This window comes from Dermochelys coriacea, chromosome 2 (genome assembly GCF_009764565.3).
Source record: "Dermochelys coriacea isolate rDerCor1 chromosome 2, rDerCor1.pri.v4, whole genome shotgun sequence".
NCBI classification, from domain to species: Eukaryota; Metazoa; Chordata; order Testudines; family Dermochelyidae; genus Dermochelys; species Dermochelys coriacea.
The window spans coordinates 57288027-57432205 of NC_050069.1; the positions used below are offsets into that span (position 1 = coordinate 57288027).

At 41.4% G+C, this 144179-nt stretch overlaps 2 long non-coding RNA genes across 2 annotated transcripts; one reads left to right on the top strand and one right to left on the bottom strand.

Annotated features, from left to right (window-relative positions):
• The first annotated feature begins 11272 nt into the window (after nucleotides 1-11272).
• Nucleotides 11273-24189, top strand: LOC122458443. Its single transcript, XR_006278492.1, has 3 exons — nucleotides 11273-11283; nucleotides 18744-18747; nucleotides 24033-24189. It is a non-coding gene; the product is annotated as an uncharacterized LOC122458443 (long non-coding RNA).
• A 20226-nt stretch (nucleotides 24190-44415) lies between these two features.
• LOC122458654 lies at nucleotides 44416-119518 on the bottom strand. The gene is made up of 3 exons (XR_006278762.1): nucleotides 117555-119518; nucleotides 73289-73384; nucleotides 44416-46407 (listed from the first exon to the last, which is right to left on the bottom strand). It is a non-coding gene; the product is annotated as an uncharacterized LOC122458654 (long non-coding RNA).
• Nucleotides 119519-144179: the final 24661 nt, after the last annotated feature.

Genomic DNA, 144179 nt, shown 5'->3' on the forward strand with positions numbered 1-144179 from the left:
AAAGCAAACATCATTTTGGGATGTATTAGCAGGAGTTCTCAATGGTAGCAGATGACAGAACGAGGAGTAATGGTCTCAAGTTGCAATGGGGGAGGTTTAGATTGGATATTAGGAAAAACTTTTTCACTAAGAGGGTGGTGAAACACTGGAATGCGTTACCTAGGGAGGTGGTAGAATCTCCTTCCTTAGAGGTTTTTAAGGTCAGGCTTGACAAAGCCCTGGCTGGGATGATTTAACTGGGACTTGGTCCTGCTTTGAGCAGGGGGTTGGACTAGATGACCTTCTGGGGTCCCTTCCAACCCTGATATTCTATGATTCTATGATTCTATGAGTGTTGTAAGCAAGACAGTAATTCTTCCAATCTACTCCACGCTGATTAGGCCTCAGTTGGAGTATTGTATACAGTTCTGGGTGCCACATTTCAGGAAAGGTGTGGACAAATTGGAGAGATTCCAGAGAAGAGTAACAAAAATGATTAAAAGTCTAGAAAACATGACCTATGAGGGAAGATTGAAAAAATTGGGTTTGTTTAGTCTGGAAAAAAGAAGACTGAGAGGGGACATGATAACAGTTTTCAAGAATGTAAAAGGTTACAAGGAAGAGAGAGAATCAAATTTCCCTTCCTCCCAACCCCTCCCAGTGCCACTGCCAGTAGCCATGGCCTGAGGCTTGTAGCTTCTCAGCTGAACACTGACCCGTCTTCCAAACCATCAGCATGTTTGGGAAACCGTGAAGGAGCAGAAAGGTACAATGGGGGTGGGATCACATGCACTATTGTTTGCAGTCTGAGCAATCAAAATGAAAACTACCACTGTTTCTCCAAGGTCACCCTAGCTGATATCACTCTCCTGAGGGTAACAGAGGCCACAAGTGCCCGGGTACAGACTGGTCCTTATGCTGCTATGCGGTGTACTACGATGATACCAGCTGCATTAATACAGGAATGGTGAGACATAAGGCAGCCCTCCCCAGAAACCTTCTGAGATGGATTGCAGAGTACCTCCATGAAACTTTCCTGGAGATCTCTGTGGAGGATTCCTGAACCATCCCTCTGCACATAAACAGTCTTTTCCATGGAACACCCTTTGTCTAGCTGATGTGGCCACTGGGAAGCAGATAGCCACTGTACTTCATATTTAAAAAAAAAATTAAACAGAGTTTAAGAACATGTGCCCCCAAAATATTAATTTGAATTGCATATTCACCAGAGGTGCCTTCCGTGCTCTGCCATGATGCTGTACTGCAACTGGCTGCACGGCTAAGGGGTTTCAAAAGCTCCCTGCTCTCCAGGAGAATGGATCCCCTGCTCGCCTGTCTCCCACTCTCTTCCTCCTAATCCTCAACCAATACCTCCTCCTCAATGTTGCCTGCGGTGGCTTGGGACTGTGACTCCTGTGACGTATAGACACTGCTCTGTCAGGTTGTTGTGGGGTCACTGCTGAGTATTGTATGCAGCTCATTGTAGAAACAGCATGTTTGTGGTACAGAATCATAATGACTGTTCGCCCCCTTGTCTTCTGGTATGCTTGCCGAAGTTTTGATTTTCATGCAGCATTGCTGCACGTCCCTGGTGTAGCCCTTCTCCCCCATACTCCGCGTGATCTTTTCCTGGATGTCTACACTTCTATAGCTGGATTGGAGTTGTACCTGTATAGACTCTTCTCCCCACTGACCAATAAGATCCACCACTTCCTATGCACTCCAGGCTGGAGTGCATTTGGGATGATGAGTCTCCATGATTAGCTGCGCTGGTGAGCTCTCCATGCTGAACAAACAGGAAATGGGAATTCAAAAGTTCCAGGGGCTTTAATGGGCAGGGGCTATTTCCTGTGTACCTAGTTGCTGAGCAGCGGACTTGAAAACATTCACCAGAGCAGTCACAGTGGAGCTTTGTGGGACACCTCCTGGAGGCCAGTAAAATCGATGTAACCAACACACTGTCTACACTGCTGCTTTGTCAACCCAACAACAGCAATGTAAGAGCTATTCTTCTCGCAGAGACAGAGTAATTAAGTGGATATAGCAGGAGAGTTATGTCAGTGGAATAGATCTGGTAGTATAGACACAGACATAAGATTGATGTAAGCTGCTTTATGCGGACATAACTCTGTAGTGTAGACCAGGCCTTAGCAAAAGGGCAAAGGGAGTTGAAAACTTTTTAAGCTCCCCAAGAGATGTATCAACAAAACCCTTAGGAAGCTGTAAAACAGACCTGCCATTGCCAGAATGAAATAGACACTAATTCATGTGAGTAAAGACATCAGAATCTGGCCCTTAATCCCTATTAGATTCTCAGGCTTTTTCTTGAAATTTTAGGAAGAAAAGTTGAGCTAGAATTATATATGCATAAGTAATTTTGTAAAACACACAGCACAAACCTTTACCAGTAATACTAGTTTGACACTTAGATCATTAATTTATACAAACAGTCCTGTCTCTACTGGTCCATTTTCCCACTTCCTCACCTCCCACCATGCACTCACCCACATGTCTGTTTACCCACTTGCTACATTTTGTCTGAATCCTAGGTTGAGGGCTTTTGGAGCAGGGAGAATCATTTGTTATGTTTGTCTAGTGCCTAGCACAATGGGGCCTCTAATTTCTTATTGAGGCCTCCAAACACTACTACAATATTAATAAACAAAATAATAGTAAACGCCAGCAAGTTCTTTAATTACAATTAATACTCAGGTCCAAGGGCTAGTTTCTGATATCCTTACTCAGAAATAGTATCTTACTCCATGTGCAATCCAACCGGGAACCACCTGCAGAGAAAGGTACTAATCATTGAGAGTAAATGTATCACAATTGAGCTCTTAGATATTAAATATTTTCTTTAGTGATGGAATAGGGCAACCTTTCACAGACTTTTGAAAGCTGAGCCTTTCTTTTCAGGAAAATGAAAGAAATCCCTTCCCCCTTTCCACCATTCCCAGAGTTGTTAAAGGATTATCCATTTTACTTTATACATCTTCTGTGCCATGCCTGCTAGTCCACTGGACTACACAGCAATGCATGTAAAATGCTGACAGACCCCAGCTGTCAGCAGGCAGGATCGAACCAGGGACCTCTAGAGCTTAGTGCATGAGCCTCTACAGCATGAGCTAAAAGCCAACTGCCTGTTATCTAAGCCTGCAGAGCAGACTCCTTTTATCTCTCTCTTTAAGTGGTCTTGGTGCCACTAGATGGGACAGAACACTACACCCAGAAGTTGTGTGGGTTACACATGCCCCACACTTTGGGATACACTGGAGTAAGAGAAATGAGAATTAGCTCTTTGTACTGTTCATTGTATGTTGCATCATGCTTTTCTCCAAGTGATTTTTCTTGGTGATATTGATTAGTACCTCAGAATAACCACAGCCACAAAAGGACGCATCAGACATCCTTATCACTAATGCTGTATGCACTTTACCTGCAGACTCGATTGGAGTTTGATGTGTAATAGAGGCTTTAGTTGTTTACTTATGTTATTTTTATCTTTTTGCATTATGTTTCCCAGAGATTTGATCCACGTGGCAATGGGTTGTAAGGATGAGATTTCAATGACAGAGACCACACAAACAGAAATGTCTGATGTAATGAAGTGAAATGTTTCAGAGTAGAAGCCATGTTAGTATTCTCAAAAAGAAAAGGAGGACTTGTGGCACCTTAGAGACTAACAAATTTATTTGAGCATAAGCTTTCATGAGCTACAGCTCACTTCATCAGATGCATTCAGTGGAAAATACAGTGGGAGATTTATATACACAGAACATGAAACAATGGGTATTAACATACACACTGTAAGAAGAGTCAGCAGTCTCTCATTGGAGTCTGTTTTTGAAGTTTTTTTGTTGAAGAATAGCCACTCTTAGGTCTGTAATCGAGGGACCAGAGAGATTAAAGTGTTCTCCGACTGGTTTTTGAATGTTATAATTCTTGACGTCTGATTTGTGTCCATTTATTCTTTTACGTAGAGACTGTCCAGTTTGACCAATGTACATGGCAGAGGGCATTGCTGGCACATGATGGCATATATCACATTGGTAGATGCGCAGATGAACGAGCCTCTGATAGTGTGGCTGATGTGATTAGGCCCTATGATGGTGTCCCCATGAATAGATATGTGGACACAGTTGGCAATGGGCTTTGTTACAAGGACAGGTTCCTGGGTTGGTGGTTCTGTTGTGTGGTGTGTGGTTGCTGGTGAGTATTTGCTTCAGGTTGGGAGGCTGTCTGTAAGCAAGGACTGGCCTATCTCCCAAGATCTGTGAGAGTGATGGGTCATCCTTCAGGATGGGTTGTAGATCCTTGATGATGCATTGGAGAGGTTTTAGTTGGGGACTGAAGGTGATGGCTAGTGGCGTTCTGTTATTTTCTTTGTTGGGCCTGTCCTGTAGTAGGTGACTTCTGGGTACTCTTCTGGCTCTGTCAATCTATTTCTTCACTTCAGCAGGTGGGTATTGTAGTTGTAGGAATGCATGATAGAGATCTTGTAGGTGTTTGTCTCTGTCTGAGGGGTTGGAGCAAATGCGGTTATATCGTAGAGCTTGGCTGTAGACAATGGATCGAGTGGTATGAACTGGATGAAAGCTGGAGGCATGTAGGTAGGAATAGCGGTCAGTAGGCTTCCGGTATAGGGTGGTGTTTATGTGACCATCACTTATTAGCACCGTAGTGTCCAGGAAGTGGATCTTTTGTGTCGACTGGTCCAGGCTGAGGTTGATGGTGGGATGGAAATTGTTGAAATCATGGTGGAATTTCTCAAGGACTTCTTTTCCATGGGTCCAGATGATGAAGATGTCAACAATGTAGCGCAAGTAGAGTAGGGGAATTAGGGGACGAGAGCTGAGGAAGCGGCCCTGTAAGGCATTCCAGGGTGGTGGACATTGGTACCTCTTACAGGGCCCTGGGCTAGAGCCCAGTGGAGTGGGAGGGTCCCTTGTTAAGGAGGACACAAAACATCTCATTTCTAGACCCTCCTTGAGGGCAGGAAGGAAAAAGTAAAGACTTTTGGAACCCTCGGCTGGGACTGGATATACGTTATGGGTCAATGGATGGACTCCATATCTTTCTTGGACTCCAGTCACACCAATAAGAGATCAGACTGATTGGTGACCTAACCAGAAGGCCAGGTCAAACCCCAGCAAATGACAGACCCCCATAGTATATGATGGTGGCCGAGGGGAAAGAGTAGAGTCAGGGTGAGCAGAGGCCTAAACTCCTGACCATTAGACAATGCCACCAGTGAACACTACCCATCTCAGTGCTATGGTGCTATATTCACTCTTTAATCGACAGTGAATGGCTGCCAGAAAAAAACTCACCTTATCTTCTTTCTGAAGTAAAAACAATGCCATAGTTGCCCCATCTTTTAAATAAATAAAAATTATTTATACGTTACTAATGTCAATATATGGAAAGAATATCACTGGAGCTTGTGTGTGGTATTGTGAAAATAAATTATGCTCATTGCCTTCATGGTACAGAAACAGAAGTGCCTATTGTGATGCATGTTCTAGAGATATGATACATGGATTGATAATACTGTGTCCTATGGGAAAACAGCCTTGTAGTTAAAACCATAAAGAGAGGAAGCCAGAAGACTGTACCACACCCAGAAGTCAAGACAACAATAACACAAATGCTCTCCAGAAAACTTGTTAATTTGTTCCCTTTCCTCTTAGTTCAAAATTAAACTCATTTTTCCAAGCAGCCAAACCTGCTGGAATTTGCATAGATAAACCTTCCCCATATGTATCTCCTTGTCCTTGTAATGCTTTTAAATTACCCCCTAAATAACCTGCATAAATCATTTAATTTCTTTTCAGCTCAGTGCCCCATCTGTAAATTGAGGATGCCACCCACCCCCCCCGACTCATGAAGGAGCTATGAAGATAAATTAATTTATGTTTCTGAGGATATTCAGTGATGGGGTCCATATAAATACCTAGCCATGCAGAGACAACAGGGAATATTGCAAACAAACCATAAAAGCAAAAAAAAGTCATGGCTCATACTAACAACACTTTCTTAAATTCCTGCTCTTCAGACATGGCACACACACAATGGTGTTAACAATAATGAGAAAAAATTCAAAATGAAATGACTGAAATTTAAAATGACCAAGTTTCTCAGTAGACATTATCTCCCTCATCCTTTGGCTCTCCTGCTTAATATGTCCACACAGACTGACCATCTCCCAAGGGCTTGCAAACAGGCTGATGTAATGCTCAGCTAAAGCTTGGCTTTTGAGATGTAGCAAACTAAGAGCCAATTTCTTTCAGAAAGAAACTAATAAAAACAGAAGATCAGCCAAATATCCAAAAATATGCTGGGCAGCCAGTGAACAATGTTGTTTAACAGCTTGCAAACACTGAGGCCATTTCTCCATTTATAGTTTTGCAAGGCTTTCCATTTTTTTTGCTTTCATTATTTTGCACATAATGCATGCAATGTGTCTCTGTATGACTGTTTACCAACACTTCCAGCTTAATAAAAAGCAAATCTCACTCCCTCAGTGTGGTGCATTTGAAGTTTTAGAGTCTGAAGGACCATTTCACCACTGGTGTTTCAATATACAAGATAACAAAACCAGATTCCAGACTCCTGACAGCAACCTCCATTCAACCAGTCCTTGCTGAAGCAGCCTCAAAAGCAGGCAGATTTGACCAAGAAAGGTAGGGACAACCTGGCTGGGAGAGGCACTGATTCAATACCTTTTCCAGGAAACCTCTGTCAAGGAGATCCACGTGGATTTTAAAACTGCTTGTCCATAGAGGAACATCCAAGGAGCAAAGACATGGTTACCTCCATTACCTTTCATTATAGGGGTGACTTCTCCACATCTTTAGACTCTGCAGGAGTAACATTGGCTCAGAATCCTAAACAAGGTTTGTAGTGTTGCATTAGCAATGCTACAGATTGAACTGAGAAGACATTTTCACTATAAATCCTAAATTTCAGGTGCCTCCCCTTTCTTTGGGAGTAGTTTTAAGGCAACACCCACACTTCCACCTCCTTTGTACTCAATACCAGGATGCAATAACCAACCCTAAATATAGGGATTTAAAGCCCTATATATAACAAACAAGATTTTTAAGGGAAGAGAGAGCCTCTGTCATCAAGGTTCCATTCTCAGAGGCCCTTTCAAGAGGAAACAAGCAGGGAAGAATGCCTTTGGCCTAACCCAGAAACAAAAAAGTTTCCTGACTTTGGATTCCTTCCTTTACCTTTTATTTTTGTTAGTTTATGGTCTGTTTTTTTCCATTATATCCAAATCAAGATGCAATACTTAGACTGCGAGCCCCTTCGGGCAAGACCCACCTTTTTGTTCTATGTTTGTACAGTGTTTAGCACAATAGAATCCTGGTCTTTGACTCGAGCTATTAGCAGTTATGTTAATACAAATAATAAGTAATAATAATAAATAATATAAAATAACATCTGAATTGTGAGTCATGATGTAGGGAGTCACAATCAACCATAAACAGAAGGGATGAAATCCCGTCCATTTTGAAGTCAATGGGGGTTTTGCAATCGACTTAAATGGAGCCAGGATTTCACCCATAACATTTATTAAAAAACACAGTCACTAAAACAGACTTTAAAAACAAAAAAAAAGCTTTCACACATCTTATGTTTCAATATTCCCTCCCGATCTGGAGCTCTACACAACACAGAGATCAATCCTTGGCATAATAATATAGTGCAAAGTGAACATATCACATACTGTATTATAAATAAACAAACAAAATACCCACTTCCAAACATGTAACATAGCAAAATTAGTAACTGCAAAATTAACATGAAATCATAAGTGTCCAAAAAACACATAACCTTCAGATCAAGAAATCAAATGAAAATAAGCCATTACTAGGTTAGTCAGGTCAATATACAATTCAGCAATACTCAGTGATACAAACATTTTCCATTTTTTGAAATATTAATCTTAATCCACTAAATTGTTCTTAACAAAATATTTGCTTGTGCCCTTGTAACATTTGACAGATTTCTGGTATCTCTGGTATACAAAATGTAGGTTCCTCTAGAATAGCCAGATTCAATATTAAATTAAACCTAATTATTATTCTTCCCTCCAAAACATATAAACATGTGGGTATTTATACAGCATATGGATTGGGTTTGCATATATTGCTCCACAATTCTAACACCTATTATTATTTCTGATCCCTGCCCTTATTTTATTTAGCGTCCAGTGAGACCTTAAACATAATTTCTCTGAATAAGCCTACTTTTTATGTAGTCAGCCAATTTGACCATATTCTTATTGAGACTCTTACACACCATTTCATCACCATCTCATTCCAAATCCTCATTCCAATCTTTTTACTTTTGTTACTGAATATTTTAATATTAGCCAAGAATTAACTGTCATTTTAAGCAGCAGAATCCTTATTCCTTGTGATGAAAGGTAGGCATTCTTGAATGATACAGGAAGGCTTATGTAGGCAGGCTATTAGCAATGGTGTACGCCTCAGTTTCAAGTACTCCTGATGGACATTCTTATCTAATTTAAAAATTCTTTTGCATTCTGAAAAAGACTTGAACCACTGAAAGAGGAGTCACAAATTACTCTTCCCCTTTTCCCCAAAAAAAGACAACCAAGGAGCCCTAGGAGGCACTGTGCCTCTATAAGGAAAAGGCTTCTGGCCTCCCTTTGTGGCAATGCAGCTTCCACACTGTCCTCCTGGCTGTGCCTAAATGGCACAGTTTAACCTACAGGATCCAATATGGCAAATGCTTCGGAGCATAAAGTTTACTGCAGTACCGTGTGTAATGCTATGAAAGGCAATGGGACTACCTAATGTTGTGTTATATTTCTGGGACCAGCAGAGAAGGAGATAGCTACACAGATGCAGAGGCAGTGGATGGACACACAGCTGTCTCCGGTAGTGGCTTTATTGTTCTGGCTTCAAAACAGAAACTAAACACAAAAGTGAGGCTTTGCACTGGGGAGAGGAGGAGACCATAGAGCCTCTGAACATTTAAAGGGACAGAATATCACACTCCTCCACACTAGTTTAAAAAACTTTACAAGCACACATACATTATCGTTTACATGGCTAACATGAAACACTATATAACCTAAGTAAAAGTTGCAGATGGACTACCACAGACTCTTAAATTGCAAAGGATTATTTTTCTCTAGACTAGCAACTCACTAACTAAACAATGTATAAGTTTAGGCACACAACTGGTTTCTCTTGGGATAACATGGTGACGGTGGCACAGCAGCGTCCTGAACGATAGGAACAGGTGGTGGTAAAGAGTCAACTGGATGGAGTATGGAATCAACTGGATCGGATACCAAAGTTTCTTCCATCAAATTGTCAAAATTAGGAGTTAACAGAAGGAGGTTTGATTGTAGCATTAGAAAGTTCTACTGAAACATTCCTGGACTCTGGTACTTGTCGAGGATGCAACTAATTGATATGTTGTTTCCATAAAATACCATCAGAAAGTTTAAACTCAAACAAAGCATGTCATGTGAACTTTACAAGTTCTCCATTTTACTCCACAACCATAGTTGTGCATCCATACTAAGTCTCTGGCTTAAAGAGAGTGAGTCTCACGTTATCAATCAATTTGCATAGCTTGGGATTTGGCTACATGTGAGGCGATAGCAGGACATAGCAGGTCCCAATTGGTATGCAAAGATCGCCTCAAGAAAAGAGTTGCAGGTGATTCCTGGATAGAACCAGTATGTTCCCATAGAAAAGCAAAAAATTGTCCACTTTCTGCTGATGACTCAAAATAGACTTGTTAGCTTTTAAGGCATGCTTAAGTGCCTGTACAAAGTATTCCACTAGTCCACTTGTATCAGCTTCCTTGTATCAGGATGTAAGGAGCTGAGCATATGGACTGAATCCCATTTGAAGCTAGGAACCTCTAAAATTCTTCAGAACAGAATTGAGATCCACTGTCACTCACCAACTGTAACAGTAAACCAAACTGGCTAAACAAGGTACAAAGGTGTCCAATGGTCTTAGAAGCTATGGTAGAAGTCTTTTGGAAAACTTCTGGCCATTGTGAATGGGTGTTGACTACAACTAAAAACATATAACTTTCTAAGACAGTGATTCTCAACCAGGGGTATGTGTACCCCTGAGGGTATGCAGACATCTTCCAGGGGTACATCAACTTCTTTAGATATTTGCCTAGTTTTAAAACAGGCTACATAAAAAGCACTAGCAAAGTCAGTACAAACTACATTTCATACAATGACTTGTTTATACTGCTCTATATACTATACACTGAAATGTAAATTCAATTGATTTACTTCATAATTATATGGTAAAAATGAGAAAGTAGGCAATTTCTTCAGTAACAGTGTGCTGTGACACTTTTGTATTTTTATGTCTGATTTTGTATGCAAGTAGTTTTTAAGTGAGATTAAACTTGGGGTATGCAAGACAAATCAGACTTCTGAAAGGGGTACAGTAGTCTGGAAAGGTTAAGAGCCATTGTTCAGCAAAAGGGTTCACCAAAATCCACATGAACACATGTCCGAGAAGTCTGAGGCCACAGCCAAGGGCATAGACAAGCTGAGCTAAGATCATGCTAAATTTATGGACACATAGTACAGCACATCACCTTCCTCTCAATATCTTTGTCAATCCCTGGCCACCAGATTGGACTCCAAACTATGGTCTTCACCTATACAATGCCAAAATAACCTTTGTGGAGAGCTTCCAAAGAGATTGAAGTGATTTTGGAATGATCACTTACATTTCCTATAAGTTGCAACCATGATTCTCAGAAAATTCATGTTGATGTCACAAGAGTTGTGTAAACTGGGGATACTTTTGATCCAATACTGAACCTTGTAGTACCATCCCCTTTAGAAGAGAAAGCACATCATTCTTAGTGGTTTCTTTGTTGATGTCTGTGCTAGTAATGGCCAACCTATCCATCAAATTGAGATAGAACACTTTGTCTGAAGTTTCTTTGGGTTGATGAGAACTTGGGCATGGCAGACATGACAAACCATGAGTACTGCCATGCTGAGTCCCTTTGTGAATCTGAACAGTATAGGAATCAGCTGAAAATAGCAAGGCTCATTGTTGCATATGAACAGCAGCTAATGAGGAACTCCATGTTTCAGTCCAAAAATTGAAAGTAACAGGTGATGATGCATCAGCAAGGCAAAATGCCGACCACACAGATGGGTATGAAACCTCCAAATTCATGATGCAAAGGCAATTGATTTCTCAGTTCCGTTAGGAAAAATGTGGCAAAGTACTACATCCATTGCATATGGTGAAGTATCACAAGCCAGTTCCAATGGCAGCAGAACATCAAAACACGTAAGAACTTTGGCTGATGTCAACAGTTTCTTTGCTTTCTTGAATGCACCCTCACACTCTTTAGTCCATTTTCATGTTTTCTTTGTTTGTAACAGTTCATGTAAAAAGGGTGCCAATACCGTCACCAGATTAGGCAGAAATTTACCACAGTAGTTAAGCAGTCCTAAGAACAAATGTAACTGTGACATTTTCTGGCAGTGGCACTTGAAGAACCACCTTCTCTTTCTCTGGTGATTTCTTTAAGGTCATGGTATCAACTACATAACCAAGGCATTCAATTTAAGATTTAAAAAACTCAGATTTGTCTCTATGGACTCTCAATCCATGGTCTTCCAAACATTTCAAGACAACATCCAAATTTCCTGTAACAAGGATGTCATCCAAATAGCACTGAACTCTGTTCAATCCCTTCTGAATCTCACCCCTGGATTTCTGGAACAGAGCACATGCTGAAGTGATACTGAAAGGCAACCTGTTGTGACAAAACAAGCCTTTTTGTGTGTTGATTGTGAGATATTTGTAAGATGCCAGATCAATCTTCATTTGTACTTATGCATTGAGCAAAATCAATTTACAGAAACACTGTCCATCAGTAAGCATAGCAAACAAATCTTCAATACAAGGTAGTGGATACTGATCTTCACATAAAACTGGACTGAGAGTCACTTTGAAATCTCCACAAATTCAGTCTGAGCCATCCTTCTTAGCACAATGGGTGGGAGCCAAACCTTCTTAGCCCACTCACTGTGTGAAACTGGTGACAAGACTCCGATGTGCACTTAACAATCCAAATCAGCTCCTACCGGAGCCTTCAGTGCATAAGGCACAATTCTGGGCTTGCAATATTTTGGCTGGCTGTCAGACTTAACACGGCTGCTACTCTAAGACTTAACAGTGAGATTCACTGATATGTTGCACATTTGTTCAAGCTCTTTTTCAAAAAATTTGAGTGTCTGTCCAGTATTTCTCAAAGATTTCTATGCACTTTCATGATTGCCTTGATCGCCGTCCAATTCACCTTGAGCTTCTCAAGCCAAGCTCTGTCACCTAATGGTGAATACTTTCCTTCTATCATAGACAAGGGTAAAATGACTGATTTTTCCATCTAATGAACTTTTGGGACCAACTTTTCTTTGGTATAACCCAGATGCCATCTCTGATTCTAGCTTCCAATAACACGTAGTGTTAGGTCTTGGTCAGCATCACTAGAGCTCTTGTCTTTTTCCACATTATGAATTCAATCCTTTCTTCAGTTCAGTCTTCAAAGGTGTCTTCTTGGATGTATGGTTACTCTGTGTTGTTGGTGGCTGAACTGTGCAACTGGTCACAGCAATGTGTCCTTTCTTCTGGCACTTTCTGCAAATAACTTGACATGCCCAGCAGCCCTTCTCAGAGTGCACAGTTTGCACACATGGAAATTCCTTACATTTCTGTGGTCTTCTGTCTTACCGATTCAGGAGATGACCTTTTCAGTTCACACTAAATTCCAGAGAATCCTTCTCTGTAGTCTCCATTGCAACTGCTACTTCAACAATCTTGCTAAATATAACCACCAATAGTCAATACATTCTTCTGGGCCTGATCATTGTGTAATTCAGAGACTAACTGGTAACATAGGACATGTCTAACTGCTTGTTCAAACTGCGAATGCTGTGACAACTTCCTTTAAAGCAGCAATAAAATGTGCTATTAACTCTCCACTTTCCTGATGTTGCTGATTAAACCGATATTTTTCTGCTATCATCAATGCGGTAGGAACAAAATGTTCCTGCATTACTGCAATAATTGTAGCATACATGGTAATTCTAGGTACAGTTGGAGACAACAGGTCACACAGCAGTCCGTATGCCTTTGGACCCAACACTGTTAGTAAGGTTGAAACTCATTGTCCATTTGGAATGGGGTTTCAGGTTACAAATTGCTCAAATGTTCAAAGTATACCACCTATGATTCGCAGTTTTCATCAAACTCACCAGCATTACCTACAAAAGTTACCATTTCTCTATTCTTCTGCTGGAATTCACTCCTCCTGGACACCTTCTGTTCCACAAGGAAATATTGTTTTCCCTTAAAAAAAAAAAACACAACACTTCACTATCTGCACTCAATCACCCTTTGCTAGCTGTGTGCTTACACATGCCTTGGGCTGTACTTGGGCTCCCTCTGTTGGCTATAGACCCCCAGTGCAGGATAAGGCTGTTCCTCCCTCTACCTGCTTGCACCTGGTCAACAAGATGGATGCTTACTTCCCTTCACTTCTTCTTTTGCACAGGCTCCAGGCTTAGTCCTTTGTTCTATCTTTGTTTGCCTACTTCCCCCTCCCTACCTAGCTGATTCATGCTGTCCCAGGAGCAAGCCCAGCAGTCTGTCACCTGGTGCATCTAAGGGAACTTAACCCTTTTTTCAATAATATTGTATGCTTACTTTTACTTCTTCTTGGTCAGGCAATGGAAGCATTGGACACTAGTGAGATATAAACTCTTTGTTGCCAAATATTTTTTCTAGAGCTAGATATATATTGGAGATAGACACACAGATGCAGAGGGAGCGGATGGACACAGATGTCTGCTATGGTGCCTTTATTGTTCTGGCTACAAAACTGAAACTAACACAAAAAAATGAGACTTTGAACTTGGGGAGAGGGGGAATCCCTCTGAACATTTAAAGAGACAGGACATCCCAATAAGCTCAATAGTAAGTGGTTGTAAGACTGGGCCCAGAGATAAGCTTCCAGTCTATTTCCGTATTACTATTTTACATATGTAATACTTACTGCCTGATGGGAAGTTCACTCTCATGCCTGTTTTAGCTGTGCCTCCCTAAAAGGAGCTCTGGAAGAGAACTGTGATTCTGAGACATCCCTGTGTGTAACAACTCCTCTGGAGCTCCTGTTTTGTACAGGGGCAAGCATACTGTATCAACCTCACCTGTTACCAGGTACAGCAACTTCCCCCCTTCTATGCAACAGCTCCGCTGGCTGTTGCATGGTGGTAGGATGGGATGAAGCCATGTCTCTATTACTATCAGTCCAATTATAACTGCCTACTTGCCCATCCACTTGTTTTCAGGGACAAGTCTCAGGCATGGAGCACCCCTGCTCTTTCCCCACAACCAGATTCAAACCCAGATAGGTCCTGCACAACAGTGCAGTGGAGTTTATAGCCTCTTACTCTCTTGTGTAGCCAGACAGGCTGCATTCCTAATCTAGCCTTGTGTTTGTGTGTTTTTAATACTCGGTCAATGAAATCAACTGTTACTGTAACTAAAATTAATATTGATTAAATATTAAATTGTCTAAAGGCATCATAAATTAAATGTAGACATTATATGTAGCCACCCACAAGGTACAGAGTAATAGCCAATAGTTACACAACAGACTGCACAACAGAATGAGATGGGGAATCTGGGCCAAGGACACCAGAGTCAGCTACAGTGGCAAAACTTGGCCTGCATCCTTTATGTCCACATGGAGCAGAAAGGACCTATGTTTTAAGAAAGTTCCTGGCCTTACTTCTGAGCACTTGAAACGCAGCCAGCACAGTTCTTCAAAGATTATTATTTAAAAATAGTCTGTGGGAAAGCCCTAAACAAAATAAATATATTTTATTTGTAATATCTGTTGTTTTGAACTGAGAGAGAAGCAGCTGGTACAAAAAGTGCCTCAGAGGGTCTGATGCACAGATTAAGTCCTAATAACAGCTTTGAAATTTATTCCTTTGGGATAATCAACAAATAGGTGAGGCAATTATATTTATTTAGGGCCAGATTCTGCCACCCTTATTCACATTTAGTAGTACCTTCATGGTCAGATGGGAAAAGGACCATGACCCCAGCCCATTTGGCTTTGAGGAGGCTAGCACCGCTCTTAGCACTAGCATGGAGCACTGTACCTTCCTTCTCTCAGCCCATTACCTCCATCCACCACACTGTGCAAGGACATAACTGGGAAAAGTTACTTGCCTGGCACCCTCTTTTCCCCACCCCTTTTCCCCACTCACCCAGGGCTGACCATAATCTAGCTTTATTGCATTGTCTCTCCCCTTTGTTTTGTGAAATCTACACCAGCTAGGAGCAGCAGTCACAGCTAGCCAGTTGACTAATTGAAAAACCAAAGCCACATAAAACATAAGCTCATGAGCTTCCAATTGGCATTCAGGACCAGAAAGAAAAAGAATCCTTATAATCACATTCTTATCTAGTCTTGCTGTCTGAACATGTAATAAATGATCCAAGAAAAATTAAAAGAGGTTATGACAAGGAGTCACTAAGCACTCACCCAGCTGCAGCTTCCATATGTTCAATTCTATGTTAAAGTTAATAAATGAATATTTTGCAATTTTAATAAAATCATAGTTACAGCAGATACACAGTTGCTTTATTCTATATTTACAGGAGATATTCAAGACAGTAATACAGTCAGGTCCAGATACTTGGCTACTTCTTAATCCCCTTTACACCACCTGGGAATCCAAAGCCAATTACTTCCCTGGCCTGGGGAGTGTTCTGGGGTAGGCTGAAGGTAAAGCAATGTGCCTGGTGATCCTGGCCAGTGGAGCAAGACTTTAGGAGCCATTATTCAGTAGTGCAAGTTAGAGCTTAGGGTTACTGTAACTTGATTTGGGTAATGGTTTAGCCCCATTAGCCACCTGGATCAGGTAGGTGGAAAGTGGCAGAAAGCCACCTATGCCATGTCTCTTCTTTGGTACACCAAGAGCTGTTGTGGAGCATCTGAGGTCTGTGGGTATGTCTACACTGCAACCAAACACCCACAGCCTGCCTATATCAGCTGACTCAGGATAAGAGGGTGTTTAATTGTGGTGTAGATGTTCAGGCGTGGGCTGGAGCCCAAGATCTGGGTCCCTCCCCCTGTCATGGGCCCAGTGTAGACCTCCCTGTATGTCTGTGCAGTTCTGCAATTCCATTTTTCTTTCTGGGAGAAATTTACTGGATTTTTTTTTTGAGCCAGCAACACCTATTTTTGAGTTCATACCCCCATTCTCAGTCTGCACATTCTTTCAGCTCTAGAGTTAAGCTTGTGAGGTGTACTGTGCGTACACAGTGGATCATGAGCTTACTAACATGGAAAAACAGAGGCTTTGCCTTGGAGAATCATTCATTTTTATAGCTCCTTTCCAACTTTGATGGATGTCCTATATCTTAAAAGTTCATTCTGCTTAGTAAGGGCATGCTAGCATTTCTCTCTAACAGTTAAAAAGCTTTTTGCTTTGGCGAGTTTGACAGTGAAGATTATTTTATAAGCACCTGATGTGTCTTTGTTATTCATCTTGATTACAGGAGCTTGTCTGATGTTTTGTTCTGCTAGTACTTCATGTCTTCTATTTCTTCTGGAAATGCATTTACCTTTTCGTTCAGCTTGTTTTCAATGCTTTGTACAATGACTTTTGCCACCAATACGAAGTAGGCATTCTGGTGGGCAGTGTGCAACTTGTTTTGTTAGCTGTAACTTTGAACCAAAGGGCCAGCAATGTTATCAAAACAGCAACAAGCTTTTCTTGGAAGTGGACATAATGTGATGGTACATACTTATTTGTCTAATATTGTCTTCTGTGCCCCATCACACTAGCAGCACGCATTCATTTCTTTGGGAGCAACTCAAGGAGGAAATGCATTTGCTTGGGACTGGAAAATTTTCCAAAGATAGAAGCCTATTTGCATGTGCAATAGGCACTTAAAAATTTATGCATAAAGTTACCTTTGTTGGCAAGGAATTGAATGTGAATGGCTTATTAGTTCATTTGCCCATGTTCATCGCTTCAGTTTGTGTGTGCAACAATTGTACCTGAGCATGCAAATGCAGCTATTTATTAATTATTATTATTATTATTATTATTATATAGCTTCACCACTCTGGCTATAAAAACCTGGCCCCAAAATTCCCTGGATTGTATCCTCAAACTGCACAGGAATGTGCACAAGGGGAGGAATTGCAGAAATCAGAAGAAATGATTTGTGACCTTGGGGTGAAGAGGGATTCCACTGCAATCTTACTTCTTGGTAGCGAAGCAAAGAACAAACATCTGTACATAAAGTTTCTGAGACTCCACCTCTTCCACACAGCCATCTCAAGTGCCACACTCCCATTTACTCCTCATACCTGGGCTTGGTGAATACACTATCTTTGTTAGTGTCTGGGACCCAAAAGAAGGGAATCCATGCTGAAAAATTTGCCATGATTTGCTACATAAACAATGACAGGTTTCAGAGTAGCAGCCGTGTTAGTCTGTATTCTCAAAAAGAAAAGGAGTACTTGTGGCACCTTAGAGACTAACAAATTTATTAGAGCATAAGCTTTCGTGAGCTACAGCTCACTTCATCGGATGCATCACGAAAGCGTATGCTCTAATAAATTTGTTAGTCTCTAAGGTGCCACAAGTACTCCTTTTCTTTTTACATAATCAATAGCACTCTTCCATGCAGATCTGCCACACATGACTGCTTCTCACTGATTCCTTCTACTCTGAAACCTTCAGCACTCTGTCAGACCGTGCCCTTTCAGTTTCACCGAGGAGCTGCCAGTGTCTGCCCAAGTGGTGGGGGAGCATAGCATGTAGTCACCTTTTTTCTTCACTTACCTGCAGTTCCACACAGGTAACTTAGTTTTCCTTCCCTCTTTGCAGCAAAGTGAAAGATTATAGAACTATTTTGCCAATGGAGTAGCCTCTCTCAGGCAGGTCTGCCAAGAGTTGAATGATGGCTCTCCCACTAGAAATCATTTGGTCAATATCATCAGATTCAGCAGGAGCACTGAAGTCATTTAGGGCCTATTTTCCCCAGGGTACTGGAGTTGTGAGTGTTCAGTTCCTCTGAAAATCAGGCCGTTGCAATATACAGGCCTTGATAATAATAATGGATAAACAAATACATATTCCTTTCTGAATAAATCCTACCCTTGATTTCCAGTTATTTTACTTTTCCCTGAATGACATTTGTTTTCATTTAAAAATAATCTCACATAGAGATACCTATCAGCTTCTTTCACATGGTAATTTCTGTGACAAAGTCTGTAAAGAACAATGCCAGTTACCTAGCTGCAACTTTAAAAAGAAGCTGCTGGGTACAGATAATTTATTTAGGGCCAAAGGTGCTCAGGACTCAACTCCCATTACAATCAAGACAGATGTCATTCAGATCTGCCTTTTCTGTCTTCCAAAGTCTGGCTAAAATAGGAACACAAGTGAACTCATGTTAGTTAAGGCTTAATCCAGGGGTGATGTTGGCTGGTTTTGGAAAGTAGTAGGAGAGAGTTCTGTTTCTATGATGGAGGCAGTTCATGCCTTGCTAGTGTGATTCATAGATTTGGGACTGTAGTGAGTATCAGTGACTGTGGATGCCCTTTGCCACCTGCATTCACTGCTAAAGTCATCCATGCTCTTGTCTACTCCAAACTGATGTAATAAAATGCATTCTAAGTTGGGTTGCTATTAAAGATCACATGGAAGCTATTGGCGGTCAAGAATACAGCAGTTCATTGCTTAGAGGTCTGACTATTGGAGCACCCAGTATCTCTGACTTACTTGCTTTTCACTTCTGGATGCACTTCAGGATGTTGATTCTTAAAGCCCTAAGTGGCTCCTCCCTTAATTACAGCATGCTGGCTTTTGTTTTAACAAGCAAGAAAATGCCTTTGATCCCCATCCCTTCTTTCTCATTTTATGTGGGCTTTCAGAGAGTTGTCTAGTGTTAAAATGAGACACAAAATAAGAGATTTTGTTACTACTAGTAATGTCATGGATATCTGTGATCATAAAGGCCTAAATACCTGACAAAGAAAACCACAAGCCCTCTACACCAACGTTCCACACAAAGATGGGCTACAAGCCATCAGGAACAGTATCCCCGATAATGTCACGGCTAACCTGGTGGCTGAACTTGGTGACTTTGTCCTGACCCATAACTATTTCACATTTGGGAACAATGTTTACCTTCAAGTCAGCGGCACTGCGATGGGTACCCGCATGGCCCCACAGTATGCCAACATTTTTATGGCTGACTTAGAACAACGCTTCCTCAGCTCTCATCTCCTAATGCCCCTACTCTACTTGCGCTACACTGATGACATCATCATCTGGACCCATGGAAAAGAAGCCCTTGAGGAATTCCATCAGGATTTCAACAATTTCCATCCCACCATCAACCTCAGCCTGGACCAGTCCACACAAGAGATCCACTTCCTGGACACTACGGTGCTAATAAGCGATGGTCACATAAACACCACCCTATATCGGAAACCTACTGACCGCTATTCCTACCTACATGCCTCTAGCTTTCATCCAGATCATACCACACGATCCATTGTCTACAGCCAAGCTCTACGATATAACCGCATTTGCTCCAACCCCTCAGACAGAGACAAACACCTACAAGATCTCTATCATGCATTCCTACAATTACAATACCCACCTGCTGAAGTGAAGAAACAGATTGACAGAGCCAGAAGAGTACCCAGAAGTCACCTACTACAGGACAGGCCCAACAAAGAAAATAACAGAACGCCACTAGCCATCACCTTCAGCCCCCAACTAAAACCTCTCCAACGCATCATCAAGGATCTACAACCTATCTTGAAGGACGACCCATCACTGTCACAGATCTTGGGAGACAGGCTAGTTCTTGCTTACAGACAGCCTCCCAATCTGAAGCAAATACTCACCAGCAACCACACACCACACAACAGAACCACCAACCCAGGAACCTATCCTTGCAACAAAGCCCGGTGCCAACTCTGTCCACATATCTATTCAGGGGACACTATCATAGGGCCTAATCACATCAGCCACACTATCAGAGGCTCGTTCATCTGCGCATCTACCAATGTGATATATGCCATCATGTGCCAGCAATGCCCCTCTGCCATGTACATTGGCCAAACTGGACAGTCTCTACGTAAAAGAATGAATGGACACAAATCAGACGTCAACAATTATAACATTCAAAAACCAGTTGGAGAACACTTCAATCTCTCTGGTCACTCGATTACAGACCTAAGAGTGGCTATCCTTCAACAAAAAGCTTCAAAACCAGACTCCAATGAGAGACTGCTGAATTGGAATTAATTTGCAAACTGGATACAATTAATTTAGGCTTGAATAGAGACTGGGGTGGATGAGTCATTACACAAAGTAAAACTATTTCCCCATGTTATTTCTCCCCCCCCACCCCACCCCACGCCACCCCCCACCGTTCCTCAGATATTCTTGTTAACTGCTGGAAATAGCCTACCTTGCTTGTCACCATGAAAGGTTTTCCTCCTTTCCCCCCCCCTGCTGTTGTTGATGGCTTATCTTAAGTGATCACTCTCCTTACAGTGTGTATGATAAACCCATTGTTTCATGTTCTCTGTGTGTGTGTATATAAATCTCTCCTCTGTTTTTTCCACCAAATGCATCCGATGAAGTGAGCTGTAGCTCACGAAAGCTTATGCTCTAATAAATTTGTTAGTCTCTAAGGTGCCACAAGTACTCCTTTTCTTTTTGCGAATACAGACTAAGACGGCTGCTACTCTGAAACCACAGTTCTTTCTGTGTTTCACAGAAGCTGAGTCTTCACATTTAGAAACAAATTGTCAAACTATATGCATACCAGTAAACTTTCACTTTCTATAGTTGCTAAGATGAATTTTTTCTCATATTAAAATAGTGTGACAAAGTTCCTGCTCTACCTTGGTATGTCTTGCGCTTATTGGCGGATTTGCTTGCCTTGGAGCTTCATGGCAGCCCTCAGCTTGGCCGTTTTTCTGAACCCACAGTCCAGGTCAACTCCTCCTGTGTCTGACCAGGAGTTGGGAGGATTTGGGGGGAACCCAGGTCCGCCCTCTATTCCGGGTTCCAGCCCAGGGCCCTGTGGAATGCAGCTGTCTAGAGTGCCTCCTGGAACAGTTGGGCAACAGCTACAACTCCCTGGGCTACTTCCCCATGGCCTCCTCCCAACACCTTCTTAACCTCACTATAGGACCTTCCTCCTGGTGTCTGATAATGCTTGTACTCCTCAGTCCTCCAACAGTCCACGTTCTCACTCTCAGCTCCTAGTGCCTCTTGCTCCCAGCTCCTCACAGGCACACCACAAACTGAAGTGAGCTCAGTTTTAAAACCCAGGTGCCCTGATTAGCCAGCCTTAATTGATTCTAGCAGCTTCTTGATTGGCTGCAGGTGTTCTAATCAGCCTGTCTTAATTGTCTCCAGAAGGTTCCTGATTGTTCTGGAACTTTCCCTGTTACCTTACCAAGGGACCTACTTAGCCTGGGGCTAATATATCTGCCTTCTATTACTCTCCTATAGCCATCTGGCCCAACCCTGTCACAATATAAACATACAAAAACTTAAGCAATCAGTGAAGAGATTTAGGAACTAAACAAAAACACCTTTTCTTAGGACATCAACTTATATAAAGAAAAGACACAATTAAGATCTTCAGTATAATTCTGACAATGTCTATACTTCAGTCATCCAGAAAGATTTGGGGAAATATGGACAGAAGGAAAGGTTGCCACCTGGCTGAAATTGATGCCCAAGGGCCGTTTAGTGCCATTCTTATGGGATGCATCCAGATAGCAGCATGACTATAAAAAAAAATAATGAGGCATGGGGCTTTGCTCAGCTTCTATTTAAATAGGGAATTTCAGAGAGTGTTCTTACAAAGTGAGAAAATGCTAACAGCACTCAAGCAAAGAAAGCTTTAGAGAGAGGATTAGTAGAGAAGCTCTGCGTTGTGAGAGACCTGGTGGAGAACCCTTGTCTTGGCAAGCTGTTGACATTCTCACTACTATATTGAATTTTAGGGAAATATTTTTATATCTCTATCTTCAAAGATTAGATTTATATTTTTGTCAAGTTATTGGATCCTTTTTGTAAGACCCTCTTTATTGTCTTTAACAGAAGGGCATAGGCTGGGAAGCTACAAAAACTACAACCAGCACTGAACCCTGTTATCATGATTGTAGAAAGAAACAGACCCCACCTGAGATGACAAAAGACATCTTCAGAGAAAGTTCTGTTGCTAGGTAATTATAACAAGATAGCCATAATTATATTAAATATCTTGTGTGAAATAAAGGAAAGCAGATTAATTCATGCAACAGATACTAAACAAAGTTATGTTATAATGGAGATTATGATAAATCATTTATCTTACAAAAAGTTTCCAAAATAAATCCAAAGTATGTCATCAGAAATTGAATGGCCATGGCTACAAAGTTTTGTTAACTGCTTAGTTGGAAGCAATACAACTACATAAATGAAGAAACAGAAATGGGTACAGAGATTAAAGTTTTTTATGGCTATTTATTCTCTCTGGAACTATTAAAGAAGAGATGACCTAAGTGACTTTACATTGCTACATAATGGAGTAATTAAATAAGGTTATAAAACAGAGAACGTGTAGATATTTTACATAAAGGTCAGCTAAATCTTGACAATGAATTTCAAGAAAAGGACACACTGCAATCTCAAAAGGAACAAGCTGTCATGCCATGTCAGCCAAAGACGTTGCACCACACCAAAAAGGGGACTCACAGAGGCTTTGCTAGAAGTGCAGAGCTGACTAGGGCAAACAGGGGGATCCAGGAAAAAGCACGGAGTATGTGTTCATTATTGCTTAAACCAATGATATTCTGAAATGTGAGCCATTCTGCCCCAAGATGTTGGCATGTGAAAAAATTATGAACTTTGAGTTTGGGAAATCAAGCTCACAGCACACTAAGAATTAAAAAATAGAAAGCCAAGACTCTCTGCTTCTACCTTGGTCTATAAGAAAGTGATATGAAGCACAACTTTTATCCTTATTGGGCCTCCTCACTTCTTGAAGCAGAGATGATGATCTGACTGGTCCACATCTGCTTTTTGAAAAGGGAACAAACACTGGTCCGCCCATAGTAAAAGAAGCCTGATTTCTTGCACAAGCTGAAAATGTCTGGAAAATATGGCAGATTGAAAACTGGATCCTTTGGCTACACACCAAGCACTCCTGTGGACATCCTATGGGAAGGTTTCACAGAGCTTTTTAAGGTATTTCACATTGGTTTACTGCACTTGATAATCTATGAAATGTATATACTTTGCTTCTACTTTACAGTGGAAGTCTGCAGCTGAAAATAAGTACCGGACACTATGTAAAATCTAGAAAAGTGAGCATTGTCTCAATTCAATTCCTTTCTCTGGTTCCTACGGTCATGCATATGTAACCAACTAAATGCTGGTTACACAAGGACCCACTAAAATTCCATTTTTACTGTAGGAACAGTGAGTGGATTCAGTCTGTTTTGACAGTGGAACTCCCACCTGTAGATAACAACAAGATAAATATGCAAACTTGGACACTTGTGGATACCCATACCCTGAGTTGCTCCAGTTTGGAATAAAGACTCCACCATGTAGTAAACCTATTCAGACTAAAAAAAAAAAATCTTTAAGTTTATGAGAGGACAATTTGAGATGAACTAAGACACCTCATAAATCTAAACACAATCTTATCACTACATCAATATAGCAAATCCTATGCAAACAAAAAATATTGAACATAAAGATTTCATCAATACCAGAAGGTACACAGGCTACAAATACTATCCATTTAAAACATGCACTACTGATTTGGCATTAAATGTCACCACCTTGTCCTGAGCTGAACAAGCAGCAAGCGCCCACTTCTTCGAATAGGCTGGTAACCACAAGGTGAAGGATATCTTCTTGTTGCAATTAGCTGAAGCAGGCCAGTCATAAATACAAAGGTTAGGGTAAACACCTTTAAATCCCTCCTGGCCAGAGGAAAAACCCTTTCACCTGTAAAGGGTTCAGAAGCTAAGCTAACCTCGCTGGCACCTGACCAAAATGACCAATGAGGAGACAAGATACTTTCAAAGCTGGAGGGAGGGAAACAAAGGGTCCTCTCTGTCTGTGTGATGCTTTTGCTGGGACCAGAACTCCTGTAAAGAGTTATTAAGTAATCTAGTTAGATATGCGTTAGATTCTGTTTTGCTTAAATGGCTGATAAAATAAGTTGTGCTGAATGGAATGTATATTCCTGTTTTTGTGTCTTTTTGTAACTTAAGGTTTTGCCTAGAAGGATTCTCTGTGATTTGAATCTGATTACCCTGTAAGGTATTTACCATCCTGATTTTACAGAGGTGATTCTTTTACTTTTGCTTGAATTAAAATTCTTCTTTTAAGAACCTGATTGCTTTTTCATTGTTCTTAAGATCCAAGGGTTTGGGTCTGTGTTCACCTATGCAAATTGGTGAGGATTTTTATCAAGCCTTCCCCAGGAAAGGGGGTGTCATGCTTGGGGGGGATATTTTGGGGGAGAGACGTTTCCAAGTGGGCACTTCCCCTGTTCTTTGTGTAACACTTTGGTGGTGGCAGCTTTTAACCTAAGCTGGTAAGAATAAGCTTAGGGGGTCTTTCATGCAGGTCCCCACATCTGTACCCTAGAGTTCAGAGTGGGGAAGGAACCTTGACAAGTCCTATGAGCAATTAGCTGAAGCAGGCCCATGAGCATCAGCCCTCAGTGCAGAGACCTTCCGTCTGGTATGGCTATCTCCCTCTGCATATAGCTGCTACTCTTCGCCAGTGGCAGATTAATGCATGGACCCATGCCCAGGAATCCTGGCCAATTTGAAAAATGCAGAAGCCCTAAGCCCAGGCAGAAACTGCAGGGGGCAGAAGCCCCGAGCCCAGGCAGGAACCGTAGCTGGAGGTGGGGTGGAACCCCTGGACTGCAGCACCCCGATCGCTGGCAGAAACCAGTCTGTGAAGGTGGGTCTGATCTCCCCCCACAACAGCCATGCAGAGGAAGGACATGTCTTGTCCCTCACCAGCCTGACTGAACTAGCAGATTTCAGGGAGATCAGTTTTCATGGGGAAGGGCTTATTTCACGGTAGTGAAATTGGTAGGGCCCTAGTGATGAAGATGATGCCCCTACAACAGACACTCTGGTTTGAAAGGCCACTGGATGTTGTTCCACAGTAGGCTTTAGTGAATGAAGACAACCCACCTCCCAAACAGGTGAATGCACTAGCTGAGTTCTCACCAAGGGGAGCAGTTTGCTCACCCCCACTGTAGTCCAGGGTCAACAGAAAAGGACAGAGAAAGAGCTTTGGATTCCTATTGAGAGGATGGAGTGACTTTTGTCCTGGGCAATGCACAGCTCACACAGATCTTGGCCTCAGGACTGGACCAAACAAGCCTCTGTAAAAGCTGCTGAAGTTACTCTGCAGGACTCAACGCTTTCTCCTTGGGCTCAGAGGCTGCTAGGCATCCCCCTTGGCCAGTATTAGTTACAACTCACTGGTCTCAGAGCAGTACGAGGGGGGTGTTACTGGGCTCCCACAGCTCGTCCCCATCTCTGCTCCTCCACGAGATTCTCTGTGATTGTCTCTCATTCCCTTTGCAGTTTATCTCTGATTCCCCGGGCCCCTCCTGTCTCCAGTGCTGTTGTTCATTCCCTTCTGCGGGTCCTTCCTTGCTGGATCTTTCACCAGGGTCACGGTGAGTTTTCCTCTCCCCTCGCTTGTCATTGTGCCTTTATGCAGCCCCTCTCCAGCCTCCCACACTGCTTCTCTCCCTCTGGCTTCTGGCCACAGCTCTCACCCTGTCTTGGTGCTACTCTCTCAGTCTCTCCTTCCCCCAGCACACACAGAGGCCTAGACCTGAGCTGGGGTCCCTGAATGGCTTGGTTGCCTGATCAGAGTAACTGGGGGTGCTGGCTTCTTCCCATTGGCTCTGGTCTGGAGCTATCTGATTGGCCAGAGGCCATTTCAATCACAGGAGCATAACTGCTCTTCAGCCCTTCCCCTTTCTCCAGGCACAAGGACAGGAACAACCAAAAAACCCCGACAAAGTTTTAGTAAGGGGCCAACAACTCCCTTATCTAAGTAATTTTGGAATGTGGACACTTGCAATTAGGAACTATAATAGAGTTGGTAGCTTCAGTCCATTCCATATTATACAGAGGATTTTCAGATCCAACCTGGATTATTCAAAGTGTCCACCAACTCATTCACATATGCCACTGAGCAGCCATCAGTTAACAGATTAGTGACTAGAGATAATTTAGTATCTCATTGCCAGTCACAATAGCAATTCCAAATCTGATACAACCAGTTGTTCAGATAAGATGGGCTAATTCAACCTCTCCGAAAATAAATTGATTGTAAAAAAAAATATAAGGCCTGCCTTGTATGTGATTATTTTACTGAGTGTGTGTACTGAGTGAGTGTCATTTAAAATGTAGAGAGAGTGTATGTGTGTGTACACTACATTTTAAATCCCTGTGTTTTTCAGATAAACTTTTAGGGATTACCTAGTCTATGGTGATGGTCTAAAAATCTCTTCTATCTGCACCCAAAAAAAACTCATGAACAGTGACTTAAATGTTGTCTGAAGTACCTGACATTTACTTTTTTTTTTAATAGCTGTTTCAACAAATCACTATAGTCACTGTAATAAGATTACAATATTTACATCAATTTCATCTGTAAAATCTATCCTTTTTGAAAGTTTTGCTTCAGATTAAAGAGAGCTCTGCTTCTAAGGAGATCTTTTTCCCCGTTCTTGAACTGATCTGCAAGTAAGTGGCCTGGAAGTTTACTGAAGCCAAAAAACTACATGCATCTCAGTAGGCTTCTGAATTCTACTTGTAAGAATAACAAATCCTCTGTCTCTGATCAGCAAATGCCAAGAACAGATATTATTGATGTAAGTATCAAAGTAATTTTTAGCAATGCTGTCTCAAGATATTGTCATCCAATAAACTTCAACCAAAATGGAATGTGGCTTCAACACATTATTTTTTTCAATGTCAATGAATTCCTCTTCATTTAGTTCCAGGTATAATTGCAAAAGTGAGCACTGATGTAACTGAAAAGGGATTTATACTCTTATATTTAACTAGGGCTGATAGGTGCTAGATTTTTTTCCCAAAAAATTCTAAAAGAGTGATCAGAGATAGAAGAAATTGTATTTAATGGAACCCGAATCCAAAATCCTGATATGGAATGGCAATATGCTGAGGGTACAGCTGTACACACAAGTGGAGGAAGAATACTTTGGTGACTGGTAAAATGGAGACAACTAGACTATTGATAGTAGCCATAAGCACAAGAGAGGAAATAGGAAAGGTTCAACGCAATCGTAGATGACATAAAAAAAAAAACTTTAAAAAAACTGTTTCCACAGGCTGCAAGTCCCGTAGGTGATAAGTTCTTCTATATGAGACACACTAAGAAATAGCAGCACGCTGCAATTTTGTGATCCACAGTCAGTAATCTAAATAGGTGCTACATCTAGCAGTAGTGCCCTATCTTTTATTGGGATTACTAACAGAAGTGAAGGCAATAAAACTGACCGCTATAGGTTAATGTATCTCCTTGTACCAGTTCTGCAGCAGGAACTATATTAGAGTTGGTAGCTTCAGTCCATTCCACATTATACAGAGGATTTTCAGATCCAACCTGGATTATTCAAATTAATGTGACCAAATCTGGCAATATCCATTGCTCAGTCAACACTGCACCTTCATGAAGTCAAGTAGCTCGATGCACATCTATATACATTATACAATTGTAAAAGACATACTGTATATTTAAATATATCTTAAAATATGATTTGTAATATGCTTGAACTGGATCCTCTTTACATGCCAGAATTAATGCTTTACCATGCATTGGTAGAGCTAGTTGAAACATTTTTGACTAAATGACATTTCAGCAAAATATGCTGTTTTGTTGAAGCTAAAACTTTTGTGGAGGTGTGCCAATTTTGATGAAGACATCAGAAAGGTTTGAGGCTCTGGAGCGAGATAGACTGATGTGGGGCACTGACTCAGGGTGTAGCAGATGCAGGTTCATATCACTGCAATGCCTGAGTCAGGGAAAGCCGCAATGGAAAAGCTCTGCTCTAACACACTAATTTCCTGACAAATTTTCTCTTGTGGAAGTGTTCAGAATGTTTCATCCTCAGTCCAATGAGGAACAAAAAAAAACCTGAAACTTCAAAAGTTGCCACAAAACAGTTTTGTCAACTCTATTCAGTGGCCTCTTAGCTTTCTCTCTTCAAACTATTTGTCTCTTCCCCATTTTCTGTTCCCAGAGTCCTAGGGTCATATCCCTTCTTCCACTTATCCCCCTGCTTACTGTCTAAGTTCCTACCTCCTCTTTCCAGGTTTATTTCATATCAGCTCCATGAATTCTGTCTTTTTTCTTCATAATGTTCTCCTCTGATCCACCCAATTCTAACAGTTCTTCACTATGTTTCTGTCAGGATTCTCTCCCCACTCTGAACTCTGGGGTACAGATGTGGGGACCCGCATGAAAGACCCCCTAAGCTTATTTCTACATCTTAGATTAAAAACTTCCCCAAGGCACAAATCTTTCCTTGTCCTTGGATGGTACTTCTGGCACCACAAAGTGAGCTAGACAAAGATTCAGGAAAAGGTTCCTGTTTTCCCCAAAAGAGTTCCTGTTTTCCCCAAAATATCCCCCCCAAGCCTCTTCACCCCCTTTCCTGGGGAGACTTGAGAATCATATACCAAATAGGTAACCAAGGTGAGCACAGACCAGACTCTTGGGTTTTTAGGGCACTAAAAACCAGTCAGGTTCTTAAAAGCAGAACTTTATTATAAAGAAAAAAAGTAAAAGAAGCACTTCTGTAAAATCAGGATGGAAGGTAATTTTGCAGGGTAATAAGATTTAAGACACAGAGGATTCCCCTCTAAGCAAAACTTCAAAGTTACAAAAAACAGGAATAAACCTCCCTCTTAGCATAGGGAAAATTAAACTAAATTAATTAATTAAACTAAAACAAAAGATAATCTAATGCATTTCCTTGCTATTACTTACAATTTCTATAATTTTAGATAAAAGGAAAAGGACTACTTGTGGCACCTTAGAGACTAACAAATTTATTTGAGCATAAGCTTTCATGAGCTACCGCTCACTTCATTGGATGCTATAGCTCAGGAAAGCTTATACTCTAATAAATTTGTTAGTCGCTAAGGTGCCACAAGTACTCCTTTTCTTTTTGCGGATACAGACTAACATGGCTGCTACTCTGAAACCTGTAATTTTAGATGTATCATTTCAGTAGAAGCTGGATTACTTGCTTGGTCTCCCTCTTTGTCTCAAGAGGGAACACACAGAGAGGACAAACAAAACCTCCTCCCCCCCCCTCTGATTTGAAAGTATCTTCTTTCCCCATTGGTCCTTCTGGTCAGGTGCCAACTAGATTAATGGAACTGATTAACCCCTTACAGGTAAGTGATTCTGTACCTCTGGCCAGGAGGGATTTGATGTTACTGCATATATAAGGTTGTTACCCTTCCATTTATATGTATCAGAGTAGCAGCCGTGTTAGTCTGCATCCGATGAAGTGAGCTGTAGCTCACAAAAGCTTATGCTCTAATAAATTTGTTAGTCTCTAAGGTGCCACAAGTACTCCTTTTCTTTATATGTATGACAGTTTCCATCAAACTCACTTCACTTCTCAACAGCACTAATAAAGCCCATAGTGCCATCCAGACAATGCATAAGTGTTGATAGTGGGAGGGGTGGGGGTGCACAATTAAAAGTTCTGTTGATATGCAGCGGAGTTCAGGGTAGGATATATAAACCCTGGCAGAAATCAGGAGGATGGGGGTAGGGGGACACGTGACCCTATGTGACCCCTCACACACCACCTCTGGTGCCAGAATTACTAAAGCCCATAGTGACAACACTACTTTTCCACTTTTTACCACCAAAAAATGGTATGAAGGAACTGTAATTTTAAAGCTATTCAGCAAGTCTTAAAGATAGCATAGTTAATGAATATCAAGTTTAATTTACTTGGGAATTTGAGCTCACAGTACGCAGGTGGGTTAAAAAGAATCCCAAAATAAATTCTAGCACCTTTTGTTTATATAAGAAACATTGCACTTTAAACAAATTCAATGAATGTACTGCATAGTACTAGTCATGGCTGAGTAATTTAAAAAGCTGCATTTGGATGGCAACATATCATCATAGCTATCCCTAATTACCCAAAAATAAACACACAAAATCAACTTCACAGGGGTTTTGTGTGCATATTTTATATTGGATCTTTCCATGTATGCAGTTAGTAGACTAATGTGGTCAACAGCCATTTATTTGATTCTAAATTATAAATAAGTGTATTATGCAATAATTCACAAATCTTGAAAAGGGTTCTTTTCAGAGCCAATGTCTGAAACAATCCAACCATTAGGAGAATTCTGTACATTTTTGCAGCTTTGGCTAGCTACATTTCCCTTTAAAGTGACTATAGATATAGCTATCTGTCTAAGCATTTATTGAACACTCCTCACTACAACATCTAAGAAGCTAACAATGATTGACAACCACAATAAAAAGGGTCACAAGTGGCTTAGATTCCTCCATTCTTCCCTGTGTCAGCCAGTTATTTTATTTTAATTATTTCTTCCCTCTTTTCCTAATGCCTCTTTCCCCTTTTATGGCTGTGGCTGCAGGGAAGACAAACTGCAGAAGGAAGTTTCACATCTTTCTCTGAAAGGGGTGAGATCTGTGGTCATTCTCACCTCCATCAGAAACAAGTTCCTTAATACTGGGCCAGCTGCTAAGTCTTTCTCCCATTTTCATGAGTTACATCCTAACGAATGAAACTCTGATAGTACCTGAAAAACTTAGCTACTTAGGGAGATCATTGCCATGCAGAGAAACATGGCCGCCGACCCTGTGGGTGCTCTGGGGCTGGAGCATCTACGGAAAAAAATAGTGGATATGCTGCATCAACCAGCAGCCCCACTGATCAGCTCCTCCTCCTCCCCGCCAACATTTCCTGCCCACCAGTGGCCCTGCTGATCAGTGCCTTCCCCTCCCTCCCAGCACCTCCCGCCCACCATGATCAGCTGTTCAGCAGTGTGCAGGAGATGCTGGGGGAATGGGGCAGAATGAGGGTGGGGCATGCTTGGGGGAGGGGCAGAACAGGGGCAGGAAGAGGCAGGGTGGGATGGAATGGTGGTGGGAAGAGAGGCCTTGGGAGGAGGGTAGAGCCTGGGGCAGAGCAGTGGGGCAAGCACCCACATGGGAATTGACAAAGTCGTCATCTCTGCAGAAAAAGACAGTCACCTAAATAGCTGGGGCCAATTCAATGCATGACAAAGATTAGCGCTGTTGTATGACGAGCCAATGTAGTAAGCAGAATAGCAGTGTGATGTGCCCTTGGTGATCATTGATGCAAAGTAGCAAGGCTATGGATTGCTGTATTTTTGACCAATTTTAACTTTTTATTCCTATCTATATTGAGTTAGCCTAATCCATCATCAGGATCACACATGTGGATCACTGTGCCAAAGTCGCATTCAGCAGGGTGGACCTCATCCTCTGGGCCAGACTTAGAAAAGATTATTTTAGCAGGGTAGCTGGTCAGGAAATGTTTTTGCTGTCTTGTGAAAAATTGAGATTTGAAACATTTTCTCATTCCATACCAGGACAAACAAGAGATTGAGCAAGCCCCTTCCCCCCATAATAGCCAAGTGGTTAGGGCACTCATCTGGGATGCAGAAGACTCCTATTCAAATCCTTGTTTTGCCTGTTTCAGACCAGAGACTTGAACCTGCTTCTCCAGCGCATAGGTGAAGTGCCCTAACTGCTGAGACAAGCAGATGGACACACACAACGTGAATGTTTCACTGAAATTGACCCTTTCTTGTGAAAAGTTTCAGTTTTAATATATCAGCATTTTCTGACCAAAACAATGTTTTGTTGAAAGAACCTGACCAGCTCTGTTTAGTAACCATATTTGTATAAGCAGCCCGCACAGCATGGAGTCAAACCAACTTAACAATCAGAGGTCAAGTCACTCTATGGTGGACAGCGGTGGTGGCCAGATCTTCCAAAGCCAATTAACAGCTCCATGCCACCCCGTCATCTCCTTCATGCCTCTCAATGTCCACAGCCCCTTTCCTATGCCCCAGACCCTTCACATCCTCTGCCAGACTTGTGCCCTTTCTTATATATACACCCCCCACCCACCCATCTCCAACCTACTTCCCAGCCAGTCCACCTCTGGCTCAGGCCAGCTAAAGCAACACAGCCCCAAATCAGCATATAAACATCTCAAAGTAATTTTAAATGTTACTCTGTATATACCTGTAAAAACTCTTCTGTAGCAGTGTGACTCAGCCCATAGGCAGGAGTAACAGGAAAAGGGTAAAAAAAAAAGGAAAATAAATATTGCATCTAGACATTGGAATCTGAGCCCCTTCCCTGCCTATCTAAGTACGATTTAGCAACCCCCATCCCCACATCATAAGCCGCTGTTGTATAATTTTACTCCCATAGCTAACCAGTCATCCCCACCCCGACAACAACTACCAGCTAAATAGCTACTTCTCACCAAATGAATTAGTCTGTATGCCAAGCAATTTTGGAAATATGATGAACCACTACAGTAAGAAAATGTTCAAATAGTCAACAGCAGGGACACTGTTTAAACGCCACAACTTTAAAACTCCGTTTCTGATTTTTCCAAACTTCCCAGAAAAATTCAAGTCTGAGCTGTGGACTATAAAATTTCAAGGAGATTAGTTTCTTTTGAGGGGGACAATGTTTTAAAAATCAGACTTAATAGAAAGCCAGCTTCAATTTTTACTATGGAGCATTTGCTATCATTGTGTAATTATTGTTTGTTTTATTGCTGCACCTAGCTATTTATAAATAAATAAGGCAAGGTCCCTGCCTAAAATTTGCTTAATGAAGATATATTATAAATTAGACTGTGCATTGGTGTTATATGTGTTTGAACTGGGGTATTATACATGGTTATGCAATTCCTCCCTCACTGATGGGCTGAAATGAGAGAGGAGAGGAGAGGAGGGGGTATACTGTCATGTGTCCAGTCCAGTTCAAACATGGATTCCGCCCAGTGTGTTATTTTTAGAACCCTCAAGATAATCTGATTGATAGTGATATTCACATGTTTTCTTACCTACATGAATTCCAAAAGGGCCATATTTAGCAGATTAAAGGGACGTTACCTTTTTGCACCTTTTCTGTTAAAGGTGTTTTTTGTCAAAAGCGTGCTTGATACCATATGTAATGTCCTTCACATTAGTGGACTTCAGTTATAGTTAACACACAGGGAATTAATTATTCAGAATGCTGGACAGAACACAGACCATTTCATTCCATTGCTTTCCGGCCTGTAGACTAGGGAACACAGCCCGGGCTGAACAGGGTCTGCCTAAATTCCAGCCAGGTTTAAGAAATTCTGGAATGAACAGATGACTATATGATATCCCTCTCCCATTTAATCTAATGATAAAATAGTCAAACTGTTCAACCATATCCATATCATTAGCTTTGAAATCACTCAGTCTTATTGGTCAGTTGTTGCAGAAATCTAAGATTGCAAAAGTCTGAAGTTAACCTTTTGTGGGGGATTTCACTTTATAGAAGCTGATGATCACCTTTATACTGACTTTCATGTTATGGATCTGTTTTCCATAAAACTGTATGTAAACATCTTGCTAAACCATTTCTCCCAACCTACACATGGCCAATGACCAGTATCCATGTGGCTACATTGTATAACTCATTAACATTTTCATTACCCTTTTGAAGGTATTTTTCTGGTGACATTTTCTCTGTGCAATATGGCCAAGGTGAAAATGTCCCTCCAGATTCCCTGTGTGAAAATGTTGGGTTGGTTTTTTTTTTTGGCTTCAATACTATTTGCATTTTATTCCAAGGTGTGTTGATCCCTAGCCTCAAGTTTTCATCTGCTGGTATTTTAAGTTCAAGTATTTCTGTGCTCATAAAATTCTAGTGGGAGTAGTAAAAAAGTTTAAGAGTGAGGTGACCTCCCCTAAATAAGTTGCCTTAGGTGTGCATCATATTGGCTACACTTCCTGAAATCTATTTCTGTTACAAATTACTTATTGTTATGAGGCACTGATGGATCGCTGAGAATTCATTCAGCTATCAGAGGATATCTTGCGCCAGTTACACCCCTCTGCAGCAAAAATAACCTTTTCAGATATGTCAATTTTTAAGAGTAAAATGTTTTTAGCTTCAACAGAAATGAATTCTGAACAGTGATAGAAACAAGAACTGAACTGCAGAGTGTTCTAAGTGTTCTAAGACCCCTATTCTGCTTACTTGACAGATGAATATTTCCCCACTGATTTTGAATGCGAGTTTTAGGCAAGTAGGATAAGCAGTATTTGGCTCTCTGTTCTATTTGAAAGTGCTTTCACTTTTCATTTCCCTGAGGCATCTAACAGTACATTCCCCAATTCCATGCACAGGCAAACACCTTAAAGTTATCTCTCTCAATTACCATACACCACAAGCTGCACATCACAATCTTAACTCTGCCCCTTTAGGGGTGCCAGCTTTCCAGTATTACCTGAAAGGAAGGTTTATAGATTTGTAGATTTTAAGGCCAGAAGTGTCCATTATGTGACTCTGGTAAACCCAGTACCAGCTCTGGCCAAGGCCATATGCGTTAGCTAAGAACTGACAAACTCATAGCTGGAAGTGGAAACCAGCTCACCAGTATGTTAGTTTGATTCAAGATAGGTATTCGTCTTATAAGAATGTATTTAGGGTTTAAGTTGTTGCATGTATTAATATAACTTGTAATGTCTGTATTCTATAATACGAGGTAAAATATAAAAGTTTGTTTTATAATTGTAAAAATGCCTGCTCTGAACATGTGAACTCAAACAGGAAGAATGTCTCCCGCCGCCTATCCAAGAGGACTATAAAAAACTAAGTAGGCGATGAGCGGACAAAGCGGACAAAGAAAAAGGGGGATAGAGAATAAGACGGAGAATATATTATTGTCCTTACATAAATCCATGGTACGCCCACATCTTGAATACTGTGTACGGATGTGGTCCTCTCATCTAAAAAAGATATATTGGCATTAGAAAAGGTTCAGAAAAGGGAAAACTAAAATGATTAGGGGTTTGGAACAGGTCCCATATGAGGAGAGATTAAAGAGGCTAGGACTTTTCAGCTTGGAAAAGAGGAGACTAAGGGGGGATATGATAGAGGTATATAAAATTATGAGGGGCATGGAGAAAGTAAATAAGGAAAATTTATTCACTTGTTCCCATAATATAAGAACTAGGGGCCACCAAATGAAATTAATGGGCAGCAGGTTTAAAACAAATACAAGGAAATTCTTCTTCACACAGCACACAGTCAACCTGTGGAACTCCTTGCCTGAGGAGGTTGTGAAGGCTAGGACTATAACAGGGTTTAAAAGAGACCTGGATAAATTCATGGAGGTTAAGTTCATTAATGACTATTAGCCAGGATGGGTAAGGAATGATGTTCCTAATCTCTGTTTGTCAGAGGGTGGAGATGGACAGCAGGAGAGAGATCACTTGATCATTACCTGTTAGGTTCACTCCCTGTGGGGCACCTGGCATTGGCCACTGTCAGTAGACAGGATACTGGGCTGGATGGACCTTGGTTCTGACCCAATATGGCCATTCTTATGTTCTTATGTAACTGCCCCATCCACCCATGGAGAAGTATGTGCAGCATACATTTGAATGCTGGAAGCGGGAAATAAAAATAGTTGACATGAAAATATTTTATCATTTGGTGTTTGGACACAAGGGTTGGAGCTAAGAAACAAAAAAGGAGAGATCCTCAGGGTCAGCCTGAGTTAAGACCTGAATAGACATTCAGTGCTGACAGATTACATCTGTCACCTTTTGAATGACAGGCAAACTCATTTGTGCATATAAATTGCCTGCTTTAGCCTGTAAATAATTTATTTCTTTTCCTGGTTAATAAACCTTTAGTTAATTACAGGATTGGCTACAGGTGTTATCTTTGGTGTGAGATCTAAGATACAAATTGATCTGTGCTAAGTGACTGGTCTCTTTGAACTGGAAGCAACATGAATATTTTGTGATTTTGGGGGTAAGTGACCATTCATCAACTAAGTCCAGCTTGCCAGGATGAAAAGATAGACTGGAGAGCCCAATGGGAGTGTCTGTGACTACCTGGTAAGACTGTCACAGTGAGCTAGGAGTTCGCATTTGTTATTGGGTTCGTGAAATCTAATTATAGAACATCTCACCAGTTTGGGGTATTTGCCCTGATTTTGGCAGTCTGCCTTGAGATTGGCACTCTCGGTCATGAGCGACTTCAGACAGCATGATAATGATTACCTAGTCTGATCTCCTATAAATATCCTTATCCAGTAACTTCTACATCAAGCCTATAACTTCTGTTTAAGCTCTAGTGGCTCTGGTTTTGATTTAAAGACAAAGGTGTGTGAAGGTTGTAAACTATAAGCATAACAATTCTTGCATTCTTTCAATCTTCCCTTCTGCACACTAGCCTCACAGAATTATTAGTTGTGGATAACTGATGCTGGGTTTGGGAAGGGAATACAGTCTTTAATTACATGATTGCCTACAATTTTCCCCAGAACCTCATTCAGTGCACAGGATGGACCATATTCTAGGGATGAAGCCGGGATATGTCATGAAAGAGGCATTTGTCTGCTGTAAGACCCTTGCCTCATTTGCTGCAAAAGCTGGAAGGTGTGAAGTGAATGAAGCCAGGGAGCATAGGGTGGAAGAGAAAGAGATTAAACAAGGACCCAATATAGGGGAAATGGGATTGGCTGGACTGTGAGACGGGGGTCAAGGAGTTGAGGGGGAACTGAGACTTGTTGAGCAAGGCTACTGGGATGGGGAAGGAATGGGGCAAAAGGGGTCAAGCTTGGGGGAACAGGCAGAAGGATCTGTGATCACTAGAGGACATTCCCCTCCAAACCATAAAATATCACCCAAGATCTTTGAGTTTCACCATTTCTCTGTTGTCAGCAAATATCTGTAAAATTCATTGCTCAAGCTCACTGTGGGGACTGCTGTGCACATACAATCCAGCCACACATAGGAGCTGTGAGGGGACGGTGTATGCTCAGTCATGCTGGTTGGATGGTGCATGTACAGTCTGGTCAGAACTAGGAGCTGTGAGAGGCTTGAGCATGGTCAGTGAGGACAGAATCTTTGCAAATTTTAGCTGCTAAGTTCTAAGGCAGCTCTACTGAGCCTAGAATCATAGACATATCGGGCTAGAAGGAACCTCAAGAGGTCATCTAGTCCAACCCCCTGCCCTGAGTCAGGGCCAAGCATACCTAGACATTCCCTGACAGATGTTTGTCTAACTTCTTCTTAAAAACCTCCAGTGATGGGGATTCCACAGCCTCCCTTGGTAACCTATTCCAGTACTTAACTATCCTTTTAGTTAGTTTTTCCTACCACTAACTTTACTCTCCCTTGCTGAATTAAGCATGGTACTTCTTGTCCTACCTTCAGTGGACATAGAGAATCATTGATCACCATCCTCTTTAGAGTAGCCCTTAACACATTTGAAGATTGTTATCAGATCCCCCTCTCAGTCTTCTTTTCTTAAGACTGAACATGCCCCATTTCTTTAACCCTTCACAGATGTTAGATATTCTTAACCTTTTATCATTGTGTTGCTCTCCCAGGACTCACTCCAATTTATCCATATTTTCCCAACAGTGTGGCACGCAGAACTGGACACAATATTCCAGCAGAGATCTCACTGGGTCCCAGTAGAGTTGAACAATTACCTCCCTAGTTTGGGGTCATCCACAAATTTTATAAGCATATTCTCCACTCAATTATCCACAATGAAAATATTGACTAATACTGGCCCCAAGGCAGACCTTGGGTGTCTCCCCATTTTGACAGCAAACCCTTGATTACCATAGGTTTGAGTAGAATCTATAAACCAATTTTGCACCTCACATAGCAAAGTAGCCAAGAACCAGTCCAAAGCCAGGACGGGCAGAGCAGCCAACTGGGGATGAGCCTAGTCCAGAGTCAAGAGAAGCACTGTGTGAGGAAGGAATCACCTGAGGACAAACCGGAGCTGGATCCAGTATCACCATTGTACAGAACTGTGTGGGACTGTAAGTACTGGGGTTTGTGACCTCGTGTTGGGAATAAGGAGGAGACAACACAAGGAGGAGGTTGTAGCCATTAATGAATTTGATTTTTCAGATAAAAGGAAAGAAAAAATAGTTCTAAGACACTTAAGACTCTAACAGAAAATCTAAAAAAATATTCTTTGACTCAGGAGATTATGATTTTAAGATCTGATATCTTGTGACCTATCAGGGTAAGAAATTAATGCAGTGTATCAATAGAAAAATATGATTTCTAATTCTCCAATGGAATACAGTAGATATGTGTAGCTATGGTGCTCCTTTTGGTGAGTGACATTGTTCTGGAGGAAAAGGGCGAATCAGTCAAAGGACACACAGAGCAATGATGTGCTTCAAACAATTAGTCAGGTTTTATTTTAGGGGTTTTTTTGCAGCAGTGTTCTGAATGGTTCTAAGTGAGGTAAAATGGATAATTATTTTATTCCCTTCCCTCTCATTACATTGCTAAGACACAGGTGAAGATGTAGTTTCAACATATCTTATCTATTAACCAAGTGTGAAAAAAGGAAAACCCAGAGATTAATGTTCTAATATTGGCCATTGGAGACAGTGATTTCTGCCAACTAAATATCTATATAGATTTTAAATGCAACAGATGGGTAATTGCTGATTATTCAAATATCTTGGTTAAAATCAAAAACTTTCAGATAATCAGTGACCTCCTCATGGCTTTTTTTGCATGAACACCTTTCTCCTTGCCCTTCCACCACCTTCCAGTCTCCTAGTGCACACTGTAATGTCCTGCAGTGGCTTCTTCATACTCCCCTCCCCATTCTTTTATTGTGGCTTTTACATGCAGCTGTTCACAGGAAAACTTGGTCTTTGTTGCCCCACAAACATAATTGAGGCTGTTCTTGGAAAAACCCTTTCTTGCCAAGATATTTGGTGCGTCATGTGAAGTTTTAATTTATTTTTTATCTCGTTTATTTATTATTTGTGATTGTTTTCTTGAATAGTGCCCCAAGCGCCTTGGAGAGGTTGAGGGTTGGTGGCTATACAAATAAATTACTTATTACTGCAGATGTTTGTTCCAGCTGAGGGCCAAATTCTGCTCACAATTAGACCAGGGCAATCCTGCTGTCATCAGTGTGATTGCCATGGTGAAAATAAGAGCAGACTTTAACTTTGAGACTGTTTCAGTGAGTGCTGAGCTCCATATTTGTTATCTCACAGCTGTATTGTATCTTGTTGTAAGAGAGAATGTATATCCAGCTGCCTAAAGCTTCCCGTCTCTAAAAGAGACTATCATGAACCTGCCTTCCTCTCACTCACATCTCTAGGCCTTCTTCCACACAGCCCCATAGGCCTTGAAGTCCTTCCTATCCACACTTCAAGTCCTTCTTTGAAATGTACATCTTCCTAATGGCCTGTCATTGCTAGTCCTCCCAATACTAACCAAACAGACAAATAAATTCATAACACAAACCATAACACATCTTTTAAAAACTAAGGAACTAACAAAATGTCTGTTCATCTTCAGTCTTGAGTCTCGCTGCTTACAACAACATCCTGTCCCCCTCCTCTGTTTTGTACATTGTCTCTCTAAATCATAAGCTCTTCAGATCATGGACTCTGACTTCAAACTTGTCTGCCGAGTGCCTGGCACACTGGAGTTGTTATAATAATCAATACTCCCTTCCAAAAATATACAGTTCTTAGATGCCACAGATCTATACCTGCTACATGGAACTACTTGATAGGTAACTGTCAAAAGACAAATATCTAAGATTGATAATAGAACCCTGAGTTTTTCATAAGGTAAAGAATATTGAAAGCATGATCCAGTGATAAATCTCAGGTAATTTTACATTCCTTCTCAGAACTGACATTAAATGCATGTGTCCAGTAGTGTATAATACACAGAAACAAATCCAAACGTTATAATAGATTCTTTTAATGAGAAAAATCACACTTGCTAAAAGCCCAAGTGAACAGGCTTTGTGCAGGACAATTATGCCAGGAGTGGGACAATCACATCACATTCACTAGTACAGCCCTTGGGCAGTAGTAGCAACTAAAGCCCACCGCACTCATGTGGGAAGAGGCTGAAGTTGATTCCTTGTTCCCAGTTCCTTATTCATCATACCAGCTCCCTATTTATGGTTTCTGGTTCCTTATTTAAAGGCCAAACATATGAAAAATATATTGAGGTAAGATTTTTAGAAATTTCATCAAATTAATGTGATTGAACATGACAATTTAAATGAGCAATTACTTAATTCTTTATTAAGGCATGAGGCTAGTGGACCCTGGAGCAGTTCACAGACCAACTGGCCCATTATCACTGCTATTATTATTAATTCACTGCCCTCCATGAGCCATTTCAGCCCCTTGAATGCTATTGCCAGACTCGGGTCCAAGAATGTAAAAGGCCTGAATGACCTTCCACTGAAATTGTGATTTTAGTATGACTTGGCCAAGACCATAAATTCTCATAACATACACAGATTACTCCTGAGGAGTAGGTCACTGCAGAGCTTAGCTTCTAGGGACCAGAAGGCTGACATGTTTCCATACACAGCCTCTGCTTTAACAGGCCTCCTGCACAGTGGAATTGTGGTAGTTCCACTCCATTTTTACCTTGCTGTGGCTGCAGAAATGTGGACACATGGGGGTGGGGGTGCCTGTGTATTTCATCCAATGTGCACACATTAACTTTTCTCTTATGTTATTCCTTCCTAAGAAAGGTGAATTCTAAAAGATAAATTTTCTTCACTATATCTATCTTCTCATGCATCAAGTGCCACCTCACATGAGCACTGTAACAAAACAGGCAGCCTGAACATCAAAATCATCTTCAAATTTAATCCTGTATAAAGATTATTGAAATTTTTTTTGTCAATAGACCACTTCAACCAGCATTAGACTTGCATATAAAGTTACAAAAATACATGCAGACCTTAATATAAAGAAAACAGATCATATCCTTGAAAATTCACACGAAGTGGCTGCTCAGCCACAAGGCACAACTGCAACCAGAGCTGTTCATTGGGTACGGCGAATCGGGATGACCACTCTGGGCCCCGCATGATTAGCCAGTGCCGAGACTCCAGGCACGCGGTGCCAGCAGCCAGGACACCAGGCGTCCTGCAACACCCCCTGCGCCCCTAGTTCCCACACCTATGGTGGAGGCTGATTTGTCCTGGGCTCCACACCCTCCTAGGGACAGCCCTGATTGCAACTCTCTGTAGATCAAAACATAGGGCAAGATTCCACTATGACACATTCGTTTGGGCTGTACCCTACAAGTTATTTCTCTAACATGCCCTTACCATATACAGCAGCCCCTGCAGGACGTTCAGACCAAAATGCACAGAGCTCTGCCTCAACTTCTGTGCCTAGTTCTGCTACACATACAAGTATACAGCTCCTGTCTCTCTCTCTCTCTCTCTCTCTCTCTGAATCCATTGACTCACTCCCCATAGGGGAGGGAGGAAAAGTCAAATTAGCCAACTGCCTAAACTTTACTGAAAGCTACAGCCTCGATTTCATTTCATAGCACCTTATGGAAGTGCACATCAACAAATAACATACTGTAGCTATCATTAAGTGGGAGCAAAACTATATCTCATGATGTTGTGCCATATATGAATTGCATATTATACACATTGCATATATAAAACTTACAGAGCTATTGTTCTACAGTGTCATTGCTGTGCCTAGCAACTTACAGATACTTTACTTTAGAAAAACCTATTAAAACTCATCATTACTTAGGCCGCAAAGTCTCATGCTCAAAAACACCTCCCCACTGAGCCACTACAGCTACCTGGCAGCAGCTGAGCCTTCTCTTCCCAGGGTTCCCAGTCCCAATGAAATGAGCTGTAGCTCACGAAAGCTTATGCTCAAATAAATTTGTTAGTCTCTAAGGTGCCACAAGTCCTCCTTTTCTTTTTGCGAATACAGACTAACACGGTTGCTACTCTGAAACCTGTCACTATCATTGAAACTCAACACCCAAACTTATGAGGCAGAAAAATTCAAAGCTTTTCTGGTGAACTGGCACTAGTGTGTATCAACATGATATTCTGTTAAATCTTTTCACTAAATGTATTTGTCATATGAATTCCTCAGTGTTCTGAGTTTTTATTGGCTTACACAGTTTACATTAGGCCAGGGGTAGTCAGTAGGTGAACCACAGACCAAATCCAGGTCGCCAGATGGCTGTGAACAGACCACAAAAGTCTGAGGGGCCTTGGTAGTTAGTGTGGGGGCCACAGCCCGCTCCAACAGCCAGAAGGCACAGCTGCAGCTCAGTCTCACCTGCAGTTTAGCCCAACTGTGGCAACAGTGCTACAGTGCACGTCCCCCTTGTCAAAGGGGGTCACAGAGCCCACAAACAAAATGTCCATAATTCCACCTAAGCTGCTGAAAGGTGAATATTTCCTTGCTATCTTGGGAAAACCTCCTCTGATTTGTTGCGTTTCCCCTTGCTGCCAATCAGGGCTGCTGCAAGAAGCAAGCGGTGCTCTCTACCCCTGCTCCTTGGGAGGGACCATTCTTATAGGAGTCAGGAAAGAGAAGAAAGAGTTCAGTGGCTTGGGGCAGCTCTTCTCTTCCCCTCCCTCTGCTCCTGGGACAAAGGGAGGGCTCTTGTGCCTCTCCCTCTTCTTCTCTCCCGCCCTGCACCCCCTGTCCCTGTCCTGTGAGTCGGTGGGTGAAGAACCCAAGGAACTTGCAGGAGGAGCAAAGGTGATCCAAGGTAGTCCCACCTCTGGCGCTTTTCGACATTTAACAGCACTGTGTTTAAACATGGCAGCCAAATAAAAGGAAAGTTGACACCAAAAACCATTCATTTAAAGAAGAGTGGACCGACACTTACTGTTTTATTTTGCGACAACGTCCAGAAGGTTAAACTCTGTTTAATTTGTACAGAGACTGTGGCTGCAGTGAAAAGTGGGAACATCAAATGGCACTGTGAAATGAAACACATGGATTTTGACCACAAATATCCACTGGGCTCCCGTTTAAGATCAGACAAGATCACTTCATTAAAGGATGCATATTTTCAGAGCACAAATATTATTTCAAAAGTGACTAGTGGTCAGGAAAAGGCAGCTGAAGCTTCACTGAGGTGTGTGCGGGTAATGACAAAAAAACAGGAAATCTTTTACAGATATGGACATTATTAGGCAGTGTATGGTTACTACAGCTGAACTCCTTTTTGAGAAGGGTTTTTGGAGAAGACAGACATTGTTGACGCCTTCAGACAACTACCACTCTCAGACACAACAGCTATTAGGCGCACTATGATGGTACAAGACAGTTTGAAGCAGTTGTGTGAGAAACTGAAAATGGGAAAATTTTCCATGGCAGTGGACAAAGATCAGGGTCACACCTCAGCTAGTCCTGTATGTCGGGTTTTTTGATGGAGAGAAAATTGTGGATAATATATTGTCCCTTATGCCACATAATCACACAACAGGTGACGATTTGTTTAATTCTGTTTAAAACTGTTTTGTCTAATGAAGGTTTTGATGTGACTCAGATTCTGTCACTTACAATAGATGGTGTTCCTGCCATGATCAATAATCACTGAGGGCTTGTGAATCGTCTGCAAAATCTGAACCCCAATTTGATTTCCGATCACTGTGTAAAAAGAAAAGGAGAACTTGTGGCACCTTAGAGACTAACACATTTATTTGACCATAAGCTTTCATGAGCTACAACTTACTTCATTGGATGCATGCAGTGGAAAATACAGTAGGGAGATTTCATATACACAGAAAACACAAAACAATGTGTGTTACCATACACACTGTAACAAGAGTGATCAGGTAAGGTGTGTCGTTACACAAAGTAAAACTATTTCCCCATGTTTATTTTTTCCCCTACTTTCCTCACACATTCTTGTCAACTGCTGGAAATGGCCCACTTTGATTATCACTACAAAAGATTATTTTTCTCTCCTGCTGTTTTCACCTTTCCTGATCACTCTCATTACAGTGTGTGTGGTAACACCCATTGTTTCATGTTCTCTCTGTATATAAAATCTCCCTACTGTATTTTCCACTGCATGTATCCAATGAAGTGAGCTGTAGCTCACAAAAGCTTATGCTCACATAAATTTGTTAGTCTCTAAGGTGCCACAAATACTCCTTTTCTTTTTGTGGATACAGACTAACACGGCTGCTACTCTGAAACCTATCACTGTGTAACCCACCAAACTGCACTTTGTACAAACCTTAGAGAGGAGTATGTTAATGTAATGTCAATGGTGATTAAACTTGTCAAGTTCCTTTGGTCCAAGACACCACTGCCACACAGACAGCTTTCTTTCAGAGGTATCTGCTGATAACGATGAGCTGTTTGTTGATAATGACATCCGCTGGCTCTGCAGAAGTCAAATACTAAGAAGGCTGCAGGAAATTTAAGTTCATGTGGAAGGATTTCTACATAAAGTTCCAGGGGAAAAGACAGGAGAGTTACACTCATTTTTGAGGGATGCCACAAGCATAAACATCCAGCCTTCCTTGTTGATTTGACAGGTCACTTAAATTATATCAACTTAAAGCTAAAACGGGGTGAAATCGCATGTAGTAGATCTCCACAGCAGTGTCACTTCATTTCAAAACAAACTGAGTCTCTTCAAAAGTGGTTTGGAAACTGGGGAGATGCTGCATTTCCCAATGTTGCTAAGCTTCCAGAACACTGCAGATACAAATCAGATGGCATCATCTCTGGACAGGCTTCTTCAAAACTTCCAGCAGAGGTTCCAAGAATTTTAAAGTGTTAAAGACATCTTCCTGTTTGTAAGGAACCCATTTGTGGTACAAGAAAATGGCACCTGGTGTGATCAAGCAAAAGAATCCTTTCCAGATGTCAGAAAAGCAAAACTTTAACTGTAGCTTACTGATTTATAAGTGGATGAAGTGCTTAAGATGAGGTGCACTGAAACTACATCTGAAACTTTCTCTACAACCCTAGTGCTGGACTCTATGTACCCTCACATGAGGAAGGTGGCAATTAACATTTTGACTATGTTTGGCTTGACATACATGTGTGAGTCAACATTCTCAACAATGAACAGTAAATCATGTAATCACTCCATTGACTGATAATCATCTATGCAATTGCCTCCATCTTGACTTGACTGAACTCACTCCAAACTTCAAGGCCTTTGTCCAGCAGAGGACCTGTCACTTTTCCTACTGATGGTATTATAACTATACATTATTTGTGCATATTTTATTTTAAAATTGTATTGCCATGTACAATTACATTTTCAGTAATGATACTACAGTTTTAACAGGTATTTCACAGTAATTATTCATGATTCTTTTGCTTAATACGTATGTGGATGTGTATTTGTTATTGAAAAGATTTGAATCCTAAAGCAAGACAGAGAGTTCATGTGTACTAATTGTTATTTACTTTCAAACTCTGGTACTAATAGTAAATAAGCCACAAAAGGCTTGAAAGTTTCAAATATGTTTATCTATATACCCATATGCCTACAATAATTTTATTTGCGAAAACCAAAGTTAATACTCTTTGTAAACTCAAAACAAATTCAAAAACTTAAAACAGTTATCTGCAAGTGTTTTAATACTAATATTTGCATCTATTTGACATTTTATCTATGTACTTTCTCAAAGTCTGAGATGTAATAAATTACATCTCTCCTGGAGGTTATTGTTAGGTTATACAGTGGTTTGATTTTATTTTTCATTTAATGCACTAAAAACATAAGCAATAGGGTATATTACTCATGCACAGCATTGTATGTGTTACTTGAACATGGGGCACTTGCAGAGTGAAAAATGTTTCTCTGGAGTCTGGACCTTGACTATACCTTGACCAAGAAATGTGGACCTTGACAAAACATAACTGACTACCTCTGCATTAAGCTATTCATGTTGAGAAAAATTGTGTCCTATTCTTTTTGTAGTAGCTATCCTCACTTTATTTTGTCAGTACATCAAACGGAATTTTCAGCCCTTGGGGGAAGGTTCATAACTTTTTTCGAGTAATCCTATTTTCTCCTTTTTTCTTTTCTTCTGTCGTGACACTGCAGCCTGCTGAAGCAGCCTTTTATTCATTATATCACACTGAGAGAGACTCAAAGAAACATTAAGGAGCAGATTTCACTTCTGTCCTGCAAAACAAACATATAGAAAGATATTTTTATTGGACATATACACACCCCATAAAAAGATAATGCTAGGAATGAACGCCCAAGTGTCTCAACTCTTAAGTGAATCTATTCTTATGGGACACATGCAGAATGGAGATTTTAAAAAAATAACAAAGCATGAGGTAGAATATGGATGAGGAGCTTACTGGACTATTAATATTGATTTTGAATAAGCCTTAAAGCACTGGAGAAGTTCTAAAAAACTGAAAGAAAGCTAACGTTGTGCAAATTTTTAAAAAGGGTAAACAGGATGACCCAGATAATTATAGACTTGTCAGCCTGACATTGACCCTGTCAAGATAATTGAGCAGCTGATACGTGACTTGATTAATAAAGAATTAAAGGACTGTGATGTAATTAATGCAGCTCAACAAAGGCATATGGAAAATGGATCCTGTCAAAAAAAACTTGACTTTTTTTTAAATGAGATTACAAGTTTGGTTGATAAAGGTCATAGTGTTGACGTAATATACTTAGACTTCTTAGGGTGCTTGACTGGGTACCACACATTTTGATTAAACAAGTAGAATGATATAAAATTAACATGGCACTCATTAAATGGATTAATAACTGGCTAATTTATAGGTCTCAAAATGTAATTATAAATGGGGAATCCTCATCAAGTGAATCTGTGTCCAGTGGGGTTCTATAGAGATTAGTTTGGGGTCCTATGTTATTTAACATTTTTATTAATGACATAAAAGAAAACATAAAATCATCATTGATAAAATTTGCAAATGACACAAAAATTGGGGAATGATAAATAATGAGGAGGACAGGTCACTTATTCTGAGCGATCTTGATTTCTTGGTACTGAGCATAAGCAAGCAATATGTTTTTTATTATGGCAAAATGTAAATGTATATATCTAGGAACACAGAATGTAGGCCATTCTTACAGGATGGGGAACTCTTTCCTGGAAAGCAGAGACTCTGAGGAAGACTTAGGGCTTGTGAATAATTAGCTTAACATGATCTTCCAGCGTGACTCTCTGGCCAAAAGCATTAATGCGCTCCTTGGATGTATAAACAGGGGAATCTCTAGTAGTAGTAAAGAGGTTATTTTACCTATGTATTTGGCATTGGTGTAACCACTGCTGGAATATTGTGTCCAGTTCTGGTACCCACAATTCAAGAAGAATGTTCATAAATTGGAGAGGGTTCAGAGAACAGCCACGAGAATGATTAAAGGATTAGACATCTTACCTTATAGAAATAGACACAAAGAGCTCCATCTATTTAGCTTAACCAAGAGAAGCCTGGGGTGACTTGATTACAGTCTATACGTATCTACATTGGGAACAAATATTTTATAATGGGCTCTTCATTCTAGCTGAGAAAGGTATAAGAAGATCCAGTATCTGGAAGCTGAAGCTAGACAAATTCAGACTGGAAATAAGGAATACATTTTTAACGATGAGAATAATTAATCATAGGAACAATTAACCAAGGGTCATGGTGAATTCTCCATCGCTGACAATGTTTAAATCGTGATTGGATGTTTTTCTAAAAGATATGCTCTAGCAATTATTTTGGGGAAGTTGTTTGCGCCCAGTTTACCAAGCAATCCAGATCACTCTTCATTACTTGCCATGCCCCAATTTTGTGCCATTTGCAAACTTTATCAGTGATGATTTTATGTTTTCTTTCATGTCAATGATAAACTGTTATACAGGAGGTCAGATTAGATTATCACAATGGTTCCTGCTGGCCCTGGAATCTATGCTCATCCTGCTATGAAGGCTTCATACAGCATTGAAGATGCCATATATTTGATCTTCCTATTCTGGAGTCTAGCCAAATTGTGGAAGTGAACCATTTAATTTAAGGAGGGCAGGGGTTGCCATGCTGGCCTTCAGCAATTCTGCTTGATAGGAGCCTCCAAAAGGAAGCTTGATTTCCTGTCCTCCTTGATTCAGGAAAGATGCTGACTGCAGAGCGAAGTATAGTAACAACAGGAGCAGAGGAGGCAAAATTAGGGAAACCCTGTGACTAAAATATCAGTACATTTAGTTATTTTACATCTATTACTGGCCCTTAGTTTCCTTTGAAATAATTGATAAAATATGAAGAAGCAATAGTGTTCCCAAAACCTGAAAACAAAAGAAAGAAAAAAATCAGATCTCACTCACACAATATCAGCCTTTGTCGTCCCTCCCTCCCCAAATGCCTGGTCTCCTTTAGAGCCAATTGCAGGGACTGTCAAACACACACACACACACACACAGAGCCTGATTCTCCAGTGCCTTGGACCTCTTGTAGTCATTTATGCCTGTGCAAAGCAAGGAACATATCCTACCGCTCTATTGTGATAGCATATTACACCCACTTTGCACATGATTACATGAGATGCAAGGCAATCGAGAATCAAGACCTCTCTATTACCAGTAGTTACTACACAATGGTACCCAAAACCACCTTTGTCATTTTCTAACTGTTGGATGATGATGGGATTTTTTGGTAAATGTTACCACTGTTTGAATTGGCAACCATAGTGTGGGTGATTCTGTTCATTTATAAGATCCACTTACTGTCAACCCCAAGGCACATTTACCCCAAAAACATTTGTGTGGGGAAAACCTTCAATTTCTCTCTTGAAAATAAATGTGGTTTTTAAAAGGTACATTTATACAGTACTGTGTTGTGAGCTTGTGTTGTATCTGGTTTGTATTGAATTGAGTGTTCAAGAGAGGCATTGGGCTGACACAGAAAACTTCTGTTTCTTCCCAGCATAGATATAGAAGGGGGAGTCAGTGCAAATTTTCACACAACACTGTGTCAATATGGCTCAAAACTGTTTTCAACAGACGACTTCTAGAATGGAGAGATTAGTTTAGATTCTGTCCCTATTCTGTCCTTTTACTTTTATTGAGACTATCAACAAGAATGCCACCTAACAACAATATCAAGTCCCACCTAGATTGAAACTTCTGTGTACTTTCAGACACTAACAACCTTGACTATATTTGGAATGTAATCCAAGAGGTGAAAAGCTCTGCTACCAAACCCCTAAAGTCGCCCAATCCATTCTGAGCATATATGCAAATATAAGCATAAGGTTAACTGTGAAAGGGCAAGTATTGATTGTAATTGAATACAAATGGGGTCCACATTAAGAGTTTTGTATTTAATTCACATTATATGAGCACCTGTAATATGGAACAGTCAAAATATGAAACAGATATAATTAGTTAAAAGTGGCAAAGTTGAATTTCTAAAATTTGTTTGAATATAAAAATCATCCAGAAGAGAAGTAGAGATTAAAGGTATCAGATATAGTATTTCAAAAATCTGTGGCTTGCTGGAAATATTTTAAGCTGCTTGTATTCTTTATTTTCAAATTTGTGAAGCATTACACCCTATACAACAACCCAGCTGTAGGGAAGGAGACTGTAGATGAATGAACCTGTTCAGCTATAAGAAAGAGCTCCAGTTTTCCCAAACTTGAATCAAACTTGAACTTAATTTAGGGTTTGAAAAAGTTCAATTAACTTTTTTTTTGTATATCTTCAAGTCAGCGTTTTCCCCAAAGTTACTCCATACAGGTATTGGAAATATCAATTATTTCCTACTCTTTGTATAGCAGAAAGTTGTTTTATCTCAGATACCAATTAAAAAGTCACCGATCACCGTAATGTGAAAGAATTTATTATTTGCAATATTTCCAACTCATTTTCTAGACCAATGAGATTCAACAGTGGATGAATGGGAGAGACAGATGTAAAGTGACTTTAATCTTTATTTCAGATAAATTCTCTTTTAAAAAAAATGGGGAAAGAAAGTAAACTAAATATCAGAGACTGAAAAGGACACAGCTGTACTTTTCTGATACCATAATGGTGGTAAATAACTGTCCTTCCAGCACAGCTCACATGCATAGCAGGACAGCTAATGATGCTCAGTACTATTATCAGAAAGGGGCATATAAAAGAGTAGAGAGTGCTTGTATAGATATCCATGCTGCTAGTCACTTCTATTTTGTTAATTGAAAATATGATTGTTTTACCTGCTTTAATACTTACTATGAAAATGGCATAATTACCAGGCAGCATAATCTATTTACACCGCATTGTGACTAACGTACTGTAAATACCAAGAACAGCATGGCCTTTTGTGTGTGCGCATCTATTGCATAATGTATGAAGAAAAACAAAATGACACCAAAATGACTTTGCACACAAAAAGATACCTGGCATAGTACCCGTCAGAGTAACTGCCAAAATATGTCTATGTTTACATTGGCATACTGTTTCTCAGGCTTGGATATCTTGGACTAATGTTCATGCCTGGAAGATTAACAAGTAGTCTATGACTTGTTTAAGAACACTGTGTCTTAATTTGCTGCAGTAGTTTTACCTTTCCAAATATTGTAAAACTTTCTAATATTAGAATAAAACACAAAACTACAATGAGGAGAATTCATAATTGTTCTTAGATCAACCAGCTTGAAGGTTCGGAAAGGCTTCAGATATATTCTGATTAGAAAGATACAAGCTATTCTCGGTATCTCATTTTCCTGTCTGTAATAAGCATTTGGTCAAATGTTAATTCTATACATTCCCTTTGCAAACACTGGAATATTTCTCAGATTCAAACTTCATTAACAGTTTTGTAAAACTTGCATATTCTCAAGGACAAAAAAACCCTAAGATAAACATAAAATTTTACAGGTTTCAGAGTAGCAGCCGGGTTAGTCTGTATCCGCAAAAAGAAAAGAAGTATTTGTGGCACCTTAGAGACCAGCTAACCTGGTGGCTGAACTTTCTGACTTTGTCCTCACCCATAACTATTTCACATTTGGGGACAATGTATATCTTCAAATCAGCGGCACTTCTATGAGTACCCGCATAGCCACACAGTACGCCAACATTTTTATGGCTGACTTAGAACAACACTTCCCCACCTCTCATCCCCTAATGCCCCTACTCTACTTACGCTACATTGATGACATCTTCATCATCTGGACCCATGGAAAAGAAGCCCTTGAGGAATTCCACCATGATTTCAACAATTTCAATCTTACCATCAACCTCAGCCTGGACCAGTCCACACAAGAGATCCACTTCCTGGACACTATGGTACTAATAAGCGATGGTCACATAAACACCACCCTATACTGGAAACCTACTGACCGCTATTCCTACCTACATGCCTCCAGCTTTCATCCAGACCACACCACATGATCCGTTGTCTACAGCCAAGCTCTAAGATACAACCACATTTGCTCCAACCCCTCAGACAGAGACAAACACCTACAAGATCTCTATCAAGCATTCTTACAAATACAATACTGACCTGCTGAAGTGAAGAAAAAGATTGACAGAGCCAGAATAGTACCCAGAAGTTACCTACAGGACAGACCCAACAAAGAAAATAACAAAACACCACTAGCCATCACCTTCAGCCCCCAACTTAAACCTCTCCAACGCATCATCAAGGATCTAGAACCCATCCTGAAGGATGACCCATCACTCTCACAGATCTTGGGAGACAGGCCAGTCCTTGCTTACAGACAGCCTCCCAACCTGAAGCAAATACTCACCAGCAACCACACACCACACAACAGAACCACTAACCCAGGAACTTATCCTTGCAACAAAGCCCTTTGCCAACTGTATCCACATATCTATTCAGAGGACACCATCATAGGGCCTAATCACATCAGCCACACTATCAGATGCTCGTACACCTGCACATCTACCAATGTGATATATGCCACCATGTGCCAGCAATGTCCCTCTGCCATGTACATTGGCCAAACTGGAAAGTCTCTATGTAAAAGAATAAATGGACACAAATCAGACATCAAGAATTATAACATTCAAAAACCAGTCGGAGAACACTTCATTCTCTCTGGTCACTCGATTACAGACCTAAAAGTGGCGATTCTTTAACAGAAGAACTTCAAAAACAGACTCCAAAGAGAGACTGCTGAATTGGAATTAATTTGCAAACTGGATACAATTAACTTAGGCTTGAATAAAGACTGGATGTGTCATTACACAAAGTAAAACTATTTCCCCATGTTTATTCTCCACCTCCCCCCACTGTTCCTCAGACGTTCTTGTCAACTGCTGGAAATGGCCCACCTTGATTATCACTAAAAAGGTTCCCCTTCCCTCCCCCCCCCGCTCTCCTACTGATAATAGCTCCTTTTACCTGATCGCTCTTGTTACAGTGTGTATGGTAACACCCATTGTTTCATGTTCTCTGTGTATATAAGATCTCCCCACTGTATTTTCCTCCGATGAAGTGAGCTGTAGCTCACGAAAGCTTATGCTCAAATAAATGTGTTAGTCTCTTAGGTGCTACAAGTGCTCCTTTTCTTAGAGACTAACAAATTTATTTGAGCATAAGCTTTTGTGAGCTACAGCTCACTCATCAGATGCATGCAGTGGAAAATAGAGTGGAGAGATTTTATATACACAGAGAAACATGAAACAATGGGTGTTACTATACACACTGTAACAAGAGTGATCGGTAAAGTGAGCTATTACCAGCAGGAGAGAAAAAAAATTTTGTAGTGATAATCAAGGTGGGCCGTTCCCAGCAGTTGACAAGAATGTGTGAGGAACAGTAGAGGGGGAATAAACAGAGGGAAATAGTTTTACTTTTTACATTTTAATAAATCATTTTTGAATCCATGTTTCTCTGGAACTTGGAAACAAGCCTTTAATAACTTCTATAGGTCAGTGAGGAGTGGATTTTTTTCTACAAGTATTCATTCTAATTCATGAGCAAATTTCAATCTGCCTGTGCTCATGATCCTATCTTGTGAACATTTCAATGCGTTTGCATATTGCTAGTCCATGTACTTGCAAAAAGTGAATTTTAAGTTTAAACATTTGCCAGAAATTATTTTCAAATTGTATTTTCAATTCTAATATAATTAGTTGGTTAGTTACATAAATCATCCAGTCAAGGAACAGAAGCTATAACACATGACTTATGTAACTAAGCACCACAGGACAAGTTGAAAATTTAAAATTGAAATACAATTTGAAATTTTCCTCTGAAGAATATTTGAGGTAAAGAGTTGCTGTTACACAACCACATGTGCTAAAAACCTCTTGCACTCATAATTTACAGAAAATGAACAAACTACGGTTGAGTCAATATTTGCTGACAGAATATTTTTACTTGTGTAGTAGACTATTTTTTAAAAAATTGGGATTTGTTCTGTGTTTAGTCAGTCATCTATTCAAGTAAAATCATGCAATTTATGTAACTGGCAACATCACATGTATTTTGAAGTTTAATATTTATAATGAACAGTTTGTGACTCATTCATATCAGGAAAATACTCAAAGAAATTTGAATATTTTGTAGATTTCAAGCTGAAGACTCCATTTCCAGTTATAGATATTCCAGCAACTGCCACCACCAAACCAAACTATTTAATGACCAATATCATTTGTAGTTCTGCATACTATATGATAAAGAGAAATCAGATCTGCTGTTCAGGAAATAAACTGATCAGCACAGAAGTCAGGGAGAAAAAATTACTCTTTGAACAGCATTTCCCAGTTGACTAGGTACATTATGTGGAGAATATTCTCCTTCCCTGAAAAACCAGGTTTTAGTCATGGTCAAAGGCAAAGTATCAGAATTGTTAGACCAATAGTCTGATCTGGTGTTGAAAACCTTGTTTCTAAAACATACCAACCACCCACCTTGATCAATATATAGATCTATTCAACTTGCATTTGGAGAAAAAAATTATAGCAGGAGACTCTCAGTGGGAGGCCCTAGATTCTGAGGCTTATTCTCTTCCATGGTCTGATAGCACTAATTTGTTGATCTTCAGACTATGCCGGAAGACTTATCCATGGAGTTCATTGAAAAATGGGTGTAATCGTCAAATGAAGCTTTCATAAAAATTTAGTCCCTCTGTGCCAATATTTGGAAGAAAGTGTCAAATTTCCAAAAGTTTTGACCAGCTCTGTAGCTGATTTGAAAAAAAGCAGGATTGAATATTTATGACTATTTCATCAAAATCGCATATTTTGAAATTTTTCAACCATCTCTCTTTCTCTGTTTGTTCATGGTGCTTTGGCAGTTACCATTTGAATGCAGTCTATGTTTTGTTTTATTTCCGCTACCCCACCCCAACCCTGGTATGATAGTCGTTTTTGTTTGTGGTGGTTAACATTGGTTTGGCTAATGTTTACAATATAATTATTAATTATACTCAAATTGATCAAAAGGCATCTCTAATAAGTGGGGGAAGTCACTAAAAACCCAAGGCTGAAGAATTTTAACTATAATCTACCATGCTTAGTCAAAGTAACTCATGCTGAATAATAAAATGTGCTAATGAGACTTTAAAGACATTAGACCTGAATGATGGAATGAATACAATGCTATACAATCCAATGTGAATGACTCCCACATTAAGATATCTGATACCCCTGCTTTCTGTAGTCTTGAGAATCACAGAAGCCACCTCTGGGGAAAGATACTAGTACAGCACATACCAGAGAACTAGAGAGTGGCCTTGACAGTGAGGCTAACAGGCAGAAAAATCTTGCAATGGCAGGCAGGAGTTGGGGTAGAGAAAATGAATTAATAATGAGAGGAGGATGCTATCAATAAAGATGGAGCTATTTTATTTTTAAATATAAGACCAAATATAAGACCATATTTTCAAAGGCACAACTGCCAGTTGGGTGGTTAACTCACATTGATGGTCAATGGGAACTAGGCACCCAACTGCCATTTGTGCCTTTGAAAATATGCCCCCAAAATCTTTTTGAACTTTGAAGCTACAATTTTTAAAACAGATTTTTAAATATGCTTAAGAATTTTACATTGACCACTTAAACTCTTAAAATGTCCAACCCTTCCAAAATATGTGACTTCTTCAATATACTTGTCACATAAGAGAAAACAGGGAAACCCACAAATGAAAGGGCATGGTTCTCATGGTACCAGTGTGTAGATCAAGAGGGTGAGATTTTCGAAGCCAACTAGGGGATGTGGATATCCATTAATTATTAATGGTTACTATTTAGGCATGGACGAAGGGGGATTTTTTAAAATTCCTACAGTCTGATTAAGGGTTAGTAGAAATCTGGGGCCTGTTCTCCTCTCAGTTACAGCAGTGTAAGCCCCAGGGTCAGAGAAGAAGTTAAGCATATACTTTTCTTAAAGCACGCAAGTAGCCCCATTGACTCACATGGAACTACTGACATGCTTAAAGCTAAGTACATGTTTAAGTTCTTTGTTGGAACAGGGCCTAAATCAAGAATAACTCAAGTGAAGACATTGAGTTACTCTGGGGTATATAATGGCAAAAAGTCTGAATTTATATGGGTTTGATCTCTTCAGAACCACATGATTCTTTCATGATATCTTTATATCAGATTCAATGTGATTAGTGTCTTAGGGCTTGTCTCCACGTGGACACTGGGGTCTGGTCTACACTAGGAAATTAAGTCAATATAACTATGTTGCTCTGAGCTGTGAAAAATAATCCCCCAGAAGCTAATCCCCAGTGAAAACAGCATTAGGTCAACAGGAGAATTTTCCCATCAATCTTGCTTCCACCTCACAGGGAGGTGGATTACCTACGCTGACAGAAGAAGCTCTCCTGTCAATGTAGGTATTGTCTTCACTGAAGTGCTACAGTGGTGCAGCTGTGCCACTGCAGCGTTTTAAGTGTAGACAAACCCTGAGGAAAATTAATCTGAATTAATTAAAAGTGTGAATTTAAACACAAATTAGTTAAACTGCATTAAATCCCCATGTGGACATGCTTATTTGGAATTAAAATGGTCTTAATTCAATTTAGTTTAATTCACTTCCAAAGCTAAATTGAATTCAAGTGGTCACTTGAATTCTGAATGAGAGAGTGTCCACACAGGAGTTTAATGCAGTTTAACTAAAACACTTTAAATTCACACCTTTAGTTAATTTGGATTAATTTTCCTGAATGTCCCCATATAGCCAAGCCCTTAGAAATTGCTGAAGAAAATAGAATAAAATTCCAAATAAGGAATAAAATACAAAGACCTGGCTCTTTTGTCTTTCTGAAATACTGTAAACATTATATATATTCTTCTTCCTGACAGTATGTTCATCAGATTAAAAATGTCAGTGACAGAGAAAACTTCCTGCTCCCAAGAATGATTAGGTTATTCTTTTCATATAGGCACTGCATAAATTGTACATCAATGAATATTAAGATGTAAATGTTACACAGACAGACATTTTGCAGACTTGAAGGGCCAGACTTTGAGACAGACTGATGGGCGGTCTATTTGCAATTGCATACCTAATTGTAAGTGGAGTAGATGGAGAATAAAAGATCATTTGGTGGGGTTTCATGATATAGTTGGTTGCAGATCTATGGTTTTTCATTTGTAGTCTACATGTTTGGGAGGTGTCTACAGTGGTGGATAGGTGCCAGAAAAATAAAGTGAATACATGAATAAATAGTCACATATGCAAATTGAGTGTTGACAGATGCAAATGACTTCAGAGGTCTAATTAGCCACCTGCCCGTATAGAAACCCATTTTGCACATGCAGTTATGGTGTGTGTAAATGTACACATTTTCATGCACAGACCTCCCACCTGCCTTTCTCAAAATAGGGCCTTGTTTGAAAGCGTTTACTTTACTTTTTATCAATCCCTCGAGGGTTTCGTTTTCTCCATCTGAAGATGCTGCAACCAACTAAAGCATCTTGTTTTAGGTCTTTGTCAGTGGATTTCATATTTCGCTTGATAATATTCAATAATATTCAATATTAAAGCAGCCTGTTTTACTCAAAAGCAAATCCTTTTAACATTGGGGGTGGGGGGGCGGAAAGCAACAATGAAAACTCACTTGGTTGGGTGGGATCAATCCAAGATGGTGACTGGTTTTCAGCAGTACCTAGAAGACCCTAAAAAAACCTTGCAGTTTCTCTCATGGATTTGACATGCTTTTCATTTCCAACAGCACTGTACATCTGGGAAAGTTGCCCATATAAGCAAATCATTGTTCCTGGCACTGTAACACCATTCCCAGAAATGCCGTCTTCTGGAAAAAGCACTATATTCTAAGAACAGTGATAAGCAACAATGACATTGCGAGTCATCAATTTAACTAGGGACTGATGTGGAAAAAATACCGCCTATTTATATGGTCTTTGAGTAGGCCTATACCTGGAGGCTCTCCAGTGATAGAATACACAACATCTCTGCATTTAATTCTGTCTCAGTGTAGTCTCATGACTATCGAGTCTGAGACTGCAACATGTTGAAGTGAACCAGAAATTCTGATATTTCAGTATTTGGTTTCATCCTTGAATCAGGCCAAGGAGTTGAAACATTAACATTTTTCATTGCATGAAAAGTTCTGAAAAGTGTTGATTCAGAAACAGCTGAACATTCAATTTGGGCATTTTAGATCTAACTAAAACATTTCAATATTCTGAAATTTAAACATTTCAGTTTGTTGAACTTCCCTGAAATATTTTGATTCAGTTCAATTAAATTACATCTCCCTATGGTGCCTCCTTGCCTCATGAAAGTTATAGTTCAAGTGCTAGATGCCCCATTGTCCCTTTTGGGCTGGGCTCCCTGACTGAACTACATTTACCATGATGCACCTGCAGTCATGAGATTCCCATGATACACCACACAAGTAGGTCAGATGGGAGACCATATCATTACGGGAAATGTGGTCTGGCCAGGGAGGCCTGATACATGCCAGAGAATAGGGGCATGAGATGCCTGAATTATAGCTCCTATGAGCAGCACCATAGGAAGATGCTGTTTAATAAAGATGTTGAGCCTACTCTAAGTGGAATGTTGTGGGGGTCAGTTCAACGAACCAAAAGAATTACAATTTAGGTCAAACAAACCCAAAACTAAATACTTTGTTTTGGTTTTCCTCAACAGAAACTCAAAATGTTTCAGAAAAATCAAACTTTTCCTGTGCAAAATTTCAATTTTGTGGAAACTATTTTCTTTTGAAAAATCATTGTTAAAAAAAAATTCCTGACCAGCTCCAATTTAAACTATTTAATCTTTACATCAGAGAATGATAGAATCCAGACTAACTTTTTTTAGTTTTTCCTTTTAGTGTGAAGTTCTGTCACAATGCAATTAGAACATTTTAATTGTCTTAAGTAAAAGGACATACCCTCTTTTGTTAACAGGGTTTGCACTTTGCAGATCTTTGCTTCTGGTCTATCACAGTAGTTTTCAAACTTTTTTTCTGGCAACCCAGTTGAAGAAAATTGTTGATACCCGCAACCCAATGGAGCTGGGGATGAGGGATTTGGGGTGTGGAAGGGGCTCAGGGCTGGGGCAGAGGGTTGGAGTGCAGGAGTGAGGGCTGTGGGTGGGGCCGGGGATGAGGAGTTTGGGGTGCAGGAGGGGGCTCTGAGTTGGGGGGCTCAGAGCTGGGGCATGGGGTGCTGGCTCAGGGGTGGGGGCCAGGGAAGAGGGTTTTGGGGTGCAGGAAGGGGTTTTGGGGGGCTCAGGTCTGGGACAGGGGGGTTAGGGCACAGACTTACCTCAGGCAGCTCCTGGTCAGCGGTGCAGCAAGGATGCTAAAGCAGGCTTCCTGCCTGTCCTGGCACTGTGTACCGTGCCAATGGGAATGCGGAGCCAGTGCTCAAGATGGGGGCAATGCACGGAGCCCCGTGGCTCCCCCTCCTAGGAACCGGACCTGGTGCTGGCCGCATCCAGGGTGCAGCGCGGTGTTAGAACAGTTAGGGACTAGCCTGCCTTAGCCAGGCAGCACCACGGACGGGACTTTTAACCGCCTGGTCAACAGTGCTGACCAGAGCCGCCACGACCCAGTGCCTTACATTCTGCAACCCAGTACTGGGTCGTGACCGGCAGTTTGAAAACCACTGGTCTATCGTATACAGTAGCAGCACTAGCAAAAAATATTTGTTTCAGTTTTTCTTAGCAAAGGGGTTGTGAGTAGCTTGCCTTTGTCATCTCTAGACTTCAGTGTGCTCTTCAAAAAGTCTATCTTTTGAAGACCACTTGGAAAATTCATCTAATGCACAATATGGCTTCCTGCTTATTTAGCAATGTTAACTGCATAAAACATGTCACACCCGTATGCACTATAATTCATTTCCTTCTAAATGCCTTGATCAATAATGCCCTAAATATTTTTGGTCAAACTTATCTTTCACAGATAAAAACTTCATCAAGGTTACGGAGTCACTATTGCACTCCATGCTTATATTTAACTTTCTTTGGAAGATCCTCAACATAAAGTAGGAGGATCACCGCACTAATGTCAGTGTCCTCACTTCAAAATGATGTATTTCAAAGGTTTGTTGAACTATAAGAAAAAAGAATCCCCTCGTTATCCATCACTGAGAGAGTAAAATGGACAATGCTTTTTCCATTAATGAAAGTTGGATCCTGGCCCTGGGGGTGGTGACACTGAGCAGTTGCTTTAAGTGAGAAACATAACTTTTAACTGGCTACAACCTTTGTCTAAGATATGATTAGTCTCTTAGAAGTGTGCTATCGTGTTGTTTTATTTTTAACTTTCACTGTTTCTATTATTCTTATTTCAGTACTCAGCTGAATCTGAGAATCTGTTCTTTGAGAATAAACTTATTCTCTTTTTACTATGTCATCTCAGTGACTGTGATATTAACTAGAGTGCACCTCCCAAGCTGAACCAAGTAAACTGGTGTATGCACTGTTTCTTTGGATTGTCTCTCACATCGGATGTATCCTGACAAACTTGGGAGGAGCTGGGGCAGGATGAGGTAATAAAAAATTAACAGAGTTTATCATAAAAGCAAAACTCTAGACTCATTGCTTTAAAACCCTCTCTTCACTGTTCAACACTCTAATACCATTTAGAGATCTTTCGCGGACCACAGAACCAAAACTGTCAGTGAGCCTTCCACTGTCAGTGAGCCTTCCCAGTTGCAGAAGGGGCAGAATTTGTCCCTGAAAGTGTAAATGTAAAGCAAAGCAAAAACCGCCAAATAAAAATCTATCCAGCATCAACTCTTTATAAAGTACTGTAGACATTTGTGCCTTAAATGCCAGGCAACACCAGCATCACCTCTTAAAAAGCCAAACAAACTTGTATTGCCTTTACCCTTTCAAGTGGCGGCTACAGGAACAAGCCTTAAAATAACACACAAATCACCTTTCTCTCTCCAGACACCATAAGCATTAAATAACCTCTTAAAAATGTCATGGAAACTGGCCAAACCACATACTTTGATCTCTTTAGTCAGTTGACAATACATTATTGTTCCTCTCTACATCTGTTCTCTCCCTCCCACTCTGAGCTACTTATTCCTTTTGTGTGGGGGGGGGGGCATCTGCCTGTATTTGGCCTCTTTATGCCAGCACAATTTAACAGGGCTCCCCCCGCCACCCCAGCTTTTTCAGTGGCTGCTGAGATTGTGCAATTGAATTGTTCTTGAGATGCCAATATTAAAAGTTGTATGCTCAGAAGCTAGTAGACGCACATAGCATTTTGAACACATTCTGACACTTTTTAAAGACTGTTATTGTTGAACACTGCATAGTGGAGAAGTAGTAAATAAAATCAAATAGCATTTTTCCGAGGCTGGCAAAAGCCCTCTTTTCATCATTCCAGTTAGATGCATATGATCGAATAATAATATACTCTAAATTTCACCACAGTGCTCGTAGTTTTGCCAGTTCCGGACACTGTTCCCACTGGTAGGTGGTAGATCCATTTTCTCAGGGTCTGGATTAAACATTCAAGATAGAAAGAGATGTCTGCCAGGCTCATGGGTCACATTATTCAGGATTTATTTATATATGGAAAATTCTCTGAAGCACTTTTTTCTATTTTTAAAGGCATATTATCAAGTAATTCAGGCTCAAAAATACAGTTAGTTTAAAAAATGGCATGAGGATTAAAAGAACAAGTGTGACCAGATATTTTATTTTTAAAACCCATGCTATTGAAAACAGGGTAGAGGAATGGGTTTACATATTTCGCTGAAGTGTGTTTTAAAAGTGGGGGGGGACAACAAGCATATGGGGTATGCCCTGGGGACTTCCTACACCTCAAGGAGTCAGTAATAGAGCTGGATAGGACACTGGTTTCCAGTTCTGCAAAAGTGTGAGATTTTCCCATTGGAACCAACCCAAGATCTTTTGAAATTTCTGGGAGAGAGAGATGCACCTTGGAACAGACAGGTTTAAGCATTCATCTGGGATGTGGAGAACTCAGGTTCATATCCCTCTACCAAATCAGGCACAGCAGGGACATGAACATTGCTCTTCTACATCCCATCTGAGTGCCCTAACCACTGAGCTATTAGCTATTCTAGTGAGTGAGTCACTCACTCCACATCCTCACCCACCCACACATGACCTGAGAAGGTTTCATCAAAACTCATATATTCCTGCAAAAAGTTTTGTTTCAACTCATCACATTTTCTGACAGAAAAATCACTTAGTTGAAAATCTCTCAAGCAGTTCTAGCCAATGGCAGCTGATGCAATTTAGAGCAGCATTCTCTCAGGCTGCTCTAAGTTACTTCAGGAAGCCAGCCAGGCACAGAGCCAGGTCAAGGTCAGGGAAATACAGATGCAATCTTTACAATACCCCACCCCCACTCTGAGCTGCACTATTGGCTGCTCAAATATAGTCAAGAATTTTGTCTAGATACTTTTGAGGTGGATTTTTTCTAACGCAACAGTGTTGAGAGCATCAACTTTATTATTAGTGTAATATTATTAGTGAAATAATTCGTGAACTAAGTGGAGGTAACTCTTGAATTGCACTGGTGTAAAAGCAAAATTTGTCCCTCTGCTTAGAAAAAAAAACTTTCATAGATGTAAATAACAGTGGACCAAATTTTGTAGCTACTTATATTGTGTGGGTATTTGGCCTCTTGAATATTTTAGGGCAAAGTTCCCATTGTCTTATCACTGAATGGAGAGCTGTCATGGATGGCAATTACCTCACAAAAAGCATGCATTAATCTAAGGGGTTTTGCCGCTGTGTTTAAATGAGGTACAGTTTAGTAGCAGTTATTTAATTTGCTATTACTTTCTCTTGATCCCACTTCAATCCTCTTTCAATGTTAAAAATAAGTTGTGTAGTAGTCCCTAAAGAACAATCTGAATTAGCATATATTCCCACCCACACGGGGAGGGAAAACTTTCTATCCAAGCTTCCACTTCACATAATAACTGAGTTTGGGAAAGGCAATTACAGAGTCAGAAACTGAAGGTATGACACACTCCAAAATGTGGATTCTGTCCTTCGAGAACACTGTATTCTTTATTATCTCAGTCAGCACAAACACATAACAGAGCCAAAGATCTGTGTGAAAACAGAACTCCAAACAAAACGTCCTCTCCCCCATGCCACAGAAATCCAACCAGCAAAGGCAGGGAATCTCTAAAAATCACCACTGTTGGATGAATCACTGAAGGTAGCAGGCACATTCATATGCCCAAATGGAATATAAATCCATTCATACAAATAGGAAGGTGTAATAAAGGCAGTGAGAGGTTGACTCGTCCATGCTCATGAACCCTTGATGGAAGACCTTGACTGGGTCTAAAACCAAAAACCATGACTTCAAACTCAAGCCATCTAACACACCTTGTATACAGGGAAGGGGTAGACGATCTGGCACTGTCTTTCAATTCAGCTCTCTATACAGAGACGTAAACTACCATTCTTCTTCCACACACAGACAACTGGTGAAAAGTATGGAGAGCTGGACCTAGTAACCCATCTATGGTTCAGTACGTCTTGCAAATAGTCATTTACCTCCTGGTGCGGGGGTGGGGGGTAGAAGAGACTGCTAGATAACATTTCTGTGCAGGTTGGAAGCCATGGAGATTTATGTGCATTTTTAAAATTCTCTACCTGGCATAGGGCCTGATCATCCTTTGCAAAATCCCCTGGCTTATCTCAGAGTGTGCACTGGATAGCCTCATGCTGCTCCTTACTAAGGTGATCAAGGTTAACTGGAGATATCTAGCCTAAGGTGTTACATGGGTGTGAATTCTTAGCTGGCTGATTTGACGTGGTGTCATTACCTCTAGGAACAGTGTCACATCACATCCAACTCTCTTCATTTTGACCCTGCCCTAGGGTTGGGCGTAGGCCTGATACTGGCGGTGAAATTACTGATTGGATCATTTGTACAGTCCCAGTAATGTTTGGTATGTTTGGTTGAATTACTGACGGGAATGCTGATTTTATGTGATTCCCCCTGTGGAATTCTGAGTCAGGTCTCCCTGATATCTAACCATTCTGACCACTGCCATACCAGCTCAGAAATGGCTGGCATGCCAGCAGCTGCTAAAACTACCTTTCTAGCTATATGCATAAATTTTCCAGCTCACCATCAGCCATCTTTGTTTCTTATGCTCAGTCCCCTGCAGCACTCCCAACTGCAGCTGCTAGCTGTATGGCTTTCTAGGTTCTGCTCCCTGGAAGAGGCCAGAAGCTCATAAACCCTCCTGGCTGGCTCACCAAAATGTACCATGCTTCAATGCGCTGTTTCTGTCTTTTGAAAACACAGAATTCTTTATTATCTCAGTCAGTACAAACATACAGCACACACTGGTAATACAGAGCTGAGACGTAAGGCATCTGAATGGAAACAGAACTCCAAACAAAATATCCAACCCCATACTACAGCAATCGAGCCAGCAAGGGCAGGTAGTGTCTAAAAATTACCATCTCTGGGGAACACAGTAGGAACTTATCCAAAAAGTTCAACCACTGTGCACTCCCTTTTGTGTATGCCTTATAAAAGCAAAATGTGGAGGACTAAAATGACAAACCACCAAAAGCTGCCATGAACCTTGAGACTTCTCTCATAGTTGTCAGGGAGTCTGCCTATGTTCTCACCTTAATTCTGTTCAGTGCTGTCTCTCCTGTTAGCATAGCTCCCTCAAGGAATAAAACACTTAAGATAACTTATAGAATAAAAATAACTGAAGGAACAATATGGTCTCAAGTATAAGGAACAGAATTGCCATTAACACTTGCAGAAAAGGCTCTATTGTTTGTGTGGTGCTAAATCTATAATCTCTCCACTAAGTGTTCTATGAAGGGCTGACTGAGATGCATCTGCTGATCTTTGTACAAGACCAAGAAAGACAATTTACTATTCATCTTCTTCCCCCCTCCTCTGCCTTACCCGACTGACTTGTGATGTGCAGACGCCGGTACTTTAAGTCATTCAAGATTACAAAAGTCCAACTCCGCATGTTTCATAAAATTGTTTGCAAAAGTTGGAGACAAATAGACTGGTACAAACTGGATTCCTTTAGGTTAAAAGAACTCTGTTAAGGGGCTTCAAGGTTCCTGGTGAAGTCATGGATTTATATGACAATAAGCTGAATAATTGTAAAAATGGGAAGAAATTGCTATAGTTGAAATAATCAAAATGTGTTTTGATTGGTTAATGTTAATGAGATGAGACTGCCATCCCCCTGGGAAATTGTTTATCTAGGAGTCAGTGAATGGAAGTGGTGTGGGGATCGGTAGATTGAGATGAGCACGCTTTACTGTCATGCCTGATCCTGAGAGACATCCTGTCCAGACAGGCCAGAGAGAGGAACCCAGATGACAATACCACCAGCTTAAGCTAAATCCTGAACAATACCTAGAATGAGAGATTTTGGTTCCTACTCTCACTCCTGCCCCGATATGTTCTTTTTCTTCATCACCTTAGTTCTTCTTTCCTGTCTCTCTCTTTGCCTTCTGTTTAATAAGAATGGCTTAACCAGTCACGACTTGCGTGCCTGTGACCAGTGAGGCAGCTACAAGCAATGCCTTAAACAGCTCAACACTGATATGAGGTTGCCAAGTCTCAGAACAGCTGATCACACTGTGTGCTGTACTCCTAGAGTCAGCACCAGAGAGAGAAACTGCATTTTCTATCTTCACTATTCTTTTCTCTACCATTTTGAGTGTCTGTCTTGTTTTCTCTTCAAGCAAAGAGCATCAGGTTTTAACAGCAGCAGCAAAACAATCTCAACTAACTTCTTCTCTTTTCCCCCCAAAAAAGCAGTTATTACCATCTTTAACACTATCTAAAATCTGTCAAAACAGGAACTTTTCCCTACAAAGACTTTACAGCTAAAAGGGAAAAGGAATAATAGATATTTTTAGATTGAAAGTCTTATGTAATACTTTACATTTCAAATGTTTTAACTCTTTTCCTTTTCTGTATCTTTAATTAAAAGATTTCAAAGATTTTTAATGGTGTTTGTTGCAAAGGGAATAAGCCACAGAAACCCTGACACAAAACCCAAACCACACTTAACTGTTCAATGTTGTAAAAGCAAACAAGAGATTTATTAATGCCTTATTCCTTGTTGGGCCTCAGATGCCCTGATGCAACACAACATCCTATCCTATGGTTGGATCTGGCAGTACTGGCCAAAATTCAGGTTGCCTGACATTTCCTATTATAAGACCCCATTTGCAGTTGCTTATAATTTGGCTAAACTTTAACACTTTAGGCAGAAATTTTCCATGCCAACTGCCTGCCTCAGGCTTAATATTTCTGGAAAGTTTCTGCTAACATGGTTGAGCCATTTCCAAGAATGAGATTAGAGAAATATACATTGTTTACCCCATGTCCCTAGGTTTTAAAACAGACAAAACTTAGAAACATTTTGCTGAGAAGCATCTGTGCTTTGGAGCAAAGGCTTGAAATTTTGCAGGAGTTGGAAGTTGTCCTCATGCCAAAGACATACCCTTTGCTATTTCTGTAACAAATCCCATCCAAATTTGGCCAAATTGTCAGCTGTTGAAAAATCTGTTTGCATATGCTTAGTAGAAACTTGTTAGAGGTTTGGCAGCTAAATTCTCCAAAGATTCTATCTGTACTGAGCAAGCTCCAGCCTGGGGATGCAGGGACAGAGCAGACCTTTCCCTGCCATTGCTACTCACCACTGCAGGGGCAGAGACTGGAGTATGGGGGCAGGAGGTAGATTGGGACAATGAACCTATTTGGGAGGAGAAGACCGTTGCTGGGAGATGGAAGGGAAATGGACTAAGATCAGGAGTCATGGGTGGGGAAGGGACATGGCTGGCCAAGGTGACTGGGAGAAGACGTTCAGGGTGGAGGACATTCAAGACAGATCAGATGAGGAGTGGGGAGACTGAAGAGACATGAAACAGGGGTCCTATGGGGAAAAAGTAGAATATTATCATTTAAATACACTATTATAATGTATACATACAAGGGAGTTGAATTAAGATTGCATGGGTAGCCTTAATTCTGCCATTTCCTAACTTTTCCACTCTTGACTGTGCAACTTTAATAATGTTGTTTTAATGTAGGTTTTTGTGTTTGTATGTGTTGCCTGTTATGCATAACGCATTCTCCTTAGGGGTGGGGTGGGGTACTGATACAACCACGGTTAGTCTATTGGACTGTCCTTAGGCTAAGAGCAGCACGGCCCAGAGGCCAGAGTTAATATGGCAGCCTTGAGTACAGGGATGCACCACCTAGTGGCCAAAGTCTATCCAATTGCCCTTGGGGTCAGGGCTGGCCTAGTGGCCAAAGTCTATGCAGCTGCCCTTGGAATCAGGGCTGCACAGCCTAATGACCAGAGTCTAGGGGAGTGGGCCACCACCTAGGGAGTGGGCCATGATCTAGGGAGTGGGAGGCAGCTGGATAGAGGGACCTGGCCCTCCCTCTCCACCGGGTCCCAGCCCAGGGCCCTGTGGACAACAGGAGTGGTCATCACTCAGTCAGTGGGGAATCCTACCACAACATGCTGACCTTGCTCAGGTGGTAGATACCACTCCCTGGGCCATTTCCTACTGCATCTCCTGAGGTAGCAGTCCATACAGCACTGTGCTGAATCTCCAAGTTCCCTGGTGGGGGTAAATCCCTGAGAGTCTGACTCCCAGCGGTCCGCTGGAGATGGCAGTTCACCAGTCTGGTCCCTGGGTTCTCTGGTTCCCACAGTCTGTGTCAGTAGCAGCTCCTAACCTGGAGCCTTCACCAAGCATCTTCTCCCTGCAGTGGTCAGCTTAGAATGAGCTGGGCTGCTCTCTTTTATACTGCAGCAGTTGGAGCATGCCCAGCATGATCTGCGGGGCAGGACTTCTACCACCCATAATGTGGGGTTAACCCTCTCTTGTCCAGTGCTGGATATGCACACCCCACCACAGTGTGAAATTATTTATTTGCTAAGACCAGACAATGTGCTCAGCACTGTATATAAAGGAAGAGTTCCTTCAATGAGGAGCTCATAATCTAAGGCTATGTCTACACTGCCCCACATTTTGAAGGATGGGAGTATGAATAGCAGTGCACACCAAAGTTCTGTGCTGTAACTCCCCCATGTGCACAGAGTGAACTAAAAGGCGTGAACTAAAAGGTTCCTAGTTCACATTAACGTAATCCTCTTCTGCGTTAATGCAAACTAGGAACCTTTTAATTTGTACCCCCAATGTCCACACGGGGCCAGGGCCATCCTTAGGCATACACAGCACCCAAAAATTTGGAAAAAGAAAAGGAGTACTTGTGGCACCTTAGAGACTAACAAATTTATTTGAGCATAAGCTTTCCTGAGCTACAGCTCACTTCATCGGATGCAGTGGGGCACCACTGGGTCTTAGTGTCCACCTGCCTGCCTCTTCCTATCCCTGTTCTGACCCTTCCTGTAGGCTCCCACCACAGCTGGCTGCTGCAGCCTGGTGAGTCTTCCTCAGAGGGGATCTAGTAGTTAAAAGTGAAAAAGCCTTTCAGCCTGCCAGACCTATTAGCACAACATTGAAACTGTTAAAGAGCCATTCAAGCCATTTCCACTGCATGCATCGGATGAAGTGAGCTGTAGCTTATGCTCAAATAAATTTGTTAGTCTCTAAGGTGCCACAAGTACTCCTTTTCTTCAAGTGATAATAAAGCCATTTAACAGGCATTTGCCAACCCCCAGCTATATACTGTCAGTTTCTGAATTTACTGACAAAAACAGTTGTGCATTACTGTAATATTTACTCAGAACATGTTAGTCTACAGGACCTTAGTTTAAAATTTGCTTTAAAAATATTTCATTAGTGTGTTACTGAAGATTATAAAATTACATCTCTAAAAAATCCTTGCATACATTTTTAGATATATAATCTGAGCATTCATCTTGAGCCTTAAATGCTTGGATCTTCGACATATAGTTTTTTTAAATAAATCCTTCAAAAGACCACCCTTATCTAAAATACATATGCGAGCCTGAGCTGCTGTCGGGCATAGGGGCACCAGTTTAATAATACTGCATAGGGCCCCATAAATCCTAAGGATGACCCTGCACGGGGCAGTTACAGAGAAGCATTTTGGTGCACACTCCTTTCTGCACCTGTACTCTGAACTGCAGGGCAGTGTAAATGAACAGACAACACAAAATGCACAGGGAGACCTAAAGGATGGTGTCTGCTAAGAGGGGCTATTTTTAATATGTTGCATTTTTGCTGAAAATGCCCTGACCCAAAGCCTGTTTTTCTTATAATGACAATGAAGTTGTGGAAATGCCAGTTCACTACATTCAGGAGTCTGTGAATGTCAGGAATGACATCCCAGCACAGGTGTCTGATGATCTGGATTAGCAACTCTTTGGGGGCAGGGGCAGGAATAGCCTCAGGCACCAGAGGGTGCTTTACCCATTTCCAGAATTAGGGATCACTGGTGGATGCATCTTTAAATAAAACAATAGAGGAGGCTTTAGTCTTTTGCATGTCTCCAGTGCTAACTGTCTTGTGAAAGCTATTTGTAAGTGATACCATTACTTACGGAAATTTGTGTTGGACCTAGGCAATTTGACATGCCTTCTGCTTACAAAACAAAACCTCTGTTATTGCAATTACATGCTGAAATGAAAAGGGGATTTCTTTTTGTAGAGTGTTGCCTCTCTTATTTGGTCCCTAATGCACTACACTATAAAGAACAGAAAATGGCATCCTATTCCTAACAGTATGAGATGTTGTGCACCCTCAGTTCCCATTCATAGAAGAGGATTCAGCAACCTCAAAGAATAAGGCATAAGGAGAATGGTCAATACAGCCACATTACCTTGTTTTTCAAGGCAAGGAGTTGTGGGCTATTTTCTAAAACAGAAAAAAATAATCTCAGGAGATGGTATTTAAAATGCAAATAGAAATTTTAGTTAGATGATAAAAATTAGGGCAATATTTTATATTAAATGACCCACTAAGTGAATTCATTTTCCATTCAACATACCAACCCTAGTCATAAAGGACTCATTAGTATTCATATGACTTTCCCATAAAACAGTACTTCCACACCTATTAGATTTCTTAATTTAGTCTTAGTTAATGGATAATTTAAATTCAGTTGGCCACAAAAGAGTGTTTGAGAACTAAAACAAAATAAAATAGCTCTCCAAGAACAGAATGGCTTTGCTCGTAGTGAACAGCAGAATTTTAATGACCCTGAAATGAAAAAAAACAGCAAGGCCATCAGTCATGATTGCCCGAGATCTCCACACAAATAATTCTCACTAATAAGAGTTGAGTCAAATGGTTTGGACACAGCAGCAGCTTCCGCTAGGCTTGGGAAGGTTGACAGTGGATATTTTTCCTGCATGTTCTACTTCGTAATTAAATAAGGAAGAAACACATTAGAAAAAAAAAATGTCCAATGCTGCTGTCTCCAAGTTCTTCCCCATGGCAGGGTACAAAATACAAAGGAGCTTTGATGTGGATATTTTCCCCTTTTCTAACCTTCATGAAGGATTATTTATTTATTAAGAGAAAACTACAGCAGTCCCTGTGCTGATGAGCTGACACTCTAATTGGAAAAATGCTGAGTGCCTCTTGAGATGCGTCTCAGTGAACTAACTGGGAGCAGAGTCATTTCAGCACCTGCTTGTGGAAAACAGGTGTATTTCTTTGTAAACAGGGCTCTCTTCTCCCTTTTTACAACAAGATTCCAGAAATCAAAGAAAGCTCCCCTGCTAACCACAAAAAAAAGTGAAAATGCCAGCCAGATGATACTACCGTAACAGCCACAAAGAAGCCATGGTTCAAGATAGCGTTCAGCTGTCTAGAGGACCTAATTCAGGCATCGCTGCAGGCTTCAAGAGGAAGCTATGAGTTAAAGCACTAATGGCCAAATAGACGTGGGGTGGTCAAAGATTGGCGAGCCAAACGCAATAAACAGCTGCCAGAAACAGCAGAAATTGTGAAATGAGCAATAGAAAGCAAGTAGCGCTACCGTGGCTTCAAATGGCCACAGTTCAAAATGCTACTGAAAAGGAAGAAGCTCTGATTGAAGGCATTGACTATTCTCCTACCTTGTTCATGATTCTGAGGCCCTAGAGCTGCATGGACTCTTTCCCTGAATGCAACTGGAACATCAATACAGCCGGCTGCTAAAGGGAGTGAAGTAAGCACATGGTCAGCAATACTTTTTCCCCCTCACTTCCCAGTATCCAGAGGTGAAAGTAAGCCGGTATGCCCCGGTACAGCGTACCGCAAGAGCCGGTGCGCCGTACCAGGGTGGATCGGCTTCCCCAGGCGCAATTTAAAGGGCCTGCGGCTTCCAACAGCGGCTGGAGCCCCTGGCCCTTTAAATTGCTGCCAGAGCCCTGCTGCCGGAGCCTTGGGGTGGCGGCGGCGGGGCTGGGGCGGCAATTTAAAAGGCCCAGGGCAGTAGCGGTGGCCGAGCCCTGGGACCTTTATATCATCCCTGGAGCCCCGCTGCTGTTTCCCCAGGGCTCCAGCAGGCTCTGGGGACAATTTAAAGGGCTCAGCACAGTAGTGGCAGGTGAAGCCCCGTCCCTGGAGCCCTGCTGCCAGAGCCCTGGGGAAGCGGTGGTGGGGTTCCGGGGACTATTTAAAGGGCCCAGGGCTCCAGCCACTGCTACCACCCAGGGCCTTTTAAACCACTGCCAGAGCCCCCGGCTGCCTTTGTTACCCTGGGGAGGGAGAAGGAGGCACTTGCCAGTACAGGCTCTGATCTCCTCCAGCCCCGCCCCTTCCGCCCGAGGCCCCGCCCCTTCTGGGGGCCAGAGTCGGCCCCAGCCCTGCCCCGTACCGGTAAGTCCCTAGTCTTATTTTCACCCCTGCCAGTATCCTTGGGGTTCAGATTACTGCAATCACCTGAGAGACTATTGCAATGTGCTCTCTCTAGGGCTGACTATACAGACATATTATTTTGCTGCACAAGTCTGAGCAGTACCACCACACCTCACTGGAGCACTGCATTCTACACAGAGTGCTTGTCTTATCCTGGATTTGTTTCACAATCCTGGGGGCAAATTCTGGATTGACACTGGTATAACTCCAATGATATCACTAGAATTACTCTGGATTCCTCAGAAATGAGAATAATGCTGGAGTCTGTTCTTTATCTTTTATAGCCCTCAATGTAAAAGATGAGACAGTTGCGCTCACTTTTCTGCACCAGTTGCAGTTAACTGAGAATGAGGCAGTTGATTGTCTCAAGGATGAAATTCTCAGGCTGTTTTCTATGGACACACAAAATACATTACTACAGGGAATTAAATGAAGCTATGTCTTGTCATTTCAGGGCCCAGTATGAGAGATCTCTCTCTCAGCAAGCCTTTCCCTAGTAAGAATGTCATAATGGATTTACCAGTGTTTCTCCTGAGAAGACACCAATTAAATTATTCCCATGTGAAACATGAAGGACAGCTAGGTCTACAATCTTTCTTTCCTTTGACTTTCAGCTTGCCCATTTCCTCCTTCCTGACTTTAGGCTTGGCCTGCCTCTTCTTTGTCTTTCTTTGAGTTGCTTTTTACCTTCTATAGCTCAGGTTTCCCCACAGTATCTGGCTCACAATTTAAAATTTCTAGGTTAAATTGACCAATCAGACCATCCTCTTCCAACTTCATGGGGACCAGGATTTTATTCCATATGTTTAAGCAGAGAATTATAAAAGTTAACTCCTATTCCGAAGTCCTTCCATGTTATTAACTTCCTCCTGCAACATATCCCGGTCCCTCCTGGTAACTGGAGAATCAAAAACTCTTCAAGTTCAATTCAACTCTGCAGGGCCAGCAACAGTGTGGAAAACAAAGTTGATTTTATATAGTAAGCGGATCATTTTGACAGTTTATAGCGAGCATGATTTTCTAACTCCCCACCTCTCCTACCACAGAGGTAAAAATTCAGCCATTTCTTTTTACCTTCAAGGAACATTTTAGCCATCTAAAACTTTGTTACTAAATCTTACAAGGATTTCCATGTTTAGAAGTCTATTTTGTGTAGAGATTCACCTACAAAAAGTACAGAGCACAGATTTACTAATTGCCCACTTTTTTTCTTTTTTTTACCCAATTGACACCAGTGAGGAATCCAGCAGATCAAGTGTGTTTAATGGTCTTAAATAAGTATCAAAAGTAAACAGGAAAAATAGTTTCAGTTGATGAAGAAAATGCAACACTTTTTAAAGATGTTTTTAATATTTCTTCCTGGACCTTTGAGAATTAAACCTTATTGAGGTTTGACTATCAAGGGTCATATTTAAGAGGTTACACTTGGCTACAAAGTTATTCCAGATGTTGTCAGTTGCATACAAAGTAAATTTGTGAAGTCTTTATTTGTTTTCCATTTCAGTGTGTGCTAAATTGCTGTTTTGTTTTATTTTATTTTGATGTCAAAGAACCCAAAGACAATAAACAGAGACATGAAAATCAAAAATGAATTATAAATCAGCCACATTTTCAAAGGGGTCTCAATCCAGCCTCTAAATTTGCACCTGCAATTTCACTCAGTCAGTGTGTCCCAAAAAGACCCTGTACCAGATTCTCACTACATATAAATCGACATAACTCTACTGAAATCAATGGAGCTATGCCACAGCTGATATTTGATCCTCTATTTGTATTTGGAAACAGTATTCACTTACATGAATCAGATGCCTCCATCCTGTCAGCTCCGTCCATGTAGAACTCCCATTGAATTCACTGGAAGTTCAGGTGCAGAGAAGTTGTAGAATCTGACCCTGGGAACATGAGACAGATCCTCAGCTGGTGTTAATCAGTGTATCAGTATTAAAGCCAGAGCTATGTTGACTTATCCCAGTGGAGATCTCCCCCCAATATGTCTCAAGTGCCCAAAGTCTGTCTGCAGATGTGATAGTTCACACAAAATTGTGATAGGCTGAATTTTGAAATGTGTCCCTATAGCTGTTGTCATTAGTATAAATATATTTTTATTAGTTCAACTAGCTGACAGAGATAGAGAAAGAAGATATTTCCCTGCTGTGAAAACAGAAAGTCCATAATTTCCATGATTCAGATAATCATTAATCTGCTTTTTAGCACTTGGCCAACAGCAGAGTTTAGCAATTTTTTTCATCAACTTTAAGTGAGGGGAAGCTATAATTTTTAAAAGAACGTAAGACTTCCCATTTAACTAATAATTCGTTAGGACACAAAATGATAAAAGCCAGGAAACAAACATATTAAGGCTGACAATACATCCTTAAATACATAGCACATGTATGAGATTTGTGTCATTATTTTAGGCATTGGCTATATTGAGCACCTAGTCTAATGCTACCTGTTCTGTGTAGATGCCATTGTACAGTATATATTTGTATTTTATGCATAATTTCTACTATAATACAGGTTTTGTAACAAAAACTAGTACAATTTTGACACAGCAAGTGAAAGACACATGAACACATGTGTAGTTCTGCCCACTTCCCATTTAAATAAGGAGAAATGCCAATTTCCTGTTGCTGTCTTTGTTTAAACTACAGAGCCATTTGCATGGAGCAAGAGAAAATAGCAATGCACAGAAGCTACCTACCAGAAATAAATATTAGGGCTGTGGATTAATCGCATTTAACTCACGCGATTAACTCAAAAAAATTAATCACAATTTAAAAAATTAATCGTGATTAATCGCAGTTTCAATAGCACTGTTAAACAATAGAATACCAATTGAAATGTACTATATATTTGGGATTTTTTCTACACTTTCATATATATATTGTATTTCTGTGTTTAATTGAAATCAAAGTGTATATTATTCTTGATTACAAATATTTGCACTGTAAAAGATAAACAAAAGAAATAGTATATTTCAGTTCACCTCATACAAGTACTGTAGTGCAATCTCTGTGTCGTGAAAGTGCAACTTACAAACGTAGGTTTTTTTTGTTACATAACTGCACTCAAAAAAACAAAACAATGTAAAACTTCAATGCCTACAAGTCCACTCTCTTCTACTTCTTGTTCACCAATCACTAAAACAACGAGTTTGTTTACATTTACCGGAGATAATACTGCCCTCTTCTTATTTTCAATGTCACCAGAAAGTGAGAACAGCCATTTGCATGGCACTTTTGTAGCCAGCATTGCAAGGTATTTATGTGCCAGGTATGCTAAAGATTCATATGCCCCTTCATGCTTCGGCCACCATTCTAGAGGACATGCTTCCATGCTGATGACGCTCATTAAAAAAATGTGTTAATTAAACTTGTGACAGAATTCCTTGGGGGAGAATTGTATGTCCCCTGCTCTGTTTTACCCTCATTCTGCCATATATTTCACATTATAGCAGTCGCGGATGATGACCCAGCACATATTGTTCATTTTAAGAACACTTTCACTGCAGATTTGACAAAACACAAAGAAGTTACCAATGTGAGATTTCAAAAGATAGTTACAGCACTCCACCCAAGGTATAAGAATCTGAAGTGCCTTCCAAAATCTGAGAGGGATGAAGCATGTGGAGCATGCTTTTAGAACTCTCAAAAGAGCAACAGTTTGATGCAGAAACTACAGAACCCAAACCACCAAAAAAGAAAATCACCCTTCCCCAAAGCCCCACTGATGCTTCCCCCAGGGTTCCACACAGAAGGGGCCCTGCAAAGTTTTGGATTTGGGAGAGGATAGGCAGGGAATCTGGCTGCACTCTCTAGTCCTGCACTCTCCCGATCCCCTAAATATACCAGCAGGGAAGGTTTAGCCAATGGCAGCGTGTCTCCTGCAAGGGCTTTGCTGACAAGGGACTCCAGTGAAGAAGCCTAAAAGGAGGCCTCCATAGACGTTGGGTGGGGTGGATCACTTCTCCAAGAAACCTGGGGATCCATATGCTGCAAGATCCCTAGCAAATCCTGCAGCCCTCCGTTGAGAGAAAATGTGAAAATGGCAGAGGTGCTTAATGACTTCTTTGTTTCGGTTTTCACCAAGAAGGTTGGTGGTGATTGGATATCTAACATAGCGAATGCCAGTGAAAATGAGGTAGGATCAGAGACTAAAATAGGAATAGAACAAGTTAAAAATTACTTAGACAAATTGGATGTCTACAAGTCACCAGGGCCTGATTAAATGCATCCTAGAATACTCAAGGAGATGACTGAGGAAATATCTGAGTCATTAGCAATTTTCTTTGAAAAGTCATGGAAGACAGGAGACATTCCAGGAGACTGGAAAAGGGCAAATATAGTGCCAATCCATAAAAATGGAAATAAGGACAACCCAGGGAATTACAGACTAGTCAGCTTAACTTCTGTACCCAGAAAGATAATGGAGAAAATAATTAAGCAATCAATTTGCAGACATCTAGGAGATAATAAGGTGATAAATAACAGTCAGCATGGATTTGTCAAGAATAAATCATGTCAAATCAACCTGATAGCTTTCTTTGACAGGGTAACAAGCCTTGTGGTTAAAGGGGAAGTGGTAGATGTGGTATATCTGACTTTAATAAAGCTTTTGACACTGTCTTGCATGATCTTCTCATAAACAAACTAGGGAAATGCAACCTAGTAGCTCTATAAGGTGGGTGTGAAACTGGTTGGAAAACTGTTCCCAGAGAGTAGTTATCAGTGGTTCAGTCATGCTGGAAGAGCATAACGAGTGGGGTCCCGAAGGGATCAGTTCCGGGTCTGGTTCTGTTCAATATCTTCATCGATGATTTAGATAATGGCATAGAGAGTACACTTATAAAGTTAGTGGACGATACCAAGCTGGGAGGCATTGCAAGTGCTTTGGAGGATAGGATTAAAATTCAAAATGATCTGGACAAACTGAAGAAATGGACTGAAGTAAACAGGATGAAATTCAATAAGGACAAATGCAAAGTACTCCATTAAAGAAGGAACAATCTGTTGCACACATACAAAATGGGAAATGACTGCCTAAGAAGGAATATTGCAGAAAGGGATCTGGGGGTCAGAATGGACCACAAGCTAAATATTAGTCAATAGTGTAACACTGTTGCAAAAAAAGCGAGAATCATTCTGGAATGCATAACAAGAGTGTTGTAAGCAAGACGCGAGAAGTAATTCTTCCGCTCTACTCCATGCTGACTAGGCCTCAAGTGGAGTATTGTGTCCAGTTCTGGGCACCACATTTCAGGAAAGATGTGGACAAATTGGAGAAAGTCAACAGAAGAGCAACAAAAATGATTAAAGGTCTAGAAAACATGACCTATGAGGGAAGATTGAAAAAATAGGGTTTGTGTAGTCTGGAAAAGAGAAGACTGAGAGGGGACAGGATAACAGTTTTCAAGTACATAACATGTTGTTACAAGGAGGAGGGAGAAAAATTGTTCTTCTTAACTCCTTCTTAACTTCTGAGGATAGGACAAGAAGCAAAGAACTTAACTTGCAGAAGGGAGGTTTTGGTTGGACATTAGGAAAAAGTTCCTAACTGTCAGGGTGGTTAAGCACTGGAGTAAATTGCCTAGGGTGGTTGTGGAATCTCCATCATTGGAGATTTTTAAGAGCAGGTTAGACAAACACCTGTCAGGAATGGTCTAGGTAATATTTAGTCCTGCCATGAGTACAGGGGACTGGACTAAATGACTTCTCGAGGTCCCTTCCAGTCTCATGATTCTATGAAAACCCTGATTTACAGGAAGCTCTATGTGGGGAACTTAGTGACATTGTGCTACACATCCAGTCCCTCCCTAAGAGATAGTGATCTGGCTCAATATTCTTCAGCCAGAAGTTTTAACTTTTCCATTTAAGAGTATGTCTATACTGCAATGTAAGCCCAGGCTCAGACTCAGGCTTGAGCCCAAACCTGCCTTCCATCTATACACAAATCTATTAGACTTGGGCTTGGACCTCATGTTCTAGGACCCTATAGGACTGAAGGAACCAAGCTTGAATCAAGCCAGGACACGGCATTCGATCCCTATTACTTTGCAGTATAAATGCAGCCCTGCAATTCAGGGCCTGGGAATCCATTGAAAGAATCCCATCATCCCATGGACCAGTTCGAGTCTGCCATGCCTACTTACTATTCCTCCTCTTCCTCTTCCTCCTGCTCTATCAGAAGCTGTGGCAGGTGCCTTTGGTGGATCAGAAAACTCTGCTGAAATATCCACCAGCATCTCATGGAAGCTCTGCCTGTTTCCTGACAGAGGAGTGAAAGTGCAGCAAAAGAAGTTCTTTAACAGGCACCTCCTCCACGTTTCTAGTCCCAGTGATGGTGCGCACACAGACCAAAAAGACTGCTCAGCAGGACGTGTTGGTGGGCTGTTCAAACTTCCTGCAATGTACAGGATGTACAGTCAAGTTTTCCCACAGTGCACCATGGTCAAAGGTGTGGAGCAGCCACATTTCAGGTGGGCCCTAGGGAGTCTGAGATATGATTGATTTTACTCGGGTCTTCATGCTGCAGTGTGGATGCCAGAGCTCCAGGTTTGAGCCCATGTTAAAAAATTCTTAACACAGAGTTAACAATCAGCTTCAGGTTCTCCAACCCAGAGTCTGCTGACTCAAGTCCCACTAAAAGCCCAGCCCCTTTCCAGCCCCTCAAAGCCCAGCTCTTTGTAAAGGAGCATTAATTACTCACACATTAAGCCTTTAGAAAAATGAGACATTTTAAAGATATACTTTTAATCATTTAAATGTTAATGAGGGAGCAAGGCTCCAGAAATCATACTACTCTGCCTTCAGCCTTTCCACATAACTACTCCAACACCTTCTGCACTGGCTTTGAGTTTCTACGAAGTATATAATACTTCGCCCACTACAGCTGGCCTGCCAGCTTCCTCATTGGAATTAAATTGAGTCAGCTCACATAGGGCATGTCTACACTGCAATGAAAGCCCCAAGATTAGTAGAACTTGAGTTAGCAGACCCTGGGCTTGTTAACCTAGGGCTGGAGCGTCTATATTCATTTGTATCCCTAGGTTAGGAATTGTTGAACACCGAGTCACAACCTGGAGCTTCAGCATCTATACTACATTATGTGGGCCCAAGTCTAACCATCCATATCCCAGACTTCCTAGAACCCTCCCAAAATGTGACCACTCTAGACCTTTGCTCATGGTGCAGTGTGGGAAAACTTGACTGTGCATCAAACTTGACTGTCCAGAGGACAAAGAAAGTCAGCCTGTGGGATTGTGGAATACTTTTTGGTGGGCTCCCAGAGCACGAGTCCAGTGGAATTGCATCTTCCCTGCAAAGCAGTCAGGTTTGAACCATAGATCTGGCTCGACTCGTTCTCAGACCCTCCACCCCTATGGAATCCTGGGACCTTATGGAATCCAACCCCTGGGTTAGTGTGATTTGTGTGTAGATAGAAATGGGGGTTAGGTTTGAGCCTGAGTTCGAACCGTGGGCTTACATTTCATGTAGACATACAGATACTGAGAACTTTAGCACACCTAACTGAAAAGTTCAAAAAAAAAATCAATACAAACTTAGAAAACCTATATACAGATTTTCACGTTTTGAAAATGCCCCATTTTCATTAAAATGATGAAATTTTCAATAACATTTCTGAGGACCACTATTTATCATTTTTCAAACAGAAGTTCCCTTGTTGACAAATGTACAATTTTGAATTCAAAATTATATTTTGGCCTAGAATCAATTCGCTTGAAAAACATTTTTCAAAACATACAAACAATTATAAGCACTTTTGAAAACCCCACCCTAAGTTTCTAATGCCTGCCTTTCATATGACAATGAGCATTCTACAGAAGTCTTTTGAAAAAAATGGCAAAGTTTTGAAAGGATCTGGAATGGCTCTTTACTTTAGCACAGTTTCACCTGTTCCTATAGCTAGTTCTTTTCCATTTCCAGTCCTTAAACTTCCTTTACTAAACTTGTGAACTTGGCAAATTTAGGAGGATCCAAATGTGAAAACATAGTTTAGCATACACTTTGGTTAAACAGTGAGCCTGTAACATGAGATCTATTTATGAAAGAAAGTATTCACAAAATGTGAACATGTCCTGGTGAGTTCACAAAACCTTTGAAAAGTTTGTTGAACTTCCAAAAATTCAAACCCCACTCCATTCACTCATTCCTATTTCTGAATCTTGAGCTCAGATCTTTTTAAATTAGTCTGATCTTTGGGAAGTAGAGAGATGGAAGATCTATAAGATATTGGAGGATCCATTTGTCTAAATGGGTATGTATTCTGTTTAGAAACCTGTCTTTGGCCATCAAAAATACAAAGGCATATATTGATGTGGATTATCATTAGTAGCCGAAAACCCAGGGACTTCAAATGTAACCTTGATATATCCCTTTTTATGACCATAACCCTTTTTAGTGGCATTTCCACACACAACAATACTTGTCATTCTTAAGAAATGCAAAGAAACACATATTTCAAGGTCTACAGACGAAGGAAAGATTCAAGGGCTATCCACTTTCCCTCCGATATTTCCCTAACACCTCAGAATCATTAGTAATGACTGAAAAGGGAATCCCTTCTCCTGCCTAAGAAAAATTGAGCTCATCTAGTGCCAAGATGAATTGTAAACCCATCTCCATTAATAACTAACATAAGGAGATAAATGTAACTCTATTACCTAAGTCTATCTAAGCTTAACAACTTGACTATAAATAGCAAACATTACAGAGTAGCTGGCATGCTTTTATTCAATGACTTCACTTTTATTGATGTGGAGGTCATACTGAGTTAAAGACCAATTCTGGTGCCTCTTAAAATTAAGTCCTTATAAAAATTTAACCTATTTGGGGTCTCACTCTTAAATTCTCCCTTTTCTCCCTCTTTCAGGAAGAGCCATCTCACTGTGCTGAGATTACCATATTTGATGTCAGAAGCAAGTAGAGGTGCACTTGCTGCAGGCGAGAGTTTGCTACTACCCTGCAGCAGGTTTAGAAAATGTGCTGCTGGCCTGAGGAATCAGGAATAAGCCCTCTTCCATCCGCTCCCAAGATCCCCTAACCTAAAAGGCAGCAACAAGCCCCCTTCACCCCCACTAGATTCAAAAGACCAGGCTCTACCTCTCCATGAAGAGATCCTTGCTTGTGAAGCAGGACATTCCTCTCCAGCCTTCCGGTGATAGGTGGATCCCTTTATACTGCTCACTTAAATGTCAGCCTTCTCCGACTCTTCAGACTCCCCTCCCCACCCATCAGCTATGGAGAAGAGAACATAGAAGTGAGACTTTCCTATTCACTTTCAGGGAGCAGGGATCTTGTACCCCTTGCTGAGGAAAGACTTTAGCTGATTCCAGCTACACTTAAAAACAGAAAAACTTACAGCTTATTAATCAAATACGGAGCTTGATCCTGCAAGATAGTGAACACATACTACTCCACACCTCTCAGGAGGCATTCAGCACTTGACAGAGTGCGACCATAGCAACCAGTAATGCTTTCCTGGTAGGGACACAAGACAATATTTACATCCCCAGTTCTAAATGGATTTTTTTAAGCAACAAAATCTTTCACAACAATGGAAGACTGCGCATGGGAAAAAACATTTTTGAGAAAGTTCTGAGAAGTGTTTTAGTCATTGTTTAATTATACGAGTTTGCAAAATATCTGCAGACTGACATCAGGACCGTTTCTAGTGCATGAATCAAATGGAGGCATAATAAAAGTATAAAGATGACTCCACTTCCGGAAGGTTGGGGACAGGAAGTTAGATAGCTAGTTTTTCCAAGTTAGTCAAACAACAAGATTTTACCAGGCCTTTTGTATACCAGGCATAGCCATGAATGGTAGCAAATATTTCAACACGAGGTATGCATCCCATGTGGATTCTTCCAAATTTGTGGGTGCATCTGCAACTAGCACTCAAATGCCATTACAAGTATACTCAATAGGCTGCCCAACAGATTGAGCAAGTATGTGAACACACATGGTAACAGTCTCTTCCTGGAGTTTGGACATATTCCCAGGGTTTTGACTGTAGCGTCAGCAAGCTGATGAAATGGCATGTTTTTCATCTACAATAAGTCATTGGGTGGTGCCCCTGTGGTTAGAAGGGACAAATGCAACTAACATTTTCCAGGAGAGACTGCAAATTAACTGAATGTTCACATGTTACTGCTAGCACTGAATAGCCTTCTGAAAAAATAAAATAGTACTTAGTTATGTGCAAGATGCCATCAATACATTGATTAATGTACTCAGAGGCTGACTTGAGATGTAGTATTGCAAATAGATTTTGGAGGAAAGTGGAGGCGAAGGACCAGATTCACAAAGGACTCAGATGCCTAACAATCACTGTAATCACCCCTGGCATTTGCCAAACCCCGACTCAGCTGCCACCTAACCAGTACATGCCTAAACTCACTCCATGCCTAAATTTTTGCTGTAAAAGTTCTCTAGGCAGCTAAGTGTCTGCCTCAGGGCATGAACACTGTTACCTTACTCTAGGTGTCCAGACTCCTAAGACCCAGTATAATCTACGAACCAAGGGGCGATAGTGGTTCCCCTGCCTATCTGCACCTGTGGGGCCTGGTCCAGTAGGCATGCTCATGTTTCAGTTCCCTAGGTCAGACTATGCATCACCAAAGCAACATATAACCTCAGCTTTATCTCTCTATTGATCAGGGTGTTCAGTTTGCAAAGCACATTCTCACTGAGGTACCCTGTTACTTACAACATTTTGTAGTACAAGCTTCAACTTCTTTCTCAATGCCGGCCATATTATCAACAACAGAGCCAAGGCCAGATGAAATCATCGACAATATTGTCCGGATGGTCACTCACTAAAACACCAGAGTCTGGAGTACATTCAAAAAGACCGACCAGAAGAATGTTGGTTTTACCTCAGTTAATTTTCAGGAGACTTTTGCCGCTGAGATTTTCTAGGGCTTTAATGGCCACATCACTTAGCTTTGCAATGCTTTTGCAAGTCCCTTTGCAAATCTAGCCCCAAGTGCACTCTTGATTTTAACTGGGGTGAAAGAATTTTAAATTCAAGTAATTTTGAACCCACTCAAACTTTATGAATTCAGACGGTTCACACTGGAAGCTAGAATTAACCCAGAATGGAACTGGTTTTTGCCACTATAATCACTGATGCAGGACCTCCAGCAGCAGAAAGTTGTGGATGTGGAGCCTCTCCTGCACCAGAAGGCACAGAGGCTGCCAGCATGGCCAAAGAGTGGGCAGAGGCAGCTGGGAGGGATATTGCTAGTGAGGTCAGGAGACACACCAGTTCAGTGCATCTCTTGTGCACCAGTGGATCTCCTAGGTAACCTAGGTTTGCCAACGTTCTAATTGCACAAAACCGAACGCCCCTGCTCCACAACTTTCCTGAGGCCACACCCCTGCTCCGCCCCTTCTCTGAGGCCCTGCCCCTGCTCGCTCCATCCCTCCTCCCTCTATCACATGCTCTCCCCCACCCACATTCACTTTCATCAGACTGGGGCAGAGGGCTGTGGTGCAGGATGGGGGGGTGAGGGCTCCAGCCTGGGGTGCGGGCTCTGGGATGGGGTCAGGGATGAGGGGTTTGGGATGCAGAAGAGGGCTCCTCCGGGCTGGGACAGGGGGTTGGGGTGTTTTGGGGGGAGCAGGGTACAGGTTCTGGGAGGGAGTTTGGGTGTGGGAGGGGATTCCAGGCTGGGGCAGGGGGTTGGGGTGCAGGAGAGGGTTTAGGGTGTAGTGTCCCGGCGGCACTTATTGCGGTTTTCGGAAGCGACTGCCAGGTCCTTGCAGCCCCTAGATGCATGGGCGGCCAGGGCGGTTCTGCTCACTACCCTCGCACCCGCAGGTTCTGCCCCCCCAGCTCCCATTAGTTGCGGTTCCTCGCCAATGGGAGCTTCAGAGCCAGCCCTTGGGGCGGGGGCAGCAAGCAGAGCCTCCCTGGCCACCCATATATATAGGGCCTGCAGGGACCTGGCAGCTGCTTCTGGGAGCCATGCAGCACTAGGGGTTGCCAGGCGTCCAGTTTTCGACCAGAACACCCAGTCGAAAAGGGACCCTGGCAGCTTGGTCAGCATAGCTGACCAGGCCATTAAAGGTCCGGTTGGTGATGCAGTGGGGCTAAGGCAGACACCCTGCCTACCCTGGCTCTGTGTAGCTCCTCAGAAGCAGCCAGCATGTCCAGCCCCTAGGCACAGTGGCGATCAGGATCACATGCTGCCCTCGTCCCCAGCACCAGATCCACAGTTCCCATTGGCTAGGAACCGTGGCCAATGGAAGCTGCATTTCCCAGACAATGGGAGCTGTGGGGTTGCTGACCAGAGCTGCCAGGATCCCTTTTTGATTGAGGGTTCCGCTCGAAAACCATATACCTGGCAACCCTAACTAACAAGTTTTCACTGAGCATGGGCAAACAGATTTTTCTGAGGCTTACAATGACCAAATCTGAATGAATTTTCACAGGGACACCAAAAAGCACATCCCTGACATCAGGGAGCATTCTCTCCCAAATTTCAAGACACTGCTCCAAAGTATGGATATGCTACAGTTTCTCAAACAGTTGTAAGATTTTTTTTTAAAAGCATGGGGAAAAGAATATATTTTCCTCTGGGTTCTTTCTTGGAAACAGCTGAACCATTTTAGCTGATCTTTTCAAAATCGTTCAGCCTGAGGCAGACACCCAGGCAGGAAAATTTCAGTTACAGTTTGGCCAAAATATAAGCAACTGAAAACAAGATCTTATCAGTGGAAGTGTCATGTAACTTTAGCTCTAGGTGTCACTACCAGCTATAGTAAGAAATATTGCCGCCAACAGTTCCAATTGGGCAGGGACAGACCTGGGTTTGCAGAACACACCCCAGGTAATACATGTTCTGATCAATATCTAAGGACTGTATAGAGACAGCTCTAAACTGAGCTGCTCTCTACCCACCCTTCCCCGCACAGCCTGGTTGCTTCTCCTCTCTGTCAGAAAGCAATAGCTGGCTCCAGCCTGTCTCCCATGCAGCTCCTAAGAGAGGCAGCTGGCAGAGAGTGAGAAAGGGGGCCTCTGAGCTACTGACAGGAGTAGAGCCTCTATGGGACACAGAGATCCTGCCCAGAGGGGCATGAAGGGCGGGTGGCAGGAGGAATAGAAAAAACAACCACAGGGAAGATAGAAGGGAGAACCATCTAGAAAGGAGGGGAGAGAATGGGAAAAGAAGTTGCATGAGAACAAAAAGGGGCAGAAGTGATAAAGCTGCCACAGCAAGAAGGAGGGACACAGTGATAAGAATGCCTGAGCCCTGTCTACTCTACTCCCTCTTGCTCCCACCAAAGGAACTGCAATGATGGGAGCAGAGACAAAGCTACTCTGTCTTTGTCTCGTTGCTCTACTTTCCTCCCCCATTTTTCCAGGTGGTGGAAGAGATGGAGGTCAAGCTTATGGAAATAGTTTTCCAGGTTGCAATGAACTTGCTTGCTGAGCCCCAGTAACTGAAGGGATTCTTCTTGTCTCTCGCTTACATACTAATATAGCAGGTTGTATCTTCATCTCTTTAGTTCTGGCTCAATACCAGTGCAGTTCTCGTTATGTGCCTAAGTTATAAGTCAAGCCAGAAGAGTAATAAATCATACTTTATGAAAACAATATAATTGCAAAAACGATTTTCTGTTAAATAGGCACAACTTTTGACTGTTCTGCAGAATTTAAAAAGTTCATATAATAAGGAATTTAAATAAAATCGGTAGAATATATTTGCTTTTGTCATGTGATTATGGCATAATTATTGCCATAAACATTATGCAGGAAAAGATCTAATACAAAGACATGTATACACACACACACACACACACACACACAGCATAGTCAGCAGGTAAGTAATTTTTTCACTAGTAAGAAAGAAAAGATTAAGCTATGTTGTGTTTCTCAAGTATCTTAAATAGGAAATTAAAATTATGCCAGCCTTTCAGTACTTTTGGAAAGCAATGTTAATTTTATACCTTTCCTGGTGTTTTTATCCTTTTATATTTTTTTGTTAGAAAGAAAATTTGAGGGGGTGGGGATTGGTAAGAAATTTGTTTTCTTGTGGTCCGTACATCTTAGACCCTAGTCCTGAAAACACTTATGCACATGCTTTATGCATGCAAGTAGTCCTGGTGAGTTCTACTCAAGTGCCTAAATTTAAGCAAGTATATGAGTGTTTGCAGGATTGGGGCCTTACACTGTTTCTGGGATGTTTACACAAATTGTAAAGAAAATCTGAGCCTCTGAAGAGGTATCAAGGCTAAAACATTTTTGGGATTTTCAGTCAAAGTCATAGACAAATGAGAGGTGTCTGCTCATAATGAGGTTGATGCCAGAGCTGTAGTTCACCCTTTTCAGGGAGAAAGCCCAAAATAGTACAGATAAGAACTAACTAACTGTGAGGGACTTAAAGTAGCACTAACATACTAGAGCAGCAGAACTTAAAAGACTACATACACTTGGCTGTTTACCATCTTCTGCCTCCTTATATAGACCACAGTGTATATGAGAGCCAGAAAGATTTACACAAATCCATGCAAATGGAAACTGCTGATCATTATACCAAAACCTTTTACATAATAGTAATTAATAATAATAATAGTCAAATAGGTACCTATATGCATCTGTGCATGTGGGTAAGGTTGAGTACAATTTCACATTTGGGCATAAAAAAATTATGCTAGAATTAACAAGGGGTGTAATAGGGGTTAGATGCCCAATTCCCACTGAAAATCAATGGGGAATTGGGGGCCTCACTGCCTTAGGATCCTTTGAAAATCCCAGCCTGAGATCACAGTGTCCAGCACCTCCTAGTAAATCACTGGAAGGAAAAACAGCTACCATGGAGTAAAGGGATATCCTACCCATTTTTAGCCTCTATTGTCTAAAGAAATTGTTCACCTATTAGATTAGAATTTCTGCTTACCTCTCTGCAGTTGAATTTTGCTAATGCTCATCTCTCCTAGTCCTTTTCCCACTACTATATATATATATATAAACACACACACTCATATATAAAAAAAATCACACAGCATCAGGTTTTTACAGCGTATATTTTGGATTAAAAAAAACTTGAAATGTGGGCCTCTAAGAGTATGTCTACACTGCAAAAAAAAAAAAAAAAAAAAAAAAAAAAGGCAGTGAGGTCTCAGAGCCTGGGTCAACTGACTCAAGCTCATGCTCAGGGGCTAAAAATAGCAGTGTAGATGTTCCCACTCAGGTTGGAGCCCAGGCTCTGAGACCCACCTCTCTCCCTGGGTTTCAGAGCCTGGCTCCGGCCTGAGCAGGAATGTCCACACTGCTATTTTTAGCCCCTCAGCATGAGTCCAAGTCAGCTGACCTGTGCTCTGAGGCTCACTGTCACAAGTCTTTTTTTGCAGTATAGACATTCCTTTAGTTGTGCCCACAAAATAACATATATGCACATATTGTGCAAACAAAACCGATATTTAGGAATTCACATAGTGCTGTAAGAATAGCTGTCATGCCCAGACACGACAAAGTGAATATGGAGTTAATTCACTCTTAAACTTAATCTAAAGGTTTGTTTTCCCTGTAAACCGACAAAAATTCCCACATTTCTCATGACAACTTTTATATGCAAAATTTTAGAAATTTACTACCAATTTCTACATCCTCACACAATTAAACCTGACTATGCAGCTAACAATGGAAGCCCATGTACTTCTCCAGGTCAAACCCTTAATGTCAAAGAAATAAATTGAGCCAACCTGGCTTCAGATGTATTATCCAAGATCTGTAGAGGATTCCCTCTGCTTTTGATGAATGGCTCACTCCATTGAGGCAAAACAGCTTTTCAATACCCTTAAAGCTGTTCACACCCAGAACACGTGGCCCTGGCAGTTAAGTGAAACTGGTTAGTGAGGTGGTTCTTAGTCTCCTCCAGTGTTACTAGAAGAATTCTCCAGTTTCCATTTTGTCTGCCTGATCTTTATTCTGAATAAGCAAAAGTCACTCCAACCTCAGATGAAAGCTGCAGACCCTGAGAATACTCAGTTGAAAGCCCAGAATTTCTAAAATGGGACCCTGGCAATAAGCCGTGTGTGTATGTGTGTAAGTGTGTGTGTATCGGCAGAATCACAGCTCTGAGGTAAATGACAACAGTGAGCATGTGCAAAATTGGTGGCTATTAAGCACATGCAGTGAAGGATTACAGAGGTCAGTTAGCTGAACAGCTAGCTGCTCATAGCCCACCCATAGTGATCACAACTTGTTTTAAAGGTCAGAGCTGGCAATCATAATGCTGGGGTAATGGTTGGTACTGAGCATGTGCGAATGGGGTAATTGCTTAAGGTATATAAGGAAGTTCCACTAGGACAGTATAAAAGGGCAGCTGCCAGTTTTTTAGTCTGATGCGGGGGGTGGGAAACGGATGGATGGACGAACGAACGATCGGGAGAAGACAAAAGCCAGCAAGGACAGCCAAAGAAAAGCTACTGGAAAGAAGTCAGAAAAGCTGCTGCAAAGAGAGAGAGAGAGAAAGAAAACCAGAGCAGAACAAAACTGACTGACCAGGAGCCAAGCAGCAACATCAATTAAAGAAAAATACCAAAGAACTTGTAAAGCAGCAGCAGTGATTTTAAAGGGATACCAACAGATTTATAAAGTAAGCTTGCCAATTTTTAATTTTAGTGTAGTATAGTTTAACATAATAATTAATATGTGTTTGCTTGAAGTGTGTGTGTGTGTGTGTGTGTGTGTGTGTGTGTCTTTTTACTTATGTAAAATTTAAAGTACAACTTTAGAACTGCTGTCACTGATTTGTTACCAACTGGCCACTTGTAATCACTTCATTTAGAATCAATTAAACTACATGCTATTATAGTTTGAATGAATGCTCTTTAACTTGCAATAAAGAATCTGTGCCTCACATATTTTGTTTTGCTTAGGACTTTTAGGATAAACTGTATTAGGGATTGTTAGTTACGTTAAAAAGATACTTTGTTTTGGAAAGAATACTGCCTGGGTCAATTACTTTATCAGAAGATTATATTACTGTCCTTTCCTTAACAACCCTGGAAACTTTTACCTCAGGAAGAACAGACTAAGGTAGCAATAGGCGGGTTATTACAGCAGCATCCCAAAATCCATTTTTTGGGGTAACACCAGTTATTGAATTATGCACAGACCGTATTCAGATTATGATGGAAAACTGCTTTTTTGGAGGGCACGAAAAGGGTCATCTTGGTGTTAAGGTAGATGAGACAGGTGCAGTCTTCATAACACATTGCCTGTAACTTTTCCTTTTCTACTCTTACAGAGAAATGTAATGCTACACTTAGTATTAAATCAGAAGATTAGAATCTTTGGCCTCTTACCCAGCCATGATCAAACTTCTTTTCCTCCTCCCTCACCCTTTTTCAGAGGCCTTCCTGTCCAGCCCCAACAGCTGTTTGTCTTTTACAAATTCTGACTTCTCACAGCTGCACTGACAAGCTTTTCCAGCAATCTGCCCAGTCTCTAAGTCTTTCTTTTGGCTCTCCAGCTGATCCAAAGGCTCCACCTGTGTCTCCTGGTTATCCACAGTACTCAAAGCTAACAGGATCTCACATGAATTTTACTGTCACCTTTTTAATAGCATACTCTTTTTAACTTCACTGAAACAAGGAATAAACTGAAAAATATATGCGGAAATAAGGATATTTTACTATCAAGGACATAAAGATGAATAAGAGTAATAGAATCATAGAAACTGAACTGGTAAAGGCCTATTGACTACCCAGTCATTTTGTCTTCCCCCTGCCAATTCAGAATTATTCCCCACAACACATTTAAAGGGAATGAAGGAAAAAAATTAAAATGTTATCTTTTTCAGGGCTCACAATGACTTTATTGCATTTCTTTGTAACCTCCACATTCTGCTTCAGGGCACAGCCTTGTGTTCCTATATTGAATTAGTTCCCCCCAAACTCCTTTCACTGCCCTTATTCTCCCAAAGTGCTTTGATGCTCACCTCTTTTATTCATCTGTAACAGTGTTTGACTGGAGTGATCAAAGCCAAGACCTCTAGATCACAAGCATGAGCCCTGACTACCTGAGCTAATGGACCAGCTCTGTTAATTTAGAGATAACAACAGACTCCTAAACCTTTATAGATTTTTCTAGCCATTAGTGGGAGACAGAGAGCCTCACTTTATTAGTGTGGATGGCATATCTTAACCTTGCATTCCTCCAATGTCCACCGTTCTTCCTCTTCTTAAGTCATCACAAAAGAGCAACTGCAATAAAACTTTATTTCGGGGAGAGAGCCTTTCTCCAGCCACCTTCCTGCTCTGTTGAGTCTGTCATAACATGTTTCTTCCACACTGATTTGTTAACCATGCACATAATGGAAAATCTTTGATAGGACCAGAAGATTTATTTGTAAAGCACACATTGGGGCCCTGATCCGGATTGAGACCTTTAGGAATTCCTACAGTATAAATAGCAATCATATACAGATGTTAACATTTTATAGATGTTGCCTAAGTTTTGATTCTTCCACTGAAATATACTTCTTGCCATTTTTGACACTTTCAGTCTCAAGTCTACTCTAGCCTACTGACAGTTGCAAACTATGTTTTACACATGGTCAAACCAGGGCCTCCATTTGCCCTGAATTCTAAATCAGTAATTATTTCACTCAAGTAAGTGTTCATTTTAAATGGCATAAAAATTCATCTGTTTGATGAACTACTTTTTGCTGTACCTAAACTTTACTCAATATTAAGTCTGTTCTTTTAGGACTTGAGCCTGCTTGCATTCAAGTTAATGAAAAAATACCCACTGATTTTAACATAGCAGGCTCAAGTCTCTATCCCTCAGGCCAGCAAGAGTATGCCTTTGCAGAAAAGGAGTATGTTAGTGACGTGACCAGCCATACCTTGACTTGAAAGTGGCACAGCTGTCATCCTCAAACAGCTGAAGTCAATTATCTTGGCTAGAAAGGAGAGGCAAAGTATTCTATTTTAAATAACACAGTTGTTAAATGTAGTAATTTTTCAAACTTCTAAATAGCATAATATTAAGCATGACAAACATTAAAACCAGGAACTATAGAAATACATCCAGGCTTGATCATTCATGTTTTTACACTACAGGAGTGTAACTACTTGCACTTTTGGCACATGAAGGAAAAATTGGTCCAAACAGCATTACTGAACACTATCAGTATAGTGCATTATGACCATATCCCTGTGCTCTACATACATTGGAGTGAAATTTTACAAATGACACTGGACAGCCTTCTTGTAAAATTATACAATGTCATTATTCAACTCTCAGGAAACCTTATAGATGCTAAAAGGGAAGGACACAGGTGGATTTAGAAAGCAGAGAAGTGAGAAAATGACTTAAATACCAATTTAAGACCCACATTAAGTACTATTTTGAGGACTTATATGGGACTTACTTCTATGTGGTGTGTAGAACTTGTACTCAGGCAAATTTATCCTGCATATTATGTGACAGTACAGTTATGAAGTTTAAAACTAGCTTTAATAAATTTAGGCCTCGTTCTTGCTCCACCTGAACATAAGAATGGCCATACTGGGTCAGACCAAAGGTCCATCTAGCCCAGTATCCTGTCTTTTGACGGGGGCCAATGCCAGGTGCCCCAGACGGAATGAACAGAACAGGTAATCATCAAGTAATCCATCCCGTCACCCATTCCCAGCCTCTGGCAAACAGAGGCTAGTGACACCATCCCTGCCCATCCTGGCTAATAGCCATTGATGGACCTATCCTCCACGAACTTATCTAGTACTTTTTGGAACCCTGTTATGGTCTTGGCCTGCACAACATCCTCTGGCAAGGAGTTCCACAGGTTGACTGCGTGTTGTGTGGAAAAAAAATTTTGTTTGTTTAAACCGTCTGCCAATTCATTTCATTTGGTGACCCCTAGTTCTTGAGTTATAAGAAGGAGTAAATAACACTTCCTTATTTACTTTCTCCGTACAAGTCCTGATTCTATAGACCTCTATCGTATCTCCCCTTAATCATTTCTTTTCCAAGCTGAAAAGTCCCAGTCTTATTAATCTCTCCTCATATGGAAGCCATTCCATACCCCTAATCATTTTTGTCACCCTTTTCTGTACCTTTTCCAATTCCAATATATCTATTTTGAGATGCGGTGACCACATCTGTACATAGTTTTCAAGATGTGAGCGTACCATGGATTTATATAAAGGCAATATGCTATTTTCTGTTATATTATCTATCCCTTTCTTAATGATTCCCAACATTCTGTTCACTTTTTTGACTGCCACTGCACATTGAGTGGATGTTTTCAGAGAACTATCCACAATGACTCCAAGAGCTCTTTCTTCAGCTAATTTAGATCCCATCCTTTTATATGTATAGTTGGGATTATATTTTCCAATGTGCATTACTTTTCATTTGACAACATTGAATGTCATCTACCATTTTATTGCCCAGTCACCCAGTTTTGTGAGATCTTTTTGTAGCTCTTCGCAGTCTGCCTGGAACTTAACTATCTTGAGTAGTTTTGTATCATCTGCAAATTTTGGCACCTCACTGTTTACCCCTTTTTCCAGATCATTTATGAATATGTTAAATAGGAATGAGCCCAGTACAGACCCCTGGGGGACACCACCATTTTCCTCTCTCCAGTCTGAAAACTGACCATTTATTCCTACCCTTTGTTTCCTATCTTTTAGCCAATTACTGATCCATGAAAGGACCTTCCCTCTTATCCCATTAAAATCAATGAGAGCAAGAACAGTCAATTAGAAACATTTTGTGAAATTCACAGGAATTAAGTTTGCTATCATATGCTAGAATTAGTAAATGTTGCCTTTATTCCAGTTTTTGGGGAGCAATTTCTGCTGGCAGAAACAGGTGAACATGGAAACTGGGCATATGCTAAGAAGAACGCACCCGTCACTGGCAAAAATTTGTTCTGCATCAAAAATGCCTCTCAAAAATGTATAGGCAAATACACAATGGAGGTAAACCTCAACATCCTTAACATTTTTACTCAGGCAAAACCCCACTAATTTCAGTGGCAGGTTTGTCTGTGTAGATTGAGTGAACATTCAATATGGAGCTCAGAACTGGGCCCCCCTTCCTTCCCAAACAATGAAAATTATGCTTCATGCTCAAGCTATGGAAAACCCTTCCTCTACCAATTAGGTCTGTTGGGCCTCAAGATTTTGACAGGTAAATTGAATGCTTGTATTTTAATAGGTGGGGAGTTTGAAACCACTAGTGGGGTTGTCCAAGTCCATTTTATTACAGTTACTTGAAATGGTCTCATGAAAAGGTGCTTAAGGTGGCTTTGCCTTGCCAAGACCGTTTTTTTTACATAGTTTATTAAACAGTCTACTAGACATTTGGACTTCCTAATAACTTTTTTATGATATACATTTATCTAATTAAAAAAAGCTGAGCAAATGGTTCATTAATAACGACTAATCAAAACACCAGCCTTTCAGAAGTGAACCATGCATATGCCAAACCTAAATTCATTAGCACTTACAAACCAACTCCTTACAGTTTTGGACTGTGTCATATTTTGGTTATTAATTCCATATGTTTGCTACCTTCCATATTAAAAAAGTGTCCCCAGCCCTCCCTTTCCTACTTCTAGTTACTAAATACAATCTACAGTCTCCCTAGCTTTCATAGCTACTGATAATTTGAGTGGATCAGTTTTGTTAAAATTCTAATACATCAAGAACCAGATCTTCAGTTGTTGTTACTCAGCACAGTTCTGTTAAATGTAATGAGCTATGCTAATTTATACCTGATGAGGATCTGGCCCCAAATGCGTAGATTACAATGAAACCAATTTTCTTAAACTTTGTCACTTCAGTATGTGCAACTTGGTATTGTTGTGCTCCCTCTGGGTGAAATTCACCCCATGGCGGACAGCCAATGCTGACCCTGTATGCCACTGAAGTCCCTCCTATGCAAGCTCTCTACACAGACGTGAGCTTTGCTTTCATTTTACATTTGTTTGAGAGCAGATATAGCCTTCTAGAGCTATGCAAAGCTAGCACTGTGTAGAGTAAAGGGGATTGCTTGGTACTTTGATGGGAAACTCCCAAGGAAAATGTAGACTGCAACAAGAACAGGTAGGGCAAATAAAATGGTGTCACAGTTTATACTGAACCAATGCACCAGCATGGTGTTAGAGGGCATTGCACTACTGGATGTTTCATATTTCAAGAATCGGTTGCAAAATGAAAATCCTGGTCATGTTTAGTTATCAAGGTTCTAACTGTACTTTTTGCAGAATAAAGGATAAGGCCCCAATCCAACAAAGCACTTAATCACTGGCTTAATTTTCAGCACAAGCAGTCAGACTGAAAATGAGGGGACAACTCCCATTCTTAAAATCAAAGGTTTGATTAATTGCTTGCTGGATTAGGACCTTGATTTCTGGTGCGCTGGCCAAATTCCAAACCAAGTCGTGGCAATCCCTTTCTGCCTACATAAGATTCTACTGTCATTTCAGCTGGATCTGTTATTCATTATTTCCCTTCCTTTAAATCTACATTGGGTGAAGCAGCTGTTGCAGAACAGTTGCTTCGCAGAGTAGGCTCCATTCCAGTAAGAGTGAAAAGATGTCTACACAGCACAACTGTGAAGCACTTTGGGCTGAGAGGTGTTGCACAAATGTAAATCATTAATAATTAACAATAGCGCTGGTTGCATAGATTTCCATGTTGCCATATTCAGCTAACAATATAATGAGCATATATGCAAGGAAGAAGAAAGGACAAGTGTGTATCGCAGATGGTAAAACTATTCAATTTCTTTTTCAGGAACTTGATTCGAGCCGCCAAATTCCAGCCACAGGCTTGAAGGAGATATGGTCATTGCTGTAAAGAAATTGTATAGGACATGATTGAGTACGGGATTAGCTTCCTTCATCTAGCCCTGCCCATCTCTCCCCTTCCTCAATTGCCATCCTTGCTGACACACTAAGACAGCATCTAACTATCAATACATTCTTTTCCCTCAGTTCTCCCTGCTGCCTGATATCCATGGCTGGAATGGGAAGCCAAGCAGAGGACCCCTGTTATAAAGGGCATTCCTTTGATCAGCACTTCTGTTCCTGCTCTGATCAGGCATTTCACAGACTGTTGATGACCAGAGTGACTGAAGGAGAGGAGCAGAATGGAGGGTGGAAGAATTCCCATATCACTGGAAGGATTGTGGGTGCTGATGAGGGACTGGCCCACTCTGTTGCTTTTCCCCCCCTCTACACCACATTGTCTCTTGTCCCTGCTTGCCTCCTCAATTGCCTTATTACCCTCACCACTTTTCTCCCTTCTGTTGCCTCTACTTCATGCTCCTCATGCCTGCTGCTCTCACAGCTCTCTGCATTGTTTCACTGCAAGACTGACACGTGTAAATTTCCTTTTCCTCAGTGTTTGCAGCACAACTGGGCTCTGCTTCTCTCTTCTTAGAATATCAGGGTTGGAAGGGACCTCAGGAGGTCATCTAGTAGTCCAACCCCCTGCTCAAAGCAGGACCAATCCCCAACTAAATCATCCCAGCCAGGGCTTTGTCAAGCCTGACCTTAAAAACTTCTAAGGAAGGAGATTCCACCACCTCCCTAGGTAATGCATTCCAGTGCTTCATCTCGCTCCTAGTGAAAAAGTTTTTCCTAACATCCAACCTAAACCTCCCCCACTGCAACTTGAGACCATTGTTCCTTGTTCTGTCATCTGCTACCACTGTGAACAGTCTAGATCTCCACTTTGGAACACCCTTTCAGGTAGTTGAAAGCAGCTATCAAATCCCACCTCATTCTTCTCTTCCGCAGACTAAACAATCCCAGTTCCCTCAGCCTCTCCTCATAAGTCATGGGTTCCAGACCTCTAATCATTTTTGTTGCTCTCCGCTGGACACTTTCCAAATTTTTTCACATCCTTCTTGTAGTGTGGAGCCCAAAACTGGACACAGTACTCAGATGAGGCCTCACCAATATCGAATAGAGTGGAACGATCATGTCCCTCGATCTGCTGGCAATGCCCCTACTTATACAGCCCAAAATGCCATTGGCCTTCTTTTGCAACAAACGGCCCACTGTTGACTCATATCCAGCTTCTCGTCCACTGTAACCCCTAAACCCTTTTCTGCAGAACTGCTGCCGAGCCCTAGTCCGTAGCAGTGCATGGGATTCTTCCATCTGAAGTGCAGGACTCTGCACTTGTCCTTGTTGAACCTCATCAGATTTCTTTTGGCCCAATCCTCTAATTTATATAGGTCCTTCTGTATCCTATCCCTACCCTCCAACCTATATACCTCTCCTCCTAGCTTCGTGTCATCTGCAAACTTGCAGAGGGTGCAATCCACACCATCCTCCAGATCATTAATGAAGATCTTGAACAAAACCAGCCCGAGGACTGACCCTTGGGCACTCCGCTTGATACCGGCTTCCAACTACACATGAAACCATTGAACATTACCTGTGGAGCCCGAGAATCTAGCCAGCTTTCTATCCACCTCATAGTCCATTCATCCAGCCCATTCTTCTTTAACTTGCTGGCAAGAATACTGTGGGAGACAGTGTCAAAAGCTTTGCTAAAGTCAAACAACACATCCACTGCTTTCCCCTCATCCAAAGAGCCAGTTATCTCGTTATAGAAGGCAATTAGATTAGTCAGGTATTACTTGCCCTTGGTGAACCCATCCTCTCCTCGAAGTGCTTCAGAATAGATTCCTTGAGGACCTGCTCCATGATTTTTCCAGGGACTGAGATGACGCTGACTGGCCTGTAGTTCCCCGGATCCTCCTCCTTCCCTTTTCTAAAGATGGGTACTACATCAGCCTTTTTCCAGTCGTCTGGGACCTCCTTCAATTGCCATGATTTTTCAAAGATAATGGCCAATGCCTCTGCAATCACATCCACCAACTCCTTTAGCACTCTCAGATGCAGTGCATCTGGCCCCATGGACTTGTGCTCATCCAACTTTTCTAAATAGTCCTGAACCACTTCTTTCTCTACAGAGGGCTGGTCACCTCCTCCCCATGCTGTGCTGTCCAGTGCAGTAGTCTGGGAGCTGACCTTGTTCGTGAAGATAGAGGGTGGGGGGGGGGGAAAAAGCAAGCTTTGAGTATATTAGCTTTTTCCACATCTTCTGTCACTAGGTTGCCTCCCTCATTTCCTTGTCTGTCTTCTCATTGCTAACATACCTGAAGAAACCCTTCTTGTTAAGAGTAACATCTCTTGCTAGCTGCAACTCCAAGTGTTATTTGGCCTTCCTGATTTCACTCCTGCATGCCTGAGGTATATTTTTATACTTCTCCCTGGTCATTTGTCCAATCTTCCACTTCTTGTAAGCTTCTTTTTGTGTTTAAGATCAGCAAGGATTTCACTGTTAAGCCAAGCTGGTTGCCTGCCATATTTACTATTCTTTCTGCACATCAGGATGGTTTGTTCCTGTAACCTCAATAAGGATTCTTTGAAATACAGCCAGGTCTCCTGGCCTCCTTTCATCTTATTCTCCCAGGGGATCCTGCCCATCAGTTCCCTGAGGGAGTCAAAGTCTGCTTTTCTGAAGTCCAGGGTCTGTATTCTGCTGCTCTCCTTTCTTCCTTGTGTCAGGATCCTGAACTTGACCATCTCATGGTCACTGCCTCCCAGGTTCCCATCTACTTTTGCTTCACCTACTAATTCTTCCCGGTTTGTGAGCAGCAGGTCAAGAAGAACTCTGCCCCTAGTTAGTTCTTCCAGCAGTTGCACCAGGAAGTTGTCCCCTACACTTTCCAAAAACTTTCTGGATTGTCTGAACTGCCGTATTGCTCTCCTAGGAGATATCAGGGTGATTGAAGTCTCCCATGAGTACCAGGGCCTGTGATCTAATAACTTCCGTGAGTTGCCGGAAGAAAGCCTCATCCCCTTGGTCCGGTGGTCTAAGCAGCACTAGCAGACTCCCACCATGACATCACCCTTGTTGCTCACGCTTCTAAACTTAATCCAGAGACTCTCAGGTTTTTCTGCAGTTTCATACCGGAGCTCTGAGCAGTCATACTGCTCTCTTACATACAATGCAACTCCACCTTTTCTTCCCCGCCTGTCCTTCCTGACCAGTTTATATCCATGATAGTACTCCAGTCATGTGAGTTATCCCACCAAGTCTGTTATTCCAATCACATCATAATTCCTTGACTATGCCAGGACTTCCAGTTCTCCCTGCTTGTTTCCCAGACTTCTTGCATTTGTGTATAGGCACTTGAGATAACTCGCTGATCGTCCCTCTTTCTCTTCCTCTGATTCAGAGGCAAATGGCCACTTGTCAATGGGAATCCTTGTGAGTTAAGCCACCAGGATTTGGCCCTTATTCCAATTTGCTGTAAAGTCCAGCAGCCAGAGGATGAGAGGCAACAAAAAGAAAAGAGTGTGAAGAAGAGGCATCTTAAGGAGGAGATAAAATACATACATGGGCTGGGTGGGGGGGGAAGAGACCAGCTAACAACAGGGAGAAGAGGGCAGAAAAGCGACAGCAGCCACCATTTTTCTCTATCCTGCTAGTGATGTGGGAATGATCCACTCAACAACTCTGCTCCTCCCGCTGAGTCACTCTGACCATCAGCACAGGAAAGTGATAGGGGAAGAAGCAAAGAAGATGCTCAGCACTAATGCAGAGTATTAGATTATCCATGTGAGAGAAAGGTCCCTTTAATAGCAGAACACTCATTTCACATTGGAGGCTTGACAGCAACGCTGAGAGCAAGTGAGAGAAATACATACTCTCCTTTCTGGTATCATACTTTCTCACTGCCAGTGATGGCATATAAAAGTTAGGAAGGGAGGGCCAAATTCATCCCAGGTGTCACTCTTATTGATACAACAGGGGTGAGTTTGGCTAACTCAGTTGAGTTTGGAACTAGATAGCAGGCTGAGAATCTCACAGTCAGTCTTCCTTGAGGTATTTTAGTACTTTGTTTCTTAGTCCCAAGTGAAATAAGGGACTAAAGAGGCACATGAATGGGAAAACAAACAAAATAAACAATGAAAATACTTTTTAAAAGGTGTGGTTTAAGTTACTTCAGAATGGTCATCTTATCTGAACTTCTTCACCTCCACCTATCCTAACAATCCCTTTTGACTTTGACCAAAATGTGTTAAAATTAATAAGTGAATTTTAGTCACCACACTTTCATGTAAATAGCATCTTTTTATCCCAAACTGCTTAGGATAGCCCTCACAAATCCCCTGTGAGTTAAGTATTATATCTGCTTTACAGATGGGGACTAAGGCACACAGAGACTAAGTTACTTGTCCAAGGTCAATCAATCAATGAGATCTTCTAAATCAGGGCACCCAACCTACACCCATGGGCTGTCCACTAGAGCATTTAATAAGGCCCACAGCCTGGCTCAACACAATATACTAATGGCTGATTCATTAGTGTTTTGTCCTCATGTTTCCATCATTTTAGTTTACACAAAAGTGTGTAAATAGACAGGGCTGTACATAGAAACAGCCTATCTAAATACATACAAAAGAAGCTGAACTTAAAATATAAATCAATACAGGCGATTTTAAATCGTATTAAAATATGTAGCATCTGTTTGGCCCACACAAGGTTGTGCTTAGGTTTATGTGGCCCTCCGGTGTAATAAGGTTGGCAACCACTGTTCTAAATTCCAACTCTACTCCCTTCCCCTCCCCCAATCATCAAGAGGGCCCATTTCTCTGCAACTCCTTCTAGCTTCTGTATCCTCCACTGTCTTTCCCCTAACACATGCAGGTAAGTGTACAGAAATACCAACAGGTGGAAGGGCTGCTGTCAGTTTCCATACATAGCTTCTGGGTTTTTTTGGCAATTACACCCTGGCAGAAGTTGTGTATGGAACAAGCAAATATGATTTACAAATTCTGTCCCAGCTGTTGTATGCAGACTTCCACCCAATGATAACCTTTCCATGCAAGGATTCTTGGAGGAGAGTATATACCTTTGCTTGCTGGCTCATTTCATTCAATAGATTTGAATAGATAGTGCCCACATCTAAACCTATTTAATCTGGATAGTGGGTGGCTTGACATCATACAAAGCAATTTCTTTACGTACAATGGTCTTCTTACAGATCATCAGAAAGGATTCTGTCCTGGCAAGTTGCTGTGTGCACTTAACTCCCATTAACGTAAGTGTGAGATGAAGTCACAACACATCTTAGGTGATTCTCATTGTTTTGTAATTCATGTAAAGGGAGCCCAAAGATTGTGCAGACTCAATCAGTCGCTAAAAAGGAAAGGGTGTTTTTAAAACGCTGAGATTTATCGGGGTGTCTCAGATGGAGGAAAAGAGTGTTGCAGGGTGATGGAACAGCACAACTGAAAAAAAAAAAACCACCAAGCTGTAGAAAGTAGACAGAGAAGAGGACAAAAGCATAGGAGAAGAGTTAGCATAGGCAAGGTGTAGGGTTGCATTAGATGGATATGAAGTTAGAGGTTGGGTGGACCAAGTCGATGGAGAGAGCTCTCAAAGATAGGGACCTGACTGTTCTCTTGTAAATTGTGAGTAATGCCAGTGAAGCCAATGAGCTACATTGGTTTAAACTGGCATGAACAAAGCAAAGTACAATTGGAGTACAATTTGGAACTGGTGATTCTAATGAAGGTGACAGAAGATGGGGAAGATACAATTCTTGAATGAAAGTCTGACCACAGCACTCTGGACCCCTGTTTTAAGAGTAGGCACCAAAATGGAAAAAAAGGAATTGTAACAATCAAGAGGGGAAGCGATTAATGCGTCAAAAATTTCAGCTGATGTCTAAATAAATCTGGCACTTAGTCTGAGCACAGCAAGGCACTGGACATTTACTGCAATAACCAAGGTTCTTCATTTAATAAAAATTAAACTTTGCATAGCATAGTATACATAAATGGACTGTAGAAAACAGTCTAATATTGCCCATTGTTGCCATTCTGAAATTAATGAGTTTTTACCTGCTTGCAGAACTTCCATGCAAGTTTTAATTTTAGGAGTCTCCTTTTCTAATGGCAAGAGACTTCAAAGAGCCTATATCATATGACCTAGTAGAATCTGTATGCTCTGCTGAATTCCACCCATATTGAAACTAGCAATGGGTGAATCTCATATGGACTAGCAGACAAGTTTATTCAAATAAGCTCTCCAAATTGTGCATGTTTATCTGAAATTTAGTCAAAACTTTGGATCATTTTGAGCCTCTATGCATTCCAGCTTGATTGAGAGAGCTCCTCATACCTTTAATCATCTATCCCATGTGCAGGCAAGTCTAGTTCAGATATTCTGTATTCTGATTCAACGTACCCTTCTTGGGATACATATCCACCCACATCTTGTGGAAGATAATCATCTAGAGTCTAAATGGTGCATATGCCATAGAAGGCAGTGCTCTACTGTGACCAATTTGGATGTCTCTTATTTCCATCCATCAATGGTTACATCCATTTAGAAGAATCCACTAAATTCTCCACTAGTCTTCCTGCTGCAGTTCACCAGTCTTAGCATTATTCTGTATCACCCCTGCAACTCTCTCTAGAGTACACTCTAGAATTCTGAAATCTGCAATACCGTCTAACATCAAGCACCAAGAAAGCCCTAGCATACTCTTAAGATGAATAAGAAACCCTTCACCAGGGTCCAATAGATTGGCTACAAGTGTCCCACTATCTACTCTTAACAGCAGCAATATAGCTCAGTGGCATGATCTCAGCACTTGAAGTTAAGATTTCCTGTGGTCTAATCCAGGCTTTGACTCTGATTTGCTGTGTGGCCTTGAGCAAGTTATGTTACCTCAATCTCTCCATCTGTAAAATTGCAGTAAGATTTAGTAATCCACCTTGGTTGGGTGCTGTGAGGATTCATTAGTTAAATGTTTGATGTTTATGTGGAGCAGAATGTCTGAAAGTGTGCAGTGCTCATCTACCTATTACTCAGTTGCTACTTCTTGAGTGGCTCGCAGGTCAATTACCTCCCATTTCTCCTCAATCAGACTTGGTACCAGAGGGTCACAGGGTGAAGGAAGTCCCCAAATAAGTCTAAACGGTGAATTTCATGTAGTTAACCCCTCTTGGTCCTTAAAACTTCGAGTTTGGTTTGGGGGATGAATAAGTGTTCAAGTTTGTTCTTACTTTGTCAAAAATGGTTAGTCAGAATCATTCCTAAACCCCTTCATATTCCCCACAGGGTAGATCTAGGCAAAGTTTCCAAAAAAAAAAAAAAAAACCAAAAAAACAACCCACTGTTCACTTTCATAAGGCTTTTTTAAAAAATTCACAAAATATTAATCAAAAACATATCCAAATTTTTCATTTACAAAAACAAGGTTTAGTAAACAAAATAAAATATTGCTACATTTTGGAAAATTTGTCAAATAAGAAGGTCATGAAAACGGGTCTATTTCAAATCCTGTGAAACAGAAACAACTTACAAATTTTTCACAAAAAAAGTGATTAGTTCTAAATCCCATCTTCAGAACCTTATAAATGTAGATTAGTTTACCTATTGCTCCAAGTAGAATTAAAATCATATGCAGATTGATCATTTCTTAACAGCACTACTCTCTCTGCAGCTAACAGAAAAATTTAATGATAAATGCAGAAGGTCAGCCAAACTCTGTTCTGGCTTATGACACTCTAAATCAGGAGTTACACCATTCAGTTGATTGGACTACTCCAGATTTGCAGTGGCGTAGATTAGAGCAGAATTTGGGTCCATGTCTCAATCAGTAGATGATGCTCTAAATTAGTAAGAGTCTGTAGTTTTGGTTGTATGCATTCTTAGGCTGAAGAGAAGCAATACCTGTTGGTTTGGCAACATTTTGCTTGGGTGCTGCAATGTCTTGCATTGCTGTACTTTATTGGTGACAAAGTATTGCACTACACATCATGTAACTATATTGTATAATCAATTAGTAATGACCATGTTCCCTGCAGATGTTCTGACACTATTACAAAATATAACCTTTGATTTGTTACAGAATATATTCCCTGTTAACGTCAAGCCAAGTTAACACATAATCACAACATTGACGCAGAGAAGTGGTCTGAGTAGTGTGTTTCTCATTTTTTACTGTAATGACAAAGCATTACCAAATAGGCACAGGAAATTATGAACACTTTGCTCCAAGAGAGTGACCTCCAGTGGCAAAACTAGACAGAATAAATGCAACCTATATTGTGCGATAAATATATATGACATTTGGATGCAGAAGGCTTTTGCTCATTCATGTGAATTTTTTACCCATGGGAGAGAGATGGCTACAATAACTAAGTGAAGCAATACACTGTGAATAGGCTCAGGGCAGAATCTCTCAGAACACTTACCACATCCTGATGTGCAACACAGATGCTCCAGGGCAAAGATTCCAAATTGTACTAGAAGGTGTGATGGTTTCTTTTCTTTAAAAAGTGATGCCTATCAACAGCTGTGTAAAGTTGTTCACGCTGTCCAGAGTACTAGCAGAATGGGGTACAACTAGATGGAGTAATTTTTAAAGGCACAAATGGCAACCAGGCAATTTTTAAAATCAAGATTGGATGTCTTTCTAAAAGATATACTCTGTTTCAAACAGGAATTAATTCAGGGAAGTCCTGTGGCTTGTGTTATGCAGGAGGTCAGGTAAAACGACTCCTTCTAGCACTATAATCTTTGATGCTGTGAACTCCCATTGACTTTTTAATCTCTCCGACCCTGCAAAGCACTCACTTTGTGTAGGCGAGCCCTGTTGCAATCTGTATTTATGCCGTGATTAGACTGCAAGATCCCTGGGACTGGTGTAATGCTTTGTTAGTGCAATGGGCAGGGAGTAAAAACTTGAACAGCAATCCCATTCCAATTGTGTTCAAGCTCCCTCTTTGCAAGTGACAAAAGTTAAATGATCTTGGTGATGGCTCTCTACTCTATTCACTTCCTACTTTGGTCCTCCAGAACGTGGACACCTTGCAAGTCTCATCTCGGCCCTCGGGCATTTACAAAGGAAAGGTGCTTAGAGAGGGCATAGATTATTAATTTCAGTAATGCTGACATCTGGGAGAGTCACTTGTCTGTATAGAGAGCCTTAAACAATAACTTGCAGAGGGGTGAACTTCCCCATTCATCTCTATCAGGTAATAAAGCTAAGACTCATTGTCATGGAGGGCCCTGCCAACACCACCCCCACAGAGGACTGTGTGTATAGCAGGAGAGAGTGGGTGGACCCAATGCACCCTTCCAAGTAGATACCCCAGAAGCCAAGATGCAAGTACTAAAGGAGTCCCTGCCTCTCTCACGGGTGGTTGGGGGGGAACCTGCTGCTACTGCCTCTGTTCCTACCCAGAAGGGGGCCCTAGTATCCACTGCCACCCAAAGTAAGGGCAGGGCCACAGCACGGGGGCATGGCTGCAGTGTAGTGATGGGGGCCCTCAAGTTCTAGTATGCCAAGAGCCCATTGATGGCCTTATTCTGGGGACAGTTATTTCATAGTCTTCACATTAAATTTCATAACAGCTTTTGAGATGAAGCAAACAATGGTAACATTTAAGAACAGTACAATGGGTCAGACTAATGGTCCCTTTAGCCTAGTGTTCTGTCTTCTGACAGTGGCTAGCACCAGATGCTTCAGAGGGAATGAACAGAACAGGGCAATTTACTGAGTGATCTATCTCCTGTTGTCCAGTCCCAGCTTCTAGCAGTCAGAGGGTTAGGGACACCCATAGAATGGGGTTACATTCCCTGACCATGTTGGCTAATAGTCATTGATGGACCTAACCTCTATGAACTTATCTAATTCATTTTTGAAAGCAGTTATAATTTTGGCATTTATAACATCCCCTTGCAATGAATTCTGCAGGTTGAGTGCCTTGTGTGAAGTAGCACTTCCTTATTGTTTTAAGCCTACTGTCTATGAATTTCATTGGGTGATCCTGGTTCTTACGTTAGGTGAAGAGGTAAATAACACTTCCTTATTCACTTTCTCCACACCAGTCAAGATTTTCTAGACATTTATCTGATCCCCCCCCCTTAGTCATCTCTTTTATAATCTGAACAGTCCCAGTCTTTTTAACCTCTCCTCCTATGGAAACTGTTCCATACCCCTAGTCATTTTGTTTTCCCATTTTAATATCTTTTTTGAGATGGGGTGACCAAAACTGCACACAATATTCAAGGTGTGGGCAGCATGGCTGGCTCTGTCCAGGTGGCAGGGCTGCGAGCTCCTGCTGCTCTGAGCATCATGGTAAGGGGGCAGTGGGGTGGAGGGGTTGGATAAGAGGCAGAGGGTCCCAAGGGGCAGTCAGGGGACAGGGAGCAGGAAGGGTTGGATAGGTCAGGGGTTCTGAGGGGGGCAATAAGTGGGAGGGGACAGATGGGGGTGGGGGCCAGGCTGTTTGAGGAGACACAGCCTTCCTTACCCAGCCCTCCATACAGTTTCACACCGCGATGTGGCCCTTGGGCCAAAAAGTTTGCCCACCCCTGATTTATATAGTGGCATTATGATATTTTCATAGAATCATAGAATCATAGAATATCAGGGTTGGAAGGGACCCCAGAAGGTCATCTAGTCCAACCCCCTGCTCAAAGCAGGACCAAGTCCCAGTTAAATCATCCCAGCCAGGGCTTTGTCAAGCCTGACCTTAAAAACCTCTAAGGAAGGAGATTCTACCACCTCCCTAGGTAACGCATTCCAGTGTTTCACCACCCTCTTAGTGAAAAAGTTTTTCCTAATATCCAATCTAAACCTCCCCCATTGCAACTTGAGACCATTACTCCTCGTTCTGTCATCTGCTACCATTGAGAACAGTCTAGAGCCATCCTCTTTGAAACCCCCTTTCAGGTAGTTGAAAGCAGCTATCAAATCCCCCCTCATTCTTCTCTTCTGCAGACTAAACAATCCCAGCTCCCTCAGCCTCTCCTCATAAGTCATGTGCTCTAGACCCCTAATCATTTTTGTTGCCCTTCGTTGTACTCTTTCCAATTTATCCACATCCTTCCTGTAGTGTGGGGCCCAAAACTGGACACAGTACTCCAGATGAGGCCTCACCAGTGTCGAATAGAGGGGAACGATCACGTCCCTCGATCTGCTCGCTATGCCCCTACTTATACATCCCAAAATGCCATTGGCCTTCTTGGCAACAAGGGCACACTGCTGACTCATATCCGGCTTCTCGTCCACTGTCACCCCTAGGTCCTTTTCCGCAGAACTGCTGCCGAGCCATTCGGTCCCTAGTCTGTAGCGGTGCATTGGATTCTTCCATCCTAAGTGCAGGACCCTGCACTTATCCTTATTGAACCTCATTAGATTTCTTTTGGCCCAATCCTCCAATTTGTCTAGGTCCTTCTGTATCCTATCCCTCCCCTCCAGCGTATCTACCACTCCTCCCAGTTTAGTATCATCCGCAAATTTGCTGAGAGTGCAATCCACACCATCCTCCAGATCATTTATGAAGATATTGAACAAAACGGGCCCCAGGACCGACCCCTGGGGCACTCCACTTGACACCGGCTGCCAACTAGACATGGAGCCATTGATCACTACCCATTGAGCCCGACAATCTAGCCAGTTTTCTACCCACCTTATAGTGCATTCATCCAGCCCATACTTCCTTAACTTGCTGACAAGAATGCTGTGGGAGACCGTGTCAAAAGCTTTGCTAAAGTCAAGAAACAATACATCCACTGCTTTCCCTTCATCCACAGAACCAGTAATCTCATCATAAAAGGCGATTAGATTAGTCAGGCATGACCTTCCCTTGGTGAATCCATGCTGACTGTTCCTGATCACTTTCCTCTCCTCTAAGTGCTTCAGGATTGATTCTTTGAGGACCTGCTCCATGATTTTTCCAGGGACTGAGGTGAGGCTGACTGGCCTGTAGTTCCCAGGATCCTCCTTCTTCCCTTTTTTAAAGATGGGCACTACATTAGCCTTTTTCCAGTCATCCGGGACTTCCCCCGTTCGCCACGAGTTTTCAAAGATAATGGCCAAGGGCTCTGCAATCACAGCCGCCAATTCCTTCAGCACTCTCGGATGCAATTCGTCCGGCCCCATGGACTTGTGCACGTCCAGCTTTTCTAAATAGTCCCTAACCACCTCTATCTCTACAGAGGGCTGGCCATCTCTTCCCCATTTTGTGTTGCCCAGCACAGCAGTCTGGGAGCTGACCTTGTTAGTGAAAACAGAGGCAAAAAAAGCATTGAGTACATTAGCTTTTTCCACATCCTCTGTCACTAGCTTGCCTCCCTCATTCAGTAAGGGGCCCACACTTTCCTTGGCTTTCTTCTTGTTGCCAACATACCTGAAGAAACCCTTCTTGTTACTCTTGACATCTCTTGCTAGCTGCAGCTCCAGGTGCGATTTGGCCCTCCTGATATCTTTCCTACATGCCCGAGCAATATTTTATACTCTTCCCTGGTCATATGTCCAACCTTCCACTTCTTGTAAGCTTCTTTTTTATGTTTAAGATCCGCTAGGATTTCACCATTAAGCCAAGCTGGTCGCCTGCCATATTTACTATTCTTTCGACTCATCGGGATGGTTTGTCCCTGTAACCTCAACAGGGATTCCTTGAAATACAGCCAGCTCTCCTGGACTCCCTTCCCTTTCATGTTAGTCCCCCAGGGGATCCTGGCCATCTGTTCCCTGAGGGAGTCAAAGTCTGCTTTCCTGAAGTCCAGGGTCCGTATCCTGCTGCTTACCTTTCTTCCCTGCGTCAGGATCCTGAACTCAACCAACTCATGGTCACTGCCTCCCAGATTCCCATCCACTTTTGCTTCCCCCACTAATTCTACCCGGTTTGTGAGCAGCAGGTCAAGAAAAGCGCTCCCCCTAGTTGGCTCCCCTAGCACTTGCACCAGGAAATTGTCCCCTACGCTTTCCAAAAACTTCCTGGATTGTCTATGCACCGCTGTATTGCTCTCCCAGCAGATATCAGGAAAATTAAAGTCACCCATGAGAATCAGGGCATGCGATCTAGTAGCTTCCGTGAGTTGCCGGAAGAAAGCCTCATCCACCTCATCCCCCTGGTCCGGTGGTCTATAGCAGACTCCCACCATGACATCACTCCTGTTGCACACACTTCTAAACTTAATCCAGAGACACTCAGGTTTTTCCACAGTTTCGTACCGGAGCTCTGAGCAGTCATACTGCTCCCTTACATACAGTGCTACTCCCCCACCTTTTCTGCCCTGCCTGTCCTTCCTGAACAGTTTATATCCATCCATGACAGTACTCCAGTCATGTGAGTTATCCCACCAAGTCTCTGTTATTCCAATCACGTCATAATTCCTTGACATCACCAGGACCTCCAGTTCTCCCTGCTTGTTTCCAAGGCTTTGTGCATTTGTATATAAGCACTTGAGATAACCTGTTGATCGCCCCTCATTCCCAGTATGAGGCAGGAGCCCTCCCCTCACAGACCTTCCTGCCTGTGCTTCCACCCGGTATCCCGCTTTCCCACTTACCTTCAGTCTTATTCTCTCTCTCTTTCCTCATTCTATTTACTTTTTTGACTGCTGTTGCACATTGAGTAGATATTTTCAGAGAACTTTTCACAATGATTCCAAGAGCTCTTTCTTGAGTGGTAACAGCTAATTTAGATCCCATCACTTTGTATGTATACTTGGGGTTATGACAGGTTGCAGAGTAGCAGCCGTGTTAGGCTGTATCTGCAAAAAGAAAAAGGAGTACTTGTGGCACCTTAGAGACTAACAAATTTATTTGAGCATAAGCTTTCGTGAGCTACAGCTCACTTCATCGGATGCTTGATAAGTTTATAAATAAATTTGTTAGTCTCTAAGGTACCACAAGTACTCCTTTTCTTTTTACTTGGGATTATGTTTTCCAATGTGCATTAGTTTGCATTTATCGTCACCCAGTTTTGTGAGATACCTTTGTAACTCTTCACAGTGAGCTTTGGACTTATCTTGAGTAATTTTGTATCTGAACACTTCATCCCCTCACTGTTTACCCCTTTTTTCAGATCATTTATAAATATGTTGAAGAGCACTGGTCCCAGAACAAATCCATGGGGGACCCAGCTATTTACCACTCTTCACTGTGAAAACTGACCATTTATTCTTACCCTTTGTTTACTGTCCTTTAACCAGGTTCTTATCCATGAGAGGACCTTCCCTCTTATCCTATGACTGCCTACTTCACTTAGGAAGCTGTGGTAAGGGACCTTGTCAAAGGCTTCCTGAAAGTCCAAGTACACCACATCCACTGAATCACCCATGTCCAGATTCCTACTGATACCCTCAAAGAATTCTAATAGATTGATGAAGCATGATTTTCCATTACAAAATGTGTTGACTCTTTACCAACAAATTGTTTTCATCTGTGTATCTGGTTGAAACTATAGTAAAGAACAAAATTATCAATTTGCCTAGTTCTGAAGTTAGTTTTACCAGCCTGTAATTACCACTGGAGACTTTTTTAAAAAAAAAACCAACATTACATTAGCTATCGACAAGTCATCTGTTATAGAGTCTGATTTAAGCAGTAGGTTATATACCACACTTAGTTGTTCTGCAATTTACTATTTCACATAAGAATGGCCATGCTGGGTCAGACCAACAGTCCATCTAGCCCAGTATCCTGTCTTCTGACAGTGGCCAATGCCAGGTGCTTCAGAGGAAACAAACAGAACAGGTAATCATCAAGTGATCCATCCTGTCACCCATTCCTTCAGAACTCTTGGGTGAATACCATCTGGTCCTGGTGACTTATTACTGTTTAATTTAGCTATTTGTTCCAAAACCTCCTCTAATGAATTCCTCAGTCTGGGATAGCGTCTCAGATTTATTACCTAAAAAGAATGGCTCAGGTGTATGATTCTCCCTTACATCCTCTGCAGTGAAGATTGATCCAAAGAATTCATTTAGCTTCTCCGCAATGGCCTTATCTTGAGTGCTCCTTTGGCACCTCGATCATCCAGTGGCCCCATGATTGTTTGGGAGGCTTCCTGCCTCTCATATACTTAAAAACTAATAGCAAATTTGTTTATGTCTAATGCTAGTTGCTTTTCAAATTCTTTTTTGACCTAATTATACTTTAACATTTGACTTGCAGAGTGTAATGCTCCTTTCTACTTTCCTCAGTAGGATTTCACTTCAATTTCTAAAGGATGCCTTTTTGCCTCTAATCACTTTTTTTACTCTGTTTAGCCATAGTGGCATTTTTTGATGCTCTGTTTGTTTAATTTGGAATATCCATATAGTTTGAGCCTCTGTTATGGTGGTTTTTAAAAGTTTCCATTCAGGTTGCGGGCATTTCACTCTTTTATTGTTCCTTTTCATTTCTGTTTAACGAGTCTCATTTTGTGTAGTCCCCCTTTTTGAAGTTTAATACTACTGTGGTGGGTTTCTTTGATATTTCCCCCCATAATGATTTTAAGTTTAGTTATATTATGGTTACTATTGCTGAGTGGTTCTGCTACATGCACCTCTTGGACGAGATCCTGTGCTCCACTTAGGAATAAATCAAGAACTGCCTCTCCCCTTGTAGGTTCCAGGACTAGCTGCTCCAAGAAGCAGTCATTAAATGGTATCTAGAAATTTTATCTCCGCATCCCATCCTGAGGTGACATGTTCCCAGTCACCCTGGAGACAGTTGAAATCCCCCATTATTACTGGGTTTCTGTTTTTGTAGCCTCTCTAATCTCCTGAGGATTTGGTCAGTAGCATATTCCTACACTAGGCCTATTATTCAAGCATAGAATCTTTAGGGATAGAAATTCCATGTGAAGTACTGTTTGATTCATTTAAGATTTTTACTATACTATATTTTACTTTATTCTTTCTGTCACATATAGTGCCTCTCCCGCACCAGCACAACCTACTTTGTCATTCCTATATATTTTGTACCATGGTATTACCATGTCCCATTGATCATCATCATTCCTTCACATTTCTGCGATGCCTATTTTATCAATAGCCTTATTTAATACCAGGCACTCAAGTTCACCCATCTTAGTATTTAGACTTCTAGCATTTGCATAAGAGCATTTATAAAGTGTGTCAATATTTAGTGGTCTTCCTTCATGTGTTATACTTGAATAGGACTCTTTCCTTTGACTGTTTTTCTTCAGTTTCCACCAGTCCTTTATCAACTTCTATCCTCTCCTCTTTACTGGGATATAGAGAATCCCCTTTAATAAATCCTCCCCTAAGGGATGTGATTGTCTGAACTGTGTGTTCCTTCACACCTGTCAGCTTTCCCCCTGCCCTTAGTTTAAAAGCAATTTAAGCTCTCAGTATACATCATTAAATTTAACAGTTACAATAGTAAGGAGTTTAAGATTTTAAAGTCAGAAAGCAACACTTTCTTTCCATTGCTTCAGTTTGGACTTTGATGTTTTATAATTTACTTGTAAACATCAGATCTTAGGCTCAAATACCTACTCTAAATTATTATGCTTTTTTCCTGTTTCTTAGAATTGTCTTTCATATGTTTTCCAGACCAGTGCAGCTTTTCATTAAACAGTGTAGTGGAACAGCAATAGCACTGGTGCAGTTTGCTGAGAGTGAAGCCATACAAGTTCTGGCTGGCTGTTGGCAGCATTTGCCAGCTGTATGATGCAAGGTCACTCCATTTTTTTCTTGGCACCAGCCAAATCTCTATCGCTTTCTTACAGCATATTACATCTTTGCCAATTTTTTCCTAGTGCACTTCAGTCTAATTTATCCCTGAAGCAGAGAAACAACTATATTTTGACATTTGGCAAAAACAAAGTCCAGAGAATAATGACTCTGAAAAACAAAGTAAAATAACTAGCTTAGTCTAACTCGAAGGTGCACAATTAATGGATGCTCAGGATCCGAGACCAAACTTTTCAAACCTGGCACCTAAACAAAAGGGCCCTTGCTTTCACCATTATAAGCTGTGGGGGCTCAGCACATTTGAATGTTAGGCCACTTATATTTTAAGAGGCTCACAAATGGATTTTTATGTTTAACAATAGGTAATTAAATTTGAAAAAAGTTTGGCCCTAATCTCTAAAGTAATCCAGCCAAAAATACATGGTCAGACTGATACAACTAGTAACCATTCTCTCCCCTAGTACGTCATATCCCTTCAGTTGTCCACTCCTTTACATGGAAATATCAGAAGGAGCCACACAACATTCATTGTTTCTCATGGGATTCCAAGAGGAGGTGTCATAAATATAAAGGGAAGGCTAACCACCTTTAAATCACTCCTGGCCAGAGGAAAAACCCTTTCACCTGTAAAGGGTTAAGTAGTAAGAACCTCACTGGCACCCGACCAAAATGACCAATGAGGAGACAAGATACTTTCAAAGCAGGAGGGGGTGGGGAACAAAGGGTCCTCTCTGTCTGTGTGATGCTTTTGCTGGGACCAGAGCAGGAATGCAGGTCAGAACTCCTATTAAGCGATCTAGTTAGATATGCGTTAGATTCTGTTTTGTTTAAATGGCTGATAAAATAAGTTGTGCTGAACGGAATGTATATTCCTGTTTTTGTGACTTAGGTTTTGCCTAGAGGGATTCTCTATGGTTTGAATCTGATTACCCTGCAAGGTATTTACCATTCTGATTTTACAGAGGTGATTCTTTTAGTTTTTCTTTAAATTAAAATTCTTCTTTTAAGAACCTGATCGCTTTTTCATTGTTCTTAAGATCCAAGGGTTTGGGTCTGTGTTCACCTATGCAAATTGGTGAGGATTTTTATCAAGCCTTCCCCAGGAAAAGGGGTGTAGTGCTTGGGGGGATATTCGGGGGGGGGAAGACGTTTCCAAGTGGGCACTTCTGTTATTTTTGTTAGACACTTTGGTGGTGGCAGCTTTTAACCTAAGCTCGTAAGAATAAGCTTGGGGGTCTTTCATGCAGGTCCCTACATCTGTACCTTAGAGTTCAGAGTGGGGAAGGAACCTTGACAGGAGGAGAGAAGAAAAAACACAAGTGAGGTGTATAGAGAACAGCAGAGGGAGGAAAAATATATATATATGGTATACACTTCTGAAGACCACTAAGCATTGTGATGATAGCCTAGTACTTCAGTTAGTGTTCCTAAATTCTTTACAACCCGTCTCAACAGAAACAGAAATTGTCATACCACAACTGGCTTGCAGCTCATCTGCTCTGAAGGCCTGCTAATGCTAGAAATGATTCTTCAAAAGCTTTTATCATGCACCTAGTTGTGAATACTTCTCCCTGGAGAGAAAATGCAACTGCAAATTCTGGCCTTGCTATTTAAGTGTCTAGTTTTTGTTGTTTTAAGAAAAAAAATTACCATAAAACAGTGAGTCACCAAATCCTGTGCCTCTAAGCACTCCCCTGCCAGCATGAACTCCTCACCTGTGCCTTTGACACCTAACAAGGCAGAAAAAAAGGTTACTCACCCTATGTAGTAACTGAGGTTCGAGATGTGTGTCCCTATGGATGCTCCACTTTAGGTGCACTTGCATCCCTGCATCTAGAATTGGAGATTTTTGGTAGCAGTGCTTGTTGCGCCCTCCCACCTCCCCATCTCATGTAGTAAGCAGTGACTATATTGTCCTGTGTGGTCCAACTGCCCTCAGTTTCTTCTTTACCCACAGAGTCCATGTCTGAACTCCGAAGCAGAGAGGAGGAAAGTGCGTATTGGATCACTCATGTGGACACACAGGGTGAGTAACCTTCTCTTCTTCTCATGGTAGTGTCCCATATGGATGTTCTACTTTAAGTGACTGTAGAGCAGCACCCCTCATTGGGGGGGGGGGGGATAGGGCTTTAGAATCAGATCTCTTAGGACTGACAGTTATCACTAACAGAACATCTGATGTTAGTCTTGCACAATTGCATAATGTTCAGTGAAAATGTGCACTGATGCTAGGGTTGCTGCTTTACAAGTGTCTGTGATTGGTACATTGTTCAGGAAAGCAATCATGTAAACTATGTTTGAGCAATGAGTAGGGGCTGAAAATGTTGTTAACGGTAACAAAGGTGAATGCATTCAGAAATCCATTTTGAGAGCCTGTGTTTCAATATGGCAGATCCTCTTGATCTTTCTGTAATAGGCAGGTATAGTCATGGTGACTTCTGAACAGTTTAGTTCTTTCACAGTAGAAGGGCGCTGGCCTTCTAATATCTAGTGTGTGGAATAGGGCTTCTCATTTACTTCTATGTGGTTTGCAGAAGAACATAAGGTGAATTGATTTGTTTAGATGGAATGAAGACAGTACTTTAGGTAAAAAGAAAAAGGAGTACTTGTGGCACCTTAGAGACTAACACATTTATTAGAGCATAAGCTTTCGTGAGCTACAGCTCACTTCATCGGATGCATCCGATGAAGTGAGCTGTAGCTCACGAAAGCTTATGCTCTAATAAATGTGTTAGTCTCTAAGGTGCCACAAGTACTCCTTTTTCTTTTTGCGAATACAGACTAACACGGCTGCTACTCTGAAACCAGTACTTTAGGTAGGAACTTAAGGTGTAGTCGTAACATGACTATCTTTGAAGAAGATGTGTAGGGAGAGTATATCATGGGCCCCTATTGCCCCTACTCTTCAAGAAAGGCCGTCTTCATCGATAGATGTACGAATTCGAACGGGAAACCAGTGAGGCAGCATAAGACTAGGTTAGGATCCCAAGGTGTAGTAGAGTCTCATTCTTCCAGGTATGAGTTTCAAAGTCCTGTGAGAAATCTCTGTCACTCGATGGGTGAAAACCGAATGATCATCAACCTTGTGGTGAAAGGCCATGATAGCTGTGAGACACTCTAACTGAGCTTGTGGATAACCCTGATCTTTTGAGTTCTAAGAGGTAGTCCAGTATCAGTAGCAAGGGAGAGACTATAGCTGTGACCTGTTTGTTGTCACACCAGCTCTGGAATCTCTTCCATTTGTGGAGGTAAGTACACCATATCATTGATCGCCTGCTATTTAATAGAATTGCTTTTACTGCCTCTGAACAGATCATCTCAGCAGTCTGCATCTCAAAGATGACCAGGTCTTTTGGAGGTCTTAATACTGATGATGCTGATGCTGTCACCACAAGAACTGTGGGAGGCATTCATGTTGGTGCTGTGGGAGGTTTGTGTGTTGGTGCTGAGATCATTCTGCATTCTCCCAATTGTCTGGTAAGTAGCACCAAGGGTTTCATTGCTGCCAAGACACTCAGTATTGTGTGTTTAGTCGGTGCCCTCAGTGCGGTCTTTGAGCTTCTCTTTGCCACCAATACCTGATGGTGCCATGTTATCCAGTCCTGCTCTCTTGGGGTACTTGGATTTAACAGCAGTGCCAGTACCAGATGTCCCAGGGGAATCAAAGGTACTGAGGCTTGCGCCTAATGGTGCCGAGGCTACCTACCTTTTGGGGGACCTTTTCCTCTGGGATAGATCCTTGGTGTACAAATTGGTGGCCCATTTCTTGGTGACTCTTCATAGGCAGTGAAGAGTTTGGAGCAGCAGATGTCAGGACCAATGGTGACCACTGTCCAGGACGAGTAATGGGCCTGAGATCTGAGGCTGGCCACAGTGAACTCTCCATCATTAAGAACTTCAGCTTTAGGTCATAGGCTTTTGGGGACTGTGCTTTCCGCTTGCAACAATAGGTGCACTTTTTTGGTATGTGTGTCTCTCCAAAGCAAAGAATGCACTGGGAGTGCCCACTGCCCATCAGGATGGGGGGGAGGTATGTGTGTGTGGGGGGGGAGGAACAGAAGCAACTATTAACTATCACTACAAAAAGTTAGTGAAGAAAATTCTCTAGAAAAGGCTCTGCTAGGGCTTCCCTTTCAGGCCAAGGGTGGTTGAGAAGAAACTGAGGGCAGTTGGACCACACAGCACTATATAACCACTGCTCATAACACAAGATGAGGGGAGCACATGTGCAGTCCAACATGCACTGCTACCAAAAATCTCCAATCCAAGGTGCAGGGATGCAAGCACACCGAAAATGGAGCACCAATACCAGGACACTACTTGAAGAAACTGCAACGCCTTTTGATGCCCTTCCTGTGACTTTGGCATTGCTGGGTCAACGGACTCATCCTGCTTGCTCTTCCTCCCCTGAGAGTGGAGACTTTGTTTTTCAGGATGGACAGTCACACTATTGACTGTCAAATCTGAGTCAACACTGCCTTTAAACCAAACGCACTAGCTAAGAAAGATACAAGAAATAAAATAAATGTATCAACTCTATTTTCATCTATGCTAAGACTGCACAGAGCCTTCCTAGGTTGTGACTATGTTATTTAGCTCAAAGGAAAAATGAAGGCATCTATGACCTTAACACTGGAAGCTGTATGTGTCCCTACAGTACATATCTATCCCTTTCCCCGCCTGCTCTCCCCACCCCCCAAGTTCAAGGTCAGTAAAAAATGCAACTTGCTTCTTCTAAATAGTCCATGTTGCCTCTTTCAGGAAAAGTCCATCCCTCTGTTACATCTCCCAGCACACTGTGGTATTGTTCTCTCACTATGGTGTACCAAGTTCTTGGCCCTGCTACTGGCCCTGCTCCAGCAATGCACATGGGCCACAATGTCAGCTTAATCAGCCTCCTGAGAATTTCCCAGGTGGTATATAGCTGCCACAGAGGCTCTGAGCAATTTCCCCATTGAGAATTCAGTGCAGAAACTTTGGCCATGGAAAGAGTATGGCTGGAGCACCACTGCACTCCAGCAACCCCTATCTTCTGGAACAGCTCCTGGGGGCCACAGGCAGCTAAGCATAACGGAGGGTAGGCCTGAGTCCACTTTATGTTGTGGCACAGGCTGGTTCAGCTCCTGGCAGGCTCCAGGAGCCACAAAAGTAGCGTAAAGCCACCTTTAACAATCTCCTACTTCCTAGTCCTGTGCAGACAGTAGGTTGGTCAAACTGGAGGAGCTGGCTCTAATCCATGCTCGCTTGTGCCTTCAGAATATGCCCCATCTAGCCACCAATCCTTTTCCAAAGTTGTAACCTACAGTAAATCTCTAGTATTTTTGTAACAGGCTCTTACTCAATCCAGCATCAGACTTTGGTTCTGCCCCTTCTTCCAGATAACTGCACCCAGTCACTTGCAAGTTAGACACTCCTTCTTGGAGTTTATTAAAACACCACCACAGATAAGACACATTAGCTTGAATCAGAACACTCTTTCCCCTAGCTAAGCTCAACAGTTCCTTCCCAGAAACCCAGATCTTGATGCTTTGCATTTCTTCAAGTCCCTTAAGGTACTTCCTCACTGCAGCTGGAAGCATGCTTCCTGGCACTGAGATACATGCCCAAGTATGTACCCATGGGTGTGAACATGTCTGTACTCTGCTGGCTAGCATGAGTCTCATGCTGATCCAAAACATCATTGTACAGTAGATGACCTTTTGCAGGGATTCCTCAGCCCTTTTCTGAAAATCCAAATCCAGCTCTGAGAGAAAGATTTCAGGTTAGCTAAATAATGTTCATATCAAACAGCATAACCTAGAGGATCTACTGTTGATTGTACTCGATACAATTTCCATGAGGTTCTGGTAGAATATCATCCCACCCTCTGAATCTTAACTTAGACAAGTTGTACTAAATTCTGCTCTTACATACTCCTGTGAAATTCATTTGAAACAATAGGTTTATCTGTATGGTGTTACCTCTGTGTACCTTAAAACAGAATTAGGTCCCCGATGCCCAAGGTACTGTTCAAATAGATTCAGGATCAGGAATGTTTCCTGTCAGAGATCCACTTCCTGGATTATAGTATCCAAGCAGATATTGTCCCTCATGCTACAAGCAGTGAATGTGATATCATTGAACCTAGTAACATTGTCAGTAAAACAATATAATTATAATGTTGGTGAGTAGTGTAACAGGGTTAGCACCCACCTCTCACAAGTGCCCCATTCCAGTTGGGCATGTCTGCATTCTTTAGTTCTGGTGACCCCTTTCGGTTGTTCTCAGTGACACAGCACTCCAACCAAGTCACACTATCTGCACGTTAACCAGCACAAACCCCTTCTGGGGCATATGGTCCATCTCAGGACCCCTCTGGTGGTATCTCTGTTGAGTCCTCCCTGGGCTTTGGTCTTTAAGTAATCCAGCCCTGGTAGGGGACTGTATCCCCAGAGCTTCTTCCCTGAAGACACTATCTTCCTGCAGCCCTCCCCAGGCTCAGTCCTAGAAACCAGCCAGGAGCTCCCTCAGTGCTCACCCAGTCCCTGCTAGCAAACCATCCATGGCCCTGCTGCTCTTCCAGGCAGCCAGGCTTGCAGTCCTTTCTTCTCTTGCTGCAAGCAGAAACTGACTACTTCTTTGCTTTGCAGCTCCTTTTATATGGCCCTCCTGGGCCCTGATTGGCTCCTTCCTCTGCAGCCACTCTAGCCTGCTTGGAGGACCTCTCCACTGCTCCTTCCCTGGGATGGGTGTGGCAGAACCCTGAGGCCTACAGCAGGGGGTCTTTTGGCCTAGTCCACCCCATCATAAACCCATATTTACATTTGTATTCACATTTGTTTTAAATGACTTAGACAATGCAGTTTCCAGCATTCATTTAAAAACCTATTCCACAAATGCATAGATTGCATCAGTAGGAACTTTTCTCATTTTTATCCAAGACTGTAATAAGTGCCCATTTAATATTTCATTACAGCAGCGTGCCAGGCAATGTGCAGAGGTAGGCACAATGCCTACCCTGAAGATCTTATAGATTTTGCTTTAACTAAAGACCCACAAAAATGGAAAGACTAGCAGTGGATCCAGTCACCACCATACAAAGCAGGCTGTAGCTCAACTCCCTAAAATTCTTCCTCCATTTATCGATTTGTCCTAGCAATATAATCATCTTCAGGCCATCTGGATAGTGTCATCAACCTTATAAGCCAACTCATCAGGCATGGTGAGTGAATCCATGAATCATGACCAGCTGTGAAGAAATTCTGCCAGGGTGTTTCCCAGATTGGAATTTCTTTAATTATAAAAAGAATAGGAGTACTCAAATTGACCCAATTAATAAAAAAGATCCAAAGCTCATGCAAGAAAGGCTCTGTTGGATCCTAATAGTTATGATCTAGGCCAGAAGGAGGAGGATTTCAGGGGAATTCCACTGCAAGATCAAGGATTCCATAAACCTCTGTGAAAGAACTGTTTCCATGAGGTTAGAAAGTCTATGGTCCTTTATAAAAAAAAAAGAGGCTAATTCCAGTGTCTTGATGAAAACCACTCTCAGTTGAACAGGTCCTAATGCTCTGTATGAGCTCTTGTGCATGTATAATTGCCAATGTAGTTATCTACAGAGAAACCACCTTTACCTCTGGCCATCATTAAAAAACAACTAATTACCTGCAGTAATCCCCAGTGATAACCGAAATACTTCTGGATTTCACTTTGCAGAATGGAAAAAACTATGTCATCTCAGACATCACTATATGGTGACCGTCAACAAAGGCTGAGTTTTAATGGCAGCCATTTATTGGCTTGTAAAATACTGAGATATGTCAAGTGTAAAATATACTGATGTAATGGGATGTTCAGAGAGCCAGATGACCTAGTGGTTAGCATGCCTGGTTTCTAGTCTTTCTCCCCAAAAAAGGGATGGCAGGTAGAGATGCCTGGCTCCTGCCCTTGATTGGAGACATGACAGTGTCAGCCTGCCTCAGGGGCTACCTCTCAAGCAAAGCATGATAGAGGGACCCAGGCCCACCCCCTCCACTGGGACCCAGGCCACAGCCATGTGGGAAACAGCACTTGCTGAGTCCTCTACACAGAGAATCTAAGCCTGATGCCCTAGACCACATCCTACCTATATTCCCCTTCAGCTTGGAGCGTGGTCTCCTACAGTGCAAACAATCAGGAGTTTAACAGAGTTCAAATGAGCAGAGCCCCTTAGGACCTGTGAGCTCACTCTCTCTCTCAAAAAAAGCAGGGGGGGAGGGGAGGGTAGAATTGGAGAATGTACTATCTGTGGGGCTCACCTGTGCTGTGGGCCCATCTAAGGCTCAACCTTCTGTGTGACTTTGTGACCCGTCTTGCCTCCAACCTGTTCACTCTTCCACCCTCTCCTAGCCTCTGTGCTCCTCTTAACCTTTTAAAAATGGGAGTCTAAAGCATCTGTCAATCAGCAAGCAGGGTTATTACTTAATCATTGAGAATACTGTATATCTCTGGTCTGATATAGTACGGTCCACCCACTTAAAATGAAATCACAAATAATTTAGAGCTGTTTATGCTAGGAAAACTGTGGGTGTATAGGGAAAGTTGACATCATCTCTGCTGTCTGATGTTGCCTTTGGAGAAATGTACAATACAGCAGCATTCAACTTAAATTCTCAGCCTGATAACAAAGCTATAAAGAAAAAACTGTTCCACAAATTTACTGCATCCAGATAATAAAAGACTATGTGAATAGGTTGTTCTTTAAAAAGACTATAGTAAGATCTTTTACACTCTAGATTTCCTGCAGGGAAAAAAAGAACTCTTTTCTTTATTCATTATTGACTAGATTATTGGAAATGATATTTGAAATAATTTTACACAGTTATTATTGGAAGGCTGGTTTCTACAACACAAACTTCAGACTCTGTGAAAAAAAATCTTGCAGCTCTTAACTGTTTATATTAGAAATATGTTTAAAAAATAATTCCAAGATCAAACATCACATCTAAACATTCAGTAACATTTTGGACCACATCAGTTTACAACACCTGCTGTGATGTAAGGAAATGATCAGATCCTCTGCATCATCCTTGTTATTGGCAATTTTTAAGTTTTTGTGAGAAAGCACATACACACAGAAAGAGAAAAGCAGAAGGGACCAAAGGAGCAGGTTACCCTGACAATAAACTGAAGTTAGCCAAATATGACCTAATTTCTCCACCTAACAATCCAGGAAGAATTGTTTCCAAATGATTTACTTACATGAAGAAAATCCTTTTTTGGTGTCCCCTGGCTGTTGATGTTTAAAAAAAATGCCCAAAATGTTAACCCTTTCTACAGTTATCTAAAGTGCTGAATATTCTTTTGTGGTTTATCCATTTCTTTGTTAGTTTACCTTTAGAATCTTATTATTGCATATTTATATTGCAGTAATTTCCTGAGGCTCCAATCATGACTAGGGCTCCATTGTGCTAGGTAACTTACAAACATATATGGAGACCTGGTCTCTGCCCTGAAGCGTTTACTGTCTAAGTAATGACGCTGGTGACAATTTGGTGTCATGAAACACCCAGACCAGAGCAAGCAGTGGACAGACCTACTAAGAAACAGGCAGTGTAATGACATCTAGTGTGTCTTAAAATTGTTCATTTGCCTGTATTATAATACTGAAGTTGCACTTTCAGGGGGATCTTCCTAGAAGAGAGAAATAAATTCAGATATGTGGGACATAGTCCAGTAATGCCTATGGGCATACCACCTCAGGCTAACAGCTCGTCGCCTAGCTAGTAGCTGGAAAAAGAGTTCTTGGAAGAAAACCTAGATCTTGTAGAAAGTAGTTCTGATAATTCAGTAAGTGGTACACTTCCCTTTTTAATCAATACCTAACCAATAGCTAGGGGGCACTGCTGTCTGTTAAGTGCTGCCTTTTGGGTGAGAAGTTTAAAAACATAGGTGTCTTGATATCTGTATGATTGTTAAATATCCCATAATTTAACTGAATGTCGTAAACTTCATTTCCTGCCTTAAACTGTTGTGTTGCTCTGCATTGTTAAACAGTTCCATCATTTTACCACAGAGCTGAATACAATTCAGTGGTTGGCATAGATTTACATTTGCAAAACACTTTTGGATCCTTCTAGATTAAATTTGCTGAATAAAGATAAAATGTCATCTTTATCCTTTAATTACACTTTCTGCCTGCCATCAGCTTTGCAACTAGGAACAGAGCAGTCTTCCTCTGCCACTCCACCCCATTCCCCTCAGCCAGCAGAGAACAGGGCACTGAGTACCATGCAGATGTATAGTGCTATGTCAATAATAATAGCACCTATCTACAAAATAAACTACAAACAAATGCAAAAAATATGCAACAGAATCAAATGTTGCTGGGATAATTTTGTGTTTGCGACTTGCTTTTATAAGGGTATGTCTATACTACCCACTGGATCGGCAGACAGCAATCGATCCAGCCGGGGTTGATTTATCGCATCTAGTCTAGACACGATAAATCGACCCCCTGAGCACTCTCCCATCAACTCCTGTACTCCACTGCCGCAAGTGGAGCAGGCAGAGTCGACAGAGGAACAGCAGCAGTCGACTCACCACAGTGAAGACATTGCGGTGAGTAGGACTAAGTACGTTGACTTCAGCTACGTTATTCACATAGTTGAAGTTGCGTAACTTAGATCGATCCCCTCCCCACCCTCGTAGTGTAGACCAGGCCTTAGCTTTTGCTCTTTTTCTACAGAAACACAGGCTTTGCCTACATGAGGAAATTGTAACCCATGCAACGTCCTGTAGTGGATAAGGTTTAAGAATGGCTTAGGTCAGTATGTAATTGATTGAAACAACATCAGTATACAGCACTCAAACCAGTTTAAGAGTGTCTACACAAAGAGATTGTACAAATTGAACTAAGGCATGGTCTACACTACTGCTTGAGTTGATGAAAGTTACATCGCTCAGAGGTGTGAAAAAAATCACCCCACTGAGCGACATAGCTTACTTCAACCTACACAATATCTACACCGCGCTATGTCGGCAGGAGATGGTGTCTCCCTGACTTAGCTTCCACCTCTTGGGGAGGTGGAATATTGAAGTGGTAGGAGAGCGCTCTGCCATTGACTTATGATGTCTTCATCAGATCCACTAAATTGACATTGCTGCATCAATCGCAGCAGCAGCAATTTAGCATGCCAGTGTAGACAAGCCCTGAATCTGTTTAGGAAATGATTTTGTTAAACTGGTGTAATCTCTTAGTGTAGATGACTCAGAGAGAAGGAGCACTAGCACTGGAAATGTCTGTCTCTCATAAACCAACTGAAATATGTGGCCTGTATTGGTTATCCGTGGTACAAATGGAATCTACCTACTTATTAGCTAAAATGCTCCCATACATGCTGGAAATGCCCAGCTCAGTGCTCAGCTCTTATTCCTGCTTTCTAATCTCAATGTTTCCTGACTCGGAAGGTCAGACATAGTAGCCAAGATAGTCATTTGAAAACAAATATCACAGATATCTGACACATTAGTGTTTGATTTGCTTAGACTTCCCAACAATCATGGAAAATCTGACTTCTCAGTGTCAAGGATTGTTGGGTGGCTCCTAAATTCCTACACTGAAGACACCTGCTCATGTATTCTCCTGACTGGAGTTCAGCAAGAGAATCAATCAACTGGTGACTTGCTGATCTGTGTGCCTGCAAAAGTGACCAGTACTTTCTCCTGGTAATATATAGAATGAAGTCCTGCCTCAATTAAAGTTGGTGGGAATTTTGCCATTGACTTCACACCAGCATTTACCCATACTGTTTTTTTCTGCTGGGCTAGTTACTGCCTCCATGGCAATAGCCAGCCCTCCTCGCAGAGTTCGGTAGCACTAGTCGGCAGAGGAAGTGTCAGGGTTCCTTCCCCACTCTGAACTCTAAGGTACAGATGTGGGGACCCGCATGAAAGACCCCCTAAGTTTATTCTTACCAGCTTAGGTTAAAAACTTCCCCAAGGTACAAACTTTGCCTTGGCCTTGAACAGTGTGCTGCCACCACCAAGTGTTTTAAACAAAGAACAGGGAAAGAGACCACTTGGAAATGTCTTTCCCCAAAATATCCCTCTAAGCCCTACACCCCCTTTTCTGTGGAAGGCTTGATAAGAATCCTCACCAATTTGTACAGGTGAACACATACCCAAACCCTTGGATTTTAAGAACAATGAAAAATCAATCAGGTTCTTAAAAGAAGAATTAATAATTAAAGAAAATGTTAAAGAATCACCTCTTTAAAATCAGGATGGAAAATACTTTACAGGGTATTCAGATTCAAAACACAGAGGATCCCCCTCTGGGCAAAACCTTAAAGTTACAGAAAACAGGAATAAACCTCCCTCTTAACACAGAGAAAAGGAGTACTTGTGGCACCTTAGAGACTAACAAATTTATTTGAGCATAAGCTTTCGTGAGCTACAGCTCACTTCATCAGATGCTCAAATAAATTTGTTAGTCTCTAAGGTGCCACAAGTCCTCCTTTTCTTTTTGCGAATACAGACTAACATGGCTGCTACTCTGAAACTTAACACAGAGAAAATTAACATAAGACAAAAGATAAACTAACCTGCCTTGCCTGGCTTACCTATACTGGTTGCAATATTAGAGACTTGGATTAGGATGGGTTGGAGAAGATGGATTTCTGTCTGGCCTCTCTCAGTCCCAAAGGAGAACAAAACGCGGAAACAAAGAGCACAAACAAAAACCTCCCCACCTGCCCCCCCCCAAGATTTGAAAGTATCTTGTTCCCTTATTGGTCCTTTGGGTCAGGTGCCAGCCAGGTTAGCTGAGCTTCTTAACCCTTTACAGGTAACAGGATGTTGCCTCTGGCCAGGAGGGATTTTATAGCACTGTATACAGAAAGGTAGTTACCCTTCCCTTTATATTTATGACATGCCCCCCAAATCACAGATAGGATGAAACACTGGCTGTGATTTCTTCCTGGAGCTCTAGGATAAAACAGATTTAATAAGACACATGCATCTCTAAATATACTAAAAGAAAAGGAGTACTTGTGGCACCTTAGAGACTAACAAATTTATTTGAGCATAAATTTTTGTGAGCTACTGCTCACTTCATCGGATGCAGGTTTCAGAGTAACAGCCGTGTTAGTCTGTATTCGCAGACAGCTGTAGCTCATGAAAGCTCAAATAAATTTGTTAGTCTCTAATTGCCACAAATACTCCTTTTCTTTTTGTGAATACAGACTAACACAGCTGCTACTCTGAAACCTCTAAATATACTACTAACTGTATAAAGACTAACAATATTTCCCACATCTTAAGGACAATTTGGACCAGTTGATTCTGGGAAACTTTCACAGGACAGTGCATTAGCCACTTTGTTAGAAGCTCCTGAAATGTGTTGTATGTTTAAATCAAAATCTTGGAGAGCTAAACTCCACCCAATAAGTTTTTTGTTATTTCCTGTGGTGGTATGAAGCCACTGTAGCGCAGCATGGTCGGTTTGCAGGTGGAAACGCTGTCCCCAAATATATGGGCATAGCTTTTCCAGAGCATAGACAATGGTGTAACATTCCTTTTCACTGATTGACCAGTGGCTTTGCCTCTCAGACAGCTTCTAGCTGAGAAACACAACAGGATGGAACTCTTGATTAGATCCTTCCTGCATTAAGACTGCTCCCACACCATGCTCGGATGCATCTGTGGTTACTAGGAACGGTTTGTCAAAGTCTGCGATCCTTACCACAGGGTCAGACATGAGTATTGCTTTAAGCTGGTTAAAGGCCTTCTGACACTCTTCAGTCCACTGAACTGCATTTGGCTGTTTCTTTTTGGTTAGGTCTGTGACCGGGGTGGCGATTTGGCTGTATTGTGGTACAAATCGCCTGTAATATCTGGCCAAGCCCAAGAAGGATTGGACCTGTTTCTTTGACTTTGGGACAGGCCACTTTTGAATAGCATCCAATTTGGCCTGTAGGGGGTTGATAGTTCCTTGACCCACCTACAGGACAAAGTGTCCAAGGTAAATCACTCTGTTTAGGCCAATTTGACAGTTCTTATCCTTAACAGTTAGTCCTGCCTCCCTTAGGAGCTTGAAGACTTTTTGTAGATGTTCCAGGTGTTCTGCCCAGGAATCCGAAAATATGGCCACATCATCAAGGTAGGCAACTGCATATTCTCCCAATCCCGCTAGGAGACCATCTACAAGTTTTTGGAAGGTGGCAGGTGCATTCTGCAGCCCAAAAGGGAGCATATTAAATTCATACAGCCCGACATGTGTGATGAAGGCTGACCTTTCCTTGGTGGATTCATCTAGCAGTAACTGCCAGTACCCCTTGGTTAAGTCCAAGGTAGAGATGAACTGGGCCTGTTCCGTTTCTCCAATAGTTCATCTGTGCATGGCATTGAATAGTTGTCTGGGTGAGTTACAGCATTTAGCTTATGGTAGTCCACACAAAAAGTATCTCTCCGTCTGATTTGGGAACTAGAACCACTGGAGATGCCCATGCATTGCGGGAGGGGCGGATTGCACCCATCTGTAGCATATCCTGGATCTCCCGTTCTATAGCAGTTTTAGCTTGAGGAGATACCCGGTAAGGTTAGACTCTAATTGGGTGAGCATTACCTGTGTCAATGGAGTAGTATGCCCGTTTAGTCAGTCCTGGGCTGGCTGAGAATGTCGGTGCGTAGCTAGTGCATAGCTCCTTGATCTGCTGTCGCTGCAAACGCCCAAGGGTCATGGAGAGGTTCACCTCTTCCATGCCACCATCACTTTTCCCTTCATAGTAGACACCTTCAGGCCACTCAGCATCATCTCCTCCCTGGGCTGTAAACTGACAAACCTTTAATTCTCAGAAATAAAAGGGCTTTAGAGAATTAATATGGTACACTTAGGCTTTCAGTTGGAGGTGGGGAATGCTATGAGATAATTAACAGCTCCCAGGCACTCCTGGACCATAAATGGCCCTTCCCACGATGCTTCCATTTTATGGGCCTGGAGCATCTTTAAGACCATGACCTGGTCCCCTACTTTGAAGCAACGCTCGCTGGCACATTTATCATACCAGGCTTTTTGCTCTTTTTGAGCATTTTTTAGGTTTTCTTTAGCAAGGGCTAAAGAGGTTCAGAGAGTGTTTTGTAGGTTGGTTACAAAGTCCAGAATGTTAGTTCCTGGAGAAGGTGTAAACCCCTCCCATTGCTGCTTCACCAACTGTAATGGCCCCTTAACCTCGCAGCCATATACAAGTTCAAATGGTGAAAACCCTAAACTGGGATGTGGTACAGCTCTGTAGGCAAAAAGCAACTGCTGCAACACTAGGTCCCAATCATTGGAGTGCTCATTTACGAATTTATATATCATGGCCCTCAAAGTTGATTTAAACTTCTCCACCATGCCATTTGTTTGATGGTGGTAAGGGGTGGCAACCAAGTGATTTACCCCATGAGCTTCCCAAAGGCTTTCCATAGATCCTACCAGGAAATTAGTTCCTGCATCTGTGAGGATGTCGGAGGGCCAACCTATCCTGGCAAAAATGTCTGTTAGTGCCTGGCACACACTTTTAGCCCTGGTGTTGCTTAGAGCTACTGCTTCCGGCTATCGGGTAGCAAAATCCGTGAAAGTCAGTATGTACTGCTTTCCTCTAGGTATCTTTTTCAGAAAAGGACCTAGAATACCCACAGCTACTCGCTGAAATGGAACCTCAATGATGGGGAGTGGCTGGAGAGGGGCTTTGACCTGGTCTTGGGGTTTTCCGACTCTTTGGCATACCTCACAAGATTGGACATAGGCAGAAACATCCTTGCCCATTCCTTCCCGGTGCAATGACCTTCCCAAATGGTCTTTGGTCCTGTTCACCACAGCATGGCCACTAGGATGATCGTGGGCTAAGCTCAAGAGCTTTCCCCAGTACTTAGTTGGAACTACCAACTGCCTCTGAGGATGCCAGTTTTCCTGGTGCTCACCAGAAAGAGTTTCCTTGTATAAAAGTCCTTTTTCTACAACAAACCGGGATCAATTAGAAGAGTTGAGAGGTGTGTTGCTCCGTACCTCCGTCCAAGCTCTCTGGAGGCTTTCATCTGTTCCCTTGATGCTGGAGACATCAGTTCCTCACTGGATTGTGGACCTGGGCTTGGTCCCTCTGGAAGCGATGCAGGTGATGGGGCTGTTTCCATTGATGGTGAACCGCTCTCTGCTGGTGCACTATGGGGTATTTCAGGCTCTGGCTGAGCCTCTTGTGTAGAGTCATCTGCTGCTGCTGCCAGTGCAGGCTCAGTGGTGCCCTCTGGTGTTGGAGCTGTAGTCAGGATTGCAAGCACTGAACTCAGTGCTGGCAATGGTTCTGGTTCTGGTTGCTGCGCCAGTTTTGGTTCAGGGACTGGCTTTGGCTGGGTCTCTGGGATTGGATCCAGTATGGCTGTTGCAGTCATTGGCAGGGGATCCGGTTCCACCACCTCCATCTGGGTCTCTGGTAATACAGACTGGTGGAAGGCTCAAGTGGGGGTGGGAGCTTGCTTAGTCTGGCTGCAGGTGTCCATTCCCACCCTCTTGGCCAGCTTTACCTGGTTGGCCAAGTCTTCCCCCAGCAGCATGGGAATGGGATAATCATCACAGACTGCAAAAGTCCACATTCCTGACCAGCCCTTGTACTGGACAGGCAACTTGGCTGTAGGCAAATCGAAAGTGTTGGACTTGAAGGGTTGAATCGTCACTTGGGCTTCTGGGTTGATTAAGTTGGGGTCCACTAAGGATTGACGGATAGCTGACACCTGCGCTCCAGTGTCCCTCCACGCTGTAACCTTCTTCCCGCCCACACTCACAGTTTCCTGTATCTGGAAGGCATCTGGGCCTGAGGACCGTTGGTGTGACCCTGGTGCAATGAACTGTAATCTGTTGGGGTTCTTGGGGCAGTTGGCCTTCACATGCCCCAGCTCATTACATTTAAAATATTGCCCAGTTGACTGGTCACTGGGGCGAGCTGGGTTGCTGGAAAAGGGTGGGACAATAAGGTGTCTGGGGTTTTCCTTGGGCTGTAGGTGGGGCCTTGGGTTGCCCCCATGATAGGGTTTTGTTTCGAGTTGCCCCTTCTGATATTCGCCCCAACTGCTACTAGTTTTTTTTTTCTGCCACCTCCACCCATTTGGCTCCAATCTCCCCTGCCTCGATTATAGTTTTGCGCTTCCCATCTAGATGTACCTTTCTATTTCCTCAGGAACACCCTCTAAGAACTGCTCCATTTGCATTAGGATAGGCAACTCTTCGGAGATTTATCACTTGCTCCTGATATCCAGGAATCCCAATTTTTCACAACGTGGTAGGCGTGTCGGGTAAATGATGCATTTGGTTTCCACCTTAGGGCTCTGAACCACTGATGGGAATGCTTGGGTGTTAGCCCCATGCTGACTCTCGCCTGGGTTTTAAAAAGTTCATAACTATTCATATGTTCCTTAGGCATTTCAGCGGCCACCTCTGCTAAGGGTCCACTGAGCTGCAGCCTCAGCTCTACCATGTACTGGTCTGTAGAGATGCTGTACCCAAGGCAGGCTTAGAAGTTTTCTAAGAAGACCTCGGTATCATCGCCTGCCTCGTAGGTGGGGAACTTTCTGGGATGGGAAGCGGTACCTGGAGAAGGATTGCTCGGGTTGGTTGGTATATTCTGCTGAGCCCTTGCCTTCTCCATCTCCAGTGCATGCTTCCTCTCTTTTTCTTTCTCCTCCATAGTTCTCTTGTGGGCAGCTTCCTCTGCCTCCACCCTGGCTTTTTCTGCCTCCGCCTCCAAGCGCCTTAAGGCCATCTGTCTATCATGCTCTTTTTGTTTCTCTTAAGCTTCGAATCTGGCCAGCTCTATTTTATTAACTGTTTCACTAGTAGACATTTTCCTGCTTTCTTGTGCTTAACTCTAGCTATACCTGAGAGTTTAGGAGGAAAAAAAAAACTTGTGAATTTCCCTGCAGGAGGTTAACTATCCTGCCTTTACAGGTTTCAGAGTAGCAGCCGTGTTAGTCTGTATTCGCAAAAAGAAAAGGAGTACTTGTGGCACCTTAGAGACTAACAAATTTATTAGAGCATAAGCTTTCGTGAGCTACAGCTCACTTCATGTCTACCTAAATGCATCCGATGAAGTGAGCTGTAGCTCACGAAAGCTTATGCTCTAATAAATTTGTTAGTCTCTAAGGTGCCACAAGTACTCCTTTTCTATCCTGCCTTTAGGTAGACAAAACTCCAACTCAAAAAAGAAAAATCCCTTTGTAAAAAAACTAACACCTCTGTCTCCAGACAAATAGACAGAAAACCCTCTAGCTGCTCTCAGCTTAAAAAAAACCCCTCTTCAGGTCTGTGCTTTTGGTTCAAAATGATCTCTGGTTCAAAATGATCCCACCGCTCTGCCACCATGTCAGGGTTCCTTCCCCATTCTGAACTCTAGGGTACAGATGTGGGGACCCGCATGAAAGACCCCCTAAGCTTATTCTTACCAGCTTAGGTTAAAAACTTCCCCAAGGTACAAACTTTGCCTTGGCCTTGAACAGTATGATGCCACCACCAAGTGTTTTAAACAAAGAACAGGGAAAGAGACCACTTGGAGACATCTTCCCCCAAAATATCCCCCCAAGCCCTACACCCCCTTTCCTGGCTGTAGGCAAATCGATAAGAATCCTCACCAATTTGTATAGCTGAACACAGACCCAAACCCTTAGATCTTAAGAACAATGAAAAATCAATCAGGTTCTTAAAAGAAGAATTAATAATTAAAGAAAAGGTAAAAGAATCACCTCTGTAAAATCAGGATGGAAAATACTTTACAGGGTATTCAGATTCAAAACACAGAGGATCCCCCTCTGGGCAAAACCTTAAAGTTACAGAAAACAGGAATAAACCTCCCTCTTAACACAGGGAAAATTCACATAAAACAAAAGATAAACTAATCCACCTTGCCTGGCTTACCTATACTGGTTGCAATATTGTAGACTTGGATTAGGATGGGTTGGAGAAGATAGATTTCTGTCTGGCTCCTCTGAGTCCCAAGAGAGAACAAAACACATAAACAAAGAGCATAAACAAAAGCCGTCCCCACCCCCAAGATTTGAAAGCATCTTATTCCCTTATTGGTCCTTTGGGTCAGGTGCCAGCCAGGTTAGCTGAGCTTCTTAACCTTTTACAGGTAACAGGATGTTGCCTCTGGCCAGGAGGGATTTTATAGCACTGAATACAGAAAGGTGGTTACCCTTCCCTTTATATTTATGACAGGAGGACAGAACACAAGGCAGCAATACTGCAGTGGGAAATGGAATGATGCAATGAAGAGTTCCCTGCCAGTTTGAAGAGAAGGAGCAAATATGGGGAAGGGAGACATGAGAAAATTGCATGGAGAAAAGAGGAACAGAAATAAGAAATGCAGGAGGAAAAAAATAAATGAAAAGAATGAATTAAAGCAAGCAGGAATTTTAGAAAGATTTATAAAGAAAAGGAGACAAAATAGGACCAAGGACCCCACTCTCGGAGCCATGGTAACTGTTTCTTAAATTATTTTATTAATCCAGTTACTTAATCCTTTTTTCTCTCAGTAGTCTGTGTAAAATGTAGTGCCACTTTATACATATTGAAGGAGGGTGTCTCATATTTGGGTTATTTTTTCCCATATCGTGGAACACTTTGATGGTTAGCATGTTGAGAAGAATGGATTTGGCTCCCATCCCCAGACACAAGACTGTCACAAACAACACCACCACAACATTACTTTCATGTCCTCTTTCGAAATACACCTGCTATAGTTTGCTAATGCTCATGGTGGCAATCAAGGAAATTGCCAGTCACTGCTAGCGATTTATCTTTTTGTACAAAATTCCAGGGAAGATAGTCTCACAATCTCCATTAGGAGACAGACAGTTCAGACACATAACACATTGAATGACCAGATGATGGGATAACCTCAAAAAAGCATAGCCATGAGTTTTTTAAAATGTTGTGTTATATACGTCTTCTTCAGATGTATTGTCATTGGTAGGCTTTGTAGACGTGCATTTTAATATGAATGCAAACAGAGGGGTCTTTTGGTATTCTAGGACACACAGGCATTCCGAAAGTACAGAGCAGTGTGGCAGAAGAAGGAGGATAGAAAATAAAGGGGTTATTTAGGAGAATGGATGTGGGAAGAGATGAGGTCTGAGATGAAGGCAGGGTTGGTACTGTTGTGGAGCACTGAAGGTGAGGATGAAGGTGAGTACCTTGCAAGTAGAGTTAAAATAAATCCTTTCAGACATCTTGAGAAAATGTATCTAATTTACATCACCACCCAATCCAATTCATAGAGTTAGAGATGCACCAGACCTATTAGGACATTTCAAATACTCTTCGCTAAACATGTTCTACACTTACACTTTAATCTCATATATCTCATGCTCCCTCCCTCCCCCAGTGCCTCAACTTATATGGCTCATCATCATCATCTCAGACTCAACATGGCCAAACCAAACTCATATTTTTCTTCTTAAACCCTTTTCACTACAACCATTCTCCATTACTGTAGTTAAACTTTCTACCCTGCCTTCGCTCTTTTCCACAAATGTAGGCTTGGGCCAAATCCTGTCACATTTCCTCTCAAAAATCCACCCCATCCTTTCCATTCCAACTGATAAGTTGCTTGTACATGCCAATACTATTTTCCACCTCAGCTATTGAAACCTCTTCACTGTTCAGTATAACTACCTCGCCCCCTGCAGTCGATCCATTGTGCTGTCAAAGTTGTTTTTTAAACCATACACAAAATCCCCTGCTAATGCTCCACTGGGTCCCCACTGCACCAGATATCACATACAAGATTCTTATCCTTCCTCCAAATGGCCCTGTATCACTCAACACCTAACTATACCTCTAATCTTGGACCCAATTCTCAGTTCCAGCCAAGCTTTTCTTGTCATATGGCCCAAGACATGGGCAGAGGTATCCTATATCATCGTTTTAGCACTGCAATTCTGGTACTGGAAGGAGGTTGATTTAGCGCCCAGTGTAGATTAGAAAACACTCAAAGCTGCTCCAAATTGTGTCCCAGCTGCTTTTGGCACCAAGAAACCAATCAGCTACTGAGTATAGCCAAAGTCATAAAACCCAACTAATGCCCTCCCCTGCCACCTTTCCATACACCAGCAAGTCTGTAAGGAGGGTGAGGCCAGAACTCAATGCCACATGTGGATTGACCCTACACTGGGGCAATTCCCAGCTAGCCACACTGACCTGAGTAACATGATGTATGGGCCAAACACATATCCACTGGCAATGAACCAATAGAATGAAAGAGGAAAGAGACAGACTGAGGAGAACATACTGAAGGATCATTGATAGGTCATTGATCCATTTGTTTTCCTAAGGGCTTTCCCAAGATTGCCTTTTCCAGCAATCTTTCTGAGCACACTGATTGCCTTTTCCAACAATTGGCCTGCCACACAAGATGATTCATAGGTGATATCAGCCTTTGGTGAATCAGATATTTTCCAGTAAACATTCAGTCGTTCATCAAGGATTTCTTGAGGGAGCTTCCTGCGGTAAAATGGAGACACTTTGAAATTATTATGGGCTCTACATTTCACTATTTGATTGTAAATATTTTGCTTTCATGGAAAAAAACTTAATCCCCTTGGTTTCCATAGTCTCATTTGTTTGAAAAGAGATCTCTCTTTGACACCACCACTCAGAAAAATACAATAGACGTTTCATACAGCTTGCTTCATTTTGGAATATTGGCACACCACTCCAGCTTGTGTTGGGGATTTTTTGCCCTTTTTTTTTTTGCATTAGTCAGACTGTATTATGGTCCAGTTGCAGATGAACTAGTTCCAGCACTCTTCAAGAGCTTTGGGCTCATTTTCAGGAATTTCCAAGATCTGTTAAAGCACCCATAAACCTATCTGTTACACAGGAAGCATTCTGAATACCAAAGCATGTATTTCTCCTACATGAGAAAGATAAAGAAGGAGTGGCAAACTCATGTGTGTCCTACAAATTGATCGGAGATTCAACTTAATATGTATGTAAATGGACAATTTTCAAAGGTTGTCTTTCATCTCTCTACCCAAACCTATGTTTTTCACATTTCTAAAGTCATAATATGTAGCTGTGTTTAATTTTCTGAACAGAGACGTGACATGACTAAAAATTAAGAGTGCAGGAATTGACTAAAGTGATTATGAGGAAATAGATTATTTCATTCAAGAGAGTATATCAGTAGGCTTCATTTTGCATGAAAAGTAGGTCTATAAATATACTGTATATAGAGTATGAAAGGCAGGATTAAGAGGAATTTAAAATGTATTGCTATTGATCATGATTTCAATAACTTTTTAATAGAGCTTGTTAAACAGGAGAAAGCTTTTAGACCTCCATTTGTTAATACCATTCAAACATCTGCTATACACATTCCATGAAACGGGGCTATGCTGTGGGCAGCTGGCTGCATGCAGTGTTGTGAATACTGCAACTGATACAAAGGGTTCCAGTGAATTGCCCAGAGGGGATATCCTATCACAACCCTCAATTTTTCTGAAGTTGAATACTTCCTTCAATATTTGTTGGTCATACTTCAATCTAGACTGATAGGACTAGTTGGGTTGAAGGTATTTAATTAGCTGAGCAAGCTGGATCATTTTTACTGCTCACCCCCTGCAGCTTAATAGACTGTGTAAAAATGCTCACCACCTCACTGCCCAATTGCTTAGAATCTACAGTTACATTTAAAATCTTATTCCATTTTGTTATTTTCTGCAATCTGAGTTGTTTTCTTAATATATTTTTCCAGCATTGCATTCCACACGATTTCCTTGGCATTTCAGCTACAGCATAATTGGTATCTAGTCACAGAATCGGAAGGGATCTCGGGAGGTCATCTAGTCCAACCTCCTGCTCAAAGCAAGACCAATCCCCAATTTTTGCCCCAGGTTCCTAAATGGCCCCCTCAAGGATTGAAATCACAACCCTGCATTTAGCAGGCCAATGCTCAAATCACTGAGCTATCCCTCCCACCCAGGAGTCCTTATGTTCACTCTGAGAAACAAGTACCTGTAGATTGTATCCTTAGTTCATAACACATCCGGAGTTGTGGTGCACCGTATCACATTTGGTTGGGGTGAGACATAGTGAAAGAAGCAGGACATTTCTATAGAACGTACCCTTGACATGGTTAATCAATCTCTCTCTCCTCTCCATACTCTGGGATGGTTCCTCCACCCTCACTCATGCTAACTCAGTTACGATGGGCACAACTGGGCTCACTGTGAAAAGCATTAGCTTATGCTGCTTAGGTCTGCTAAGTCCATTGTTAGGAAAGCTCATTCTTGCTTCCAACCTGACCTCTCTCCCATGTATCCTTGTGCGTGTGCAACATAAGGAACTGTTTAGAAGGAAATGAGCTATTTGGCAATCAAGGAGGAAACAATGTGTTTAACGATTATCTGGCATTTAACTGCATGCAAAATCTAGATTTTTTGAAAAAAATCCGTCAGTGCCAGCTACAAGAAAAAATATACAAGATGCAATAGTTGTTTTGTGTGCACCATACTGCCATTGTAATAACTACACTTGTGAGCTCCCTATCCTTGTTCTTTTTTATGAGGAACTTAAATGCAAATGTTGAATTCTGCAAAATATTTGCAAACTGAGGTTACAGAAACCCCCAAAATAGAAGTTTAGGGCAGGAAATGAAGCTGTTTAATACATTTGTTTCCTTATTTACCGAAAAGTTTATTCTCTCATTCTTAGCCAAAAATAGCTGATTATTTAGTTATTATGCTACAACTTTCCGCTATGTCTGAAGATGTCAGCATTACCACTGTGATCCTTAACCTTGGGCATTGTACTTTACTCTATACTAAAACTTGGATTTTAAACAGCCTGGTTTATAGTGTCAAATTTCACATTGAGAGAGAGGTTTTTGTTTGGTTGGTTTGTTCTTTGGGGGCGATATTCAGAATTTAGATTTCAACATTCAGTATTTAGAATGTAGTGGAGAGAAGATAATGGACAGCAATTTCAAGGAAGACATGTATGGAAAGCTGCCAAGATAAAATATATGGAATCCCAAACTTCATTGGACCCATTTAAAAAAATCCAATCTCCCGCAGCTGATTTAGGATGAAGATATACATCTGAAATGGTTTACTTTGGCCCAAATCTTGCATTCTTTTCTCAGACCAGTCCAATAAGACCTGACTTCAATGGGAATTCCTGTGTGTGCAAGGGGACAACTCAGTCTGTAGTTCTTATTGCTATCAACATACAAAGGCTGGGATGTCAGTTTGTGTTAATAATCTTACTGAAAAGATTAATGTTAATAGGTCTTACACATTCAAACTGCAGAGCAATCAACACACAGTGCAATAGTAGGTGTCTTATAAACTGTCAGGTCACCTTGTTTGATATATAACTCATTATGGCTCTACTCTGGAGATTGCTACAACATATCTAAGTTCACAACTTGTAAAATGATATTAAAAAATGACACAAATAGGCAACCAATTGAAATAAATCTTAATTACTAGTGGAGAGATCTTTTCTTGCTTAAAATACTGTATTCATAGTGAAGAAAACTGATGTAACTGAGAACAGAGTTCTCCAAACAGAGTTACAGATGTCCATTTATAAATAGTGATGTGAAATAGATACTATAACATATATCTGTTTTCATATTTATGCCAATATTTTACTAGTTGTGGTAATATGTTCAGACTGGACTCAAACCATACACTTTTCCAGTGCCAAGTATGTTATTGCTGTAGAAGCTTAAATAAGGCCGTTAACAACACACAATAAAATATGTATTTTGAAAAATAAATTGCAATTTAAAATGCATGAGAAGTGGTATTTTATTTAAAAAGCACTAGAATTTACATATCAGAATTACCTGATCCTCAGGAAACCTCCTTGGTTCACAGCATAACTATATATTATATATACACACAGGTGATATACTTAAGTCAGTGAGACCTGGATTGGTAAAAGTATGTTCTCTTACAGCAAAGAGCTAATTTTCATTAAAGCTTTCACTAATAGGAAGCAACAACAATTTAGAAGAATGACTATACTCAGGAGAACCATGCTGTAGTTTATCATTTTGTGTGATAAACAAACCATCACATTCCTACACCCAAGATCATTGGCATTATTCAACCAACATTATTCTCTGTGTTTATGTTCAGGTACATTTGATAAGGAGATGTCTTATAAAGAACAACTTTGAACCAGGAGGATTTGATAGTAAAGAAATAATGGTGTTAAAACAAAGTGAATGTTCTATGCATTTGTTGAAAGAGTTCCCCTTCTACTGTACAGTAGCTCAGTTGTACTTTACAGATACATAGAATCTGAAATAACAATATTAACAGACATTTCTCTGCCTGTTGGTTTGCTTACCGCAATAATACACTTGGGATATTATAAATATGCTGTACGTGATCTTAGAATATAATAACTTCTACTTTGTCTACATAGACTGATGTTTCATGTTCCAAAATAAGTGACTCATTGAAGGAGCACCATGAGGAGAGATTCTATTCATTGTTATGAATGAAAAGAAACCTGTTAAACTACAAACAAAATAAACTGTGGGTTAATTGCCACACACTGGGGCCAAGACCATCTTTTAGTTCTGTGTTTGCACAGTGGGGTCCTGGACCATGTCTAGCACTCCTAAATGCTAGGAGATAATAATGAAAGTGATCAGCCAGAACATGCAGGAACTTCAATGAGAGTTGACAGTGCTCACCACATCATGAGGTGTCCCACACCCAATGAAGTCAGGCCCCTGGCTTTGCTTTGCTCAACTGTTTGGTTGTTTTAAGGGCAAAGTGCCCACCCCAGTCCCCCATTTCCAATACCTAGAGCAGTTCTTCCAAAGCAGCCAATCTCACCTCAAATTCAGCTCTTCACTCCCTCCCAGAAGATCTGCATCCCTTCCCATCTCAGCAGCAGAATCCTGGGACTCTCTCAGGAGAGGGCAAACTTCTTTCTAAACAGGAAGAGTCTTAGCAGAGCAGCTGGAACTTCATTTTTCTGACCCCAGGTGCTGCTCTGAGGATTCCTTTTGGGGTTGTCAAGAGTGCAGCACTAGCAGCCTGACCTCAAATCAGGAAGTAAAGCAAGACTGCAAAACTGGGTGTCAGGAAGCAGTACTGAGCTAAAGCAGGGGTCTTTTGTAGCCCCACCAACAAGCCACAAATGTGTCTGATGTGGAAGAAGTAGGCAGACCTGGAACCCTGGTGCCAAGGAGCATGGCAATGGTTTGATGCTTTTATACTTCTCTCAGCGGTTCCCATGGAAAGGAACTGGCCCCATGCTTTGCCTGCATATGTAAGAGGATGGCTAAGGGGCAGACAACAACATTAGTGCAGAAGACTCCTCAACTGGCTTTAAAGAACATGTAAATCCATTACGTTCATTTGGCTCCATTACCTTCATGATGTTACAGTACAGGGGAGTTTAAAATGAGTATTTTATGATTGAATTTCAAGAATCTCCAAAACATAAAGTCATTAATAACAATAGTTATAGCATGGCCTATAGTAATTCCATTGTACTCAGGTGGTCATGGAATATCTGCTGAATAGCTCACTCCAACTACAATGAAGTTACAATGAGTTTGGCTTGGGATGCATAATAACTCATGCTGCAGTCAATTATCTCTCAATAGACCATTGCTTATTTTACTTAAGCTTTGTAGGTGGGATCTAAACATCTGGGCAGCACTCAGACTGTCCACAAAATCAACACACAATTTGTTGAAAAGTCAGACCAATACCAAAATGTTGACAGGAGTACCTGGTGGTGCAGACTGACAGAAGGTTAATAAATTATTAACTGACACACCAAGGAAATAATGGTTTTTTTAAAAACAGGTTTTACTATTGTTTCCTGGGAATATGAACTGAAAAAAATTGCTACTTCAGATTCCTAGATGACAATTAGCTTTGGCAGAAATTATTTGGATTGGCAAGACCTTTTCAGTTATCCAACTTTCATTAATACAGGTAGCTAGCTATACTCTGAACAGATGGATATTTTTTGTGTTAACATTCTTAAGAAACAATAGTAAAACCAACACAGAAAGATTGATTTCCTTGGAATATCAGTTAGAAATGTGGTACTGAGAGAGCCTCAAGAGGTCAACTAGTCCATACCCCTGACACTGAAGCAGGATTAAGTACATACAGACTATCTCTGACCAGTGTTTATCTAACATGTTCTTTAAAATGTTCATGGATTCCACAGCTTCCCTCAGTAACCTGTTCCAGTGTTTAACTGTCCTTATAGCTAGAACAATTTTCCTAATATATAATCTGAATCTCCCTTGCTTAAAACTTAGCCAATTATTTATTGTCCTACCCTCACTGGACACAGAGAACAATTGATGACTGCCCTTTTTTATAACAACTTTGTACATATTTAAAGACTTATGTACCTTGCTAGACTTCTCTTCTCTAGACTAAACATCCCCAGTTCTTTCAACCTTTCTTCACACATCATGATTTCCAAACTTCTTATTTTTGTTACTCTCTTCCGACGCTCCAATTTGTTCACCTCTATGTGGTGCCTAGTGTTGCCAACCCTTCAGCATTGTCCTGGAGTCTCCAGGAATTAAAGACTAATCATTAATTAAAGATTATGTCATGTGATAAAATCTCCAGGAATTCATCCAACCAAAGTTGGCAACCCCTGGTGCCCCAAACTGGACACAGTACTCCAGCTAAGTGCTGAGTACAGTAAAACAGTTACCATCCTATTGATCTGACTCAAGAGATACTAAAAATTTGACCAGAGAGTGTTGTGGGGTAGAAAGGGGGTAAAAATCAAATTTGTTGGATGCCAAATAATTTCATTTTAAAAGTTACTAAAAATATTTAGAGAAAGGGAGTGCAACTCTTACTAATTTGTTTCACTTATTGCCAATTCATGGTTGTGACTCCTGCTACTTCAGTCCCAGGGGTTCTTTTACATACCCCGGGGATACCATGATTGAGACCAACCAAAATAATCAATTATTAACGTAGGCTATATTATTATTATTAAATGAAGGAAAAGAAAACATTAAACAAAATACAAGTGACAGAACACAAATGATAAACATGTTATTTGTGTTACCAGCTCTTCTGTGTGTCTCTCTGAAATTAAGAGAGCATACGTCAGGGTTGTTTAGAAATAAAAGCTCTTTGCTGCCATCTTTCCATTGGCTTCATGTCATTAGGGATTGGCTTAGATGATACCCTCAGCTTCCAGATATCCCTCTATTTAATGAATATGCAACATTTCTAATTGCATTGTTCTTTTTGGGAAAATTCTAAATAATCTTCTAAAGTTAGAGTTTAAACTTCCTTTCTATTCATTTTCTGAGATATTCTTTGAATTTTCTTAGCGTGCAACAGGAAATAAACTTCTGTTTTTCAACAGTCTAAACACTCCTACTCTTTTATAGGAAAGGTTTTAGTTCTCAAAACAGTCTTTTTTAAATTAAATAACTCTTAGAAAGTCTTTATAGCAGTTGAGTTTTTAAATAGATTTTAGAGGGATGATTCTTGTCTTCCTAACCTGGGCGAGGGAGTTGTTTTAGCACTGACAGAAATTAATTTCCCATTAAAAGTATTCTCTATTTGAATGCTTCTTACATTAGAAATTAGTTTAGCAAGGTCATCAGATTCCATCTGGGTAAATAAAACATTTTACATGTATATATAAATGAAATTAGGAAATTATATTAAGATCTTTGTATTTAGCTAACGTATTTGCAAGTATGCATTTCACAGAAGTGTTTGCCCTTACAACATCTAATAAATGAAAGGTTTAACACATTTCCATTGACATCAGTTTTTCCCAGAGGTATTTCTGAATAAAGTAATTTATAGTAATTCACTTCAACAAGATATTTCTTTGTGTAGGCTTACTTTGAAGTTTTTCTGGGGAGGTGAAAAAAGCCCACCTTAACTCTAGATTTTTTGCTCTGAGAAATCAACCCTAAAATTCCTTTTCACAGTCAGATCTTTTCCTAAAACACAAATGTTTGACATGGTTTGTTTTCTTGAGATAAGGATTACATTTGTACCAAACTGGTATCTTATACTTAGTGGGATGTTCTGGTCTACCTTAAGGCACTCTTAGGGGTTGGCCTCCTGACCCAAGTTCTTTAAGTTATCATTTGTCTGTTATAGCAATTAAACTTTTATTAAGTATTTTGTACAAAGCACAGATTTCAATACCCACTATGTTTTTAAAATAGCACAAAATAATGTAAAAGTAAAAGCAAGGTAAAGTTTAAAATGCAACTTTTCTGAGTTTGTATACCACTTTTAGGGCTAAAATGTATGATTTTATGGTTAAGGAGGGGTTATCTTACTGATATTTGTTAGTCCCTGGGAGACAATTTCTTTAATCAGCCTGAACATTTTATAATGTAACTCAATGTACACTGATAGTAATCAAGCCTCCTGGATGTAACATACTTGTAGCTATACAAAGCTTTTAAACACATTTGTATGACCTAGTTTTTAAAAAGTTTATATTTTTATTAATATTTTGGATTAATATTGAAGTCTGTCACCTGCATTGTGAAGTTTGCAGTTTGTCATCTTTTTACCTGGTTGTCAGTCTTATTGAATGTCAATAAGTAAGCACTCTTCCAACTCTAACTAGTCAAACTGGATAACTGGTAGGCTTTCATGAGGTTAAAAGCAGGCCACCCAGAACTCTGTGGAGGACAGGGTCTAAGTCTGTCAGCAAAGTTAAATAATTTGGAACACATGTAGAGTGGAGATGATGGGACACAGAAATCACAGTGATGGCTAACTGCAGATCCATGGACTGCAGAACCAAGCTGCTCGGAAATATAGTGCTAAGCAAAACTGTTTGAATTCTCACAATCACAACAAGGCCATGGGGACCCCAAGTCCTGTGAACTTTATTTGAACCCCATGGCTTCTGGACATTGATATTAAACATTACCCCATTTGCACTGAACAATGCTACCAACTTGGAAGCTGCTAGAGAATACAAATAGGAGAGGCAGTGCAGGTTGAAACACCCACTGAATCAGACCCATAATCCTGGATATAAGGTACACTTAGTTAATAAACTCCATTCCCGAGTTATTCATAACTCTGAGGTTTTACTGTAATCTATCCAGGTGCAGCAACTAGATCCCACAGTGACATGCTCTACAGAATAAAGAAAACTCACGTGCAGAAGTCAATATCTCAGATGGCTACTTCCCTGAGGAAAGACTGGATCAGTTGATTTTGTTTTACAGAATAGTGGCAACGAACACATCTTAAAACTAAGGGAATAGCCATTAATAGCACATAATTAAGGGACCAGATTCAGATTCACTTCTCTAACAGCAGCATCTTACTCCACCAGTAGTCCTCCTGAAGTACATGGGGCTATTTGCAGACAAAGTTCAATATGAGTAAGGGGATCAGAATCTGACTCCAGGAGAATAGGTATGCTATATTTGATAAACTCCCTTTACTGGTACCTGAACCCCATGGAAAGAATGACAGGGAGTTACAAAGCCTTTCCTCATTCCCTCTGGACTACTTCTGCTGCTCCACAGGCCTCAGGCAAGCAACTTGGGGACATAACTGCCAGACCAGAGCTGTGGTCCATCTAGTCCAGTATCTTTTCTCAGCAGAGACCATGACCAGATACTTCAAAGGAAGATACAAAAAAAACCACTGTTGGACATTAATGGAATAACCTGCTAAAGGGGAAGCTTCTTTTTAATTCCATCTGTTAATAGCTGGCTTATGCATGAGGCCTTGTAGCCTAGTATAAAACATGGTAAAGTGTAAAAGTGGTAAAGGGACTCAATCCTGGATGGGGGTATATGGTTTTGGGTGTGTTCAGGATGAATGCACTGTAATTTTTCTATTGAAGGAAGTACCCTCTCCCTCTGAGAAAGTGACAGGCGGGGAGGAGAAGTGACAGTTGGAGGAGAAGAGGGGAGATAATGGAGGGAAAGAGGCAGGCAGACTAAGAGAAAGAGAGAGAGAGAGGAAGAAGGAGTGAGGGCACCGGGGGGAGGGAGTGGAAAGAGACTGGGACTGAGAGAAATGAAGAGTAAGTGGAGAGACTGAGGCTGAGCAGGAGAAACAGACATGCAGAAGAGGGTCCCAGTAGTTAAAAGCTGGCTGGTCAAATCAACCCATGTTTGATAGCCTGTAGTTAAGGCATCTAATCCTCAGCTTTGACCATTAAACCACACCATTCCTGAGATCATAGTGCTGCATGTGTTTGTTTCTGGGAAGAAACAGAGTCATTTAAAATGATATTGTTGCTTTGCGCAGAAAACACTAAAATAAATACAACTGGAAAATGCTTACTTCTCATTTATCACCAACTGCTGACTATATAAAATACCTTCAAAACCCAGGGGCCCCCCAAACCTATTTATTCATTATTGGCTAATAAAAGCTTAATAATGGGTTTACTGAATTAAACTCATCTGCCAGGTGCCAAACCAAAGCCAATGCAGTTTACTGCAGATAACCGGCCCTGCTTGACCTCTTGTTTTCCTTGGAGCCAGTGGCAGTTTCCTTCATTTGTATCTGGAATAATTACATTGCACGTAAGGAGCTACAAATCGAAGAAAGCAAAATAAATGAATTAGGTGACGCATAAAAATAAATCATGATCTTCTTAATAGTTAACTAGACATGCATCTTAGCTCATTTTAAGCTAAAGTATCAGAGGGGTAGCCGTGTTAGTCTGGATCTGTAAAAGCGGCAAAGAGTCCTGTGGCACCTTATCGACAGGACTCTGCCACTTTTAAGCTAAAGAAGATCCACTGCAATGCAGTGATCAGAGATAGCTCACTGGCAGGTAGTGAGCTGTAACACTCAGATCTTACTAACCTGCAGCCTTACTAACACTAGCATCCCTTAATGTTAAGTTTTGTTTCGGAAATACCCAAAAGCCTTTAATGCCTCTCTCAAGCGGCATATAAAAGTTAAAACCAACATTTCCAGAAGTGTCTGATTTTCATAAGTACCAAGCACCTATTGCTCCCAGTAGTTTCAGCTGGAGTGTGTTTTGGACAATATGCTCAGCAAGATTTACAAGAAGTGTTTGGTTTGGATTTTATTAATTTATACATTTTACCTTCTTAATTAAAGTAAAGAAGTTCCTGAGCAAGCTAAACGAGGACAAAGAGAAATAAGAGACCATAAAAAACACATGAACACACTGGACATGTAAAGAGTGCCAGTCCCTTTCACAAAGAGACAGCTAAGTGCTAGCTAAAGCCATCTGACATTATCAGTACTATGCAAAGATTGAACTGCATGCTTAGGCCCACAGCCATCACAAAAGAATTAGTGAGGCTTTGTGGAGAGGCAACCAAAGAATGTAAATGTGCAGTGGGGTGGAAAGGGGTCCTGGGGTCTCATGCTCTTCTCTCACACACTCAATCTCTCCCTTCCAACCCATCATACACTCTGTCCCTCTTCTTTGATCTCTAATGCATGCCCTCTTTCTCCATCACCCACTCACTCTCCTTTTTCCTAATTTCCAAATATGTTCACACCTCCCAGTCAGTCACTCTCTCCCTATACAATGCTCATTCTCCCTCCATTTCTATTCATCATACTATCTCTCCAACCCACAGCTTCAATTGAAATTAATGGAGAGGAACTTGTTTGTTCCACTATTTCAGAGTATGTCTTATAATAGATGGAATATCTGAAAAAGGAAAAAAATGCAGCTACTGTTTTGACTTCTGTGGACCCAGTGAAAATAGCATAGGTGCTCAGGCACTGCAGTGCTGGGGGATGTCAATAATAGACATTTTAAATATCTGGACTATCAGCAAATATTCTGTTAAGATACTAAAAGTTGATGATCAATGATGATCACCCAAAAGCAAAGCCTGTTTTTCTAGATACAAGTTTCACAAAAACACAGAGAATGTTGGAAGCATTTGAACAGTTTGTAACTGAATTATATGTACTATAAAAATTCTGGTTACACAGACAGACTGCATACAGTCTTTAATACAAGTGCTCCCCAAAGAAGCAACACTTTGCTTAGGAAAAAAAAAAGCAACAGAGCATGCCAAATTCTGATGGACTGACTAGCAAAATTCCAGCTAAAAGCAAAGGCTTCTCAAATTCAGGTTCATTCAAAGACAGCGTGGATATGCAAACTCAGAAATGGGGCTGG